The sequence below is a fragment of the Astyanax mexicanus genome, chromosome 8 (genome assembly GCF_023375975.1).
Source record: "Astyanax mexicanus isolate ESR-SI-001 chromosome 8, AstMex3_surface, whole genome shotgun sequence".
Taxonomy (NCBI): domain Eukaryota; kingdom Metazoa; phylum Chordata; class Actinopteri; order Characiformes; family Acestrorhamphidae; genus Astyanax; species Astyanax mexicanus.
In genome coordinates, this window is record NC_064415.1 from 4,039,166 (window position 1) to 4,161,061 (window position 121,896).

General features: G+C 40.2%; 3 protein-coding genes and 1 pseudogene across 3 annotated transcripts in view; all 4 read left to right on the forward strand.

Annotated features, from left to right (window-relative positions):
* The window catches only part of LOC125803940 (ribonuclease inhibitor-like), a 24,768-nt gene extending 24,661 nt beyond the window's left edge, over nucleotides 1–107 (forward strand). The window contains exon 3 of the mRNA XM_049482745.1: nucleotides 1–107. This exon is cut by the window's left edge and continues 91 nt beyond it. Coding sequence (XP_049338702.1) covers nucleotides 1–84 — 84 coding nt within the window. The 3' untranslated portion in view covers nucleotides 85–107.
* A 6,023-nt stretch (nucleotides 108–6,130) lies between these two features.
* Nucleotides 6,131–9,221, forward strand: LOC111197353 (uncharacterized protein K02A2.6-like; annotated as a pseudogene).
* Nucleotides 9,222–50,131: 40,910 nt separating this feature from the next.
* Nucleotides 50,132–83,422, forward strand: LOC103035557 (uncharacterized). Its single transcript, XM_049482747.1, has 10 exons — nucleotides 50,132–51,405; nucleotides 63,410–63,571; nucleotides 64,052–64,281; nucleotides 64,396–64,610; nucleotides 66,186–66,393; nucleotides 67,131–67,198; nucleotides 67,754–68,907; nucleotides 75,155–75,325; nucleotides 82,316–82,489; nucleotides 83,248–83,422. Exons 1-10 carry the CDS (start codon nucleotides 50,168–50,170, stop codon nucleotides 83,420–83,422), a joined length of 3,795 nt encoding a protein of 1,264 aa, XP_049338704.1. The 5' UTR covers nucleotides 50,132–50,167.
* A 6,334-nt stretch (nucleotides 83,423–89,756) lies between these two features.
* Nucleotides 89,757–108,948, forward strand: LOC125803941 (NLR family CARD domain-containing protein 3-like). Its single transcript, XM_049482748.1, has 10 exons — nucleotides 89,757–89,883; nucleotides 91,162–91,216; nucleotides 99,692–99,808; nucleotides 100,107–100,161; nucleotides 101,368–101,575; nucleotides 102,574–104,350; nucleotides 105,007–105,180; nucleotides 106,319–106,492; nucleotides 107,839–108,012; nucleotides 108,860–108,948. Exons 1-10 carry the CDS (start codon nucleotides 89,757–89,759, stop codon nucleotides 108,867–108,869), a joined length of 2,871 nt encoding a protein of 956 aa, XP_049338705.1. The 3' UTR covers nucleotides 108,870–108,948.
* The last annotated feature ends 12,948 nt before the right edge of the window (nucleotides 108,949–121,896 follow it).

The following is a 121,896-nucleotide window of genomic DNA, read 5'->3' on the forward strand; positions in this document are numbered from 1 at the left end:
CATAATAAACTGCAGGATTCAGGAGTGAAGCTGCTCTCTGCTGGACTGGAGAATCCACACTGCAAACTACAGAAACTGTTGTAAGATCATCGCTTACACTCTTATACAAACACACACACACACACAAACACACACACACACACACCATCTGTCTTTTTTGCTTTCTTACACAAACAAACACACTCTTATACACAGACTATTCATCTCTCTGGGTAAAAGAACTGCAGATAATTGTCTTATAGTGTCTCAGAGACCGCACAACATGCAATGGTGAACCTTAAGAGATGTTATATTAACTGAAAAAATATATATATCGACACCAGCAGCCTTATAATCTACACAGTTATAATTGATAGATCTGGATCATCCTTGTTTATTTGTAGGTGTTTTCGCTTTGAAAATACAGATGTTGAAAACAGTTACCATTTAGAACAGCTAAAAAACATGTTTCAGCATCTGTGAACTAATCACAGCTCACAGTATGAAGAATAGAAAATAGTTTGAGAGTTTCTGTCTGCTACAGTCCTACAGCCGCCAGTTTACCAGCACAAAAATCCACTCAGCAAACTTAATCAGAATCATTTACAAAGAAAGATCCTTATGACAAGAAAATCCTCTGTACACTGAAACTGAAAAACACACTCTACATTTATCCAAATTATACAGATTTTATTTAATATAATGATATAATGTAGCCCGGGCATAAATATTACCCTTTAATGTTTTACTGTGTAAATCAGTTAATTTAGACACTGTCACTTTAAGGGTCAGTAAGTTAGTTAGACTGTAAAGTGTTCCTAATGTTTTCGGGAGCAGTCAGAGTAAACTATTGGGTGAAAACCAAGTCTGTTAAGATTCCTCTGTTCTGATTGGTGGGGGAAGGACTTGAGATAGCGGGGAGTAGTGTTTAGAGGGGAGATGGAAGAGAGCGCGAGAGACTGGAGAGTGGATAGAGAGGCGGGAGGGTGTAGAGAGAGACAGGAGAGGGAACCAGGGGGGAAGTATGGAAAAGTGGAGTAAAAAGTTGTATTTCGAGTGTAACAACCCTTTATTTCAGTAATAGGGGTAAGACCAAGATATATTCTCTTGGTTAAACAGTGTTACGTGAGTTATAACCATGTTTGTAAACGGACTGAAGTGCTGCAGTTAGCTTTTGAAGTGAGCTAACTGGCTAGTTGAGTTAGCCGAGTGTGATGGAGCTAGCCAATGCTCAGGGACTGTATTTGCTCAGTGTGGCTCGGGCGTAAAGAAGACGCCATAGCAAAGGTCAAATAGACCCCCTGTGACTAGGTAAAGACAAAGATACAAAGATCTCTGCCTCCACCGTGCCTCTGGTCGGCATGGTTCTCCGTTCCTGTTCTCCTACAGACACTGAACTGTAAGCTAAACATCTCCCAATTCCAGAAGGGGCTAGCCGAGTAACCATGCCACACACAAGCATCATACAGGCCTGCAACTCTTGTTGTTTTGGAGTGTGAGTGTGTGTGTGTGTGTGTGTGTTCAAGTTTCTGAGTTAATTGTTTAGCTGGTTGATTCTCACCAGTAGTTTGGTTGAGTGGAGTTGATAAAGAGAGAAGCTTAATTTCATTACAGTGTACGTAGAAAAAAACTACATTCCATTTTAAAAGGGATGTTAATAGTCTAAATTAAGCTGCATTATTTTAGTACTGTGAAAAGGTCAAAGCTCTACTTTTATTTATTTTGTTACTATTCTATTTTTCTAATGAGTATTTTATTTAAATTTGAGCACTTTAGTTTGTATATTTTGTGTTTGGTTTCTAAAATTGCGAACTGTGGGGTTATAGTCAATATAATATTGTATTTTTATATATTGCATAATTGCATTTGAACCCTAAAGTATAAAAGTGAGATTCTAAATAATACGAAATAAAGCCAATTAATATTTAACCCTAAAATGTGTCTGGTTTAATACATTTCTCTTTTTCTATACTTTAATGATACAAGTTGGGTATTTTTATTTGTGTTTAAAATCTGAACACTAACTCTAAACAACGAACCCTAGCCTCACCTGCTATAGATATAGGGACATATCACTACACAGCAGAGGTGTCAAGTAACGAAGTACGAAGTACTGTACTTAAGTACCCTTTTTAGGTATCTATACTTTACTCCATTACTTATTTTTCTGCCTACTTCTGACTTCTACTCCTTACATTTTCACACAAGTATCTGTACTTTCTATTCATTACATTTTTAAAACAAACGTTACTCGTTACTTTATGTATGTATATATATATATATATATATATATATATATATATATATATATATATATATATATATATATATATATTATATGTGACGGGGGTGAGGGGAGGGGTTGTGTGGATGGGCTGTGTGTTGTTTTTGTTTTCTTCATTTTTCAGGCAGTGAGATTTTAATGTTTTTTAATGGTACGGACATGAATACCTCATATACTCCTGTGTGTGCACAATGTATCTCTCTCTCTCTCCACACACACAAACAAACTTGGGCTACACAGAATGTCTTTGCACCAAAGGGTACAGTTTATCTTATCACTTCAAGGTATTTCATGGAACTCGCACATTTATGTTCTGGCAGTTGTGCAGGCTTGAATACTACCTCTGTTTGGAAGTCTAATTGAATTCCAATAAAGTTTGAGAGAACATGCTACTTGAGTTTGTCTTTGATTATGCTGTGTCTTGGGCCACATATAGAACTAATCAGTTTTTAAATTAAGCATTCAATCCATATAGTAGCATCTACCCTTTTTTTAAAGGTTACTTTATACTTTTGTACTTTAAGTAGTTTTTGGAACACATACTTTTTTACTTTTACTTGAGTAAAGAGGTCAAGTTGATACTTCAACTTTTACGAAAGTGTTTTTAAACTGCAGTATCTATACTTCTACTTAAGTAACAAATGTGTGTACTTTTGACACCACTGCTACACAGTGGGCACGAGTGCTACATAATTAAGTTTTTAATTTCAATATAATGTGCATGTGGATCTGAAACATACATTCTGTACAGATTTAGTTTTTTTGTAAAAACAACAATTTTATAGTTTTCCTCTGACATCTAGCATATTTGCCTTGTGATCTCAGTAATATATACACTTGTGATTTCATTGTTTTATGTTGTTTTTACTTCAGTTTATATATATATATATATATATATATATATATATATATATATATATATATAATTTTATTTCTAATTTTTCCAATTATTCAACCCACACAGGACTCCCCCTATCACTAGTAATGCCCCAACACACCAGGAGGGCAAAGAATAACACATGCTTCCTCCGATACATGTGAAGTCAGCCACCGCTTCTTTTGGAGCTGCTGCTAATGCAGCATTGCAGAGCAGCCAGCGCGCTCGGAGGAAAGCACAGCAACTTGGTTCCAGTACATCAGCTCACAGACACCCTGTGCTGTGGACATCACCCTAGGAGTGATGTGGGGAGAGAGCGCCATCTACCCACCCGGAGGGAGCAGAGCCAATTGTGCTCCCTCTGAGCGCCGGAAGTTGATGGCAAAGCTGCATGAGCGGGGGTTGGAACCTGCAATCTCCCGCTCATAGTAGCTGCGCTTTAGACCGCTGGACCGAAATACTTCAGTTTTATGTTAATTAATGAGAACATGTTTTAAAATTACCATTAGTATTATTAATGAGCAACAGTTAATTAAACAGTGCCATATAAGGCTTTTGTTAACTTTTATTTTTTTTTATTTTATGTTATAATAAAGGGAGGAAAATGTTCTTTCAATCATGTTTAGCTTCACTCACTTTATTCCACTGAATAATCATATAAAATTCTTACATTAACTGTTCTACACAATAGAGACACATTATATATTAGATACAGAAATGTGAAGCTCTACTGGAATAAAGCATAATTATCTCAAAAACATACATACTACACATCCTCTATAAGGTGTGTGAGTGTTTTGTGTTTAAATATCAGTGTTTCTAATAGATTATTATTTCTCTCTCAGGATGGCTGGGTGTAATCTATCAGAGAAAAGCTGTGCAGTTCTGGCCTCAGCTCTCAGCTCAAACTCCTCAACTCTGAGAGAACTGAACCTGGGTAATAATAAACTGCATGATTCAGGAGTGAAGCTGCTCTCTGCTGGACTGGAGAATCCACACTGTAAACTGGAGACACTGGAGTAAGATCATCACTTACACTCACTCACGAACACAGTCTCTTTTATTTTTGCACACAAACACACTCTCATACACACACAGACTATTAATCTCTCTGAGTAAAAGTATTGAATATTATTATCTTATTGTATCTCAGAGACCCCACAACATGCATTAGTGGACCTGAAGAGATATTATATTACATTTTCCTGCAATATAGCAATATATTACAAACTAATAAAAAATCAACACCAGCAGCATCATAATCTACATTGTTTGTTATAATTGCTAGATATGGATCATCCTCATTTAATTAAAGGAGTTTTGGCTTTAAAAAGACATATGTTGAAAACAGTTACCATTTAGAAAAGCTAGAAGTTGCTAAGCTAAGTTGTTTCAGCATCTGTGAACTAATCACAGCTCACAGTATGAAGAATAGGAAATGGTTTGAGAGTCGTCTGTCTGATACAGTCCTACAGCAGCCAGTGTTCCAGCACAACAACCCACTCAGAAAACTTCACAGAATCATTTATAGAGAAAGAGCCTTATGACAAGAAAATCCTCTGTACACTGTGACTGAAAAGCACACGCTACATATTTCTCCAAATTCTACAGTTTTTATTTATATTTTTTTATAATCAAGTCAATATAAGGGGCACTGTTGGTTTCAGAGTCTTGTTCTGTTTTTGCTAGAATGCTTCAGTGAAACAGATGAAAAAGACCTGCCCAGCTAGCATATCAACTTTGAATCAACGTTGAATCAACATCAAATCTTATGGTTGAATCAACGTATATATATAATGGTTAACACTATAATGAGTAGTTTATTAGCTGATCAGTTGCATCCGGTGGAAAACATGCAATTTTAGGACAGAGACCAGCATTAAGAAACTCATTTAAACTAAGTATAGTACTAAATTTTTTGTGATTATAGCTTACAGTAAGTCCTGCAATCTTATGTAACCCAGACAAAAATAGGTATGTGTATGTTAAAACAGGAAGAGAAAAAAATATAGTTAGTAGGTGTGGTAACTCTAGGTAATTCTCCAAATCACCTAAGCAGAAATGCAATACCACCCCAGTCCAGTAGGTGGCACTATTTAGACAAGATAAGTATAGCAAGGATAGAAAAGAAGCCACGTCCTAGTTGGAGAGATGTGTAATGAGAGTGCTGATGGCTCAGTGTGGATGCCATGTGAAATCTTCGAAATAAAGAAAGCAAACCTGATTTCATTGAGTGGAATACTTATCTCTGAGGATCAAGTTATCACATTTTGGCGACGAGGATTCTGGATGGTGGAAAGGAGTGTGTGATTGTGAACGGATTCTCCTGGCACATGGCAGATGGTAAGAGCAGAGTGCTAGTGCTGTTGGATTGAAGGCCTTGACCAAACCACAACTATGGCTGCGATGATGATAGGCACCTTGTCAGCATTTGATGCAAAAGAGCAGACTTTTTGAGTACTGCACAATTCTCGATCAGTTTTTTTAAAGAAAATGAGATTGATGATGGTGATAAACAAAGGGCTATCTTAATCAGCGTGGTAGGTCCAGCCACATACAAACTAATGCGAAACCTAGTGAGTCCAGATAAGCCAAGTGCAAAGACATATGACCAGTTGAAGCAAGTCATGAAAATATATATCAAAGATATAAATTTGACTCACGTTCCCGGTTGCCTATTGAATCTGTGAGTGCATATGTGGCAGAGCTCAGACAGCTCGCTCACGATTGCAACTTTGGTACTACACTGGAACAGATGTTACGAGATTGTCTGGTCTGTGGTATCAATGATGATAGGATTCAGAGATGTCTTCTGTCCGAAACGGATCTGACTTTTGAGAAAGCTTTTCAGATAGCAGTAGCTGCTGAAACTGCAAGTAGAAAAGCCCAAGACCTGCAAAAGACTACTATACCGTGTAACACTGTACAAACTGAGGGCCATGAGAAAAGTGTAGAATGGAAAAATAAAGAGAGAGGGTGTTATCGTTGTCATGGAAAGCAGCACAGTGCAGCTGAGTGTAAATTTAAAGAAGCCAGATATCATTCCTGCGGAAAGATTGGACACATCGCCAAGGCATGTAAAAACACTAATAAACATACTGCACGTTCCAGTGACCCAAAAGCCCACAATTCACAACGACGACATGGACGCCCACGACCACACAGGTCTCACAATGTGGGACAGACTAAGGATGATAGTTGTGATCAGGATGAAGAAGCATTCACATTGGCATGCATGAAAACAGAAACTTCAATACAGAGAACTAAACCACTCGAAGTTGAAATTGAAGTAAATAAAGAGAAAGTAAACTTTGAAATAGACACAGGATGCAGTGTAAGCATAATGAGTGACAAAAAATTCAAGGAGGCATGGGAAGAGAAAAAGAGCCCCAAATTAAAAGTAACAAAACTGTCTCTAAAATCTTACACTGGAGAGAAAATCCAAATTGTGGGAGTTGCCAACGTAGATGTGAACTATGCACAGCAACTGAAGACATTGCCCCTAGTGGTAGTGAAAGGCACTGGGCCTACATTATTAGGCCGTGGATGGCTTGAAGCCTATTATACCTGTGTTGAAGCCAGATGGCTCCATCAGAATATGTGGAGATTACAAACTAACTGTAAACTGTGCTTCTTCACTTGAGCAATACCCTATTCCCCGTGTTGAAGACCTCTTCAATATCCTGGCAGGAGGGAAGCAGTTCTCCAAACTCAGCAGATCGGGATGGATGATGAGTCTAAGAAATACCTGACTATAAACACGCACAGAGGGCTCTTTACCTACAACAGGCTGGCATTTGGAGTCTCGTCCGCTCCTGCGATATTTCAGCGAACAATGGAGAGTTTGCTGCAAGGACTGCCAAGAGTAGCTGTTTACCTTGATGATATTTTATTGACGGGAAGGGACACAGCAGAGCACCTGAGTACCTTGGACGAGGTACTCACAAGACTCGAAGAAGCTGGACTAAGACTGCACACAGGCAAGTGTTCATTCTTGCAAGACCAGGTTGAATACCTGGGTCACAAGATTGATGCTGAAGGCCTGCACCCAGTGCAAACCAAGGTGGAAGCTATCGAGGAAGCTCCACGTCCAACTACAGTAACCGAGCTGAAAGCATATCTTGGCCTTTTGAATTATTATAACAAGTTCCTGCCTAATCTTGCCACATGTTTGGCTCCACTGCACAGATTGTTGAAAAAGGATGCTCCATGGACCTGGAAACAGGACCAAGAAGATGCATTTTTGTTGTCCAAACGGCTGTTGAAATCAGCAAAAGTCTTGTGTCACTATTCGGCAGACAAAGAACTTGTGTTGGCCTGTAACGCCTCGCCGTATGGAGTTGGCGCTGTGCTATCGCACATCATGGAGGATGGACATGAAAGACCCATAGGCTTTATGTCATGCACACTGACTCCAGCTGAGAAGCGTTATTCACAGCTCGACAAGGAGGGGTTGGCTATCATATTCGGAATCAAGAGATTTCATAAGTACATCTATGGACGAAAGTTCACGATCACTACTGATCACAAGCCATTGCTCTCCCTTTTCCATGAAAAGAAGCAGGTACCACAAATGGGGTCACCGAGAGTGCAGCGATGGGCAACACTCTTGAGGGCGTATGAGTACAAGTTGGTGTACAACCAGGCAAAGATCACGCAAATGCTGATGCGTTGAGCAGGTTGCCACTGCCTCAAACAGAAGAGGAGGATGATACAGGACAGGTCTTAATGCTGGATGTGATGGAAGACCCACCAATCACAACGGCTCAAGTAAGGCACATGACGGCAAAAGATGAAATGCTTTCACAAGTGCTGTTGTGGTGTTTGAAGGGTTGACCAAAAGAGGTGGATGTAAAATTCAAAGCCTACAGTCAGAGGAGGATGGAACTCAGTGTCAAAGATGGATGTGTGCTTTGGGGAGCTAGAGTGGTTGTGCCAAAGAAGGCGAGGATCACCCTACTAAAGCAACTGCACACTTGGCTCCCAGGCATCTCCATAATGAAAAGTTTGGCACGTTCATACATGTGGTGGCCAGGAATGGATGCTGACATTGAGAAAGAAGTACAGACCTGCAACACATGTCAGGAAAACAGAAAAGCTCCAGCTACAGCGCCTCTACATCCTTGGGAGTGGTCTGAGAAGCCCTGGAGTAGACTACATGTTGTTTACGCAGGCCCTTACTTAGGAAAGATGTTTCTCATCATTGTCGATGCGCATTCCAAATGGATTGACGTGTATCCCGCAAGCAACGCAACCAGTCAAATTACCATTGAAAAACTCAGACAATGCTTCAGTACCCATGGCCTGCCCCAAACTATAGTATCGGACAATGGCACATGTTTCTTGAAACAGAATGGCATACAGCATGTGACTTCTGCACCTTTTCACCCAGCCTCAAATGGCCTAGCTGAAAGAGCGGTGCAAACGTTCAAACAAGGAATAAAGAAAGCAAAAGGAGATACTCTGGAAACAAGAATAGCAAGATTTCTGTTCAATTACAGAATCACACCCCAAACGACCACAGGCTTGTCTCCAGCAGAAATGTTGTTTTTGGGAAGACTACGTTCCACACTGGATCTTCTGCTACCTGATGTGAAGTCAAAGATTCAAAAGAAACAACTCAAACAGAAAGAACACCATGACTCACACAGCAAGTGGAGAAGCTTTTCTCCAGGTGACGATGTGTACATCCGAAACTACAGTCACGGACCAATGTGGATTCCTGCTGTCATTGAGATGTGCACAGGGCCTGTCTCCTATACAGTGCAGTCGGGAGATGGCCGTGTCATGAGACGTCATGTGGATCAAATCCGAAAACGACATGTTGAGTTGATTGAGACATTTACTCCAGACAAGACACTTGAACCTGTGACTGTTCAGATTCCGGATGAAACAGCATCACCCTTACCAAGTGATGGTGTTCCCGCTTCAGTGGGAGAGGTAGTGAGTGAGCCCACTAATACAGCCAAGGTTCACCCTCCAGCTGTTCTGCCAGATGTGAGAACAGACCAACCACTGGTGCTGCGCTGCTCTGAGCGTACAAGGAAGTCTCCTACTCATTTGAAAGACTTTGTAAAATAGTAGTGAGTTCTCTCAAGCTAGAGCAAGAATGCGCTCTGAGACTCACTGGAAGGCTTGTAGTCCACCCACCTTCCTAGTTGTTATTTCTAAAGTTTAAAAATTGGAAAAAAAAAGAAAGAAAAATACTGTGTGATCAATGTTATTGTTTTGTTAAGGTTATGTAGTTGAGTCACATATAGTAGAGTATGTTTGAAATAGTACATGATGTAATTGATAACAGTTCAGGCAACAGTTAAGGTAAAACCTATTTTAGTAGTTTATACTTAAGGGGTGAGGGATGTGGTAACTCTAGGTAATTCTCCAAATCACCTAAGCTGAAATGCAATACCACCCCAGTCCAGTAGGTGGCACAATTTAGACAAGATCAGTATAGCAAGAATAGAAAAGAAGCCACACCCTAGTTGGAGAGATGTGTAATGAGAGTGCTGATGGTTCAGTGTGGATGCCATGTGAAATCTTCGAAATAAAGAAAGTAAACCTGATTTCATTTAGTGGAATACTTATCTCTGAGGATCAAGTTATCACAGTAGGTAATCATTATAAATTATATTAGGAAAAAGCAGTAAAATATTAATAAAATTATTAATTGGGTTGCAAGAAATAAATGTCTGTGTAAAAAATAATTATGTGTAAAATGTAAGAACTATCTTGTGTAATCTACACGTTTAAAGTGTGTAATCAATCCTAGCCAGTGAGAATTCAGCAGGTTGTCATAGAGACGGAGCAGTAGAAGGTTCCAGAGAAAAAAAGAGGAGGGGGAAGGGTGAGCACGAGGCAGGAGTAGGTTGTGAGTTCGCTGCCTAGCCAGCTAAACAGTTTCTCCACTCGAGAAATATGTTAGTTTAGAGTTTATTAAGTGGGTAACAACCTCGGACAGAGTGTTTATCTACCTTTTTGAGTGCTGGACTGTATATGCATCCCGTGTCAGTGTTTCTGCTCGAAACCTGGAACTCACGAGTCTGCTAGCTGGCTAAGTTAGCTGCGTGGAGCTAAAGGGTGTGCTAAACCCTGCATCAGAGCAACGTTCCCCATTGAACTGTAAAAGCAAGGTCAGTTATAACTTTGGAAGATATTGTCAACAGCAAGAGTCGACAGAGTTAATTCCCAGTGGAACTAACACAGTTGGACTGAAGGAGAACTCTCTTTTAACTACATGCTTGCTGCTGAACTGAGAGATGCTGGCTAGTGAGCTGCGGAACTCTGCTACTGCTGAACCGAGTGAGCTGCGTGAGCTGTGCTTTTTGCTGAACCGAGTGAGCTGCATGAGCTGTGCTTCTGCTGAACCGAGTGAGCTGTGCTGCTGCTGAACCGAGTGAGCTGCGTGAGCTGTGCTTCTGCTGAACCGAGTGAGCTGCGTGAGCTGTGCTTCTGCTGAACCGAGGGAGCTGTGCTTCTGCTGAACCGAGTGAGCTGCGTGAGCTGTGCTTTTGCTGAACCGAATGAGCTGCATGAGCTGTGCTTCTGCTGAACCGAGTGAGCTGCGTGAGCTGTGCTTCTGCTAAACCGAGTGAGCTGAGTGAGCTGTGCTTCTGCTGAACCGAGTGAGCTGCGTGAGCTGTGCTTTTGCTGAACCGAGTGAGCTGCATGAGCTGTGCTTCTGCTGAACCGAGTGAGCTGTGCTTCTGCTGAACCGAGTGAGCTGCATGAGCTGTGCTTCTGCTGAACCGAGTGAGCTGCGTGAGCTGTGCTTCTGCTGAACCGAGTGAGCTGCGTGAGCTGTGCTTCTGCTGAACCGAGGGAGCTGTGCTTCTGCTGAACCGAGTGAGCTGCGTGAGCTGTGCTTTTGCTGAACCGAGTGAGCTGCATGAGCTGTGCTTCTGCTGAACCGAGTGAGCTGCGTGAGCTGTGCTTCTGCTAAACCGAGTGAGCTGAGTGAGCTGTGCTTCTGCTGAACCAAGTGAGCTGCTTGACCTGTGCTTCTGCTGAACCGAGTGAGCTGAGTGAGCTGTGCTTCTGCTGAACCGAGTGAGCTGCGTGAGCTGTGCTTCTGCTGAACCGAGTGAGCTGCGTGAGCTGTGCTTCTGCTGAACCGAGTGAGCTGCGTGAGCTGTGCTTCTGCTGAACCGAGTGAGCTGCGTGAGCTGTGCTTCTGCTGAACCGAGTGAGCTGTGCTTCTGCTGAACCGAGTGAGCTGCGTGAGCTGTGCTTCTGCTGAACCGAGTGAGCTGCATGAGCTGTGCTTCTGCTGAACCGAGTGAGCTGCGTGAGCTGTGCTTCTGCTGAACCGAGTGAGCTGTGCTTCTGCTGAACCGAGTGAGCTGAGTGAGCTGTGCTTCTGCTGAACCGAGTGAGCTGCATGAGCTGTGCTTCTGCTGAACCGAGTGAGCTGAGTGAGCTGTGCTTCTGCTGAACCGAGTGAGCTGTGCTTCTGCTGAACCGAGTGAGCTGAGTGAGCTGTGCTTCTGCTGAACCGAGTGAGCTGTGCTTCTGCTGAACCGAGTGAGCTGCGTGAGCTGTGCTTCTGCTGAACCGAGTGAGCTGAGTGAGCTGTGCTTCTGCTGAACCGAGTGAGCTGCATGAGCTGTGCTTCTGCTGAACCGAGTGAGCTGCGTGAGCTGTGCTTCTGCTGAACCGAGTGAGCTGTGCTTCTGCTGAACCAAGTGAGCTGAGTGAGCTGTGCTTCTGCTGAACCGAGTGAGCTGTGCTTCTGCTGAACCGAGTGAGCTGCGTGAGCTGTGCTTCTGCTGAACCGAGTGAGCTGCGTGAGCTGTGCTTCTGCTGAACCGAGTGAGCTGTGCTTCTGCTGAACCGAGTGAGCTGCGTGAGCTGTGCTTCTGCTGAACCGAGTGAGCTGCGGAGCTCTGCTACTGCTGAACCGAGTGAGCTGTGCTGCTGCTGAACCGAGTGAGCTGCGTTGCTGCTGAACCGAGTGAGCTGCGTGAGCTGTGCTTCTGCTGAACCGAGTGAGCTGCATGAGCTGTGCTTCTGCTGAACCGAGTGAGCTGCGTGAGCTGTGCTTCTGCTGAACCGAGTGAGCTGAGTGAGCTGTGCTTCTGCTGAACCGAGTGAGCTGAGTGAGCTGTGCTTCTGCTGAACCGAGGGAGCTGTGCTTCTGCTGAACCGAGTGAGCTGCGTGAGCTGTGCTTCTGCTGAACCGAGTGAGCTGCGTGAGCTGTGCTTCTGCTGAACCGAGTGAGCTGCCTGAGCTGTGCTTCTGCTGAACCGAGTGAGCTGCGGAGCTCTGCTACTGCTGAACCGAGTGAGCTGTGCTGCTGCTGAACCGAGTGAGCTGCGTTGCTGCTGAACCGAGTGAGCTGCGTGAGCTGTGCTTCTGCTGAACCGAGTGAGCTGCATGAGCTGTGCTTCTGCTGAACCGAGTGAGCTGCGTGAGCTGTGCTTCTGCTGAACCGAGTGAGCTGAGTGAGCTGTGCTTCTGCTGAACCGAGTGAGCTGAGTGAGCTGTGCTTCTGCTGAACCGAGGGAGCTGTGCTTCTGCTGAACCGAGTGAGCTGCGTGAGCTGTGCTTCTGCTGAACCGAGTGAGCTGCGTGAGCTGTGCTTCTGCTGAACCGAGTGAGCTGAGTGAGCTGTGCTTCTGCTGAACCGAGTGATCTGTGCTGCTGCTGAACCGAGTGAGCTGCGTGAGCTGTGCTTCTGCTGAACCGAGTGAGCTGCGTGAGCTGTGCTTCTGCTGAACCGAGTGAGCTGCCTGAGCTGTGCTTCTACTGAACCGAGTGAGCTGAGTGAGCTGTGCTTCTGCTGAACCGAGTGAGCTGCATGAGCTGTGCTTCTGCTGAACCGAGTGAGCTGCGTGAGCTGTGCTTCTGCTGAACCGAGTGAGCTGCGTGAGCTGTGCTTCTGCTGAACCGAGTGAGCTGAGTGAGCTGTGCTTCTGCTGAACCGAGTGAGCTGCATGAGCTGTGCTTCTGCTGAACCGAGTGAGCTGCGTGAGCTGTGCTTCTGCTGAACCGAGTGAGCTGTGCTTCTGCTGAACCGAGTGAGCTGAGTGAGCTGTGCTTCTGCTGAACCGAGTCAGCTGCGTGAGCTGTGCTTCTGCTGAACCGAGTGAGCTGAGTGAGCTGTGCTTCTGCTGAACCGAGTGAGCTGAGTGAGCTGTGCTTCTGCTGAACCGAGTGAGCTGAGTGAGCTGTGCTGCTGCTGAACCGAGTGAGCTGAGTGAGCTGTGCTTCTGCTGAACCGAGAGAGAGAGAGCTGTTTCGCTGAGTTGCTATTACTGGATCCACAATACAACTGAGGTACTCAGTAACTACACATACACATTTTTGTTTGGCTCCCTGAGCGAAGAGGCCAGTTTAAGTTTTCTTGGGCCACTACGAACCCCAGCTACGTCCAGGCCTGCAACTTTTTTTTTATTATTTAATTTAATGCAGGCTTAGTAAGTACTATTAAAGAGCCCATAGAGTTTTATTTTGAGTTTACTAAGTGCTAAAACTAATTGCTTCACTGTGTTTTTGGTGACATTTATTTTGGGTTGAATTCTGAAAGCTAAAAGCTTTATTGATTGTTATTGTGCTAAAGAGTACTATTTGAACCCATTTTTGTTTATTAAAGAGTGTTAATACTTTTATATTTAAATTTAAGGGTTTCTGTCTATTGTTCTTTTACTGTTATTTGAGTGTTATTATTACATTTCATTGTTCCTAAATGTTATTTTCATATGACCAATCAAGGAGGTTATTATAATTAGCTATCCTTATAATTGGGTTTAAAAAAGACAGTGAAAGGCTAAGCTATAGTAATAATAAAAAACAAACAGAAGTTAATTTATTTTACTTATAACAGATACGAACCCAACGCCCATCCATAGTTTTTACTATTGGACAGAGAGGAGTGTTACACTTAAATTAATAAATAGTTATTGGCTGATCAGGTACATCAAGGCAAGTTAAACATATATAGTTTTTTTTCTCAAACCTTGACTATCTATCTAAGCTAGCTAATTCTAAAGTTAAGCTAACTGACTGTCACAGGCTGTAATTTATTGGGTTTCATCTGTGTGCTTTAATTTTCTCCTGAAATGCGGAACTTTATCCTTGAACTGGCTACATGATTAGCCTTAAGAGATTTTTCTTTCACACAGCGCTCAGTGGCTTGTCTCCTCATTAATAATACAGCTGAGCTAAGCCAAACGATTCGGGGCCACTAGATACTTATTAGGGACTAAAGCCCCGGAAGCTCAGGCCAGACGACGCCCCTGTTTGCACCCTCGCTGCAGGACCAAAACAACCGGGCTGTGACCCACGAGAGGAGGTGGTTTTGGTTTGGTCCCAAATTATTCGAGCCAACTACCATATCTACTCCTTTTATTTAAGCTAAACGGCTGTTCGGGCTCAGTTTAACCAGATATATTAGCCAAATATATATCACAGCTATTAACTAATGCATCTTCTGCTGTTCCATGCTAAGCTGTTTCACACTGAATGTGGTACGTGCAGTGCTCATTGCTCGCGGCCACAAAGCTATGTTTACTACGCACATCCCATTGAACACAATGTGTTTTAAAGTGCATCTGCAAATGTATGGCTTTTTTATTTTGAAGTGACAAAGTGCTTACTGGTAAAACTAGTAATTTTTCTTTCTGGTTATCAGTCATGTTCATATTTTTTTGTGGAATTAAGACTGGAACAGAACAGTGGGTAGGTAGGTAGGTAGGGGGTGGGTAGGTAGATAGGTGGGTAGGTAGGTAGGTAGGTAGGTAGGTAGGTGGGTAGGAAGGTGGGTGGATAGGTAGGTAGGAAGGTCGGTAGGTGGGTGGGTAGGTAGGTAGGTAGGAAGGTGGGTGGGTAGGTAGGTAGGTAGGAAGGTGGGTGGGTAGGTAGGTAGGTAGGAAGGTGGGTGGGTAGGTAGGTGTTACTTGACAGTTTTATTTGCTCAATACAAAAATGTAAGGTAGTTAAACAAGTAGGGTTGGGTATTAGTAAAGTATTATTAAGTGCAGTAAAACAACAACTTCATTAAAACCAAACCAAGAGTCCTATCCTATTTTTTTATTATTAATCTGTAAAATTAAGGGTGATTTCTTACTTTTCTCTGACAGAGAAAAGTCTGTTGCCTTTGTGAGGTTTGACACTTTGTGAGCAGGCCTTAACCTTCCCCGGTTCTCATTTCCCTCACAGCAGTTAGTATTAATAATACAGCACATATATGGAAGAGGGAAAATGTAAAATGTAAATGTAAAATTCTAGTTTGCCCATTAAATATTTTATTAAATAGCCTTAGCAGTCTGATCTTTTCTGACACATTACCATATATATACCCCACCCCCTTCATTGAGAAACTTTTATCCAGTGCCAAAGAGTTATTTGGAATTGTATATTTGTAATTCCCTTTTTCATCCCTACATCCAATCGTTTTTGATGTATGTAAAAATGTAAAATGCTAATTCCAAAGGCAGAAGGTTGAGGAAATTATGTTGATTCACTGTTAAAATTTCAACGTTTGCATAACTGTTTAACATTAAATACAGACATTATTTCTGCCACATTTCAAAGTTGAAGGTCTGTTGGGTGACAGCTGGGTGTTTTAATTAAGTATGTTTCCATTTGTATTATTAATAATTAAGGATGTCAATGTTAAAGCATTAATGCAAGTGATTAATTTGGAATCAGTAATCAGTACGGCACCAAGTTTGAACCCAACTTCCACTTTAATCTGCCCCGCCCCGCCCAACATGCAGACTTTGTTTCTGGAGCTGTTCGCTTGTGCTGAGAACATGATCTGATCTCAATCCAACTCAGCTATCAATAATACTGTGGCGTCTGTGTGTGTGTGTGTGTGTGTGGCTGCTGTGTGCCTGTGTGTGGCTGTCTCTGTGTGCCCGCCTCTGTGTGTCTGTGTGTGTGTATGTGTGCTGTGTGCCCTGGCCTACGTGGTTGGCCCCTCCCCCGTTTCCTAGGTTATGGGGAGGGGCCATGCAGATGGGTGCCGGTTAGGGCACTCACCATAGAGTAGGTTAGTAGAAGGTTTAGGGACCTGGCTGTGTTTGTGCTGTGTGTAGCAGTTGGGTTTCGCTCTCCTAGCCTTGTTAAAGGCTGTAAGCGAGTGGCAAGCCAGTTCAATAAAGAGCTTTGAGTACTTGTCATGAGTCTCACGGGTCCTCCTTCCTCTTCCACGCCACATTTGGTGTCAGAAGTGGCCCTGCTGGATGATATGGAGCTGCTGGCAGGGGAAATCGAACGGCTGGAGAGGATAACGGCGGACCAGCGGACGAGGGGCAAGACTCACCGGCGGAGTGGACCCAGACCTGACGGCGCCAGCAGGCTGTCCGAAGGTCGAGCCCGCGGAACGGATGGCACGAGGACGGCAGCGCCGACTCGCGGAGCGGATGGCGTGGAGTCGGTGGCGCCGGCTCCCAGAGTGGACGGCGCGCTGAGATGGCTCTGCTAACCCGCCAAGCTTATCCGGCATTCCCGCGAGCGGCTCAGAGAAGTCTCGCGCTGGATAATTTCCTGCGCGCCCTGGAGCCAGGCGAGCTGCGCAAACATGTGAGACTGGCCGACCCGCAGACCCTGGAGGCCGCGTGGTGGAGGTGGCTGAGCGGTCCGAACTCATCCTGTCCAGCCATCCGGGACCGTGGGGGGCGTCGCCCGGAGCCCATGATCCACCGAGATGGAGGCGGAGCCGGCCTGATGCGCAACTGGAGTGCTGGCATTGCGGGGGGCGTGGCCACAAGCGAGCGCAGTGCGGCCGGCCGGGAAACGGAGCTGGGACCACCAAGTGAGGGTTACGGTGGCCCCAGGGATTCTAGGATTACCCTCGGGACCTGATCACGGAGCTGTCGGACCCGGCGGCTATTTTCTGAAGTGCACGCTGAATGGAGTAACGGTGGACGCGCTGGTGGACACGGGCTCGTCAGTCTCGCTGATAAAGCCTGAGCTCGCGATGGATGTGGCAGGCGAGTTTGGGATGGACTGCAGCCGGCGCATCGCTCTCTCTTCGGCCACCGGAGATCCTATCGCTCTCCTGGGATTAACGGAGCTGACTGTTGATGTTGGCAAGGGCCCCTTTCAGCAGGAGTTCTGGGTCGGGCACATCAACGACCCGTGCATTCTGGGCAAGGACCTGCTCGCACGCGTTGGAGCCGTTATTGACTGTGCACGGGGCTCGGTGCTGGTGACTGGACTCCCCGTAGAGAAATGCGACGAGTGCGGGGTAAGTGAACCGGGGGGCGGCAATGTGTGTGATTCGGTGCACGATACGGTCGAGGGTCCGTTAGATGCGGGGTTAATTATCGATCCGATTGAAGAGATGCTGGAGCGCAGTTGTGTGGGCTTATCAGAGCCCCAACAACTGCGCTTACGCGACCTGATTGAGCGTTTTCGCGCTAGCTTCGCTGTGTCTGAGCGCGAGTGTACTAGGACTAGCCTCGCGTTTCATTCTATAAACACAGGCGACGCCCAGCCCATCAGGCTGAGACCGCACCGTCTGGCATTTGCGAAACGCGTGGCGGCTGAGCAGTTAGTCCGTGATATGGCGAGTGCGGGCGTTATTGAGCCTTCGAGCAGCCCGTGGTCGGCCCCGGTGGTCCTTGCAAAAAAGAAGGACGGGAACTGGCGTTTTTGTGTTGATTATCGCCGACTTAACGCCGTCACGAAGCTCGACTCTTATCCGCTTCCCAGGATCGACGATACGCTAGATCAGCTGTCAGGCTCAGCCTGGTTCAGCTCGCTAGATTTGAGGAGCGGGTATTGGCAGGTGCCCCTAGCTGAAGGGGATAGGGAGAAAACCGCTTTCTCGCTTGGCTCGGCTCTATGGCATTTCACGGTGCTCCCGTTTGGGTTGTGTAACTCGCCGGCTACTTTCGAGCGTCTTATGGAGCGCGTGTTAAGCGGGATCCCGCGTTCGTGCTGCGTTGTTTACCTGGATGACGTCATGGCGCACGGGACCGACTTCGACTCCGCGCTCTCTCACCTCGAGGTGGTGCTCGGCGCGATTCAGGCGGCTAACCTGAAGCTCAACCCGGCGAAGTGTAACTTGCTGAGGCAGCGCGTGAATTTTCTGGGCCATGTAGTGAGCGGTGCTGGTGTGGAAACCGACCCTAAAAAGACGGAGGCTGTCCGTGACTGGCCTGTCCCACGTAACGCGAAAATGGTTCGTAGTTTTGTGGGGCTCGCGTCGTATTACAGGCGGTTTATCAGGGGGTTCGCGGACGTGGCGGCGCCGCTTCACAATTTAACTAGACCGGGTGTGACATTCCGTTGGTCTGACGAGGCGGAGCGAGCATTCGAGGAGCTAAAAAGCCGTCTATGCAATGCTCCCGTTCTAGCTTATCCGAATATGTCGGAGAGCTTCATTGTGGATACGGATGCGAGCGACCGTGGCCTCGGAGCGGTTCTATCTCAGGTTCAGGATGGCTCAGAGCGCGTAATAGCATACTATAGTCGCCGCCTAGACAAGGCGGAGCGTAACTATTGCGTGACGTGCCGGGAGCTACTCGCGGTGGTCGAGGGCCTTAAGCATTTCCGACCGTATGTGTATGGGGTCCTGTTTCTGCTGCGCACCGACCACGCCTCGCTTCAGTGGCTCATGCGTTTCCGCGAGCCCGAGGGCCAGCTCGCACGCTGGATATCTAGGCTCCAGGAGTTTAGCTTCGAGGTTGTGCACCGACCGGGCCGTAGCCATGGTAACGCGGACGCTTTGTCGCGCCGGCCGTGTGTGGCCTTGGACTGTAAGCATTGCGCTCGTGCGGAGGAGAAATCCGCTGAGACTGCTCATTGCGCTGCAGTCTCAGCGGATGTGACCGGCGGTGTAGTGGTGGCGCAGGTGTCCGTGGAACAGATACGAGATGCGCAACGGGCGGATCGCAACTTAATGTGGGCCGTACACGCACTCGAGGCGAATGTCACGCCGTCGTGGGAGGAGGTGGTGCCGTTGGGTCCGGTCGCTAAAGCGCTACGCTCCAACTGGGCTAGCTTTAGCTTGTCTGATGGCGTGCTGTGTCATACCTGGGAGGATCCGGCGAACGGGCAGCGCGTGTTTCGGGTGGTGCCGGACCAAGGGGCGGTCACTACTGCAGATGTCCTGGTGCGGGAGTTCTTCTGCCGGTTCGGGGTTCCGGAGGAGCTGCATAGCGACCAGGGGAGGAACTTCGAGTCGGAGGTCATGGCGGAGGTCTGCCGCATCTTGGGCATTCATAAAACCAGGACGACGCCCCTTCATCCGCAGAGTGACGGGCTGGTGGAGCGGTTTAACCGCACGCTGGCGGCGCAGTTGGCCATGGTGACGAGCAAAGGCCAGCGTGACTGGGACAAACATCTGCCGGTTGTGCTGCTGGCCTGCCGCTCGGCCGTGCAGGAGACGACAGGATTCACGCCGGCCATGCTTATGTTTGGTCGCGAGCTGAGGACGCCGGTGGCTCTGGCTTTCGGGGCGCCTCCTGATGGGGGCGAGCACGCTACGGACGCGCCCACTTTCGTTTCGCATCTTCTGTCCTCACTGGTTTTAGCGCACGGGCTCGCGCGCTCGAACCAGTCTGCTGCCGGACAGAAGCAGAAACGCGCGTATGATACGCGCTGCTTTGGGGAGCCTTTATCTGTGGGGGCGAGGGTTTGGCTGTACAACCCTCAGCGTAAAAAGGGTCTGTGCCCGAAGCTTCAGTCGGCATGGGTGGGTCCGTGCTCGGTGCTGTCCAGGCTTGGGGAGGTGGTGTACAGGATCCGGTGGGGCAGGCGCAGAATGATTGTGCACCGGGACAGGCTGGCCCCGTATAGGCCGAGACTGATGGACACTGGGGATGGCGGTGCAGAACCTGCCGGCCCTGCTCCTGAGCCTGTCCGGAACTCTGACTCTGTGGAACCGCTGGCGGGTGGCGCTTTGCCCGGCCCCTCCAGGCTGCCGCGGGTGAGGAGGCCGCCCGCCCGCCTGAATGACTTTGTGTGTGCCTAATTGTAAAAAAAAAAAAAAAAAAAAAAAAGTTTTGTTGTTCACGGGGTTTAGTGTTGGGTTTGTGGGGTCGCCGGGACGGCTGACCCTTTAGGGGGGGGCTATGTGGCGTCTGTGTGTGTGTGTGTGTGTGTGGCTGCTGTGTGCCTGTGTGTGGCTGTCTCTGTGTGCCCGCCTCTGTGTGTCTGTGTGTGTGTATGTGTGCTGTGTGCCCTGGCCTACGTGGTTGGCCCCTCCCCCGTTTCCTAGGTTATGGGGAGGGGCCATGCAGATGGGTGCCGGTTAGGGCACTCACCATAGAGTAGGTTAGTAGAAGGTTTAGGGACCTGGCTGTGTTTGTGCTGTGTGTAGCAGTTGGGTTTCGCTCTCCTAGCCTTGTTAAAGGCTGTAAGCGAGTGGCAAGCTAGTTCAATAAAGAGCTTTGAGTACTTGTCATGAGTCTCACGGGTCCTCCTTCCTCTTCCACGCCACAATACTTATTTTTTAAATTGTGCTTAACTGATGATAATGCCCAGTTTTAGCTCATAAATTACTATGAACACCCATTACATTACATTACATTTGGCAGACGCTTTTGTCCAAAGCAACTGACAAGCTATGATGTACATAGAGTAATAGAAGTTTAAGGTAAAAAAGTTTTTAGATAGGCTATATAGGAGGTCAAATGGAAATAATGGGATAGAGGAAGAAAGGAGGGGAAGAAGGAAATGGTTAGAAGTAGTTAGTTAGAGGTGTTAGGAGAGTAGGTGCTCTTTGAAGAGCTCAGTCTTCAGGAGTTTATTAAAGATAGTGAGAGATTCTCCTGATCTGGTAGTAGAAGGTAGTTAGTTAGAGGTGTTAGGAGAGTAAGTGCTCTTTGAAGAGCTCTGTCTTCAGGAGTTTATTAAAGATAGCGAGAGATTCTCCTGATCTGGTAGTAGAAGGTAGTTTGTTCCACCATTGGGGAACTCTGTATGAGAAGAGTCTGGATTGCTTTGTGTGAATGTTTGTTTGGTAAAGCGAGGCAACGTTCATTGGAGGAGCGCAGCGGCCGGGAGGTAGTGTAAGGCTTCAGGAGCGAGGTAGGAAGGAGCTGTTCTATCATCACCTTGTAGGTGATTGTAAGAGATTTGAATTTAATACGAGCAGCAACTGGTAGCCTATGGAGCTCAATGAGCAGTGGGGTGACGTGCTCATTTTGCCTGGTTGAAGACCAGGGGCGCTACTGCGTTCTGTATCATCTGGAGTGGTTTTACTACACCGGCCTGGGAGGAACATTAGTATGGCATTGCAGTGGTCGAGGCGTGAGATGACCACTGCTTGTACTAAGAGTTGGGTAGCCTGTTGTGTTAGAAACAGTGGAATTTTTCTGATGTTGTAAAGCGCAAAGTGGCAGGATCAAGCAACTGAGGCCACATGGTGCGTGAAGGAGAGCTGGTCATCAACCATAATAACCAGGTTCCTCTTTGTCAGAGAGAGAGAAAGAGAGAGTCGATGGTTATGGCGAAGTTGTGTTGGATAGATGGTTTAGCTGGTATAACCAGAAGTTCAGTCTTGAAAAGGTTTAGCTGGAGATGATGCTCCTTCATCCATGAGGATATGTCTGAGAGTCACTGCGCAGAGATCAAAGGATCCTTAGGCGAGAATGACAGATGGGTGTCTTCAGCAAAGCAATGGTAGGAAAAGCCAGGTGAGCAGATAATCTGACCTAGAGAGGTGGTGTATATGGAGAAAAGAACACTCCTACTTTAATACATCTGCGCTGTATGTCCCAACACTTTTGGATACATCAAAAAACTGCAGTCTGTAAACAAAATCTATACAAAAACAGATACCATTTAAAACATCTCCACATCTAACTTTATCCAGCATCTGTGAACTAACCATAGCTCCCAGTATGAAGAACAAGAGAAGCTTCATAAATAATCTGTTCATGATCGGCCTAAACCAGCCAGTGTACCAGCACTAAACCACACTCTGCTAACTTTAGCAGAATAATTCATAGAGAAAGAGTCAAGAAACATCTCCACACTTGAACTGAAAAATACACTCTGTACAGATTTATGTTTTGTTTTATTTATTTTTTGCAAAAACTAGAAATAAAATATTTTTTTTAATCTAGTATATCTAACTTGTGATCTTAGTATGTATGCACTTGTGATTTTTTTTTTGTTGTTTGCTACTAAAATGCTTTATGTTTGACTAAAATAATGAGACCAGTATTTTAATTGTGGTACATTAATATGATTATTGAGTAACAGTTAATATATTAATAAAAAGAGCGAACAAGTGCAATAAAAGACTTTTGTAAACATTTACAGCTTTTGTAAAATTAAAAATATTGTATAAAATATAAAAGCCACAAAATATACATATAGATTCATTTCACACACCCCTGGATAAAGTTATGTTCCCTAAGTTGTTTTCCTGTTTACATCAGTAAAGTAAAGAAACAGCTACATACAAAACAGATGTAGCAGTGTGCATGCATGTGTGCGTTTGTGTGTGTGTGTTTGATTATTATTTCTCTCTCAGGCTGTATGGGTGCAATCTATCAGAGGAATGCTGTGCAGATCTGGCCTCAGCTCTCAGCTTAAACTCCTCAACTCTGAGAGAACTGGACCTGAGTTATAATAAACTGCAGGATTCAGGAGTGAAGCTGCTCTCTGCTGGACTGGAGAATCCACACTGTACACTGGAGAAACTGGAGTAAGATCATCACTTACATACACACACACACTGGCTATATCTACATTGTGTTTATTCAGTAACCTCAGATTTATGAATAGACACACACTGACCCCCATCTGACACCATAAACTTACACTTGTCCTACTTGGAGAGCAGATTAAAGTGAGTGTGCAAGCTGCACTAGAACACTTGTGATGCATTTATCACTATTTTAATCATTATCTTGTGATGGAGGGGAAAAAAATAAGGGTTGGGTTCCAAAGCTCCAATTCCCAGAATCCCCAGCGGTGATCAGTGGCAACCAGCCACAGCACTAGATAAACCCCAGTCAAACCTTGTTTTAAGATGTGTTGCATATTAACTTTGATTTCTTGTTGAGAAACCTGTCTTTTGTTTGTATTTGCCAAGAGCGGCATTATCATTGTTTTCCTTCCTGCCTTTTTTTTTCTACACTTTTTTGAGACATATGTTTTTACACCAATTTTTCAGTCTCCTCTGTGAAGGATAAATTCCAAGTTCCACAAGTTTGTTTTGTTCTATTAAAGGAAATTACAATATAAATAATATTAAAGCATATTTATAAATCAATAATCAAACAAATAATTATAAATATACCTGAGTAAACATATAGAATTTGAATAAAAACTTCCATTTTATTCTGCAACGTCTTGATGAAACCTTTCACCATATTCATTACTGACAGCGCCGAGGTAATCTGGGAAGAGGTCCAAGCAGAAATTAAGAAAATCTTTAGTGAGATAAAGTTGTACTTTATTGATTTGTACATCTGGTTACCAGATCAGGAAAATATGGAAAATGTAACTCCCTGAACGTAGCTGATGATTCCATCACAAATCCTGCTGATTTTAGTGTTTTTTGTTCCAAGGTAATGATCATGTGTTTAAATACAGTATTTTCTGTAACATTATAGGAGTGAATGTTCTTGTAAAGAAAGTAACAGAGTTTATTTATTGTCTTTTTAGTAGTGAACTCTGGAAAAAGCTGCTAACACTACCATTACCTGTTACTGTTCTGCTGCATCTACGCACTATACACACACACACACAGACACACACACACACACACAAAGCAGTAGATTGTGTTGATTTGTTGTGTGCATTGATTTGTGACCATTGTATTACTTTTTCATTTCAAATTCTTGTGTCTGATCTGAATCGGTTGTTCTTTACACTCCTAGTGTGAGAATATAACTGTTCACTCGTCTGTTGTATTTTTCTCTCCTTCTCTCTGCAGGCTGCGTAACTGCAGTATTACAGAAGAAGGCTGTGCTGCTTTAGCTTCAGCTCTGAAATCTAACCCCTCACACCTGAGAGAGCTGGATCTGAGAGGCAATAATCCAGGACAGTCAGGAGAGAAGCTGCTCTCTGATCTACAGAAGGGTCCACACTTTAAACTGGAGAAACTAGAGTGAGTTACTGAATTACTGTCTCAGAAACACACACACACACACAGTTGCTGCTCATCTGCTTTGGAGTTTAGCTCTTGTCCAGTGCAGCCTGCTCTTACAAATGTAGCGGACTCAGCGGTTTAATACCTGGTGCTAATTGAGATGTTAAAATATTTTTAATTGGGCGCCAGTTATTAAATTAATTTAATTAGACTAATTAATAAATTAACTAATCAAATTAATTAATAACACAAGACATGTCAGGGTGTGGCTTCTACAGGAGGAATTCTCATAACCAAGTTATCCAGAAAACACACGGAAATTACAGGTTTGGTAATATAAAAAGTATTTTATTAAATCACACAGATGAGTAAATAATTCATTAAAATGTCATAAATGTAGCCATTAGATATCAAATCATAGGATATAATGACAAATGAGAAACAAAAGAACAAACGTTATAATGCTGGTATGAAAGAAATAAAGATTAACTATTAAGATAGAACTATTAAGTGAAGATTTCTAAATAATGTACTAAGTCATTTTAAGTCTATGAAGCCAGTTCTTATTTTCAACCAAGCAACTCAAAATGAGTGTCTATACTAGAAGAGATATTATTAAGGACCTTACCACGTACTGACGTCCGTCTGTGGTGTGGTTGTCTGGATCTTCACCCCGAGAAAGGATCACGTGTGAGCCGGTCTGCAGGATGGATCGACTTCCTATGTCAGAGCGGAGCCCCGTTTGAACCCACGGGAAAATCCCTTCACTCTCAGCTGGCAGCGTGCTGATGGCCTCCGGACCGTAGGCTTCTGGTTGCACCTGGCAGCTCTCTATTCAGCTATACTTAGCTAAACTTGGTTGACATAATGCTTGGCTCCATAGATTGTAAAATAACTTTAGATATTTTAACTAGGATAGCTAGTATTAATATACTTGAAGATGATTAAATGAGTTATACTAAGAATGCTAAACTATCAATAACTGGAGCTAAAAATACTGAACTAAGCTAACTGCTGTTACTCTCTGTCTATCCTTCCATGTCTCCTCTAACTCTACTCAGGACTAGACCTGAAAATTAACCTGAGCCATTGGCTCACTAAACTGGACTTCTCCATCCACCTTCTCCAACTTCTCTCAACTCTTAACTGCACTGACCTGAACTGACTCACTCTTGGACTGTGAGTCTCTCTCTGGCCTGCTTTGGCCCTTGAGCTATGATTGGCTCATTTGGCTTTTTGGGGCCGGAGCTACTAATGTGTCTGTGTTTTAACTGGTCTAGGAGTGATTTCAAATCTTGGCGGGAAAGATGATCTTGAAACACAAAGAGCAATAAAACACCCCACACCCCCCCCCCTCTCTGCTTTCGGCTAGTGAGGGATTTCTTAATTTACTGATAGACCAGACCCAAAAGAAAGCTCAATTAAACATTGGATCAAAATACAATCTTCAGCATACCAGTTTGTGAGGATAAATTCAGGAAACAATTTTACAATTGAATCACAATAAATGTAAATTATATGTTCTGCCCACAAACAGTTTGTAACATTCAAGATAATCCTAGAAAATACAACAATGGATAGTACCTTGTCAAAAAGAGATCAAGAGTCATGTTATTATTTAACACCAATTAAATCACTTAAAAGATAATATGACATGGATGAGACCACTGATAACTAAATGCAGCCAAATTATCAAATACTAGTTAAACCTTGTGGATTTAGACTGGACTGTGTAGGAAAATTTAATCAGGACACATCTAAACACGTACACCAGAAGTGGCATGTCATTTAGTAAATATTCTGTAAAACACCTTTTTTTTATATAGTCAATCTAATCTTGAGGTTTATGACTGGAGGAATGTCAAAAGATTTAAAGCGTTTGCATTTAGGGCAAGGCTGAGTGGGGAAATAGTCAGGAAATGTAATTTTGAAATTTATGGTTGTTTAGGTAAAGATTAGAGCATCCTGGAGGTGATTGTGAAGTTAGAAAATTCCTTTTAGGCCATAAAGTGGGGGTAATGTGTGTGTGTGTGTGTGTGTGTGTCCAATCCATGAAGAACTTCCAGTTAATCCACTACACAAATACAGACTGTTGTTTGAGAGAGTGATCTAGAGATCTGCCTGAAGAGTGGATAAATATATATAATACAGATTGTTGGGGTTGTATTGTACATTATTATCATTATTTAATGGTGCAGAAGAAATAAGATCAGACCGATGTTTTAGTGACGTTTAGGGTAAAAACAGACCTGTGTGAAACAGAGTGGTTTACGGTAGATCACAGTCACTGGGAATGTTATATCAGCTTCAGTCAAACCTGCTTAACGTTTAAACACAGGATGAACTTCACAACCTTTTCTCAGTCCAGTGAGAATATCTTACTCTCTAAGACTCATTACTGTGACTCTGTGTAGAGAAGGCAGTTTGCACATCAATCAGCCTTTAGATTAATTAACAAACTATATCATTTTAGTACAGTTTTATCAGACACTTAATTTACTATATAGAAGAAATGCACCTTTTATTTATAGAATGTATTGTTTATAATTAATTACAGTATAGCGTCTCATACACGTTTCAGAACGTGTTTTCTTGCACTAGATTCTTTTTTTTGTTTTGTTTTTTTTTACCACAAAATGACTCGGTGCCCATCCCTACAGTGTGTGTGAGGTGTAAAGTGTTTGATATGTGAGTGTGTGTGGTTTTACAGATTCAAGCTGTAGTTCATTTGATGAAGCACCATGTGTGGAACTGTGCTCACTGTGTTTCAGTCAGACAGAGAATGAGAGTTTTGGATTTAGAGGATTTAATGGGATTTCTGCTGCTTCTGCATGTTTTCACATTCTGATATTGTGTGTGTTTGTCCGTTCATATCTGATCGTTTTGTCCTGATTTCTGTTTTTTTGCAGCTTCTGATCACAGGAGTGTACTGCTCTTATTGACCAATAGAGGCACTTTACCAGTGACATCATCTCCAGTGTCCTGTGCATCACCACTATCTGTGCATCCTCCTGTTCTCTAACAGTCATCAGTATGACATTACTGGGGTTAATAAACTGCTTTTACATTTATTACAGTTAAACAGTCAGTGCACACCAAGTCAGCACTTCTTTATCAGTACTTCTGTGCCTCTAGAAGTGTGTAATTATTTGCTTTCTTAATTCTATTTATGTTCAGTTCTGTGCTTTTTTCTGCTGAATCTCCTTGAAGTCCACTAGCTCGCTGTTATAGGGGTTATCCAGTAGGGGCGCTTTAATTACTGCAACCTGCTGCTCTAATTCTTAGATTCCAGAAGGAGTTTAGAGAATGCATAATTGATTAAACTAAGGGGAACAGTTTTGTTTCTAATCTTTGTTTTGTGAATGCTTTAATGACTGTATAAATGTAGTAAAAGTGTATTATAAATAAACAAACAGGTAGAAAGAGTTTATAATTAATGTATTATTATGTTCAGTGAGTCATGAAATGATGAGCATCATATCACAGTGGTCTTGTGTGAAACTCATTGGTGTTCCATATTTTAAAATATGCGCAGGGAGGACAGAGAAGAGAGGCCATTTATTTCTTCTTTGACGTCGCGAAAAACAAGACAACGTGTAAAAACCATGCAGGGCGACCATCTCCGGTAAAAACATCGCTAATCTTTCAGCTTCTGCAGACCAGAGTCACACAGATCTCTCCATGCAGAGATCCGCGTTTTAATACTAATGTTATTTAGTGAGCTGATGGTGTGTTTAACTCAGCTGTGTACTAAAACACTCCACTGCTGTTCTGTAACGTTAATGTTAATGTTACTGATACAGATTAACTCACTCTTTAAGATCAGATCATCTGTTTAGTCCCTCAGTGAGAAACATATAGCTAGTGTTAAAGCAGCAACATGTCAGAACGGAAAAATATGTAGCGAAATATATAACAATAAAATAAGTGAATATATGAACCCAAAAGTCTGAGTACAGTTTCTTACAGCACTTTCTCATAAGTCTCTTACTTTAACTAATTAAGTCTCTCAGTACATCCCGAGAGCATCTCTACAGGACAGTGTGTGAATGTGTGTTTTTGAGCTCATTTATAGAATGTAGCTACAGTAGGTGTACTGGATTAGTGCTGGAGATACAATTAGAAACTAGATCCTTTAAAAACTGTTTTTACACCTACAGCTCTGTTTAAACTATAATTTAACCATTCAAATGATTTATGACCTGATTTCTAGAACAACATTTTAAATGTAAAATATTAATAGTCACATACCTACAATAATAATATACATTAAATCATATATACATATAAATATATTTCACGTTCGAACATTAACAATATTACACAACTGGTTAATAAAATGTTACATTTTTATAAATGTGTAGTTAATCATTTACATTTACACCCATTACATTTAAGTCGACTAAATTGACTGTAATTTTAGTCGACTATATTCTTATGATATTTACTCTTTTTAGTATAAGATATAAGAAATTAAGATGTATTAGAGGAAATGCAAACATATATTTTACGTTGAATGTATTCTTATATACACTGTGTGTATTTTTAAATAAATTTTAATGTTTATTCAAATGTTTAGTATTTTTATTTTATTACCTGCATGGGTATAACACTAAGAGTGCTTTAACATCTTGTTCGGTCTGGTCAAAAATAGCAGGTGTAAAACATGCTGAGAATTTTGGACCAAATTACACAATATATTAACACTTATTTATAAACAGAAATATATAATATATCCATGCCTGGATTTGGAGGGAGTCAGATTCTGACAGGGAGGTCGAATTTGGCGCAACACCTGAAAAAAGCCACTAACTGAACTATCGTCAGAAGCATGATCATGTACAAGCCAATCAATATGAAGTATATGGAGACTCCGCCCACATCAGTGATGAAGACAGAACTTAACCAAGTTCTTTAGTGTGTTTACTAAACTGCAATGTGAAACTGAAACTAACCAGATCAAATGAAGAATACATTATAATAAAATACATGAACCTTGGTTTGGACTCTGGTAGGTTAGAGCGGAATCTGCATAAAGTCACAAGACTTCATACCTCATGTTTCTCACCTGTTTACAGGTGTATAATCTGTTCTGTGCTAATCCTGGGCTCGGGGAGAGTAACTCATATGAGCTGAAGTGAGATCCTGCTGTTCAGCAGCTGGAATAGCTGAACTAGTAACAGATCATTATCAGAACAGCTCTAATCTTCTTATCAGAGTGAAAATAGAACCTCTTTGATTTGTATAGTTTGGAGTGTAGTAGTATAGTGGGAGGCTTGTCTGTCAGAAACTGAAATTATTCACCCATGATATTTTAGTTCCAGAAGATTTATAATTCCTACTGAAAGTCAGTGAGAGGTAGAGCAGAGTTTTCAGACTCTTGAGTAAATACCCTGTGCTCTAAATCAGGGGCTGTGGTATAAAATGTGGTGTGGAATCTGGTTTAGAGAGCTCTGAATCTACACTTTTAGTACACTAGTACACTTTTATAGTCTGTATTTTATAATGCGTTAACTTTCCATACAGCACACAGGGCTTAACCAAGAATGTGAAAATGCTGCTGCTTTAGTTTAGTTTAGTTATTTTATCACATGTTGATTCTGTTTTGTCAGATGTCTGTGTTTATGTGGATTAGGAATAATTTTCATGTCATGTATAATTTAATTACAGTGTAGTTTATTGTTATGACCTGGTCTAGGTCAGACCATAACATAATTAAAAAACATCCGTGCCCTCCCGGTTCCCCAATAGCACGTAGACCAAGTTGCAATGATAAGACATGTTTATTGAATTTAGTATTTTTGAAAACAATTAACAAATATAAAGAATAAATAGAAACGGGGAGAAAAGGGTAAAATAACAAACAAAACAAAACTAACTAAGGTTTTAAAGAAAACTAACTTACCTACAACACAAAGAAAATCAAATACAAAAAAATCTAACCTAACTCCCTAAATACTATTAAACCAAGAGAAAATACAAGTAAACAAAATTAACCTTACCTCCCCACCAAACGGAGATAACAAAAAGACTTAATAAGCCACCACTCTTGACTCAGCTTTTAGTATAGGTTTCTACGATGAATTAAGCAGTACAAAACATAGCTCTTATTATGATAACCTCAATAAACACCACTTTACCACAGAGCTGAACACAATCACATCATTACAAACAAAGACAACTATTAGCTCTATTACACAAAGCAGGCGTCTGGTCAGGGAACCGGGAACGCACGGAAACGCGTCAGAAGCAAGAGCACCCCCCCTCTTCCCTCTGGCACACGTCCATTTTATAGTCAGCGCCCCTGGCGGTTGTTCTGCGCATCTGCAACACAAGAAAACTACAGAAACAGCAGGATTATGAACCTAACCCCCTAGGTTCGTAACATTATTCCTGTATTATTGGACTGTTCAGCTTCAACTCTGCTATCGTCCACAGACTTCATTAAACTCCAACACTTCTGACCATCAGGTGTGTTTCTATATTTCAGGATCTGGAGTGAACCGTTATTTACAGTATGGGAGCAGCTGTGGATTAAAGGTAAGAGCCAAAGAGTGTTTCCTCACTCCAGAAAACGTGTCTCCACAGCTGCACTACTGAGTTCAGTGGCAGTGTGCTTTACACCAGTGAATCCAAAATGATTCATTGTGCTTGGTGATGCAATGCTTGGATTAAGCTGTTCAGACATGGACCACACCTCATTCTGTCTTTCCAGTTGCTTCCAGTTTGACTGTGGAATATTTAGTAGTGTATTTCACTGAGCTGCTGAGAGTGACCCACTCTTTCACTAATGTGTGTAGGCACAGTCTGCATGACTAACTGCTTAGTTTAATGCACTTATGGCCATGGAAGTGATTGGAATTCAGTTATTTGGATGGGTAAGTGAAAACATTTGGCAATATAGTGTATCATATTCTGTACAGTGTAATGTATTTCCCTCTGGAATCTATCTATCTAGTTAATCAATTAATTGACAGATGCAATTTCTAATATCACATGCTGATGTTTTTCCTTCCCATACAGAACTAAAAGAAGTCCAGCAGTATGCAGGTGTGTTAAAAGTATTTAAAAATCATTCTTAAAATTATGTCCTTATTCTTACTTTGTAATTTTAACCCAATATAACATTTTTGCACCAAACAACTTGAGAGAGATTTTGTACAACTCTGACCATACAGAGCTTTGATGTTTCACATTTAATGATTATTTTCTCTCTCTGTGGACGTGACTCTGGATCCTGATACAGCTCACCCTGATCTCATCCTGTCTGATGATGGAAAACAAGTGAGAAATGAAACTGCAAGACAGGATCTCCCAGATAACCCAGATATATTTGATGAATATCCTGCTGTGCTGGGAAAGGAGGGTTTCTGGGCAGAGATTAGGCTCAGTTTCAGACTATATTTAACTTTTAATGGACAATGTCTTTTCAAACACTCTGTATTCCAAGACTAGGCCTAATCCTAGTCTGGAAAATGGTCCCGTGAAGATTAACCTCTAAATAATGGAAAGACCAAAGAATGGTAGAGAAAGAAATGATATGCTCTTGATTCAAAACATAGAGTTTTATTCATTAAGTACTCTGCTAATGCAGACATAGTCTAATTAGTAGGACTTTTATTATGCAGGGAGACCCAAACGACTCAGAGGAGGTAAGTCACTGGTCCTCAACCCAGATGAGTGTGAATTTTACACTAAAGGAAAATCTGTAATATTACTGTTAAGATTGTTTTTGTCTGTTGATCTGTTCATCATGTAACACAGTGCAAAGAAATATAACTAAGTTTCAGTTTTTGCAAAAAAAAGAGTAAAAAAAATTAGATGCATCACAAACCTGTTGTCTTTTGTTAGTATCTACGGTACAAAAGTGCTGGTTGCTCCTTGGTGTGATTGGGTGATTCTGAGAATTAGATTTTTTTTTTTTGGACTAGGTTCAGGATTAGACCAAAAAAAAAAAAACAGCCCTCATTACAACTTGTAGCACCTATAGATAGCTCCTATAAATATGGATTTTTAACACATAATGCAACTGAAAAGGTATGCATGTCAGACGTGTGCCACTACACAGATGGTATTAATCAGGATTCCAACCAGTGGGATTACCTATCTACAGAAAAGTCCCACCCTTCTACAAAAAATAATCAGATTGGTGGTTCAGCTTTAAATGGAGGAGGGTCAGCATGCTAGCCCCCCCCTTGATGTGGGGATCTGCGCAAGTGCAGTAGCTATGCGAGGAAAAAAAATATTTCTGTGCGTTATCGAGTCAAATGCTACAAACTGTTCATGAAATTTTATCCGATTTTATCAGTGAACTAAATATATTGTTTAAATGGTAATCCAACTGTAATTTTTCAGTATTTTGGTCCGTCCCATTCGAACAGATAGGAGGCTGGTCATGCGTGACAGGAAAGAGTACCAGTCAGTGAGCAGACTTGCCTGTTAGGGCTTCAGTAACTGCAGAGTGAAATTTGCACATGTAACTAAGTGATATGGAGTATCAAAAAAGGCAAAAGTGACTGAGGTTACTGGTAAAATATGAGGAATTTAGAGATCTTAATACAGAGGTTCACGTCTCAACAGGTCTGGAGCACCTGAACGCAGGTTGCATGAACTGAGAGATTAATTAGAGCATGTTTTTTTCTATTTATTATAGTTATAAATAGAATAACTTTTTTTCAAATAAGATGTTAGTGAGAATAACCTTTAAACTCGAAAATATATCAGTATGGTCTTGGTCTCAAAACAAGAAAAGACACAAAAGAAACAAAATTACTTTCTTAAACAAATGCAATGTCTTAACAGCCACAATATTTATTAGACAGAGAGAAAATTATAGAGGTGTTATACTAAAAATCAAATACACCCTTTTTAAAAAATAAATAAATAAATGAAATCAAAAGGGAATCTAACTGATTAAAATGCCTTACTACTGTAGGTATAACCACACCTTCACTACTGACCCTTGTTTGACGCCAAACAACTGAGCTTTCAATTTAACCAAATCAGAAACAATAAAGATAATTAATCTTTAAAAAATGAAGCTAAGAATTAGATCTTTACCTCCAAAATAATCATAATAAATATATATAAACAGCATATTCCGCCAAATCTGTGCCATTTCTGTTCCCAGGTAATTACATATAAACGTACGCACAAAATAACTTTAAAATACCTTTTATTATGAAGCGTAGTGTCTTGTATATTGACCTAATTGCAAAAGTAAGATATGTAATTTAAAACATTAAAAACTACTTAAAACACTGAAAAAATACAATTTTTACCTGTTCCGACTCTCTAACTCTAAATTTTACCATGAAATATAATTATTAAAATCATTCAGAGATGTCATTATTGTTGCATTGTTTTGTGACTCTAGATCCCATCTATGCTTTAAAAATATTTTTTTCATAATAAATCCATAATATTTAAGTTAAAACACACATTTTTGTTATGTCCCTGGGTTTCATTCAGTCCTGTTACCATAACACATTACTACATCTGGAACATTCTACAACAGGAAGTCACATCTACAACAGGAAGTGACATTAGTTGGTTCTTCTGAAGATCATGGGAAGATCAGAATTAAGTTCCTTCATTAGTCTTTTCTGTATATTTGATCTTTTGTAACTATGACTAAGGAGCTTAATCTCAACACTCAGTCCTGTTACCTAAATTAATTCTTAGATCTTATCTGTGCTCAGTGTCTTAATGCTATTAGCATAGCCGCCATTTAGCTATTTTTTTTCTCAGAAATATAAATGATTTAAACATGCAGACTGTTTCTTTAAAATGAAGACTTTTTTTGACAGAGAATTAAATAAATTAGTGGACTTGCTTTTAAAACATGCTTTTTTAAATGTTACATGAGTTTTGTAATCGTCTTTAGTTTAGAAATTTTGTAAAAATTAAGTAAAGTTGCCTGAGACTGACAAGTACATATTTTAAATATTTAAATATATGTGTTACTAGATTCAGAGTTGATATATATAAAACAATATAAAAAAATAAGTTTAAAATGGGAGACTTACAACAAGAAAATGACGCACATCCGGTGGAATGTCCAAAACAGTTAAACTATGGTCTCCACCCATTTCTCAGTTCCAGCTGATGGAAGCAACATCTCACAAACCTCAGCCCCACCACACCCGTGAAAGCAAAAAGTAAAACTTCAGCAGCGTCGGTTTACATGAGAGAAGAAGAAGAAGAACGTTTGGATAAAAGGCACAGAGGTAAATACTGAAGCTTTAACTACTAAAATTTTAAAGAAGAACTCCAATGTTATATAACACCAGATCTAGCAGTAACTGTTACTTTAAGACTAGGCATGAAGACTGGCTGCATACAGAGAGCAGAGAACTTCATTTAGTCCGTCCGTGTCTGTGCTGAGAGATCAGTGTTCTCCACACTGTGGAATTTAACCCAACCCTGTTTAGGCCTTTTCATGTTTTTCTATATTGCTCCAAATTAGAGGATTTTCTAATAAATCTAAAACCATTTATACTGAAATATTAAATTAGCTACATCATAAACTTCAGTGTGTCGTCTCCTAAAACAATGTTTTTAATGTTTTTATGAAATATGTACAGGTTGTAAAAATGTATTTTAATAAAGTCGCTGCAATGAACACAGGGGCGCCTGTAACATGTTTAAAATATACTTAATTAATCGATCATATGTCGGGAAAAAAAAGAGTATTTGTCATTCACATTATTCTGACTTTATTTTAATTTTTAAATGATGTGTTTACACTACATGGTAAGAAGTAGAAGACATTAAAATATAATGCAAGAAAATTATTGGATGGTTAAAACACACATTTTCAAAAAGGTTTAAAGGGGATTCAGTAGTCCACTCGGTAGTACACTAGTCCACTCAATAGACAACGTAGTAGACAGTGTCTTTTCGGTAGTCCACTAATCCACTTAGTAATCCACTAGTCCACTAGTTAGTTCACTAGTCCATCCAGTAGACAACTAGTCTACTCTGTAGTACACTACTCCACTCTGTAGTACACTAGTCCACTCTGTAATAGGCTACAATAGTCCACTCAGCAGTCCAGCTGGTAGTCCACTATTTCACTCAGTAGTCCACTCTGTAGTCCATTAGCACACTCAGTAGTCCTTCTAGTCCACTCAGTAGTACACTAGTCCACTCTGTAATCCACATGTACACTCACTACTCCACTCGCTAGTCCATTAGTACACTCAGTAGTCCACTAGTTCACTCAGCATTTCACTAGTCCACTCAGTAGACAACTGGTCTACTCTGTAGTCCACTATTCCACTCAGTAGTACACTAATATCTATCTTTGACAGTGTTGTGTAAACTAAGATTTTTTAGATTGATGTTTCGTTTCATAATGTCTGTTAATATTATACTCCTTCATCACTGCAACTGATTCCTGACAAATTACACATTAAATACATTTCCCTCTAAACTCAGTAAAAAAAGTACTTTTCCCAACGTGCCTGAAATTTTCTGCATTCACTGTCTTTTTTCCGTTTCTTTGGCGTTGCCATGTTCTCCCAAAAGTTCAGGACCATTAATGCAGACATAATGAAGGAAGGAAAGGAGATAAGGAGCGTTTTAGATTGGGTTTATGTGACACCTAGCGTTCAAACTTTGAATCTCACATTATAAAAACCTGCTTAACAACGGGCCAACTTTCATTTTATGAAAGGAAAGGAAAACTACTTATACTAGTATAAAAGTAAAAGTAATGTAAGGAGAAAAAATAAATCCATTAAGAACAAAAGCTTAGGCTGTACCACAGAGTCCTATAGTGCACTACACATAGCCATGTCATAAAAGATCCAGGGCTGTGACCGAAATGGCTCCCTATTTACTAGTTAGGGCACTATTGAGTCAGCCATTTTTCTTTGAGTGTCCGAATCATAAGGGGGATTTCGAGCGTGATTTTGAGGGCACTAAAAACTCCCATTATGCATCATGATTTATAGTAAACATCGCTGTTTACTAAGCGAGCTAAATGTGTCCCAAAATGCATTGCGGGTCTCGCTACTAAGCAACAGACAGCCGAACAAACGGAGCGGACAGCGAGCCAGCAGGGTTGCCAGATTGTTACAGTGGGATTTAGATGAAAACAATAAACTAGGTAAAACGTGTTTCAAAGGCGCCAGAATACTGAGAAAACCATTCAAACAGCTGATGTTCATCATATCAACAATATTAAAGGGTTTATTCCAACATGACCTTAAATAAAATACCTTAAATATCACTAATTACAAAAAAATTATATTTAAATAAGTTTATCTGCATGTTTGTATTATGTGTTTTTAGCCTTGTATCATTGAACACACAAACCAAAAAAAGTAAATACAGTAAGAAAAAAAAGAAATACTCACATATAATAACGAACATAAACAAAGCTTCAAATTTCCATCAGCAGGACTAAACGTTCTGTCTCTGCAGGGTTAGATATCTAACTACAACACTGATGAGTTCAATTTCCAAACTCCTAACACTTTTTAGTTTAGTAGTTTTGTTCACCCATTAAATAATAGCGTTTCCTCTAGACAATTTCAGACACAACTCGACATTTGGAATGAAACCATCCAATCTGGCAACAGTGCGAGACGCTGCACGCTGTTATTTTCAGGTTTTCTTCATGTAGTTCAATAATGTGAGGATTATATTTTAAACAGCATAAATATACAGGAAGAGAAATGACTCCATTGTCAGTTCAGAGCTTAACTAACTTTAAGTCAGAGCTCAGCTTGTGTGTTTATGGAGTTTTAAACACGGCTCAACCCCTCTCTCACCTGTGTGTGTTTATGTGACCGGTGCAGGCGCATGATAACGATGAGTTAGTGTCCGAATTCACTCCTGTTTCAGCACTGCTTAGTGAACTACATAGTGTCTCCCTAAATAGCGCTACACTAATGAGGGAGTAGGGAGGCATTTCGGTCACAGCCCAGGTGTGGAACACTGTGTAATTCCCATTGATTGGCTGTTGGCTATTAGAGAGGTTTGCAGATACTTGGCACCTCAAAGGTTAGATCCAAACAACTGGCCAACTACTGTTCTGTATCTGCAATAATCAGAGGTCGGCACATGTGGAGAAACAGATGCTTTATTTATTCATAAGTGCAGTGAATGAAAGTGGATTATAAATATATATATATATATATATATATATATATATATATATATATATATATATATATATATATATATATATATAAAGACACTTTTTGTACCTGTTGATTATGTATGGAGGACCAAAAATGACATATGTATAAATAAATAAATACATGCATAAATAATTGCATAGGTAAATAAATACATTTCCTATTTCTTGATTTATATATTATTTATTAATTTATATGTGCATTTATTTATTCATTTATTTATTTCAACATTTATTTATTTATTCATTTAATTATTATTGAGCGACCGAGAGAGCGCGTCAGAGTGAGCGACCTCTTCTTTTAAGAAATTTAGAAATTATTGGGTTTGATAAATCTGCTCTGGAATGGACCCAAAAAAGAAAAAAATCCATGTAATTGAATAATTTTATATCAGATTAAGTATGTGTGGCTAAAGGCATTCCACAAGGTTCAATTTTGGGTCCAGTTCTATTTAATATATACATAAATAATACTGCTGCCTCTGCTTCTACCTCAGACTGCAAAATCCACCTTTATGCAGATGACACAATTGTATATTGCTCAGCTGATTCTGTTCAGGCTGCAACAAGAAAATTACAAAGCTCATTTAATGCCTTACTAGTTGCATTGTATAAGCACAAAGTAGTTTTAAATGCCATGAAAACTAAGTTCATGTTGTTTTCCAGATCTCTAAACACCGATTTTAGTACTGTAAACATTACAACCCTGGAAGGATCCACTATTGAGAGAGTCACAGAGTATAAATATCTTGGCATATGGCTGGATGATAAACTCAGTTTTAAACCACACATACATAAACTAATCAGTAAATGCAGACAGAAGCTGGGTTATTTTTATAGACACAAGTCCTGTTTCCCCATGCACGCCAGAAAAAGAATAGTTGAGGCAACTTTACTATCAGTGCTGGACTATGGCGACATAATTTATAAACATGCTCCCTCCAGCTCCCTCAAATTACTGGACCCAGTGTATCACTCTGCACTGAGGTTCATTACTGGAGATCCGTACAGAACTCATCACTGTGAGCTGTACGCAAAAGTTGGTTGGCCATCTTTAACGATAAGAAGGGAAACACACTGGTTGATTTTTATTTATAAGACACTCTCCGGTCATTTGCCAGAATATATCACTTCAGTGAACTGGGAAAATCTGCTTTTAGCTACAGTGCACCAGTGAGCTGGAATTCACTACAGGAAACTCTAAAACTCAACTCACTAGTGTCACTAAATCATTTTAAACTTTTAATATCTAACCACCTTCAGACAGCCTGTACCTGTTTTACTTAATCCTGTTTATTCTTAACTTTTATTTTAGTTATTCCTTTAGTTTTATTATTTGTTTCCTTATTTTAATTTTAATTTTGATTATTATTATTATTATTATTATTATTATTATTATTATTATTATTATTATTATTATTATTATTATTATTAATAGGTTTGTAATATTGTTTTTTAACTTATTTTGATTTTTTTAATTGTTATTTCTATTATTTTTATTATTATTATTGCTTTTATTTTTTAGTTCATGTATTTATTTGAATTTTTATTGAAAATGAGGGCTGCCCTCAATGTACATCTGAGTTAAAATAAAGGTTGATTGATTGAATTATTTCAACATTTATTTATGTATTCATTTATTTATTTATTTAAACATTTCTACATTTAGTTATTTATTTATTTCCACATTTCTTCATTTATTTATTTCTGTATTTCTGCATTTGTATGGTAATTAGGTAGGCGGTCCTATCCTCGCTCTAAAGCAGGATTGGTTGCTTGCTCGCGCGCCGGTGTTACGGTGAATTCAGTCCCCTTGTTCCCCCTTCACTGCGCATGTCGTAGCGCAGCGCAGCTCAGATAGGCTCCTATTGTTCTCGTTTGCGCTCTTTTTTCGGATTCTTACTTCTGTTGTAAAATACTGTCCACGTAATTTCATACTTTAAAGTGTAAAAAATAGTCAGAATAGGTTTAAATTACAAACATACAATTACTAGATTTTGCTCTGTTTTCCGCTCCGTACGATAAACTGAGTTCAGCTGATCTAGTGGATTTAGCCGTATCGTTTATATAAAGCTACTTTATTCTGTTCAGACGCCAGTAAGTATAGTTTATTGGGATTGTCTAGTCTCATTCACTGTTGAGCCTTCTGGAGGTGTCGTGGGCCTAATTCAGCGAAACACTGACGAAGGAAGGTGCCTGCCTGATGACCCCTGAGAAGAGCTTGCACTGAAGTTGGTGTTTAGAGTTTGGATGAAGGGGATTGGTGTGGTGCTGCTGTTCTTGTAGTAATTTGTCTGAATTGTCTGAATTTTTTGCAGACGTCTGAGTACTTGGCAGTTGAGGCACGGACCATGAACATAGTTCGCTATGCTTCTGGATTCTTGTCGAGCCGGTATCAGATGGTAGTGGTTGCTGTGTTCTGCTCACGCAACTTATAATGTGATTTATTGTGTGTGATTGTGCTTAGGTAGGGTGCTGTGGTTAGTGTGTTGTTGCCATAGTTAAAGGAAGTGAGCATAGAGTAAGGAGGGATTCTGTTTGTTCATAGGTTATTTTTCGGTAGGTCTGTTACTTGGCAGTTGAGGCAATGGACCATGAACATAGTGTTAGGCTGTGCTTCTGGATCCTTGTCGAGCCAGTATCAGATTGTGGTGGTTTTGGCTATTGCTGTTAGTTGAGTGAGTAGTAGATCCTGGCTGAGCCCTATGCATAACCCCAGCTGTTAGGTGCAGGATTTGTCAATTTCCTGTATTATATTACTTGATATCTAGTTAAGCTAGTGAACTTCGGCGGCCTGGCGTCGTGCGGCGCCGCGTGCTGCACGCACCCGCTGGACCTGGTGAAGGGCCACAGTGAGAGGTGTGGAAAGGACCCCTGGTCTCTGCTGTAGAGCATTGTTGAAGTTTGGCAGCCTGGCTGAATTTCTGCCCTTTATAAAGCTCTGCTCTGCTCCGTACTCCGGATGAGGGTGCAGCTAACACCGCCGCCAGCTCTGCCCCGCACTCCGGCTGAGGGTGCTGCTAACACCGCTGCCAGCTCTGCTCTGCACTCCGGCTAAGGGTGCTGCTAACACCGCCGTCAGCTCTGCTCCATACTCCGGCTGAGGGTGCAGCTAACACCGCCGCCAGCTCTGCCCCGTACTCTGGCTGAGGGTGCTGCTAACACCGCTGCCAGCTCTGCTCTGCACTCCGGCTAAGGGTGCTGCTAACACCGCCGTCAGCTCTGCTCCATACTCCGGCTGAGGGTGCAGCTAACACCGCCGTCAGCTCTGCTCCATACTCCGGCTGAGGGTGCAGCTAACACCGCCGTCAGCTCTGCTCCATACTCCGGCTGAGGGTGCAGCTAACACCGCCGCCAGCTCTGCTCCGCACTCCGGCTGAGGGTGCCGCTGACACCGCCTTGTCATGCAATCCCCGATAAAAACTTTGCTGTTTTTTTGTGTATTACTGTTTGTCATTTGGCAACACACTCAGACTCATGTTCCCGAGCTCGGCAGCAAGCTTTCATCTGGAGTTGCTTCTGTATTTTATGGCATTACCACATTGGATTTTACTTTACCCCCTAGAGATGTCTTATCCTACTGGATCACCAAAAACTTTGGACTACCGACCACTCAGGTACTTCACTTAACTCAACTTTATCCGCTTATGTTATTGGAGCAACTGTTTGGTTGTCATGATCTGCTTCTGTGTACATCTTCTGTGAAAGATGATAATTTGGATAGTTTTGATACAGCTCTTAGACGCATTTTAATTATACTCCTGCTACTTATCTCTGGCAATGTTCACCCGAATCCTGGGCCTGCTTCTGACACTACCTCATCTCAGTTGTTATTTAGTGACTTCTGTGATCGCAAATCTTTGGGTTTTTTACACGTGAACATTTGTAGTCTGTTAAATTCAAGGCACTTTGATAACTTAAAAACACTGGTACATACTTCTAACCCTGATGTCTTAGCCATCTCTGAATCCTGGCTTAAGAAAAGCAACACTGATCTTGATATTTTGTTACCAGGTTACATTGTATTTAGACAGGACAGAAGTACCAGGGGAGGTGGTGTAGCTATGTATGTGAAAGACCATCTGCATTGCACTGTTGCTTTTTCTAAATCAGTCCCCAAGCAATTTGAGTTATTGGTGGTAAAGCTTAAACTTTCAACAAATTTCGTTCTTACTGTTGCTGTTTGTTACAGAGCACCCTCTGCTCCAGCTCTGTCACTAACAGTTCTCAGTGAATTCCTAGCTCCATTTATCACCTCAGAATTTGTTCTTTTGGGTGACCTGAACTGGGATATGCTCAACCCCCCAGACATAGTTCAGCAACAATTTGATGCTCTAAACCTCTCTCAAATTATATCTGAGCCTACAAGACCTAACCTTAAATCTCCCTCATCCTCCACACTGTTAGATCTTATTTTAACTAATACTCCATCTAACTACCAATCTGGAGTTTTTAGTCAAATAAGTGATCATTGTGCTATTGCATGTATACGCTCTGGCACCTCTGTTAAACGACCACCGGTGATTGTGACAAAGCGTTCCCTGAGGAAACTTGACATGCAGGCCTTTGTTCAAGATGTTGCAGCAGTGCCTTGGGACATAATCAATTCCATCCACAGTTTAGACAATGCCTGGTCTTATTTTAAGAAAACATTCAGCATGCTTATTGATAAACATGCCCCGATGAAAAGATTTAGAACAAAAAATCGGTATAGTCCCTGGTTCTCCCAAGACCTAGCAGTGCTTATCCATAAAAAGAATACTCTCTGGCGAAAAGCTCGATCTACTCAATCTCCCGCTGACTGGCTTGCTTTTAAGCAGTGTCGGAATAAAGCTACACAGGCCATCAGAAACGCCAAAATCTCCCATTTTAGGGAAAAATTTAACACTTGCGGTTCTGATGCAAGAAAGTTTTGGAACACAGTCAAGTCCATGGAAAATAAACTTAATTCTCCTCATCTGCCAAGTTCTATGATATTCAACAACATTGTTATTAATGATAAGCATCAGATGGCTTCACTCCTTAACCATCATTTCATTAATTCAACTAAAGCGTTTACCACCTCAAACTCAGTCACTACCTTTCAGCCTCCCTCTTCCAGCAATTCAGGCTTTTCCTTTAAATCCATCTCTGTCTCAGAAGTGTTGGAAGAACTCACTAAATTAAATCCAAATAAATCCGCTGGCTATGATGGACTTGATCCCATGTTCCTCAAGGCATCTGCTCATGTCATTGCTGCTCCAATCACAAAAAATATTTAATCTGTCTTTACATCTGTCTGCTTTTCCATTGGACTGGAAGTCAGCCTTGATTTTTCCCCTTTTTAAAGGTGGTTCTGGCTCAGATCCCGATTGTTATTGGCCCATCTCCATTTTACCATGCCTAGCCAAAGTCATGGAGAGGCTGGTCCATAAACAGTTAAGCTACTTCCTTGCCTCAAATAACATCTTGTCTGACTTTCAATCTGGTTTTCGGGCTGGATGTGGTTGTATGACCGCTGTCACAAAGGTCCTTGATGATATTATCACGGCATTAGACAGCAAGAAGACCTGTATAGCTGCCTTCATTGACCTAGCCAAAGCCTTTGATTCAGTTGATCATAGAGTTCTCCTAAGTCGGCTTTCTAGTATTGGTTTGTCCACCTCCTGCTGTGATTGGTTTGCCAGCTATTTAGTAGGCCGTGCTCAGCAGCTGAAAACAGAAAACTTTCTGTCCGAGCCACTAGCCATATTTAAAGGTGTACCTCAGTGTTCCATTCTGGGTCCAACCTTGTTTTCTATCTACATTAATGATGTAGCCAAAGCTGCTGGTAATTCACATATCCATCTTTATGCTGATGATACCATTCTATATTCATTTGGTCCCTCACTTCACTCTGCAGCATCTACACTTCAACTTAGCCTCACCTCCATTGAGCAGTCCTTTCAAAACCTCCATCTCCGTCTTAACACTAATAAGACTAAGTGCATTATTTTTGGTCTAAAAAATGACGCCACTAACCCTCCCAAGATCAGCTGTGCCAATGGCACAGCTTTGGAATATGTTAATGTTTATAAATACCTAGGCATCTGGCTGGATTCTTCATTGTCTTTCACCACACACATCAATAACTTGCAGATGAAAGTTAGATCTAGACTTGCCTTCCTTTTTCGTAATAAAGCCTCCTTCACTCATGCTGCTAAACACACTCTTGTCAAGATGACAATACTCCCAATTTTGGACTATGGTGACGTCATTTACAAAATGGCATCAGGCACTGCTCTTAGGAAATTGGACACTCTTCATCACTCAGCCATCCGCTTTGCCACTAACGCTCCTTTCCACACTCATCACTGTGACCTCTATAAACTGGTCGGCTGGCCCTCCCTTCATACTCGGCGGCTCCATCACTGGTTTAATTTAATCTATAAAGCAATATTGGGAAAGACACCACATTATCTCTCCTCTCTACTTGACATAGCCCGTAATACGTATCATACTAGGTCAAGTAACTGCATTAAGCTCACCATTCCAAAAACCCGTACTATTTTTGGCCGTAACTCCTTTCGTTTTGCAGCAGCAAATGACTGGAACGCTTTACAATGCACATTGAAATTTGAAATTTTAACCAAATTTACCACTTTCAAGCAAAAAATTGAGCATATCATAGTTGATGACTGTTCCTGTTAGTCTTTACAAGTCCTTGTTCTTTGTGTCTTTTATTGTTGACATGTTTTTAGTTTTGTGTTTTATCTATGTTTATGTGGTGCCTATTTCTATAGGGCCAGGTCATGTTTGTAAATGAGAACTGGTTCTCAAACATTTTACCTGGTAAAATAAAGGTTAAAAAAAAAAAAAACAGCTGACAAGAGGGAATAGACCCTAACGGTGCTTCCAAGGGCTGGCAATCCATGGTAGCAGCCACCATGGTTAACCATGTGTGTGCAACCAAGTAAGCTACATTGAGAAAGAAAAAAGCAATACCCCAGGAGTCAGCGAGAGCAGGGGTGGAAGATGACTCACAGGCGGATAACATGGTTACGGACTCTGGAACGGACATGACTACGAGAAGTGGGTTAAGCATAGAGGCAGGTGGGGTGGTAAGTGGAAAGGAGTTGCTGACCTGTGTGTGTGGGTGGAGCAAGGTCACATCAGTGAGAGGGCTGAGGATACACCAAGGAAAGATGAGGTGCTTGAGTGAAGGAGTGCAGGGGCCCCGCATTGAACAATACTTTGAACAGAATTGTTTGAGTCAGTCGGCTGAAGTCCAGCGGCAGGTTACGTGCCACAGTCCGCAGAATAGCAATACCTTTGATACTAGGGAGGCTAACTCAAGCACAGAAGGAGTGGAGGATGAAGGAGGTGTTGATAGGTCAAAGGCTAAGGGAAAGCAGATGGGTAGGGAGAAAGGAAGCGGTCAAAGATCCAAAGTTAAATGGCCAGGCACAGGAGACAAGATGGCATGGAGGAGTATTAATGATGATTTGAAAGGTATGTTGGAGGGTTTGAAGGGAACAGCAGAGAATAAATTGAACAGGCTAGGTAAAGTCATTTATGATTATGGAATGGCAAGATTTGGTGTTGTGCAGAGGAACGTAAAGTGTCAAGATGTAGTTAAATCAAGGCGGCAGGTAGAAATAGAAAAACTGGTTAAGGAATCAAGGTCACTCAGAAAGAAGTGGAAGAAGGGGAATGAGGCAGAAAGAGAGGGCATTGAGTTATTGCAGGAGGAGTTGAGAAGTAAGTTGGTGAAATTGCGGAGAGCAGAGGCTATGAGGAAAAGGAGGAAGAAGAAGGAGCGTGCTAGGATAGAGTTCTTTAGAGATCCATTTAGGTTTGTTAAGAGTTTGTTTAGTAAGGAGAAATCAGGAAATCTAAAGGTTGGAAAGAGGGAGTTGGAGGAGCACTTTCAGAGTGTTTACACAGAGAAGGAAAGGTCTAGCGACCTGGACCTACCAGCAGACATGCCGCCGTTAGGTGGTATAGAGTGGAAGATGGATGTTAACCCCCCTAGGTGGAGTGAGGTTCAGGAGGTGGTGAAGGCTGCAAAGGCAGGTTCTGCCCCAGGGCCAAATGGGGTTCCATATAGATTATATAAAAGTGCACCAGATGTTTTGAAGTTTCTATGGAAACTAATGGCTATAGTGTGGAAGAAGGGGATTATTCCAAAGGAGTGGCGCAGAGCAGCTGGTGTTCTTATCCCAAAAGAAAAGGATTCTGTGGCTATTGATCAGTTGCTATTTGGTTCAGTACCGCATGCATTGTTGTGGAAGGCATTCAAATTTTTTAGGGTTCCAGAAGAGATTTCAAGGTTAGTTAAAGCCTATTTTGAAGACATACAGTTTTGCTTTAGTGTAGGGGAGTGTGTCACATCTTGGCAACGACTGGAAATAGGTATAATGGCAGGTTGTACAGTTTCACCGCTAGCATTTACGATGGCAATGGAGGTGATTATTAGGGCTTCTAAGTGGGTCGTAGGCGGGGAGAGGCTGCATGATGGCACCCGGCTCCCACGAGTTAGGGCGTTTATGGACGATATGACAACATTAACGACCACGGTGCCATGTACCCGGCGACTGCTAGGGAAGTTAAATGATAATCTTAGGCTGGCTAGGATGAAAGTTAAACCGAGCAAGTCTAGGAGTGTATCAATCGTTAAAGGGAAGTTGATACAAGAAAGGTTTATGATGGAGGGAGAAGTCATACCATCTATATTGGAAAAGTCAGTTAAGAGTTTAGGTAGGTGGTATACTGCAGCACTGAATGTTAAAGAGCAGGTGGAAGGGTTGAGGACAGAAATGGTGGAGGCCATTAATAGAATTGATAAGTCTTTTCTGCCAGGTAAATTAAAATTGTGGTGTCTGCAGTTTGGTTTGTTGCCTCGTCTAAGGTGGCCACTTACAGTTTATGATATTCCGATTTCTGAGGTTGAGAGGTTAGAAAGGGTTATGAACAAGGCTATAAGGACATGGTTGGGGGTGCCGCGTTGCCTTAGTAGTGTGGCATGGTGTGGGAGAGGGATGCTGGAACTGCCGTTGACGAGCTTGGTTGAGGAGTTCAAATGTGCTAAGGTAGGACGTGAAATGCAGTTGTTAGGGTCAAAAGACGGGCTGGTTAAAGCAACAGCACCAGTGACTAGGTCTGGGAGAAAGTGGAATGCTCGAGAAGCTACTCAAGCCGCAAGGAGGGCACTGGAGCACAGGGATGTTGTGGGGCAGGTGCAAAATGGGAGGGCAGGATTAGGTTTAGGTGATTCTTGGAAAGCATTCGGCAAGGCCACATCACCTGAGAAAAGGCGTATGGTTACAGGGTTTATTCGTGAGCAGGAGGAGGAAGCAAGGAGGGCAAAAGCAGCAGGGCAGAGTAAACAGGGGCAGTGGATGAGATGGGAAAGTGTAGAGAAGCGGAGAATCACCTGGCGAGAGTTATGGGGATTGGATACAGGCCGTATAAAGTTTCTTTTGGGAGCTACATATGATGTTCTGCCAACGCCACAAAACCTTGCTCAGTGGGTGGGTGAGGATCCAAGTTGTAAGCTATGTGCAGGAAGTGGCACGCTGAAGCACATTTTGTCGGCATGTAAGGTGAGTCTATCCCAGGGGCGCTACACATGGAGGCATAATCAGGTACTTAGATCTCTTGCAGGTGCACTTGATAAGAAACGGTTAGAAGTTAATAACATGCCCATGGTAGTTTGCAGTAGGGTAATCACGTTTGTGCGTGAGGGGCAGCATAGGGGAGAAACAGCACAGTGCTTGAAAACTGCTGGTAAGTGGGCTAATGCACGAGATTGGAAGTTATTAGTGGATGTAGGTAGTAAACTGCAGATCCCAGAGTGCATTCTGGTTACAACCTTGAGGCCGGATGTAGTGTTGTACTCTGAAAGTAAGCGGATAGTGTATTTTATAGAGCTGACTGTTCCGTTTGAAGACGAGGTAGATGGAGCTTATGAAAGGAAAAGGCTGAAGTATACAGACTTGGTGGCTGAGGTGAGAGAGCGTGGGTGGCAAGCGTATATTAGACCGATAGAGGTAGGTACTAGAGGCTTTGTTGCGAAGTCTGCCACAAGACTGCTGTCTGAATTTGGAATTAGAGGTCGTGTGCTGAGGACTGTAGTGAAGGAGTTGTCAGATGTAGCTGAAAGATCTAGTCAGTGGTTGTGGTTCAGAAGGGCTGAGGCTACGTGGGGAAGGGAGTGAGTTTGTGCTTCTACAGCAGGCTTGGAGGGGGGTGGGTCTGGGACGGCAGACTTCACTGTTGAGCCTTCTGGAGGTGTCGTGGGCCTAATTCGGCAAAACACTGACGAAGGAAGGTGCCTGCCTGATGACCCCTGAGAAGAGCTTGCACTGAAGTTGGTGTTTAGAGTTTGGATGAAGGGGATTGGTGTGGTCCTGCTGTTCTTGTAGTAATTTGTCTCATGAGTTTTTGTAGACGTCTGAGTACTTGGCAGTTGAGGCACGGACCATGAACATAGTTCGCTATGCTTCTGGATTCTTGTCGAGCCAGTATCAGATGGTAGTGGTTGCTGTGTTCTGCTCACGCAACTTATAATGTGATTTATTGTGTGTGATTGTGCTTAGGTAAGTGTGTTGTTGCCATAGTTAAAGGAAGTGAGCTTAGATTAAGGAGGGATTCTGTTAGTTCATAGGTTATTTTTCGGTAGGTCTGTTACTTGGCAGTTGAGGCAATGGACCATGAACATAGTGTTAGGCTGTGCTTCTGGATCCTTGTCGAGCCAGTATCAGATTGTGGTGGTTTTGGCTATTGCTGTTAGTTGAGTGAGTAGTAGATCCTGGCTGAGCCCTACGCATAACCCCAGCTGTTAGGTGCAGGATTTGTCAATTTCCTGTATTATATTACTTAATTTATTTCAACATTTATTCATTTATTTATGTATATATATTTATTTATTTATACATTTATATGTGCATTTATTTATTTATACTTATGTAATTTTTGGTCCTCCATACTTGATCTGTTGTAAACTGGCGTGATTGTGTACTGTAGGATAATTTGTTCATTTAGAAAAGATTTGGGTCTTTTAATGGTGTATATTAAATTGTAGGTCTAAATAAAAATGTAAACTGTGTGTTCTTACAGTATTAGGTGTAATCTGAAGGAGAAGAAGAGCTCCAATATGAGTATTTCTGCAGAACAGGACACACAGGAAGCTGAGAGGTGAGAGAATAATGTGATTGGGTATAAGTGAGTGTGTTCTCATACCATCGTGTTGGAGAGGTTGTGTAAGGGGCCGCCCCTGCCGTGGTCTTCCCACCACTAGAGGGAGGCCAGGCTCTAAGCCATGTGGTAATCAGCGCAATTAACAACAAGATAGTATAAGATATCTATGGGTGTCACTACCTTATAAGGGCTTCCTTCCGGTTCCTCGGGGGAGTCTTGAGTAGCCACAGCCACAGCCACAGCCACAAGGCTGTCTCTCTCCTTTTCTCTCTCTCTCTTCCTACTCTAGTCACAAAAAAAAACTTTCTATCGTTTCCAGCGACCAGAGGGGGAAACCTCTTCCCTTCTAACTTTGCTTACTTTTTCTCTCTAGCCCTTATTTGTCTTTTCTAATAGTTTTCAAATCATTATTCCAGTTTGGTTCATTTTTTTCGCTGCGTTTACTTTGCTCTCTCTCCCGTTGGCCGTGTTCACTGTGCCTCAGAGCCCATTCTCGTGGGTGTTTTTTTAACTTTTTCAAACCTCTTTCTGCCGCTTTGTGTCTTCATTCCTTTAATTTCGCCACAGTAAAGCAGTTCTTTCTACTCACACTTTAGTTTGTTTAATTATTCAGTGTTCTAAACCCTGCCCCCAGTGTTAAAACACCTACAGTCACCTAACACTCATAATCCTCCATAGTATTGTAGTCTACTCATTGGCCCTTCACACCAACGTTCTGGGCTCAAACTCAGCTCACTGCAACTCTCCTATATCTGCTTTTGAGTTCATCCGGGTGCTATATTCCACCAGGATATATAAAAATCAGAGACAGCTATCTGTATCTTCACTTCGGGGTAGCTGTCTCATTACAGGTTGTAGATGATGTCTAATACTGATTGTGTTTTAGACTGTTTCAGGGTAAGAGATCTGACTCACCTGAACCCAGTTGTGTGTCATTGAAGAGTGATGCATCAATAAACCCTCCATTAAACTTCAGAAAAGAGGACTGTACTCCTGAACCCAGCTGTGTGTCCATGAAGAGTGATGCATCAATAAACCCTCCATTAAACTTCAGAAAAGAGGACTGTACTCCTGAACCCAGCTGTGTGTCCATGAAGAGTGAGGCATCAATAAACCCTCCATTAAATTTCAGAAAGGAGGACTGTACTCCTGAACCCAGCTGTGTGTCCATGAAGAGTGATGCATCAAAAAACCCTCCATTAAATTTCAGAAAGGAGGACTGTACTCCTGAACCCAGTTGTGTGTCCATGAAGAGTGATGCATCAATAAACCCTCCATTAAACTTCAGAAAGGAGGACTGTTCTCCTGAACCCAGCTGTGTGTCCAGGAACAGTGACAGGTCAATAAACCCTCCATTAAACTTCAGAGAGGAAGACTGTTCTCTTGAACCCAGCTGTGTGTCCATGAAGAGTGACAGGTCAATAAACCCTCCATTAAACTTCAGAGAGGAAGACTGTTCTCCTGAACCCAGCTGTGTGTCCATGAAGAGTGACAGGTCAATAAACCCTCCATTAAACTTCAGAGAGGAGGACTGTTCTCCTGAACCCAGCTGTGTGTCCATGAAGAGTGACAGGTCAATAAACCCTCCATTAAACTTCAGAAAGGAGGACTGTTCTCCTGAACCCAGCTGTGTGTCCATGAAGAGTGATCAGTCAATAGACACACCACCAAACTTCAGAAAGGAGGACTGTTCTCCTGAACCCAGCTGTGTGTCCATGAAGAGTGATCGGTCAATGGACACACCACATAACTTCAGAAAGGAGGACTGTTCTCCTGAACCCAGCTGTGTGTCCATGAAGAGTGACAGGTCAATAGACCCTCCATTAAACTTCAGAAAGGAGGACTGTTCTCCTGAACCCAGCTGTGTGTCCATGAAGAGTGATCAGTCAATGGACCCTCCACCACTCTTCAGAAAGAATGACTGTTCTCCTGAACCCAGCTGTGTGTCCATGAAGAGTGATGCATCAATAAAGCCTCCATTAAACTTCAGAAAGGAGGACTGTTCTCCTAAACCCAGCTGTGTGTCCATGAAGAGTGACGAGTCAATAAACCCTCCATTAAACTTCAGAGAGGAAGACTGTTCTCTTGAACCCAGCTGTGTGTCCATGAAGAGTGACAGGTCAATAAACCCTCCATTAAACTTCAGAGAGGAAGACTGTTCTCCTGAACCCAGCTGTGTGTCCATGAAGAGTGACAGGTCAATAAACCCTCCATTAAACTTCAGAGAGGAGGACTGTTCTCCTGAACCCAGCTGTGTGTCCATGAAGAGTGACAGGTCAATAAACCCTCCATTAAACTTCAGAAAAGAGGACTGTACTCCTGAACCCAGCTGTGTGTCCATGAAGAGTGATCAGTCAATAGACACACCACCAAACTTCAGAAAGGAGGACTGTTCTCCTGAACCCAGCTGTGTGTCCATGAAGAGTGATCGGTCAATGGACACACCACATAACTTCAGAAAGGAGGACTGTTCTCCTGAACCCAGCTGTGTGTCCATGAAGAGTGACAGGTCAATAGACCCTCCATTAAACTTCAGAAAGGAGGACTGTTCTCCTGAACCCAGCTGTGTGTCCATGAAGAGTGATCAGTCAATGGACCCTCCACCACTCTTCAGAAAGAAGGACTGTTCTCCTGAACCCAGCTGTGTGTCCATGAAGAGTGATGCATCAATAAAGCCTCCATTAAACTTCAGAAAGGAGGACTGTTCTCCTAAACCCAGCTGTGTGTCCATGAAGAGTGACGAGTCAATAAACCCTCCATTAAATTTCAGGAAGGAGGACTGTTCTCCTAAACCCAGTTGTGTGTCCATGAAGAGTGACGGGTCAATAAACCCTCCATTGGACTTCAGGAAGGAGGACTGTACTCCTAAACCCAGCCGTGTGTCCATGAAGAGTGACGGGTCAATGGGGCCTCTATTAAACTTCAGAAAGGAGGAATTTTCTCCTGAACTGAGGTAAAGATAGTTCATAACACTTTACTGTTGGACACTGTTAAAAAGAATACATGAAATCTACATAAGCGCTTCATGACATCTGACACAAACATACATAAACATTTATAAATGCCTATTCTAGAAGACATCAGCTGTCATAAATGCTGCATTTATCAATTTTGATATCAAGCTGGCTGAACAACAAATGTCAGGTAACACAAATGTTTGGTTAGATTGTGACTTTTTCTAATTTGTGAAATGATGCATCAGGTGACTCTTGTGCTCTTATCCTGTTTTTTGGAATATTAGGGTGACGTAATGGTGATGGTTTGACACAGCTTACTGAATGAGGAAACTGATGAATCTGAAAAATGAGAATTTCAAAAAGATGATCTCAAGTAAATAATCTCAAATAATCTGAGTAAACACGGAGATGATAAACCACTGTGTACTAAATACAGTGAGTAAACATACAAGGCCTTACGCTATATTTTTGTGTAATTACAGAAGGATTTCACTTTTATTAATGTCACTGGTTTCCTGAAACAGATACAGCTCCTTATTCTGTATCTTTAAAGAACTCCAACTTAGACCTTCAACTGAACTCCTGACAAATCCTTCCCCAAAATCTAATCCTTGTCTGTAAGGTTAGGTCTTACTTCTCCCTAAACTGCCTTCTTATTTCTTTTGTAAAGAATAAGTAAAGTTTTACTGCTAACAGATTACAAAATCTAGATTATCACACACATAGAAAACAAATGTACTTTTTGTACATGTTTTCAAGTTAAAGTTAACTGCCCAACATCAGAGCCCAACCTCACCACTTGTGTAGCTGAATAGAAGTGAACTCCTGCTGCAAAGAAACAATAGTGTAAGGCCGTGTAACTTTATTCACACTACATATTACAGAGCAGTTTATCATGGCTGTGTTTCCTCAGATTATTTGAGATTATTTACTTGAGATCATATTTTTGAAGTTCTCACTTTGGTTCAGTTTTACCAGCATTACATCACCCTGATACACCTACAATGCTCAGCATGTACACTGTAAACTACTGAGAACTCTGTGATCTAACATTCATTATACTACTGTAAATTATGCTGTGGATTTAGCTGAATGTTTAAATGAATATGATGTAATATATGAGTGTATTTAATGTGTCACTTCCCACAATAATCTACCTATAAACAATGTTATATTTACCAACAGAGTCCAGCAGGAGGCAACAGACACCAACAATATGGAGTTCATAGTCAAGGTGCGTGTGTTTAACTGTAACTGGTATTAGAGCTATGTAAAAAATGAGAACATGTGAACAAATAAAACTTAAACAAATAAAAAAATAATTGTAATAATTGTTCTAAACAAAACTTTAAATTTAATGATAGAAAAACTATTCCCTAATAGCCCCTAATAATTCCCTAATATCCCTAATTTCCCCATTTTGCCAAAATAACCTTAATTAGAACATTTCTTTAAGGTTTGTTGCATTGGATGAAAGAATTACTCACTCCTGTTTGCATGGTTTATTTTATGCACAGCTCATAACAAATCAACACAAAAGTATTAAGATCTGGGAGTTGATTTACCCTTTCCTGAACTCTCTATATCTTTCTTTGAGACATTCCTTGGTGGGTTTACTGGAATGTTTTTGGTCATTGTACCTTCTGATCAGAGATGGAAAGTGTTGAATTACATTTACTTACGATATTGTAATTGAGTAGATTTTCTGAGTAATTTGTCATTTTAAAGTATTTTTAAAAATATTAAATTTTACTTTTACTCAAGTTCATTTTGACACAAGTAATCTACTTCGCTACATTGGAAAACTCCCCATTACTGAGTAAAAAATAAAATGCTGGGAAAAAAACAATTTTCTGAATAAAAAAATAAAATTGGCGCATATGCGCCGGCGCACGGATGCTCGCACATGGAATAACGAGGCAATAACTTCCTCATGCAATGCAAAAAGCTTTAATAGTTTTCTGAAAAACAGTGAAGGTTAATGGAGACGAAAAGTGTTTGTTATCCTGTATGTTAATTAATCGATTAACGTGTATAAATGCCTAAATTAATAGTATATAAAATTCTCTGAAATCTGTATGAAATGCGTCTGTCTGCGCGATGTTAACAGTCGATTGCGGCGAATATAACCTAAATACATTAGCTAATGATCATGGATTACATAGATCCCTTTTAGACATTAAACAACGCTAAACTAAACTGGAGACATATCAAACTGCCTAGGTTAGCTAACCAGTTATTTAGCTAGTTAATCTAGCTAACGGAGCTGCGCTACGTTACATGCTTAACCTGTGTCCACAAATTGGGTTTACCTTTTTCTTGGTGTCTTGGTCTTGGTGGTGAGAGAAATGCCTCATAATGTTCCCTGTGTTTATGTTCCGTTGATTTTATCACACATAGTTTGGGCTGAGTTTTCTTCTCCATGGTCGCGCAGCTAAACCGTCATTTTGTAGTTGGCGCCATGTTGTTTATGCCCATATTTGGGGTTCCGTGTCTAAGTGGTTTAAGTGAATGGGGAATTCGAATTGGCTTTTCAAAAACTGGCCTCTGTCACATTCTGTGGTAAATAAATATGTTCAGAACCATGTACGTTTTATTCTGTGTACATTTACCTCCTTAATATCACTGGATCCTCTGAATTACGAGATCGTTTAAGGGTAGTAATTAGAAAAATGCTAACTTTAAGCTAATGCTTAACTGACGTCACAGCACAGCGGCTGGAAATGACCCCGTACTGGATTCTGCATAACACCACTGAACTCTGGTCAGATCACGTTTTAGATTATTATGCTTCTTCACAGAGGATCATTAAAGCATTTAAACAGGTGAAAACTCTTTCAGTAATGTTGAGCAGTGTGATGTTGAACAGCTTGATGTTGAGCAGTGTGATGTTGAACAGCTTGATGTTGAGCAGCGTGATGTTGAGCAGTGTGATGTTGAACAGCTTGATGTTGAGCAGCGTGATGTTGAGCAGTGTGATGTTGAACAGCTTAATGTTGAGCAGCTTGATGTGGAGCAGTGTGATGTTGAGCAGTGTGATGTTGAGCAGTGTGATGTTGAGCAGCTTGATGTTGAGCAGTGTGATGTTGAACAGCTTAATGTTGAGCAGCTTGATGCTGAGCAGTGTGATGCTGAGCAGCTTAATGTTGAGCAGTGTGATGTTGAGCAGTGTGATGTTGAGCAGTGTGGTGTTGAGCAGTGTGATGTTGAGCAGTGTGATGTTGAGCAGTGTGATGTTGAACAGCTTAATGTTGAGCAGCTTGATGTGGAGCAGTGTGATGTTGAGCAGCGTGATGTTGAGCAGTGTGATGTTGAACAGCTTAATGTTGAGCAGCTTGATGCTGAGCAGTGTGATGCTGAGCAGCTTAATGTTGAGCAGTGTGATGTTGAGCAGTGTGATGTTGAGCAGTGTGGTGTTGAGCAGTGTGATGTTGAGCAGTGTGATGTTGAACAGCTTAATGTTGAGCAGCTTGATGTGGAGCAGTGTGATGTTGAGCAGTGTGATGTTGAGCAGCTTGATGTTGAGCCGTGTGATGTTGAACAGCTTAATGTTGAGCAGTGTGATGTTGAGCAGTGTGATGTTGAGCAGCTTGATGTGGAGCAGTGTGATGTTGAACAGTGTGATGTTGAGCAGCTTGATGTTGAGCAGTGTGATGTTGAGCAGTGTGATGTTGAGCAGTGTGGTGTTGAGCAGTGTGATGTTGAGCAGTGTGATGTTGAGCAGTGTGATGTTGAGCAGTGTGATGTTGAGCAGCGTGATGTTGAGCAGCGTGATGTTGAGCAGCGTGGTGTTGAGCAGTGTGATGTTGAGCAGTGTGATGTTGAGCAGTGTGGTGTTGAGCAGTGTGATGTTGAGCAGTGTGATGTTGAGCAGTGTGGTGTTGAGCAGTGTGATGTTGAGCAGTGTGGTGTTGAGCAGTGTGATGTTGAGCAGTGTGGTGTTGAGCAGTGTGATGTTGAGCAGTGTGGTGTTGAGCAGTGTAATGTTGAGCAGTGTAATGTTGAGCAGTGTGGTGTTGAGCAGTGTGATGTTGAGCAGTGTGATGTTGAGCAGTGTGGTGTTGAGCAGTGTGGTGTTGAGCAGTGTGATGTTGAGCAGTGTAGTCTGTGTTAGAGCTTTAAAAGGCAGATAATAAGAGAAAGAGGCTCTCAGTTCAGCAGCGTTTCCCTGCAGGTTTAATATTTCAACAGCCAATCAGGTTGCTGGTTTTGCGGAGCGCAGAGGAGAGTCAGTGTAGGGAAGCCCCCCTCCACATATATATATATATGTTCAACCTGCCCTGATGTACCTGATCAGCCAAAAACTATTTCATTTTCAAACTGTGTTTATTAATTTAGGATTGCAGGCCTACTGCAAGCTATAATGAACGAAAATTAATTTAGCTAACTAGTCTAACTAATCTAGAAGATGTTGTGGATAGCCAGAATTTAATACAAAACTTTATGTTTGTAGTTTAAAGCAGTTTCTTAACCCTGATCACAGCCATACAATTGTGTTTTCCACTGGATCCAACTAATCAGCTAATAAACAATCCTTTAATGAGTTTACCTGTTAAAATCCCTTAGCTCCCTATCGACCATAGATCAATCATTATGTATATCCAGCAGTGTATTAAACACATCATACCACCACAACAATATGCAGGAACAGGTTTGAGAAACACTGTGACTTCTATTCATTCGTAGTTCACAGTAAGACCATGTCCTGAGTAAATAGAGGGATTCCCACAAATCCAAATGTTTTTTTCTGCATTTTTTATTTACTGTAATTGTATGTTTTGAGCAACTATACAGCAATTTAGTCAATAGTGTGACAATGTTTAAGCAAGTTTGTAAAAAGCATAAAGAGAAGGATGTTGCAAAAGAAACGCTAGTTGATTTTTATATCTTTTGTGAATGTTGCAGAATTAATTTATTTTAATAGTTCAGGGATAGTTTTAGGGTTTGTTAGAATTTGTTCAAATCTCAAGTATTGTCGTGTAAGAATTACATGTGTAGGAATGTCCACAACATTTTAGTGTCAACAAAGGTAGACCTATTAGATTCTAAACATCTAATTGTAGTGTGTAAGTGGTTCACAGGTGGTTATTTTAGATTTCTTGTAAACCCGTCTTACAATGTAAGGGAGACTGAACCTCGATTGGGGTATTGGGATGACTTTAAGCGGGCGGCAGAAAATGTCCCTTATTTTTAAATCCAAAACTTCACAGGTATGGTTACTAGCAGTGGCTGGGGTGCCGCCCCCTTTAAAATTGTTCAGATAATAAAATGAATTAATTATGAACTGCAAAATATTTAGAAATATATTCAATCACACTGTGTGCTTAATAAACATGTTAGAATTTGTTAAAAGAATAAATACATATTTTTATTTAATTGCTCACATTGTGCACACTTCCTATGTGCAGGGCGCCGGTCTAATGAGAGTGTATGTAGGCACGTCAGCTTTTGGCAAGCAGGTGATCTGAGACTGATTTTTAGGGTTCAAGCACCGAAGGTGCGTAGAACCCTATTGTTTTTGCTAAATTTTTTCTTATTATTAGGGGTTCGAGCACGTAGTGCTAGAAACCCTATTGTAATTGTTCTGATTATTAGGGGTTCGAGCACGTAGTGCTAGAAACCCTATTGTAATTGTTCTGATTATTATTATTAGGGGTTCGAGCACGTAGTGCTAGAAACCCTATTGTAATTGTTCTGATTATTAGGGGTTCGAGCACGTAGTGCTAGAAACCCTATTGTAATTGTTCTGATTATTATTATTAGGGGTTCGAGCACGTAGTGCTAGAGACCCTATTGTAATTGTTCTGATTATTATTATTATTAGGGGTTCGAGCACGTAGTGCTAGAGACCCTATTGTAATTGTTCTGATTATTAGGGGTTCGAGCACGTAGTGCTAGAGACCCTATTGTAATTGTTCTGATTATTAGGGGTTCGAGCACGTAGTGCTAGAGACCCTATTGTAATTGTTCTGATTATTATTATTATTAGGGGTTCGAGCACGTAGTGCTAGAAACCCTATTGTAATTGTTCTGATTATTATTATTATTAGGGGTTCGAGCACGTAGTGCTAGAAACCCTATTGTAATTGTTCTGATTATTAGGGGTTCGAGCACGTAGTGCTAGAGACCCTATTGTAATTGTTCTGATTATTAGGGGTTCGAGCACGTAGTGCTAGAGACCCTATTGTAATTGTTCTGATTATTATTATTATTAGGGGTTCGAGCACGTAGTGCTAGAGACCCTATTGTAATTGTTCTGATTATTAGGGGTTCGAGCACGTAGTGCTAGAGACCCTATTGTAATTGTTCTGATTATTATTATTATTAGGGGTTCGAGCACGTAGTGCTAGAAACCCTATTGTAATTGTTCTGATTATTAAGGGTTCGAGCACGTAGTGCTAGAAACCCTATTGTAATGGTTCTGATTATTATTATTCTTATTCTTTTTCTGCCATAGAAGTGATTGGGCAGAAGAAACCGTAAGGCCTACAGGGCTGAGACTTGGTCATATGGTAGTACTTCTCACCGCTACTCAGATTCAAAAGATGAGCCCGATCGGCCTCAAGGGGGCGCTATGGCGAAGGTCAACGCGTTTGGCCTCGTAACTCCTACGCCCTGATAGCTAGAGCAAAAATTCTTGCATTATATGATTCCTTGGTTAATGGCAAATCAAAAAGGTCAAGATTTTTTACTATTTAGCATAATATGCAAAACCTACTTTTGAGAACTTTTCCTAGGGTCATTGACCAATCCTGTCATATTTGGTGTCAAACAACTCAGCAGAGTCCCAACCTCAATAATTATCGAAAAAATTGAGAAATTTTTAAACAATATGGCCGCCATATGCAAATTAATCTTACCGTGGCACACCCAAATTTACTCTAACAGCTGTAACTTTTGAATGCTTAAACCTACACTAATGCCACTTTACAACTTTGATGCCAACATGATTCTGAGGTAGCCCGTCAATCTGTGTAGACATACGCCCCCAGGGGGCGGAGCCAAAGCTAAAAATCTGTTTCTCAGGAACCGTACAAGCTATGAAGCTCTCCTTTGGCATGTATCATCTATGGCCTATGTCCTAATGTTTTACAGAAGGAAAATTTGATATGCAAATTTTTGCAATCGTTATTAGCCAATCAGATTCCAGCAAGCTTTTGACAGGCTAAACAATGACCAATCAGGACGATACTTATACCCTACATGTATCTCAGGGCCTTCTATCATCCATTAAAATTATTATTATTAGTGTTTTTGCTAAAATTTTTCTTATTATTATTATTCTTTTTCCTCAGAAAAAACAGTTGTGCAGCCTAAACTGTAAGTCCTAGAGACATGAAACTTGGTAGGTAGATGTAGGATCAGTGCATCTCGGCGGACAACAAAAATGGCACCAATTGGTCAAGTGTTGGCGCTATAAACAAGGAAATTCATTTTTTCACATTTTTCTCAATAACTCACAAACCATAAAACCTACATTCAAAATTCTTTTTTGATGGATTCCTTGGGTCAATACCTACAACTTTCCAATTTGGACCATGCACTTCCGTCTACTTAGATTTTTTGCTAATTTGCATAATATGCAAAACATACTTTCGCGAACTAGTCCTAGGAATTTTGACCAATCCTGGCATGTTTGGTATCAAAATACTCGATAGAGCATGGGCTTAAATATTCATCAAAAAAATGTTGAAATTTGTAAACAATATGGCCGCTATATGCAAATTAGTCCTTCCGGATATATGCCCCATTCACTTCAAAAGTTAAATTTGGAACACTGTTTCTCAGCAACCTTGCAACCTGAAAATTTGCATGCAGAATCTATCATACAGCCTCTAAAGGATGCTCAAAGGACAACTGAATCAATTAACATGGCTGAACACCATCAGCCAATCAGCATTCAGTAGACATTTTGCAAGCTGAATGTTGCCCAATCTGGATGACACTTGGCAGTTATGTTCAGGTGGAGACACTGTAGTGACCTGCAAAGTGCTGAAACAATCCGGCCACTGGGGGCGCTGTTCCAAAAAAACTAGTACATGTCAATCATACTGTACTATTTTGATATCTAATTGATGGAGAGATGATTAAGATTCATTAAAAACATTTGTGAAAATTTCACATACAATAGTGTCCAGGCATCAAGCAATCTGTGCGTCCTTGGAATTTCTAACCTAAATTGCTGTAACTCTGCAGTATTTGCTGTAATCTCACAATGTTAAAGACCTCTGTACAATATCACTCTGATGAAGCGCCATTTAATTCAGAACTAGATTTAGAATAACTTTGTAATTACATGTCATATCAGAACATGCACTTCTTTGTGCCTCTGCTCAACATTAATAACAGGTGAAAGACTTTTGATCATTTGTAAATGTGACAGAGTGTCTCCAATTATGTTAGACCTTCTTACACATCATCATCTTATGCTCTAGTAGGCACCATTGTGCCAGTTGGTGCTCGATGAAGTGCCATTTAATTCAGAACTAGATTTAGAATAACTTTGTGATTACATGTCATGTCAGTCAATGCACTTCTTGGTGTTAATTTAAACTTGTTTGGTCAAACATTTCAGCTTGTTTTGCAAAGGTTAAAAGGTCAATCTGAACACCACTTTGGGAACATTCTGGTTGAAGCCACCTGATCAATACCCATAACATATCCTACAAACTTAAATAGATTTGCATTTTTTTACATCCTGTGATTGGATAATTCCCAAATCGCCCCATTAGCTCAGCTACTGATGACTAAATAGAAAGTACAAAATAACATACATTTTCCAGTCCAAAGCTTCAGCTGGACAATACACCCTCCGTAATGTTAACACGAGACGCATCACTAATCCGAATTTCAGTTCCACAGTTTACCCTGAACCACCAGCAGCTTCAGTCTGCGGCTGACTGAGTAACTTTAGCTGTTTTTCTACCAAACAATGTGGACAATCTGGAGAGTTTTCACTTTGGAGACGCCGAACAGCAGAACAGCTAACCTACATGTAAGTTAATATTTGTAAATTCAGAGTCTGAGGGGTGAGCAGATTAACACCAGCAGTCTATTAGCATAGCTAGCATTAGCATTAGCACCCACAGCTGCATTCTGGTGTTGTAAAGGTATTAACTACAGACTGGATTAATCTAAAGTCATAATACACATATCCTACAAAACCACAGGGTCTACAAACACTAACCAGCACAAACACACCCATCTGTTTGTAAAGAAAAGTGATGAATTAAGTTCGGAAATAGAGTTAGCCTCGCTAGTTAGCCGTTAGCATTTCCATTAAAATCTGCAGTCTGTTAGCTCAGCTAGCGTCGGGCCGTCAGAAGCAATCCGGTGTTAAGAAGGTATAATAAAGTAACTTAAGAGAACTACAGCCATAATACACACTGAATACCAAACCACAGTCCCTACCCACTCTAACCAGCTCTGAGAAATTAATCTGTTATTAAAAAACAGTGATTAATTCAGCTCGGAAATACAGTTAGGGTCACCGGTTAGCCGTTAGCCATTGCACTATGTTACCTGTCAAAATAAAAGTCTCCTGCGCAACCAGTGCAAAAGATTAATCTAGAGCCTTGCATTTAATATTTAACATATTTAATATTTAACTTTTTTATATTTAATACAAAAAAGAAAACTATTGTGTGTTTGTATATAAAATGTGTCAAATACGTTACTTTGGAATGCATTTACATTAAATGTGTATACTCTTGGTCTGTGTGGTCTGTTTCAGCCTCATTATGTTACTTTAATCATAGTACTACTTATAAACAAAAATAGCCCTTTTATCTGTATTTATATTGGCAGTTTTATATTGGATTGGAGCTGAAAAAAGTAATATTTAGAATAAAAATGTAATTTCATAAAATCACTTCATAATCTTTGTTTATGTTTTTTGTATTAAGATTTGTTTTATTTGTTTGTTTTTAATTTGTTGGTTTGTTAATACGCTGTATAGTTACTGTCGGAGTTCTCTGGTGTTGCGCTGAAAAGAGTCCCCTGCTGATCTCTGCAGCTCCGCTGGGAGTTCAGTTCACTCCGCTGTAGCATTAGCTTAATGATAGCATTTTTCTCATTACGACTCTTAAATGATCTCGTAATTCAGAGGATCCAGTGCTGTTCAGGAGTAAAATGTACACAGAATAAAACGTATAGGGTTCTGAACATGTGATAGAGACGTGTTTTTGAAAACCCTATTCATTTTTCTCATAGGGAAAAAACGCTTAGACACGGAAGCTGTACGAGGACTACAAAACGACACATGACTTCAGTGGTCTATGTTTATTACGGTTAGCGAGAGAGATGCGGTGTGAATCAGCTGTGTAGCCTGGGGTCTGTGCGTGCGACTCGGGGGAACCGGTGTTCTGTCGAGTTATGCTACCCATCGATATGTGCTTCTTTTGGATGATTTCATGTTTTTATTGGAAACATTAAACAATCTGCTTCAATGTAAAAAAAAAAACCATGTAAATATCAGTTAAAGCAAAGAAAAAGTTAAAAAATAATAATGAAATGTAAACCTATAAAAATATGGTTTATAGTCACATATATGAAAAAAAAAATGGATCATAGAAACCTATGCCACTTGTTCTTGAAAACGTTTTATGGGGTGGTCTGAACAAATACTGCCTGAAAATTTAATTTATGATTTGTTGTACTTTTTTGCATCAAATAATTAAAAGTAACTATGTAACTTTTACTCAAAGTACATTTTAAATTGAGTACTTTTTTACTTTTTACTTGAGTAGATTTTTAGATGGGTACTTTTACTTTTACTTGAGTAGAATTTTAGCAAAGTAAAGGGACTTTTGCTTAATTACAATTTTCAGTACTTTTCCACCTCTGCTTCTGAAACAGTGAAGATTTGATGGTGGATCTATGATGGAGAGCTTGCCAAGCCCTGCTGCAGTAAAGCAGCCTCATCTTTCATCTAGTGGATTCAGCTTTGTATTAATCTCTGCACACTGTTCCAGAAGTCCTCATTTTGATCTAGGTGTTCTCTGGTATTCTTTAGTTTTGCCCTGATGCTCCATGATAATTAAACTTATGCTCTTTCTGATGGTAGATGCTGTGGGCGGAGCTACCTGTAGGTCCTGTGATGATTTAAGTGCTGGCCATGTTGATTTAAGTGTTCTTCACTTTTGATTTATGATTTCTAATTGATTTTAGATGTTTTAAAGCTCTTCCCAGACCCATCTACATCTACATCCTACTTTCTGAAGGATCAGATAGCTCTTTGGATCTGGCCAATCAATTTTCCAGTTAAGATCAACCTAAACTAAACTAATATCTAAGGTTTAAATAAGAAAGATTTTCCAACATGCTCTCTAACAGTAGTCTAATCATCTGCAGCGAATGCACTGCACCTCATTCTAATTTTACATATTGTAAGTAGTTTTAAATGTGAGGTTGTCTTAACATTTCTCTCACAATAAATTAATATTTTTATGCATTATATTTTACAACAAAATATTTAAAAGTTTTTATTCCCAAATTATTAAGAAAAGTGAATGTTCACTGAATTGCTAGTTATGTTTAGAGCAGCTTTGTTATTTTGGAACAGAAATAAACTGTTTTTATTCACCTCAGACAGTTTTATTTGTGATGTGATGTTTAGTTTAACTTGTGGTAAAGCTCATTCATACAGTATAATTAAACAACTTTAATTATTAAGTAATGTCTTACCATTTAAAATTTATGCTATTACACTTTATTTGGCGTACGAGCCACACCTTTACTCCTCCCACTCTCCAACCTATATAAACCGTCACTTCCTCTCTACCTGCGTGTCGAACAAACTCGCACGTGGCGTTGGCTCCCGCTACTTTCCTGATCCGCGATGGTCCTCCACCTGTATGTCCACTGTCTCCTGCCGCCGGCGTTCCCTTCTACCCTGGCTTCTCCACCGCCACTGCTCCCGGCTGCATTCCCTGGTGATGGCGTGTTTTCCCGGCTGCCGCGGCTGGCATCTCCTCAGCCTGATCTGGCCTCTCCCGCAAGGTCGCCTTCAGGATTCGGCGACTTTTTTCTCTCCCTCACCGTGGCCGGCGCCCACGTCGCTGCATCTCCCGGCATCACCGCCGCTGCTGCTGCCCCGCCCAGCGTCTGCGCTGTTTCACCGGACTTCTCTTCATCCGTGTCGGCGCTGCTTGCGCCCCTCCGGCAGGTCCCCGTATTGGTTCGTGTCTGTTTTTGGTTTACAGTTGGAACTTCGGTTCGGACTCCCGCGGCCAGTTTTCCCTGTTTCCCCCCCCCGCGGCGTTCCTCAGCCGCTCCTCAGCCGCTCCTCCTCTCTCTCTCTCCCCTCTCTCCTCTCTTCTCTCTCTCCTCTCTCTCTCTCATTACTCGTCATCTAACCCCTCCATCCAGCCCCTCCCTCCATCATCCAACTCCTCTGTCTCTCTCTCTCTCTCTCTCTCTCATTACTCATCATCCAACCCCTCCCTCCATCATCCAACCCCTCCCTCCATCATCCAACGCCTCTCTCTCTCTCTCTCTCTCTCTCCCTCTCATTACTCATCATCCCACCCCTCCCTTCATCCCACCCCTCCCTCCATCATCCAACCCCTACCTCCATCACCCAACCCCTACCTCGTCGTCCTGCTGCCATGTGGCTTCCTGTCTGGCTTCTGTCTCCCACAGCGTGCCTTACCAGCAGCTCCTGTCCCATCATCCCTGCCTTCCTCTTCATCCTCACCCCTTTCATCGCTATCCCTCGCCACCTTCACCCTCGCTTTATCATCTTACCATCATCGTTTTTGTCGCCATAATCATCGCCCTCATTGTCTTCGCCACCATCACTGCCATCTTAATCTTCATGGCCATCTTAATCACCGTCTTCATCACCATTGTCATCGCCACCATTTCTGCCTGCATCACTGCCTTCATCGCCATTGCCTCCATCATTGCCATCTTCATAACCATCTTGGCCATCTTCATCACCATCTTCATCGCCACCATCTCTGCCTGCATCGCTGCCATCACAGTCATTGCCTTTATCACCGCCATCATCATCAAGACCTTCTTCGTCACCACCGGCATCGTCGCCACCATCTCTGCCTTCATTAACGCACTAATTACCTTTAGTGCCATCTTCGTCGCCATCTACCGATCATCATCACCAGCTTTGCCTTCATCGTCTTTGTCTATGATCATCTTTGCCATGATCATCTACCTACTTTTCTACACTTCCCCGGGTCAAGTTGGACCGCCATGGGCACCCTGTCTACCTTACTTGGTTGCGCCTGTTATGCGACGTGGAGCAACAGCCTTTTCTTTGGGGCTTTAAACTTCACCACAAGCATCATTCCACAATTCGTTTGACACCATACTCCACTTCAACCGATTCTGACTCCCTGGACCTCATCCTCCATGCTGTCATTCCAGTACACTCCATTCAGATAGGCTGGCAACACCACAAAACACCTCACTCTTTCCCTAGACCTCCACTTGCCTTCATCATCTTGCCAGCATTTGTTCTTATCCGCTCTCCCTTTTACCCCTGCCTTAATTATCTCTCTGCCTTAATTTCCTCTGCCTCTATTCTTCCTCAACCATTACTACAATCTCCTCACCCTTTCCAACCACTACCTATTCTCCGTTCATCAGAGATGTCAACGAGAGCCTTGCGCTCTCAAGCAGCACCTACTTCACTTCTCATATCCTGTCTTACTGTATTATTTGCCCTGTGCAGGTTACATCTCCCCCTTTACTTCAACATCTTAAAACCATTTCGTCCCTTCTACTTATGTAAATCTGTTCTCACGATTGTCTGACAGATCTCACTATCCTAGATTAATTAACCTTACCCTCAAATCAGACACATAATTCACCAGCTCAAATCAGCGCAGCCCCTGGCTCTCCCAAGGACTACCTGACTATACGAGCCCTGTTAGAGGCTCGGGGTTATACTGGTTGAGTATTTGAAGTTATGGAGCAGTGCGATTCCGGTAAGAGAAGCGCGGAGAGAGAGAGAGTGCCACTTCACAATTTATTGTGGAAAGGGAAAGTTGCTGTTTACAGATGTTCAATTTGTATGTGGTTTGTAGACAAGTTACGCACACCAACTCAAATGCAGCAAGTCTAACTCCCTGGAAAATATGGTGGTCAGGCTGTAATTGCTGATTCACTCTATTGTGCTTAAACAGTGTCTAAATGGCCTAAATGGGCCTTTTGGAAAGCTCAGCTGAGCAAATTTTTTTCCAGGTAAAGAGTTCTGTGATTAGTCTAATGAGTAGGACAGGTGCGGTGAACACCTGATTTGCTTTCTGCACAAAAAATGCATTCAAAGAATTTCATGATTGCACTATTTCAAATTATTCTAATTCGTTGACCAGCACCTGTATATAAACTGTCACTTCCTCTCTACCTGTGTGTCGAACAAACTCGCACCCACCTCCTCCCCATCTTCCTCATTCATTCATTTTCCCCCTTTCTCATCCCGTATCTTTGTGTGGGGGGGGCTTCAGCTTTACGCTTTTCCAGCAAAGCTGCCCCGAACTCCTGCCCAATCATCTGAGTTCGCCCCCCTTCTCTTTTCCTTCTCTTTCAGTAAGGGCGTGGGGAAACAAATAACTTACTTCATGTGTAAGTAAAGTCAAGTAGTGTCAAACATGTTTTCTCTGGAACTCTTACTGTATCTGGTGTTTTATATCAAGTAATTGGTAAATATTATCGCATAATAATTTGAAATAATTATCATCATGATCGGTCCAATACAATAAAAAGTCTCAGCACTAACTAACAGGTCCTGGTTCTGAATTATATGTTTAATCAGGAGCTGGGGCAGAAAGTCATCTCTCTGGTAAAGAAGCAGCTGAAGAGGTTTGAGAAGATCCTGAAGAGTCTGGATTACCCAGCATGCTCTGGGAGAGAGGAGGAGAATGAGGAGGATGAGAGCGCTGTCAGAGAGGAAGCGCTGAAGATCACACTGGACGTCCTGAGGAACATGAACCAGATAGACCTCGCTAACACACTGCAGATCAGTAAGAGCTCAGGGTTATTTATAGGGCTGGAAGATACTGTAAAAAAATGTAATCATGATATTCTTTAAATATATTATAATTCTTTTGATTGTTTATTTCTTACATAACTAAAAAAATACAATTTCACTCAGATTTGCCAAAATAGTCATAAAACAGTCCCATTTAAAATATAAAAAATAATGTTTTAAGTCTTATTTTAAAGGTACAAAAACTGTGCACAATAAAATTTGCTTTTTATTGCATTTATATTGAATACAATGCAAATGTTAATGAAAAGAGTAAAATATGTAAATTATTGCCACACAAAAAGATCTTTACAGTTCCTTTACAGAATCACAAGCCTACTGAGATTCCCTCTATCAGCTTTTATATGTAATATTGTACAATTTCCATTATCCCTTTTTTAAATTTACATCATTAAAATAAATAAATACTAAATTAGAACAATTACAGAATTAACAGAATTAAAACAAGAGCGCAACATGAATCCTCACTAAAATCACCAAATTGATTCACTCTGGAAAGAGACTGCACCACAATGCACATTTTAATATAGCCTTTTAGCATGCTCATTGCAATTACTGAAATGTATTATTTTCCACTTTCACTTTCATTTCAGTTATGATTTCTTTTGTGAACAATCTTTAGTGATGGTACATGTTATCAATGCTACAATTTTAATAAACATATTTAAACATGTAGCAGTTTTAATAATTTCACTTTTTCTCTTGTATTAGAACTGGCTCCATCGTGTCACCAAAAGCTGAAATCTACTCTGAAGGAGAATTTTCAGAAACTCAATGAAGTAATCTCAAATCCTGGAACCTCCACCCTTCTGAATGAGATCTACACAGAGCTGTACATCACAGAGGGAGGGAGTGGAGAGGTCAATAATGAACATGAGGTCAGACAGATTGAAGCAGCATCCAGGAGACAAGCAACACAGGAGACACCCATCAAATGTAACGACCTCTTTAAAGACCAGTCCATCAAAACTGTGCTGACTAAAGGAGTTGCTGGAATTGGAAAAACAGTCTCTGTGCAGAAGTTCATTCTGGACTGGACTGAAGAAGAAGCCAATCGGGATGTTCTCTTCATATTTCCACTTCCTTTTAGAGAGCTGAATCTGATGAAATCTGAAACACTCAGTCTGGTGGATCTTATTAATAATTTTTTCAAAGACACAAAAGAATTAAAACCAGGAGACTATCATCGCTACAAAGTCATGTTCATCTTTGATGGTCTGGATGAATGTCGACTTCCTCTAGATTTCCAGAACAATAAGAGAGTATCTGATGTAACACAGTCAGCCTCAGTGGATGTTCTGCTGACAAACCTCATCCAGGGGAAGCTGCTTCCCTCTGCTCTCCTATGGATAACGACTCGACCAGCAGCAGCCAATCAGATTCCTCCTGACTGTATTGACCAGGTAACAGAGGTACGAGGGTTTAGTGACCCTCAGAAAGAGGAATACTTCAGTAAAAGGATCAGAGATCAGAGCCTTGCTGAAAGAATCATTACACACATGAAGTCCTCCAGAAGCCTCTACATCATGTGCCACATCCCAGTCTTCTGCTGGATCTCAGCCACTGTTCTAGAGAGGATGTTGGGTGAAGCAGAGGGAGGAGAGATCCCCAAGACTCTGACTCAAATGTTCACACACTTCCTTATCTTTCAGATCAAACACCGCAGCCAGAAGTACGAAAGAAAAAGTGAAGTTGATCTTGACCAGACTAGAGAGATTATTCTGGCTCTGGGAAAACTGGCTTTCCAACAGCTGGAGAAAGGAAACCTGATCTTCTATGAGGAAGACCTGAGAGAGTGCGGCATTGATGTCGGAGAAGTGACCGTGTACTCAGGAGTGTGCACCCAGATCTTCAGACAGGAGTTTGGGCTGCACCTTGGGAAGGTTTTCAGCTTTGTGCATTTGAGTGTTCAGGAATTTCTGGCTGCTTTATATGCATTTCTGTCCTTCATCTCCAACAACAGAAATGTGCTGCAACAGAAGCACAGTGGATTATTTGATTTCTCCAAAAAGGGAACAATGTCTGACTTCCTGAAGAGCGCAGTAAACAAGGCCTTACAGAGTGAGAACGGACACCTGGACCTTTTCCTCCGCTTCCTTCTGGGTCTCTCACTGGAGTCCAATCAGACTCTCTTACGAGGCCTTCTGACCCAGACAGAGAACATCTCTCACAGCAAAGAGGAAGTAGTGGAGCACATCAAGCAGAAGATCAGGGACAATCCCTCTCCAGAGAAAACTATCAGTCTGTTCCACTGTCTGAATGAACTGAATGATCATTCTCTACAGCAGGAAGTCCAAACATACCTGAACAGAGGAGGTTCCATGGGTCTCAGTGGAGTTAAGCTCTCTCCTGCTCAGTGGTCGGCTGTGGCATTTGTGTTGCTGAATTCAGAAGAGGTGCTGGATGAGTTTGACCTGAGGAAATATGGTGGGACAGAGGAATGTCTTCTGAGGTTGATGCCGGTAATCAAAGCATCCAGAAGAGCCTTGTGAGTATTTTCATTCCTTTTTACTGTTTTATACTGATTTACTGATGTTCTCCGTGTCATTATGTTATGGCAAATCACAGTTACTGTATGAATGTGCAAAAATTATATTTTTACTATAAGTTGTACAGTATGCTGCTTCTACGGTGCTGGTTGTGCTGACTCAAATGGTCTCTTCAGAACTATAATATAAAACTAAGTTCTTTAAAGTTGGTTCCAGATTAATCATTCTAAAATAAATTTAGCACTCAGTTATTCAGTGATGCTTACCTTATTAATTCACTAATCAGTGAATGAACAAGAGAACAAATATATTTACAGATAAAATTGATTAATTGTTGAATAGGGTAGATACATGGTTTTAATATGGGCATAACACTTGTGACATCATATTGATCAATAAGTGCATTAAATATATAACTTTGTAAATTTCGATTTACAGAAATTAAAAAACATGTTTGGTTGAGATTAAGGTTGGGAGTAAGTATTGCTGTTAAACAAAAGCAGAGTGGGAAACACAGTCTGTTGAAACTGGAAAGAGCTGCTCGAAACGGTCCGAGAAACCAGGACCAGAACTTTATAACATGTTCAGTTCAGTATTTATAATGAAACTAAGATTAGATGCAGATCAGACAGTATTCACGTGGCATGGACAAATTACTTTTTAATAATTCTAGCTCTGTAACTATTTTAGCTCATCTAACTATTTCTTTTGGTCATTCTTTTTCAAATGATTTATGGTTGTATTGTATTTAAAGTGAATGCAGTCTGAAGTAGGTCCTGCTGTGGACAGTGATCATAAAGTAGATGGTTCACTGTGTTATCTATACTAGATGTGTAATATGTATCAGTTGTTCACTGGATACATTTTTTGTTCAAAATTAATGTTGTATTGTTTTATTGCATTATATTTGAGTATTTATTTGATTGTTCATTCTGTCTTTTTTTTCTGACAGTCTTTTTAATTTGGACACTGTTGTTTTTATTCTCCCTCTGAATTTCAGCTACACTCAAACCGATATTCCCTTCAATTTAAACCCAAATTTACAAATGATAATAATGATTTCTTCTAAACTATGATGTTCTGTTTTAAGGCATAATTCCTTCCTTAAAATGTAAAGGTGTGTGTGTATAGGGGGAGACAGGGGGTTCATATATCAGTGTTAATATTTTTTTATTTCTCTTTATATTGTATTTATATTATATTGTTTTATATTGTAATCTCACACACAAACCCATACATTAAAGAAAAAGAGATAAGTGAAATAAGTGAATCACATTTTCCGTTTACCCCTTAAAATCAGTGGTATGGGATTACTTTGGATAGCCCCTAATTAACATTACTGTAAACAACAAATCAGTGAGTAATCCAGCTCAGAAAAACAGTTAGTGTTGTCGTGGCCTGCTGTTAGCTAATTCCTGGCAATTGCATCATCCATCCTCTGTCCAATACATGTGAAGTCAGCCACCGCTTCTTTTCAAGCTAATGCACATTACCGAGCAGCCAGTGCACTCGGAGGAAACCGCAGCGGCTCTGCTCTGGTACATCAGCTCACAGACTGTGCTGCGGACATCACCCTAGGAGTGATGTGGGGAGAAAGCAACATCTACCCACCAGAGGGCCAATTTTGCTCCCTCTGAACGCCAGCAGCTTGATGGCAAAGCTGCATGACTGGGGGTTCGAACCTGCTCATAGTGGCAGCGCTTTAGACCGCTGGACCACTCAGTGCCCTATCATCCTCTGTTGAGCTTCAGTTGGTGGACAGATGGTCTTAAGTTTCCTGCAAAATGTCTTGGTTAACTTGGGAATTCATTTATCCATTGATGACAGCAATATGTCCAGGCCCTGAGACAGCAAAGCAAAAAAACATGATGCCCCCTCCACCATGTTTCACAGTTGGTATAAGGTTTTGATGATTGTGTGCTGTGCCTTTTTTTCTCCACACATAGTGTTGTGTGTGTTTCTTCCAAACAACTCAATTTTGGTTTTGATGTCCAAAGTATATTTTGCCAGTAGTGCTGTGGAACATCCAGGTGCTCTTTTGCAAACTTCAAACGTGCAGCAATGTTTTGTTTTTGAGAGCAGTGGCTTCCTCCATGGTTTCCTCCCATGAACTCTATTCTTGTTTAATATTTTTCTTATTGTAGATTTAGCATGTGCCAGAGATTTCTGTAAGTCTTTAGCTGATACTCTAGGATTATTCCTCACCTCATTAATCATTCTGTGCTGTGCTCTTGCAGTCAGCTTTACAGGATGACCACGCCTAGGGGGTAGAAGCAACAGTGATTAAATTTTGTAGACTGTCTGTCTTACTGTGGACACATGAACATCAAGGCTTTTAAAGATACTTTTGTAACCCTTTCCAGCTTCATGCAAGTAAAAAATTATTGAATGTAGGTCTTCTGAGACACACATACTTTTCTGCCCTCACTGTGAATGTTAACGTGTTCATGTGTAACTGTTGTTAACAATAGGTATATTTACTAGATACATATTTATCTATATATTTATATTTAGTTAGTTTATTTCTTTCTTATTGTATATTTTCCACTTTTGTCTTTATGCGGCATACTTGGCGAGGAGCAAAGAAAAATTCCATTGTACGAGGAAACTTGTTTCTTTGTCAGGTCTTAGCCCTGTCTCGTGTCTCTGTGTGTCTTCCCCACGTGACCTGTGCTCCCCTGTGTCTCCCGTCTTAGTAGATTTCCACCTGTGTCTCATTTGTAGCTCCGCCCCTTCCCCAGGTGTTTCCAATTCTAGAGTGTTTCTTGTTTCCTTATATAGATCCCCTGTGCCACTTTGTCTCTGTCGGTCTTTGCACCTTCCCCTGTCGTTTGTCTCTCTGTGTTTCATAGCCTCTGTTCCTCGCGCCCTTAGTCTCTGTGTTTATCTATAGTTTTATGTTTCTAGTCTCTTGTTTATTTCAGTTAGTTCCTTGTAGATACCCCTGCTTAGTGTTTATTTTTCTAGTTTATTTCCATTGTATATATTCCCTGTTTATTCCCTGTTTATTCCCTGTATCTTTGTTTCGTGTTCCTCATTCAGTGTTTCTTTGTTATTTATTTATTAAATTATTTATATATCGCCCTACCTGCACTTGTGTCCGCCTCCTCGTCTCCCTGCCTGGGTCATTCGTGACAGAAAGACCGACCGAACATGGACACAGCAGGTTCTGCCTGGACTGGCACCAGAATGGCGATTCGTCGTGCTCCTTGCGGGACCCCGGCGCAGGACACCTCGAGGCCTCAAGGACGCCGCAGGCCTCGGGGTAGGCGCTCTAAGGGGTCCCGCCAGCCGGAAGAAGACCCCTTTTCCGGGGAGGATTTTCTTGGGGGGGCGCTAAGGGCTTGTGCGGTTAGCCTCGGTGCCTCCGTGTACCCGAGGCTAAAGGAGCGGGATCCGTGGGACTTTCTCGGGTGCGCTCCCAGTAGCTCCGAGGACGAAGAGGAGCTCTACCCTGCACCAGTCCGTGCTCCGTTACCGTTTCCCCCAGGGGCGGTGCTCTACCCGGCTCTCGGCCGCACAGCTCCAGAGGCCGTTCCGACTCCCGTCCGATCCCCTGCAGCCAAGGTGCGCTCCTCACCGGCGGTTCCAGAGCTAGCTTCCCCGGTGGCTAAGGCGTTAGCTTCCCCAGCGCCTCCAAAGCTAGCTCCTCCCGCGGCCAAGACACTCTCCTCTTCAGCGGCTAAGCCACGCTCCGTGACTGCTGTGAAACCGCGCCCCGAGATCCCCGCGGTAGCTGCCGAACCGTGCCCCGTGATTTCCGCGGTAGCAGCCGAGCCGCGCTACAGGAACTCCTGCCCAGCGAGCCAGCCGCGAGCAGAGACTTTCCCCGCGCTTGACTCAGCTGGAGAGAGTACTAATCCAGTCCGGGATTTTACGGCTACCGCACTCTCAAGCCCCACAGCTGCAGCGCCAGCACCTCAGGCTGAGGAGCTGGTTTTCATGGCGGCTGCAGAGCTGGATTCCGCCGCTGCGAACCAGCCTCTCTCTGGGACTATCTCCGCGGCAAATCAGCCGCGCTCTGGAACTCTCTCCGCGCCGGACTTTACCGGCGGCCCCGCGCTTTCTGCTTCTACAGTCTCTGCCGGCGAAGCTGCAGCTCCGGTCCGGGTTTTTATTTCAACCGCAGTCTCAAGCCCTGCTGCTGCTCCGCTGGATCTGCACACACCCAGCTCCGAAATTCTCTCGGCGGCCACGCCCATCTCCGAGGTGTCTTCGGCTGCTGAGCCACACCCCCGGACTCCTGCCGTGTCAGCAGAAGCTGCTCCAGCCTCCGTCTCTGCTGAAGCTGTTGAAGCCTCCGTGTCTGCTGAAGCTGCTCAAGCCTCCGTGTCTGCTGAAGCTGCTGAAGCCTCCGTGTCTGCTCCAGCTGTTCAAGCCTTCAAGTCTGCTCCAGCTGTTCAAGCCTTCAAGTCTGCTCCAGCTGTTCTAGTCTCAGTGTCTGCTCCAGCAGTTCCAGTCTCCGTGCCAGAGCCAGCTGCCCAAGTCTCCGTGCCAGAGCCAGCTGCCCAAGTCTCCGTGCCAGAACCAGCTGCCCAAGTCTCCGTGCCAGAGCCTGCTGCCCAAGTCTCCGTGCCAGAGCCAGCTGCCCAAGTCTCCGTGCCAGCACCAGCTCCCGCTGCCAGAGTCGCCGCGCCGCCAGCACCAGCTCCCGCTGCCAGAGTCGCCGCGCCGCCAGCACCAGCTCCCGCTGCCAGAGTCGCCGCGCCGCCAGCACCAGCTCCCGCTGCCAGAGTCGCCGCGCCGCCAGCACCAGCTCCCGCTGCCAGAGTCGCCGCGCCGCCAGCACCAGCTCCCGCTGCCAGAGTCGCCGCGCCGCCAGCACCAGCTCCCGCTGCCAGAGTCGCCGCGCCGCCAGCACCAGCTCCCGCTGCCAGAGTCCCTACCCCACCGGTTCCTGCTCCCAGAACTTTGTTTGGCCCCAGGTCCCACGTACCCAGGCAGGCACCGAGGTCCCCTGACTTTGTCCCCAGTACTGTGCCCAGGCTGGCTCCTTGGACTTCCCCTCAGACATTTGCCAGTCCTGGGCACCCACCCGTGTTTCTGGTCCCCATGTCTCTCCCTGTTTTGGTCCCTGTCTCTGTTTACGTCCCTGTACCCGTGTCTGTCTCTGTCTCTGTTCCCGTTCCAGTTACAGTGTTCGTTTCTGTCCCTGTTAATGTCCTCGTCCCTGTTCCCATGTCCAGTCCCGTCCAGTCTCCTGTTCAATCTCCGTCCCCTGTCCAGTGTCCTGTCCAGTCTCCGTCCACCGTCCAGTTCCCTGTCCAGTTCCCCGTCCAGTCTCCTGTCCAGTCTCCGTCCACCGTCCAGTTCCCTGTCCAGTCTCCATTCCCCATACAGTCTCCGTCTCCTGTCCAGTTCCCCGTCCAGTCTCCGTCTCCTGTTCAGTTCCCCGTTCAGTCTCCCGTCCAGTCTCTGTCCTCTGTCCTGTCTCCGTTTCAGTCCCCGGTTTCGTCTCTTGTTTTCCCCGGCCTCTCCCCGCCGCCAGCCCCCGGGGTTCGTTTTTACGCGCCTCGGGAGCTGCGCGTTTAGGGGGAGGCTTCTGTCAGGTCTTAGCCCTGTCTCGTGTCTCTGTGTGTCTTCCCCACGTGACCTGTGCTCCCCTGTGTCTCCCGTCTTAGTAGATTTCCACCTGTGTCTCATTTGTAGCTCCGCCCCTTCCCCAGGTGTTTCCAATTCTAGAGTGTTTCTTGTTTCCTTATATAGATCCCCTGTGCCACTTTGTCTCTGTCGGTCTTTGCACCTTCCCCTGTCGTTTGTCTCTCTGTGTTTCATAGCCTCTGTTCCTCGCGCCCTTAGTCTCTGTGTTTATCTATAGTTTTATGTTTCTAGTCTCTTGTTTATTTCAGTTAGTTCCTTGTAGATACCCCTGCTTAGTGTTTATTTTTCTAGTTTATTTCCATTGTATATATTCCCTGTTTATTCCCTGTTTATTCCCTGTATCTTTGTTTCGTGTTCCTCATTCAGTGTTACTTTGTTATTTATTTATTAAATTATTTATATATCGCCCTACCTGCACTTGTGTCCGCCTCCTCGTCTCCCTGCCTGGGTCATTCGTGACATTCTTACTGTGCACATGACAATAAACTATTTGAATCTTGAATTTATTGTTAAAACCTTAATGAAGAAACAGAAACGAGAACCATAATTATCTTACAATATACTTACTTCACCTCCTCTATAAGGTCTGTGTGTGTGTTTAAATGTCAGTGTTTCTAATGGATTTCTTTATAATTTCTCTTTCAGTCTGTATGACTGTAATCTGTCAGAGAAAAGCTGTGAAGTTCTGGCCTCTGCTCTCAGCTCAAACTCCAATTTAAGAGAACTGGACCTGAGTGGTAATGAACTGCAGGACTCAGGAGTGAAGCTGCTCTCTGCTGGACTGAAGAGTTCACACTGTAAACTGGAGACACTGGGGTAAGGTCATCGCATACACACAGACGCACAGTTTTTTCTTTGTGTTTAATAAATCTTTTTCTCTTTACATTGTTTGTTTAGCTTGTTTTCTTTTTATTGTCACTATGCTTTTGTAGGATCACTTTTTAAATAGTGGGTATGGGAAAGTAAATTTTACACTTTTATTTACAAATAAATAAGAAATTTAGTAAGGATGTTGTTTTATGCAACTGAAATGTCAAAACAAGCCTAGTATCTTATTAGCTGCATCCCATTTTGAAGGCAGCTGCCTAGGTTATCATTGTCTTCAAATGCAGCTCTCTCGTTCGGCAGCATTTTAACCGATTAGGAACCTTATGTGGCAGTGCTTCTGGGGCAGTCTTTGGAGTTTACTCTCTCAATTTAACCAATTACCTCAAGATAAATCTTAAAGCAGCGGCATCTTTTTTTCTTTCCTTTACACATTTGTGGAAAGTGTCTGCCGCTATGTACTTAACCCATATACCCAATAGTTCAGAAGTGACAGGACAATAAGATTAGTGACAATAAATAGACAACATGCAAAATGAATAATGTTAAGAGAGAAAACTTTATTAAATTATAAAACTTAATCATAATAGAAACTAATGCTGCCTCCAGCCAGTTCTTCTCCCCTTTTTAAGAACCTAATCCCCAGACCAGTAATCTTGTTCATTCCTGGATTACAAAATAATCTAAATCAGTAACAGCTCTTTATGGCAAAAATAATTTCCACAAACTATTTACATATTAAATCACTCAGTTACACGTAAATCTACAGTTATTCTGTCTAACAGGTAAATGTTTTACACTGTACAACTGCCTGATGCTGTTAGCGCACCAGCAAGGTTAGTTTAGCAGGCTACACAGGCAGTTATCTTAGCGCGCCAGCCACATTTGGTACCTGGAAGTCCGGCTAGCCTAACCAGTAAATTTGCTAACCCGCTAAGCTAACGGTAGCTAGGTAGAAAACAACTTAAGTCAAGTCAAGTAGTTTTATTGTCAATACTGGATATGTACAGGACATACAGAGAATTGAAATTACATTACTCTCCTTCCCAAATATTACAGCAAGTACAGATAACAGATAATAAAAGAGAATGGGAGACACTATGTGTACAATACAGCAGGGACACAAATACACATACATGAGACAGAAACAAGGTGCAGTAGTGGTGGGGGTGAAATATGATATATAAATAAAAATACAAAGAAATAAGATATATAAAATAAAAGAGTGGGAGGCGCTATATGTACAATACAACAAGAACACAATAGACATACATAAGACGGAAGACAACAGTGCAATATTGATGGTGATTGAGATGAAATGATAGTATAAATAGAACAGTGTAAAATTTACTAATTTAATAAACACATGCCACAGTGAGTCACAATCAAAGAAAATTAGTACTATATTTGTACAGATACTCCCCCGCAGTGCCCACTCCATCCGCCATGATTTTAGATCTGAGCGCTGGACCTCATGGGATTACCTTCACTGAAAAGGATGTGTCTTAGCTCAATTTGGGTAAAAAAAGGATGTTGCCTATGAAGGTAGCTCATGCTGCCTATCGAAAGGGGACAGTTATTTTCTCGGGAGCACACATATGCTGCCTGAAAGTGCTGCCCTGTTGGGCAGTTGCCTTTAGAAGGGAATCCAGGTATTTGCTTTGGTCCATTCTGAAGGCCGCTGCATAGGTAGTCATTGCCTTTAAAGACAGCTCTCTCGTTCGGCAGCATTGTAACTGATAAGTAACCCTATGCGGCAGTGCATTCGGGGCACCCTTTGGAGTCAGTATTTTGTAGAGCAGGGTTTCTCAACCAGGGGTCCGTAGGCTCATCCTCAGAGGAAGACAGTTGTCTGTAGTGAGCCCTTTAAATCATGGGTTTCAAACTCGCGGCCGCAAACTATTGAAGTCAAATGTTTGTGTTAGTGCGGAGCGCCCGCAAGAAAGACGCACTCTCTCCCCGTCCACCAGCACAGCGCATCCCATTCATTTAAACAGAGAGAGCCGCTGCACGAGCGCAGCCCCGCCCTCCGGCAAACCAGTTCAGCTGTGTGTGAGAGACACGCACACAGACACACATGAGCCTCTCATATACAGAACAGCTGCCATTCAGCCACGGAGGAGAAGCTGAAAACGGATTTATAGAACTATAGATCACAGTGAGGTTGATTAAAAAGCTTAAACTTATGATTGACTACACCTGTTGCTTCATTTGAATTAAAAAAACTCACGGATACGCCCACACACGCCGAGCCGAGTCATCAGGTGTTCTGTCGAGTTGTGCTCACCTGTCAAACCGTCCTACTCTTATTTTGTATATTTAAAGGTAAAAATAAAAAGGAAGCACAATATTAGAGCATGTTTCCAGTAAGAAGTTCATGTACTATATTTGGAAAGCCTAAATCTCACAGTTTCAGGCTAAAGTTACGGTTTCAAGAGTTTATTATACTCTGTTTTTTTTTTTGTATTATTATACATTTTTTATATACTCTATTTTATTATTGTTTATATATATATATATATATATATATATATATATAATAATATAGAAAAGGTTGAGAACCCCTGTTGTAGAGGACTGTATAGGTGTAGCTCAGAAGTAGTGATGTATGCCTTAGGTTGCCGGTTAGAACACACAGGACCTTTGGCTCAGTTAACTTGTCTTTACTGATGTCTTCGACAACACAACAGCACAGTCAAGAACCATAACTGCTGGCAGGTGCAGGTTACACACTAGTTGTGTGGGTGTAGGTATGTGTGGTCTATAACAGAATCAAACAGAAAACTAAAGTTCGAACGTGGCCATCACGACCTGGAAATACATTGATCACATGTCCGACCTGCCATAAGGCTCGAGGCATCTTTGGGTCTACCAGCAGGACAACAGCTCCGACTTTGATGTCTTCGATAGGTCTCTGCCACTTACTTCGGGTTTGGAGGCTGGGTAAGTAATGTCTGATGAAGGCAGACCAGAACTGATCAACAAGTATCTGTGAATGTCTCCATCTTCACCCCAGCACTGCTTCGCCCCAGCAGTTCTGATTGAGGGTACACTACCTGGGGTAGTGAACTGTCAGGCCGCCCCATGAGCAAATAGTTGGGAGTTACAGGATTGATATCAGATATGTCTGATGAAACATAGCCAAGGGGTTTGGCATTCAAAATGCCCTCAGTTTCAACAAGGACTGTTCTGAGCACTTCTTCGCTCACAGTTTGGGAGGCAATGCAGATGTAGAGGGCAGATTTGATGGAGCGGATTTCTCTTTCCCACACGCCCCCAAAGTGTGGTGCTGCAGGTGGGTTGAATCGAAAACTGACCTGTTGCTTTGCCAGTTGCTGCTGGAGATTTGGACATATATCGGGGAAGCCTTCTCGGAGTTCCCTTTTTCCGCCAGTGAAATTAGTTCCCCAATCTGAATAAATTTCAGCTGGCTTTCCCCGTCGGGCAATGAGCCTTCTTAAGGCCAATAAGAAGGAGTCTGTGTCAAGAGATGTCAACAAGTCAATATGGATTGACCTTGTAGTGAGGCACTTAAACACAATGCCCCACCGCTTCTCTTGGCGTTGTCCGATTTTGACTAGAAAGGGGCCGAAGCAATCCATACCAGAGGAATAGAAAGCAGGTTTGTATAATCTGAGGCGGGCAGGAGGTAGGTCCATTTGCTGAGAGGCAGGTTTTGCCATTCAGTGCAATTGATTTGATGTCGCCTGATGGCCTCGCGTCCTCATAATATCCATACAGTAAGGCGCAGTTCAGCAAACAATCTCTCTTTTCCTGGATGACAGAGGCGAGTGTCAACATCTTGAATGAGTAGTTTAGTGTATGAATGTTTAGGGTCAAGGACAAGTGGGTGAACAACAGCTGGGTCAAGGTGTTCTGTCAGCTTTCTGCGTCATACTATGGTGCAAGGCACGATAATCTGCTGGTGGAAGGGATTGGTTTGCCAGCCTTTAGTAAGTGGTATTCGTCTGGAAAGCCATCCACCTGCACCTGTCTGAAGATATGCTGCTCAGCCAGCCTGTATACCTCTGCTGAAGGAGAAGTCACTGCAGGGTCCCCTTGCCCAGCCATCCCCTGAAGCTCCTTATCCGTGACCTCTTCGAGTTGTTCCCAGGTATAACTCTTTGTAGTGTCTGGGATCAGTGGTACCAAGTTGGTTATAGCCATACCACAGACAGCTGATTGTTTCAGCTCTGTATCATCTTGCGGTGGCTCTGGGGCGTGTGAAGATGGGTAGGAAGGCCATTTATCTGGTGGTAGGTGGAGGAATTCTGGTCTCTGATTCCACCTATTTGCTCTTGCTAATTCTGTTAGTGTTTAGCCTCTGGTGATGTCATCAACTGGATTACTACCTGAATCTACATATCGCCAGGCATTAGGCTCTGTGAGATCTTGGATTTCAGCTATCCTGGTGCCAACAAATACCTTGAAGTGACATGATGCGGAGTGAAGCCATCTGAGGACGGTAGTTGAATCAGACCAAAGAGTGATTTCCTCCACTTTAAAGGTCAGTTCAGTCTGAAGCAGTTTTATCATCTGAGCACCGGTAAGTGCTGCACACAGCTCCAGTCAAGGGATAGATAGCTGCTTGGCAACACGTGATCTGGCCATACAGAAAGAGAGATGTATATGACCACAGGGATCCACTGATCGCAATAGGCCACAGAGCCATAAGGTCGCTCTGAAGCATCACAAAAGATGTGTACTTCCCTTATGACATCTGGCCGGTTCATTGTTGGTGCTGTGTAACATCTGGGCAATGTTACCTTCGGTAGGTGTTCCAATTCTCTTTCCCAGGTCAATGACTGCTGTAGCAAATCATCGGGTAGCTGTGGGTCATCCCAATCTCTGTGCTTATTCCACAAATGTTGTATTATGACCTTGGTTCTGGTTGTAAATGGGAGGATGAACCCGAGTGGGTCATACTGACTTGCTAGGACACGGTATATATTCCTCATTGTTGGTGTGCCGTAATCAGTGAGTCGATGCTTGAATCCCAAGGTGTCTGTGTTACAGTGCCAGCTCAGCCCTAGTGTTCACTCATGTGCCTCAACTTTTGTATGACAGCCAAAGATCCAGTTTCCCTGAGCGTGCTTCTGGTGGTAGATGGTTAATGACCTCATGTCTATTGCCAGCCCACTGGCAGATCTCAAATCCTCCTTGTTCCAGAAGCCGGCGTAGCTTGCTGACCAACTGTCGAGCCTCCTTTGTGACAGAAGGAGCAATTAAATACTACTGTTTTTCCCATCATGCTGAACCAGGTAATGAGTGATGAACCAGCTCTCCTTACTGGTAAGTGCAATGTCAGGTGTCACTTTGGCCACAATCCCAGAGGCCTCTAATTTCTCTATTTCTGTACTATAGCCTGCTGCTCTTTCTGGATCTTTTGCCAAGCGTTTCTCCAGACTCCTGGGGCTGGGCATTACTGCTTACTTTGATGCTTGGATGTGCGGCGTGTTCTTCCTCCTCAGTAGAGGTGTGGCATACCTGAGTACCCCATTCAAAATCACTTGCCTTGTCTTGGTTTCGAGTACCTTTAGAGCTTCCTGGTCTACCTTCGATCTTGTCACTTCCTTCTCGATCTTATAAGGCAATGTATCTACCTGCCACAATCGTTCCACATGCTTTTGTAGCTCCAATGCTTGTGGGCTAAGAGATGTAAAAAGGCATTGCTGAAGGGAAGATTGTGACTCAAGCATCCTGGCTGGCCCTTGAAGTGTCCATCCCAGTCTTGTTCGGATAGCAGCTGGCCCTCCTGGAAGACCCAAACGCACTGGTTCAACTGGGCTTAATGGGTAAGGGTGGTCAGCCCCAATTAGCAGCAAAGGTGACATCCTGCTAATGGATTGCAGAGGTAGGTCTCTAAGATGTTGGTACCTTTTCTTGAGGGTAGACACTGGAAATGAATGCTCGGCTAGTCCATGACATTGTGCAGTGAAAGCATAATCTATCTGAAAGGATTTCTTTGGTTGCATAATCAGAGAGACTTGGATAGAAACAGTTCTCAGACAAAGGTCTTCTGGGTTGCCTGTCACTCCAAGTTGTTGTGCTGCAGCTGTGAGGAGCATAATGCTGTCCGACCCATCATCTAAGACTGCATAAGTGTCTAATGTCTTGTCACCGTGTGTGTGTGTGTGTGTGTGAGAGAGAGGAGGAAAAGAAGGGTCTTTCTGTGAGTGTGTTCAGCCCAAGTGCTAGTTTTCGCTTGTTAGCTCATTAGCGTGTTGTTACTTTGGTGTGTTTGCGTACGAGAGCAACCATTGTAAGTTCCAGCAATAAAGCGACAACTGTAAACGCCTTTCTCGTCCATCCTTTCAACGAATCCAGCTGGACACTACAATATCTTCTTACTAAAGAACATTACAAAAACGTAACGCATAGTGACTTGGATGAGTAACTTTAATCTGATTACTGGATTGGAAATTGTAACATGTTAGATTACTTGTTACTAAGAAAATGGTCACTAAGTAATGCATTACTGACATCACTGATACTAATGGATGAAATCAATAAGTTAATCAATCAATTAATGAATAAATTATACTTAAAAAAAACGAAATATCTATACTTATTAAAGCTAGCAATATATTTTCTGTAAACAATGCACTTGTGTGTGTGATGTCTGCCTTGTGTTTCCTGTGTCTGTTTGATGTGTTGGTTTTGCACGTCCACAAAAATGTACACTCAGCTTCACTCACTGAATAATCTTATAATATTCTTACAGGAACTGTTCTACATAATAGAGGCACAATTTATGTTCTATACAGAAATTAGAAGCTCTCTTGGAATAAAGTATAATTATCCAAAAAATATGCTTACTACACATCTGCCATAATGTCTGTGTGCTTGTGTTTAATGTTAACACTTACAGTAATTAACATTAATAAAACTTACAGTATCATGGCATTATTACCTTGATAATGTCCTCAATAATGTTCGTATGTGTATCTGTGTTTAAATGGATTATCATTTCTTTCTCAGGCTGTATAAGTGTAATCTATCAGAGGAAAGCTGTGCAGTTCTGGCCTCAGCTCTCAGTTCAAACTCCTCAACTCTGAGAAAACTGAACCTGGATAATAATAAACTGCAGGATTCAGGAGTGAAGCTGCTCTCTGCTGGACTGGAGAATCCAGACTGTAAACTAGAGAAACTGAGGTAAGGTCATCATGTACACACACACACACACTGTAGAAAGTGAGAGAATTGAGACTATGATTTAATCTCTATCCCCTAAAACAGCAGTACAGTATTACTGTTAAAATTACAAAAGTACACAAGAGCATGAGATCCCCTTTGCTTTACAATCCAAACAAAACAAATATAGGTACAGGACCCTGATATGCTAATCTACATGTAATTTAATGTATACATGATATGCATTACAATAAACTACACTTATGCTACAGGAGTCTCATTTAGTAATGCCATAAAGATGGAACTTCCACTACCGATTACATCCAAGTTTATATGAACTCTAAGTAGGAATTTTCTAACTAAAATTCTAACCGTTTTCTGATTCTCTGTCCTTGAATCACATTTCTTTAAAGATGCTTTGCGGCAACTTGAGTTGTAAAAAGCGCTATATGAATAAATTAGATTTTATTTGTTTTGAATGTGCCCTTTGCACACTGCACATATTTACAAGTATTTAGATCATTTATACAATCCATAGGCAGTTCAAGAGGCTTCACCTACAGTAACTGTGAAGTGGCATCACCATATGAATCTGCTGTTTACACAAATATAGAATTGCAGGGTATCAGTTCTTTTGGTTTATTCTGCATTATAGGTGTAATACAAATGTCACGTATAAATGTGATGTGTACAGGATGAGATCAGTTGGTCTTTACTCTCTTAGTGTGAGAATATAAACTGTTCACTTGTCTGTTGTATTTTTTTCCTTCTCTCTGTAGGCTGTATGGCTGTGGTATTACAGAAGAAGGCTGTGCTGCTTTAGCTTCAGCTCTGAAATCAAACCCCTCACACCTGAGAGAACTGGATCTGAGATACAATAATCCAGGAGAGTCAGGACAGAAGCTGCTCTCTGATCTACAAAAGGATCCAGACTTTAAACTGGAGATACTATAGTGAGTTACTGAATTACATACACACACACACACACACACACACACACACACACTCGGGCCGTGTTGCTGAGCTACCATATCTTGTATCTGGAATTCCGACAAGCAGAAGAAACAAGATCAGACCGTAGTTTTAGTGACGTTTAGGGTGAAAACAGGCCTGTGTGAAGCAGAGTGGTTTATGGTGGATCACAGTTACTGGAAATGTTGTATCAGCTTCAGTCAAACCTGTTTAACGTTTAAACACAGGATGAACTTCACAGACTTTTCTCAATCCAGTGAGAATATCCTATTCTCTAAGACTCATTACTGTGACCCCTTAGTCTAATTAACAAACGGTATAATTTTAATACAGTTTTATCAGACACTTAATTTACTATATAGGAACAAAATAACCTTTTATGAATGGAATGTATTTAAAGTTAGTACCAGTAGTGTTTCATACACATTTCAGACAGTTTTTTTTTATGTGAGTAACAGATTAATTAGTTTAATACATTTAGTATTTCAAAATAAAATGACTCAGCACATCCCTACAGTGTTTGTGTGAGGTGTGAAGTGTTTGATATGGGAGTGTGTGCACAGTTTTGGTTTTATAGGTTTAAGCTGTAGCTTATTTGATGAAGCTTCCTTGTGCTTGGAGTTTTATTGATTATCCTTCTACTTGTAAGTCAGGCTGGCTTAAAGATACTTTTAGCTAGATTGTGTTAGAACTGTTTTGGTACTTTTGTTTTGAACTGTTGGAAGTAGATTAAGGTGTGGTTTTATGGTTCTAACCTCTAACATCAAAACTCTATGTACCTCTTGATCCTAGTCTCTACAAACTAGATATTTCAATGTAAACAATGAAGCACTGTTGTAAGTCGCACTGAGTAAGGGCATCTGCTAAATACTGTAAATGTAATATAAATGTAAGCTGTTCTGAAACACCTTGTGTGGAACTATGCTCAGTGTGTTTTAGTCAGACAGAGAATAAGAAAATTTGTGTTTTGTGTGTGTTCATGTCTGATAATTTTGTCCTGTTTTTTTTTTTTTTTGCAGCATGTCTTCATGGGACTGAGCTGCTTATACAGATATGGTTGTATATTGGTTTAGAAGGACAGAAATGCTCTTGGAGAAAGGCTAATTAAGCTCTGCTGCTTCCTGTTCAGTCATCCCTATGAGGTTTCTGGGGTTAATAAAATGCTTTCATCATATTTATGACACTAAAACAGTCAGTGCACAGCATGTCAGCACTTCTTCATTAGTACATCATACAGAACATCTTTGCCGTCTAAAAGTGTGTAAAAACTACATGACTCCTAAACATTTGTCACATTTATGATGGTTTGCTTTCCTAATTCTGTTTAACACTTAGTATGAGCTGTAACTACTTTTTAACAATCAAATAATGCTCTGCAAGCTTGAGAGTATACTTTGTCATGGCACAACCTAATTTTGTACTAAATGTCATGTAAATTTGATTACAATCAAATTTAAGGTATAACTTATATTATGTTTAATAATATGTTTTTTAGTGCAGATAATAGATTAATTACGGGATAACAAAAAGAAATGCTATTTCTTTTCTGATTAAAATCAAAGACAATGTATAGAGCTGGGCAATTAATCGATTTTATTGATTAATTCGAATTTACAGTTAAGGACAATGTGTTTTTTAAAAATCGATTTTCTCTGAGTTTTAATTTTCACCATCGACACTCCTCTGTAGGCTCCCGTACTTCAGACTGAGCTTAGCCCCGCCCCTCTCTCCCTCCCGCGCGCACCCCACACAACACACACACAACATGACGGCAGAGCTTGAGGTTCGGTTTTGCAGCGTTGGACGTGGACCAAACAGGTCCTCGCTGTAAGGTGTGTTTAAACCGAATGCTTCTAAACGAAGCAGCGCACAAATTTATCTCTACACCTTTAACAGAAGCAGCGGAGTGGGAAAAGTGCTGCTCCCAAAGGAATGAACGCAGCAGCAGCACACCATCCAAATAAAACAACTGTCCCTGACACATCTTCCACCCCTGTACCAGGTTCTGTATGTAGTACAGTTTATTATTTTTTTTCGTATTCATTTCGTATCTCATTTTATAGAACACTGGCACTTATTTAAAAGCTTTGTTTTGCAAATTAAGCCCAATGGGGGAAAAGTCTTTACTTAATAGCATATTAAATTGTACTTGTTTCCTCTTTTTTAAATTTTGATCAAAAAGGGCACACTTTTATTTCTTTCTAATTGTTTTTTGAGGGTGCATTGTGTCAGTACCTAAACTATGTTTAGCTTTCGAAAAGTTACTAGATGTTCTCACTGTTTACAATTGTTTTTTTTTGCTTGTTTCTGGTTGCATTTAACCACAAAGGGGGCATTTAAGTGAAAACTAAATAAATAAAAACTAGTTTTTAACCATTTCTTTATCATAAAATCAGATAAAAAAAAATCGAAGATATATCGCCATATCGCCCAGCTCGAACAATACATAACACATTTAATATAATAATATAATATTTTATATTCACACATACTATATATATATATATATATATATATATATATATATATATATATATATATATATATATATATATATATCACGTCAATGTTTGACTTGTGCCCTTAAATCAAATGCAACCTTTATATGTAAGCAACATGCAATTCATATACAAACATAAAATATTTTGTGGTGTTTGTGTGTAATTAATTTTTTATGTTTGCGTTACCTCTGAAGTAGTCGCGGAAATTCAGCTGATTTGAGACTTTTTTTTTTATGTTGAAATGCGCTTCCTGTAAAATTGTGAACTCCGAGTGGGGAAAGGTTGCAAATCGTTTTTGTGAAACAACCCACTGATTCTCAGATTCCAGAAGCAGTTTATAGAATGGATGATTGATTAAAATTGAGGGATCAATTTATGTTTCTAATCATTGTTTTGTGAATTGTTGCTTTTCTGACTCTTTAGAAATGTGTTAAGAGCAGGGAGAAAGGGTTAATGTATTATTATGTTCAGTCATATAATGCTGAACATCGTATCACAGCAGTTGTGTGTAAAACTCATTGGTGTTCCATGTTTTAAAATGGTGCATTATGGGTTCCACTGCTGTACAAATGTAAATAATTTCAGCTTTAGCCTGTATTAGGTTAGATTTGTGATTTTTTTCAAATAACAGTATTAGCATCAGTTAGTGTTCTTAGCTTTATTTCTATAGGATTGTATATAAAACTGTTAACTCTGATAATATACGATGATAACAGAGGCTTGTATATAATTTGTCTTTGTAATCACAGTTATTTCTACTATTACAGCTTGGGTGGTGGATGTTTGTCTTTTTAAACTAAACCAAACCACCAAGGTAAATCAAGTTCTGCAGAGTTACTAAGAGTTTATTCAGTCATTCATATTCATTTATGTTCTTTTATGTATAAAATGTCATGTATTAGAGGAAATGCCAACATATATTTTACTTAGAATATGTTCTTATGTGTGCTATATAAATTGTTGAATAAATTCTAATGTTTATTCAACTGTTGTCTTTTTATTTTATTATCTGCATGCGCGTAACACTAATGGTGCTTTAACATCTTGTTTGGTCCAAGCAAAAAATGCTGGTATAAGACTTGCTGTGAATCACGAATCGAACCTAAAGGACCAAAACTTGGTCCTACTAAAAGAGGTCATCTCGCTCCAGATTGGCTGGACCATAATATGGTACATTTATAGTGTGAAAACACTTGTTTTGAAGTGTTTTGATTCAGGCTTCTGGACCAGTTATAGGAAGATGTGGCACGATATCATCAAAAATTTGACAATATTTTAATCCTTATTTATAAACAGAAATAAAAGGAATCTGAGGAGAATCTGGTACTCATGTTTTGGGACATGCCTGGACTAAGACGGTTTCGGATTCTGACAGGGAAGCAGAATTTAGCACAACACCTGAAAAAGCCACTAACTAAACTACCGTCAGAAGTGCGATATTCTACAAACCAATCAATATGAAGTATAGGGAGACTTCGCCAACATCAGTGATGAAGACGGACGTAACAAAGTTCTTTAGTGCATTTACTAAACTGCAGTGTGAAACCGAAACTAACCGGATCAAAGAAAGAATACATTATAATAAACACATGAACCTTGGTTTGGACTCTGGTAGGTTAGAGAGGAATCTGCCTAAACAAGTCATGTGACTTCATACCTCATGTTACTCACCTGTTTACAGGTGTATAATCTGTTCTGTGCTAATCCTGGGCTCGGGGAGAGTAACTCAAATGAGCTGAAGTGAGATCCTGCTGTTCAGCAGCTGGAGTAGCTGAACTAGTAACAGATCATTATCAGAACAGCTCTAATCTTCTTATTAGAGTGAAAATAGAACCTCTTTGATTTGTATAGTGTGGAGTGTAGTAAGGAGTCTTGTCTGTTAGAAACTGAAATTATTCACCCATGATATTTTAGTTCCAGAAGATTTATAATTTCGGTAACACTTTATTTTAAGGAACACAAATTAGGCGCTTATTAATGTCTTATTATTTGCTTAATTAAGCCAAAATTAGACATTTATAAAGGATTTATTCACTACTTATTAGGCTTTATTCTGTGTAAGTGTTATTGGTGCTTAATTAGTGGTCTGTTATGTGGAAATGATTAATAATGGCTGTATTAGTTCTTATAGTTCAGAATAAACGGCTTGTATTCTTGGGAATAATTTGATATATCTTAATAATTTTATATATTTAGGAATAATTTAGAATATTTAGGAATTATTTGGTATATTTGTTTACTTTCTGGTGTTATGTAACTAATATCCCTTACGAAACAATAATAAATGGCAATATATTGGAAAATATAGTGCAATATATTAAATAATAAGTTACATCAATAAAAAGGACATCTATTGTTTAATATATGACAATTTATGCATGGACCATTTATTTCTATATATTGGTAAATATAAAAACATACCGCAATAAAGACAAAATCTCTAAACTGCTAAACTGCAATATTTTTTTAGACCAAATGCTTTTTTTGTATTTATTAGTGTCTTTCTTAGTTAAGCATTTCACAAAAGAGACAAAAGTGTACCATGCTTTAAAATACATCCTGAATGTGCCAATAAAGGTCCACAGTTACAGACCCAATAAACAAAATACATTTACATTTCCATCATCTACAATTACTTAAATAAAGCAGTCATATTTTTGCGTATTTTGCATATTAAAAATTTGAATGTAACAAAGATTGACAAGTTATTACATGTATTTATTTTTTTTGCCCAAATGCTACATACATTACACAGACCTAGACCAAAATCTTATATTTAGGTGTATTACACTTATACAGTCTATTAATTTTACTTTGTGATTTTATCATTAATTTTGTGTATAAGGGCATACGAATATTATTATATTATATTATATTATATTAGATTAGATTAGATTAGATTAGATTAGATTAGATTAGATTTTATTATATTGCTAATAATGTATTACATTTTTTAAATCATTTTAAATAATTGCAAGAAAAAAAAGCATTAGCTATGGTCAGTGTGAGTGAATCACCACATACAACAGTTCCTGTAAATGTGCTGTGTCTCAGTTGTAACCTGCTGAAAATACCCTCCCTCTCCTTAAATCATAATTGTTACATTTTCAGTTTGAAAATTAAGCAAAAATGTACCTGTGGTTTTCAGACAAGCCAAATTTGACAGGATAACCGCGAACCTGGCAACTCTGGGGGAAAAGCGTTCTGTGATTGGACTGCAAGAGCAGAAGATTTAGACAAACAAGTATCAGCAGTTACAGCGCGATAGGGCGGGACTAAGCTTTGGATGATGTTCGGAAAAAAGACGCTAAAATTGGCTCTCAGTTTGAATGAACTGAATGAATATACAGGTTATGGTTTGCCCTTGTTTCTTGGACGGAGGGACCAATGCAGTGAGCACTGTGTCAACCAGCTGGATACCTGACTCTGACCCAAAGAAACCTCCACGCAGTCCTTCTACAGTTATCAGGCAAGGTGAGTCCTTAATTTAAACAGTAGCTCATCATAACACAGTTTAAAGAATCCACATGCTGATAATAAGGCTAAGTTTTTTTTTTAGCAGTTTAAAAATTATAATAATAATAATAATAATACATTTTATTTAAAGGCGCCTTTCAGGACTCTCAAGGTCACCGTACATAATACAATGAAAACAAAGCAGAAAACATATACAAACATCATTAAAACAACAGTAAAAATAGGGAAGCAATTTAAAAATATCATAAAATGAGGGAGCAGACTAAAGATTGTATGCTATCTTAAACAGGTGCGTTTTGAGGCGTGATTTGAAAATGTGGAGAGAGTCAATATTACGGATGTCTGATGGGAGAGAGTTCCAAAGACGGGGGGCAGACCGGCTGAAAGCTCTTAACCCCATGGTGGTCAATCGGGCTGGGAAAACAGTGAGACTAACAGATGAGGAAGATCTGAGAGTGCGACTAGGTCTGTTTATGTGAAGGAGGTCGGTGAGATATGGAGGGGCGAGATGATGGATAGCCTTAAATGTGAGAAGTATAAGTTTATAGTCAATACGGGATTTAACTGGGAGCCAGTGGAGCTGCTGTAAAACGGGACTGATGTGGTGAAAGGATGGGGTTCTAGAGATGACACGGGCAGCAGCATTCTGCACCAGTTGTAGCTTATGAAGGGACTTGAGGGGGAGACCAAACAGAAGAGAATTACAATAGTCCAGGCGGGAAGTGACCAGAGAGTGAACCAAAATGGAAGTATTGTCCGAAGTGAGAGAGGAACGGAGGCGGTTTATATGACGGAGATAAAAGTATGCCGACCGAGTGATGTTATTTATATGGGTTTGAAAAGACAAAGTACTATCAAGGACGACACCAAGACTTTTTACCTGGGGGGAGGGAGAAACCAAAACATTATCAATGGGGATGGAAAAACTATTTGCTTTTGCAAGAACAGATTTTGAACCAATGAGGAGAACCTCTGATTTATCACTGTTCAGTTTGAGAAAATTAGAGGAGAACCAAGACTTGACTTGTCACAGTCACATGAACTAAATGACTTCCGGTTGAGTGAACGCTGGCGCGTGTAGCTGCCGCTGCTCTCTGGACTGTTTTTATTTTTATTTTATTTTATGTTTCTCTATGAGTTTGGTGTTTTTAGAGATCTGGCTAGTGGTAATGCCTGGTCTCCCAACTAGTCTTCTACCAGAACAAGTACACTGTGTGTTTTGACGGGATTACCTGAACGTGAACCGCTCTGCTCCCTGACGCTGCCTGCTGCCACCTTCATCATGTGGAATAATGACCTGGTTGTAAGAGTTGTCCTTGTCTGGGCTGTAATGTCTATAGTGTTTCGATCAGCGGCAACCCTACACCAGTATTCGGCTGCTGAACTTCTTAAGCTGCGGTTCCATCTGCCCCATATGCCACCGGTACTCCACACTCTCCCAGACATTGTGCGGCCCTTTCAACGCAGATACATCCACCGCGGGTCCAGATGGAATTTCCACCTTGACGACGTGACAGCTATAAACACCATCTGGTCTAAAACTCGCCGACCTCGGAGAAACTCTGGTAGGAAAGCAGATCATGCCGTCCTAGCTAGGATAGCTAGGTCGGCTAACTCCATTGCATCTACGGACTATAGCCAAGTTAATGTCGGGCTTTTCAATACTCGGTCTCTCACGGGTAAAAGCCTCCTCCTCCGGCACATCCTCCTCGACCGTAAGTTTAAATTTTCTTTGTCTCACAGAGACTTGGCAACAACCTGGCGACTTCTCCCAGCTGAACGAGCTAACACCGGCCGGGTTTGTTTACATCTGTCAGCCGCGTGTTACTGGTCGTGGAGGAGGTCTCGCGATACTATACCGCGAACAGCTAAAAGCCTCCACTCTTACTTTGCCTGTTTACCATACGTTTGAAGTAGTAGCCATACAGTTACATGGCCCAAAACCCACTGTTATAGCTACTATTTACCGTGCTCCTAAGCCCAATTCGGATTTTATAAATGACTTCTCAGCATTTCTGACATTCCTCTGTTCACGTTTTCCTAATATTATTCTGCTCGGTGATTTTAACATACATATGGACAATATGCATCACTCCACTACTAAGGATTTCTCATCTTGCTTGGACAGTTTTGGATTACATCAACATATCAATTTCCCAACACATTCTAAAGGACATACCCTGGATTTAGTTTGCTGTTCAGGTGTAACTCCTCACAACTGTACAGCCACAAGTCTTCCTGTTTCTGATCATTTGTTAATCTCATTCAGTATCAATATTACTCTGTCTAAAAGTAGAGTATCACGTGACATCACATATCGTAATATAAAAAATTTGGACATAACTTCTTTTGTATCAGGTATTGACAATCTTCCTAACATTTGCCCTTCAGCCACTACTGACGATTTGGTTTATCATTATAATACTGGGCTTCATTCTCTCCTGGACTCTCTGGCTCCATTAAAAACTCGGACTGTGTATTTCAATTATTCAGCCCCTTGGTTCACATCTCACTTACGTCAGCTCAAAGCTTCAGGACGCCAGCTGGAGCGTCTCTTCAGGAAAACTGGCCTCACAATACACAAAGATTTATATCATAATCATCTTCTTCTCTATAAAGATAATCTTCAAAAAGCCAAATCCCAGTATTATTCCAAATTAATTAGAGCTGGTGATGGAAACACATGGGCCCTGTTCTCTCTGGTCACCACCACTCTTCGCCCACCAGATTCTTTACCTTCACATTTTTACTCTGTTGACCACTGCAACTTATTAATGTCATTTTTCAACACTAAAATAGATATGATTCATCAGCAACTGCTTCCTGTTACTTCCTCTACCTTATCATCTCCAGCATTGCCCCATCTTATTCGTCCATTTACTACTTTTCTCCTTCCCACTGCCTCCGATATATCAAAATTTATTCATAAATCTAAACCTTCCACTTCTCAACTTGACCCTCTCCCAACAACTCTGGTTAAAGCTTGTCTTTCTTCTATTTTGCCTATGATAACTGCCATTATTCACTCTTCCCTCACCTCTGGATCTGTCCCTTTGTCATTAAAGTCAGCTGCAGTAACCCCTATCTTAAAGAAACCTGGTCTTGATCCTAACAATTTTAACAACCTTCGTCCCATCTCTAATCTGCCTTTTCTTTCCAAAATCCTAGAGAAGACAGTTGCTACCCAGGTTCACTCCCACCTCTCAAATAACTACCTCTATGAGCAGTTTCAATCTGGTTTCCGTCCCCATCATAGTACAGAAACGGCTCTCCTCAAAATAACTAACGACCTTTTGACTGCAGCTGACTCAGGTCTCTTATCCATACTCATCCTCCTTGATCTAAGTGCAGCATTCGACACCATTTCTCATTCTGTCCTCCTTCAAAGACTATCAGCCATTGGTTTTTCCTGTACACCTATGGCCTGGTTTAGCTCATATCTCTCTGAACGCACTCAGTTTATCCAACTAAAAACTTTCACGTCTAAGCCATCTCCCCTCACTTCTGGTGTTCCCCAAGGTTCCGTCCTTGGTCCTATTCTTTTCATCATTTACCTTCTTCCTTTGGGTCACATCTTTCACAAATATAATATTCAGTTTCACTGTTATGCGGACGACACCCAGCTGTACATTTCTAGCAAACCCACTTCCAACCTTCCTCCCCCTTCCCTTTGTGATTGCCTACAGGAAGTCAAAAATTATAGTGAGGTGTACATTCTTGCTAAACTGCTTAGTCAACACAATTTAAATTATGAGTTATAACTTGCTACCTTAGCTATAGTTTAACTAGCTAACCTAGCTTTAAGTTAACTAGCTACTTTATCTTTAGTTTAACTAGCCAACCTAGCTACCAGCTAACCTAGATTTAAGTTAACTAGCTACCATTGCTTTAATTTAACTAGCCAGCCTAGCTTTAATATAACTAGATAACTTACCTTTATTTTAACCAACCAGCCTAGCTTTAATTTAACTAGCTAGCTTAGGTTTATTTGAACTAGCCAGCCTAACTTTAATTTAACTAGCTAGCTTAGCTTTATTTTAACTAAACTAACTTTAATTTAAATAGCTAGCCTAGCTTTAATTTAACTAGCTAATCTAACGTTAATTTAACTATCTAACCAAGCTTTAATTTAACTAGCTAACCTAGCTTTAATTTAACTATCTAGTCTAGCTTTAATTTAACTAACTACCCAAGCTTTAATTTAACTAACTAACCAAGCTTTAATTTAACTAGCTAACCTAACTTTAATTTAACTAGCTAACCTAACTTCATTTAACTAGCCAACCTAACGTTAATTTAACTAGCTAACCAAGCTTTAATTTACCTGGCTAACCTAACTTTAAGTTAACTAGCTAAACTAACTTTAATTTAACTATCTAGCCTAGCTTTAATTTAACTAGCTAACCTAAACTATCTAACCAAGCTTTAATTTACCTGGCTAACCTAACTTTAAGTTAACTAGCTAACCTAACTTTAATTTAACTATCTAGCCTAGCTTTAATTTAACTAGCTAACCTAACGTTAATTTAACTATCTAACCAAGCTTTAATTTAACTGGCTAACCTAACTTTAATTTAACTAACTAACCAAGCTTTAATTTAACTAGCTAACCTAACTTCATTTAAGTAGCTAATCTAACTTTAATTTAACTAGCTAGCTTAGCTTTAAGTTAACTAGCTACCTTTGCTTTAATTGAACTAGCTAACCTAGCTTTAAGTTATAATTTATAGCTAGCTAACCTAGCATTCATTTATAAGTTATAATTAGCTAACCTATCTTTAATTTGTTATAACTAGTTAACCTATCTTTAATTTGGGATTTATTACTAGCTAACCTAGCTTTAATTTATGTTATAACTAGTTAACCTATCTTTCATGTTGGATTTATTACTAGCTAAATGAGCTTTAAGATATGTTTTAATTAGCTAATCTAGCTATCTCACTTTATCCCATGAAATAGCTATGCTAATTTATTTTGTATTAAGGATTTAGCTGTACATTATTAAACTACCACAGTTTACCTTTAAATTAAGCATGTCACGAGTGGGTTCCGAATACTGAAACTTGTTTTTAATCTAAGAGTATTCAGACCCACTTGTAACTAAGTAGCATTGTGTTGCTGGTGGTCATTGTTTGTTTATTTCTCATTTTCTTCCTTTGTTATAAGATGAAACTGGGGAAGGAAGGCTTCACCACTGTCTCAGACTGTTGTTGGAAGACTGCAAAAGCACAAGCTACAGCCAGTGGGACGGCACGAGTGCTACTGATGGAACTCTTTAATGTTGATGTTTTTCTGAATTTTAAGCATACCTTTATCTGTTTTTGTATTATACATAGTATATGGTGGTATATATTCTTGAATTTATAGTGAAGTGTATTGTTAAATATATAATAAAATAAATTGTGATATGTGTGGTAATAGATGGTATGTGTATTATTGATAGTAATATATTAAATATATATTCTTGAATACATAGTGAAGTGTATTGTCCAAAATATAAAGTACAATATATAGTACATTGCAAAATATGTGGTAATAAATGGTACATAATAATTGATAAGTCATGTTCATATGTTGCCATTGCTGTTACAGTTGCCATTTTAGCTATATTGGTATCTGCACATTCGGCCAGTCAGTCAGTCAATCTACATTTTAAATTTAACAGTTGAGAGTCTTAAACCAATAGAAAATAAAACTGCTTGAATTCAATAGAGAATAAATGTGTTAAAATCTGTTATTTCATTAGTCTGTTTGACATTCAACTTATGTAAATGGGAAGTCAAACACACAGTTCTTTTTAGTGTCTAATTAGTGATGAACAGAACCTCACTTTAGAATATGGTACACTTCTTGGTGTATAAGTGACTTATTAAGCACTTATTAGCTAAATTGTGATGGAGATTGACTTATTAAATGTTTATTTTGCGCTTTTTAGTGTGTAATTAGTGATGAACAGAACCTTACTTTAGAATATGGTACACTTCTTGGTCTATTAGTGACTAATTAACCCCTTATTAAATACATCGTGATGGGGATTGATTGATAAAATATTTATTCAGTTCTTTTTAGTGTCTAATTAGTGATGAACAAAACCTCACTTTAGAATATGGTACACTTCTTGCTCTATTAGTGACTAATTAAACCCTTATTAAGTACATCGTGAGGGGGATAGGTTGATAAAATATTTAGTCAGTTCTTTTTAGGGTGTAATTAGTGATGAACAGAACCTCACTTTAGAATATGGTACACTTCTTGGTCTATTAGTGACTTATTAAACCCTGATTAACTCAGTAAACTCCAACACAGCCATAACCTTACCAAACTCACATAGATCAAATTGCGACCAATTACACACTAATAACATGTATGATTTGGCTAATAGTTAATGCTTAATAACCTGCTTAACTGGGTGCTAACATAACTGTTTATTGTGCTCTATAAGAACTAATACAGCCATTATTAATCATTTCCACATAACAAACCCCTAATTAAGCACCAATAACACTTACACAGAATAAAGACTAATAAGTGGTGAATAAATCATTTATAAATGTCTAATTAAGGCTTTATTAAGCAAATAATAAGACATTAATAAGTGCCTAATTTGTGTTCCTTAAAATAAAGTGTTACCCTCTTGGGTAAATACCCTGTGCTCTAAATCAGGGGCTGTGGTATAAAATGTGGTGTGGAATCTGGTTTAGAGAGCTCTGAATCTACACATACAGTATAGTACACTTTTATATTCTGTATTTTATATTGCATCAACTTTCCATACAGCACACAGGGTTTAACCAACAATGTGAAAATGCTGCTGCTTTAGTTTAGTTTGGTTATTTTATTACACATTGATTCTGTTTTGTTATATTTCTGTGTTTATGTGGATTAGGAATAATTATCATGTAATGTATAATTTAATTACAGTGTAGTTTATTCCTGTATTATTGGACTGTTCAGTTTCAACTCTGCTATCGTCCACAGACTTCATTAAACTCCAATGCTTCTGACCATCAGGTGTTTCTATATTTCAGGATCTGGAGTGAACCATTATTTACAGTATAGGAGCAGCTGTGGATTAAAGGTTCGAGCCAAAGTGTTTACAGCAGCGAGAGTGTTCAGTTGTGGAGGAGAAAACGAAACAAAGAGTGTTTTATGCTATCTCTTACTCTTCAGACTAGCATAACAAATAAAGGAGTTATATAAACTATACAACTTATATAAACTCTTAAAACTCTTTAATGACAGCTTGCTTCCATTCAGCATCACTACAGCACAGTGCAGCGTGTCACATTCAAACCGGTCCGTGCTACAACACTACTATACAGTTTCTCTTGTTACATCTTCTATTTTTATATAAATCTGTGAAAACACATTCATCCAACAATAAACAACGTAAATAAAAAGCACATAGAGGTTGACAATTTGTCATTTCAAACTATTTTTTTCTGCATTCATTTGAAATATTGTGGCACCTAGTGTTAAATATGCATAATTACATATTAACTATTACTACTGTTCATTATTACTGTGGCTGTTAAGCTTTTCATAGTAACTATATTTATTGTAAAGTTAACCATATTTATCTCTTTGACTTCTAGGATGCTTTTTGGTAACTATATGGATAACATTCACATTCTGAACACATAGTGACACTGCACTTTTTAATAGTTTATTATGGCATCATGTGATGTGGTGTGATTTTTATTCTTAATTCTTAATCTCTGAAATAATATTACTAATAATTACTGAAGTTCTAAAAATGATCATTATTACACTCTAAACAATGGTGCTGTTTATGTATTTGAAAAATCTGTTTAATGTTTAATGCTGTTAATTGTAATTTATTATACCTTATATAACTTATTTATTCAACATTTTTATTTAAATTAAATTAGTGACGAGAGTGTTCAGTTGTGGTGGAGAAATCGAGCCAAAGAGTGTAATAGTGACGAGAGTGTTCAGTTGTGGTTTAATAACATATTTACTTTTAATATAAGTCAGTGTAAAAAGATTTTATTCATACAAGTTATTTCCGAGCATTTCTATTCATCCATCAGGAAATACTAATTAATTTTGACATCAAATAATAAATATTAGAGGTGGGCAATATGACAATATTTTTTGTATTGTGGTCAGTTATATTATTGTGATACAACTATATTGTTAATATCATCAGTGCTTACTGCTTAGAGAACACAGACCAACTGCACATTTCATTAAAAACAGTGTAATTAATCATGCTTAAATATACAAAGTGCAGCACATGCCAATATACAGTATCTCACAGAAGTGAATACACCATTTACATTTCTGTAAATATTTTTTTGTAACTTCTCATGGGAAACACTGAAAATATGACACTTTGATACAGTGTAAAGTAGTCAGTGTACAGATTGTATATAACAGATTTATATAATCTTTTTATTTTCACTGGAAGGAGATTTCGACCAATGAGAAGCAGGCATGAGCGGGCTCGGACTCTGACTCCGCCCCCTGGCCGTTTCTACAGCGCGAGCTCGCTCCGGTTAAGCGCGAGCGGTAAAACCCGTTCAGATAATCATTCTGCTGTAATTAATGTTGTAGCGTTTAATATCGCATTTCCAATCCCTATTGTTTAAACTTCTCCTGAGTTGTTCTAACGTTACTTTACGTTACTGATCTCTTGTTCCCCTTTTGTTTATTTAGGCTGTATTAATATACAATAGTAATTCAGACTGCTACAAAAAATTGAGGATAATTGTGATAGTAGTACTAATAATATAGAATATTGTGGCTGTACCAGTCTGTGCGGTCATTTCCCCACAAATTGGAATTTATGTGCGTGCAGTACACAGCAGAGCTTATTGCAACCAAAGGAACACAAATGCAGTCAATACCAGTCATGAATAAAGGAAATAAACATTTTACTGGCTCAGGATGACTGTATGGGTTTTATATAAACCATATCAAGTCAAAGTTATGATGCACTGTGGAATTGTGTTTATTGATTTCTCAATAACATTCCGTCAGCCTCCAAGGAAATGCACCCTTGGTCAAGTCTGATTACTTCATTATTATGATACTTAGAAATCATCTGTATTTGAACATTTGTAGCAAAAAAAAATAAAGACATAATGCAGAAAGTATAGCTTGAACAAGTTTATATTTCTTTGGTTTTTATGTCTTGTTATATGAGGTTTGTGATGTTTCTTAAACAGGACACTGATTGACAATTTGCAGATCTTCAGTCTGTTTTATCATAAATGGAAACCGCATATGTAAAAGGTGAACATATGGGAAGCTTAAAGACCTGGTCCTGCCAGTGTCACTAAAATATGCGCATGAAACAGTGTCTGTGACTAAACTGTTTATGTTACTGTTAAGTTTCTGAGCTCATAACTTTGAATGACAGTTTAGGGGGTGGTTCGGGTCAGGCTCGTGCAGAACAGGCTCGGGCCGAATCGGGCTGGATTTCTTGGGCCTGACTTAGAATGGGAGATGTGGGGAGCTCAGACCAAAATATAGATTATAGAATAGAGTTTACTGATATGATCCACACATGAGTGATTAATATTTACATTAAAAATCCACCACCAGAGACACTTGAGTGAAAGCTGTGTTTCCAGTTTTTCTTTCAGCACATTCTCCTGTGGAACTAAACCAGTTCATCTGGTTTGAAGAGAAAGTAACAACATCTGTGGCGTCTTGGAAAGAGGATCAAAAACAACATTCAGAGAAAACGTCCTAAAAGGTAATAATCTAAAAAAACAACAACAATTTACTAAGGCTAGAACTTCAGATCTAAGTGGAGTCAGTAGACTTGATTACTTTGTGTGTGTGTGTGTGTGTGTGTGTGTGTGTGTGTGTGTAATCTGAAGGAGGAAGATGAGCTCTAAAAGGAGTGTCTCTGGGGAACAGGACACACTGGAAGCTAAAAGGTGAGAGAATAATGTGATTGCTTGTCCTTGAAGAGTGATCACTCAAAAGACAGATTAATAAAATCTCAGGTAAGAATAATGTGACTCTAAAGAAAAAGATAAAAAGATGTTATTTGGTGATCTAGAAGAGTGAACGGTTGAAGGGAGTAAAGCGTCTAACAGATTTAAAATAATAAAAATACAAATTGCATTTAACTTTTTGTTTGTTTCATAATTTTACATGCAGATAATCAGTAATTAACTACTGTCAACCCCAAACTTTACCTTAATGAAGGAGTATCATTTATACAGTTTAAGCTCAAAAATATAAATATAATTAACTGTATTTATGACTTTGTCATATCATTTGAATATTTTAGTGAGATTCAGAGAGAGAAAGCAGAGTCTCCTGAACCCAGCTGTGTGTCCATGAAGAGTGACGCCTCAATGCACACTCCTCTAACATTCAGAAAGGAGGAATCTTGTTCTGAAATGAGGTAAAGATCGTTTGGTAACACTTTACTTTAGGTCACTGTTAAGGAGAATACATAACACCTACATATGCGCTTCATGATACCTGACACAAACATACATAAATATTTATAAACGTCTATTCTAGAAGGTATCAGCCGTAATAAATGCTGCATTTATCAATTTTATCAAGCTGGCAGATCAGCAAATGACAATCAACACAAATGTTTGGTTAGATTTTGTCATAACTTTTTATAATGGGTGAAGTTCATTATCTGTCCATAAAATTCTACCTATAAAACATTGTGTTATATTTACCAACAGAATCCAGCAGGAGGCATCAAACATCAGCAGAAGAAATATGGAGGTCATATTCAAGGTGTGTTTGTATGTGTGTTGTAACTCTAAGTAATATTGGAGCTACAGTCATGTGAAAAAATGTTAATTAATATATAGACATTCAAAGAGTATTGAGAAATGGAGATTATAAAACTAAACAAAACTGACAAAATTACTTTTAAACATAAATTGTAAAGGCCAAAAAACACCCTATGCCCTAATAGCTGCCATTTCCCCATTTGGCTAAAATAATCTTAATTAGACATTTCCTATAAGCTATAATCTACCAGCCATCGACTGAGAGAAAGTATTACCCACTCCTCCATGCGGAATTCTTTCAGCTGTGTGATGTTTTGAGGAGGTACTTCCATGTACAGCTCGTATTAAATCACCCCACAATTGAATTAGGATCTGGGATATGATTTCTTTTAAACCATTCCTTGGTTGGTCTAATACAGTGAAGAATTCATAGTAGATTTATGATGGAGAGCTTGCCAGGCCCTGCTGCAATAAAGCAGCCCCAAACCATGACATTTCCACCACCATGCTTCATAGTTGGAATGATGTTCTTGTTTTCAAAAACTTTGCTTGGGTTGTGCTATACATGACTATCAGTCATTCACTGGATTCAACTTTGGACTTTGGTCTCTGCACAGCACACTGTTCAAAATGTCCTGGCCTAGGTGTTCTCTAGAGTACTTTGGGTTTACCCTGATGTTTTTTTCTGCAAGTGTTTTGTTCTATAAGTGTTTTATGCAGACTCTTTCTAATGGTAGATGTTGTACCTTGAGATCAGCTGTGGGCGGTGCTACCTGTAGGCCCTGTTATATTATTTTTGGATAGTTATAGGCTTCTTTATTCATATGTCCTTGTGTTCAAACATGGTCAGAAAGTCAAAGGTTTTCATGGGTTGTATTTTAAGCTCAAGATTCATAGGAAAGCTGAATTTTCACTCCTCTTGATGGTTCTGTTTTTCTATTACACTTTTATTTCATGACTTAAACAATGCAGTGTTTTCCTAAACTGAAAATAAATAACTTATAAACTTATATTTAAATAAAGTCGAATGGTTTTATAAATATGTTCTCTGGAACACTTACATTTTATCAAGTGTTTTTTTTATCAAGTAACTGCTAAATATTATCACATAATAATTAGATATAAATATCATCATGGTCGGACCAATACAATTTAAAGTCTCAGCGCTGACTAACAGGGCCCGTTTTTAAACCATGTGTTTAATCAGGAGCTGGAGCAGAAAGTCATCTCTCTGGTAAAGAAGCAGCTGAAGAGGTTTGAGAAGATCCTGAAGAGTCTGGATTACCCAGCATGCTCTGGGAGCGAGGAGGAGGATGAGGAGGATCAGAGCGCTGTCAGAGAGGGGGCGCTGAAGATCACACTGCACGTTCTGAAGATCATGAACCAGACAGACCTCGCTAACACACTGCAGACCAGTAAGAGATTAGGGTTATATAGGGCTGGTCTGATATTGTAAAAAAATTGAATCATATTCGTCAAATCATTAGACTTTTAAAGCTTTAATTTTTAGATTTGCTAAAATAGTATCGGACGTCCCTTTTTAGCTATCAAATATAACGTTTTTTTTTTTACTTTTATTGTCAAGGGAGTCAAAACTGTGCAAAACTGTACTTTTATAAAACCAGTATAAGAAACAAAAAGTTCAAACTTACAAGCTGCATTTATATGGAACATGGTGCAAAAGTCAATATGTAAATATAAACTGTAACATAAAATGTTCTTTACAGGTTTCTTAACACAAGAAACACAAGCCTACTGAAATTCCCTCTGGCAGCTATATGTAATGATGTACAATCTCCATTATCTAATTTTACATTTTGCATTTAAACAGTAATTACATTTATCAAATTAATCTTTCCACCCAAACCTCATGTATATATTACTCTTTGTGTACATTAAAGCAGCAGTCTTTAAGATTTTCTCTTTAAAATTGAAAGCAATATTGTTCCTATTGGGTTGGAGCAGAGGAGCTGGAGCTCAAGAGAAAAACTGGCAAAGTTTTGCTCTCATGCACATTAAAGGATGTTAAATGTGAATCTTAGGATTTTATGGGGGCAAACCCAATTAGAGCGAATCAGTTCTGAGTAGCCCTCGACTGGACCTCAACTCTTAAACTCAGTCTTCATTGTTAAACACAGTAAATGCAGAATTAGAATTAGAACAAGAGCACAAACAGAATCTGCACTGAAATCACCAGATTAATTTACTCTGAAAAGAAACTGCACCACAATGCACATATTAATAGAACTTTTTAGCATGCTCTCTGCAATAACAGATTTTTCTTTAATTTTACTTAAGATATTTGTGTGAACAGGCTTCAAAGATAGTTCATGTTAAAATCCATGCATTTTTTAATTGCAGTAGTGTTTGATGATATCACTTCTTTCACTCTATCACTTTATCTTTTTATTAGAACTGGCCCCATTTTGTCAAAAAAACCTGAAATCTGCTCTAAAGGAAAATTTTAAGAAAATCAATGAAGGAATCTCAAATCCTGGAACCTCCACCCTTCTGAATGAGATCTACACAGAGCTGTACATCACAGAGGGAGGGAGTGGAGAGGTCAATAATGAACATGAGGTCAGACAGATTGAAGCAGCATCCAGGAGACCAGCAACACAGGAGACACCCATCAAATGTAACGACCTCTTTAAAGACCAGTCCATCAGAACTGTGCTGACTAAAGGAGTTGCTGGAATTGGAAAAACTGTCTCTGTGCAGAAGTTCATTCTGGACTGGGCTGAAGGAAAAGCCAACCAGGATGTTCTCTTCATATTTCCACTTCCTTTTAGAGAGCTGAATCTGATGAAAACTAAATCACTCAGTCTGGTGGATCTTCTTTATCAATTTTTTAAAGACTCAAAAGTATTAAGACCAGGAGATTATCATCACTACAGAGTCATGTTCATCTTTGATGGTCTGGACGAATGTCGACTTCCTCTAGATTTCCAGAACAATGAGAGAGTGTCTGATGTAACACAGTCAGCCTCAGTGGATGTTCTGCTGACAAACCTCATCCAGGGGAACCTGCTTCCCTCTGCTCTCCTATGGATAACTACTCGACCAGCTGCAGCCAATCAGATTCCTCCTGACTGTATTGACCAGGTAACAGAGGTACGAGGGTTCAGTGACCCTCAGAAAGAGGAATACTTCAGGAAAAGGATCAGTGATCAGAGCCTTGCTGAAAGAATCATTACACACATGAAGTCCTCCAGAAGCCTCTACATCATGTGCCACATCCCAGTCTTCTGCTGGATCTCAGCCACTGTTCTAGAGAGGATGTTGGGTGAAGCAGAGGGAGGAGAGATCCCCAAGACTCTGACTCAAATGTTCACACACTTCCTTATCTTTCAGATCAAACACCGCAGCCAGAAGTACCAAAGAAAAAGTGACGCTGATCTTGACCAGACTAGAGAGATTATTCTGGCTCTGGGAAAACTGGCTTTCCAACAGCTGGAGAAAGGAAACCTGATCTTCTATGAGGAAGACCTGAGAGAGTGTGGCATTGATGTCAGAGAAGTGTCCGTGTACTCAGGAGTGTGCACCCAGATCTTCAGACAGGAGTTTGGGCTGCACCTGGGGACAGTGTTCAGCTTTGTGCATCTGAGTGTTCAGGAGTTTCTGGCTGCTTTATATGCATTTCTGTCCTTCATCTCCAGCAACAGAAATGTGCTGCAACAGAAACAAGGTGGATTAATTGGTTTCTTTAAAAAGGGAACAATGTCTGACTTCCTGAAGAGCGCCGTGGACAAGGCCTTACAGAGTGAGAACGGAAACCTGGACCTTTTTCTACGCTTCCTTCTGGGTCTTTTACTGGAGTCCAATCAGACTCTCTTACGAGGTCTTCTGACCCAGACAGGAAATATCTCTTACAGCAAAGAGGAAGTAGTGGAGCACATCAAGCAGAAGATCAGGGAGAATCCATCTCCAGAGAAAACAATCAGCCTGTTTCAATGTCTGAATGAACTGAATGATCATTCTCTAGTGCAGGAAGTCCAAACATACCTGAACAGAGGAGGTTCCAGAAGTCTCAGTGGAGTTAAGCTCTCTCCTTCTCAGTGGTCGGCTGTGGCGTTTATGATGCTGAATTCAGAAGAGGAGCTGGAGGAGTTTGACCTGAATAAATATGACAGGTCAGAGGAATGTCTTTTGAGGTTGATGCCGGTAATCAAAGTATCCAGAAAAGCATGGTGAGTATTTTCTTTTCTATTTTACTGTTTTATACTGATTAATTGATGATCTCCTACTCATGAAGTTTTATGTGATATACTTGTAAATTCCAACGACACAAGGTGTGAAAATAGACTGTTGGCAGGGTGTAACATAGCAATGAGCATCGTGACGTGCCTTGTGCATGGTGTTGGATAGGGCCCATTGTCACAAAGCAGAGTAACAGAAATCTGATAAAAGGGAAAATAATCAAAATAAAAATAACACATCACCCCCAGGGAGCAACAGTGGCTCTTTTGGTCAGTCTAATTATAGGTTATTGATAAAGTCACTATACAGCCCATTCACTACAGCTAAATACAAAAAAAGGATAGGTGCCCTGTGTGTTTGTGTAGTGAGATGGTTTATGGGTATGCATATTCATGCATCATTTTTCATAATAAAGGAAGGAAAACACGTTCAGCTTCATTCACTTTAATACGCTGAATCTTATAATATTCTTACAAGAACTGTTTTACAGAACATACATATTTACTAGATACATTTTAATGTCAAAACTTGTTATGTCAAATGTTAATGAACAAAATGTAAAAAGCAATAAAGCACAATTATCTGGATAATATGCTTACTACACCTTCATAAAAAACATTTTATTGGATTATGATGTCCCTCTCAGGCTGTGGGAGTGTAATCTGTCAGAGTATAGCTGTGCAGCTCTGACCTCAGCTCTCAGCTCAAGCTCCTCAACTCTGAGAGATCTGAACCTGGGTAATAATAAACTGCAGGATTCAGGAGTGAAGATGCTCTCTGCTGGACTGGAGAATCCACATTGTAAACTGGAGAAACTGGGGTACATCATCACACTCACACACAGTCGTTTTCTTTTTTGCACTCTCACACATACATGCACACACTCATACACAAAAACTATGAATTAAGTTACAGATTTTTTTTTATTGTTTCTCAAGGACCCCACAACATGCACTAGTAAACCTTAAGGGATATTATATTAACTTTCCCAGGAATAATGTGCAGATCTGCATGATTACCTCAACCTCAGTGTGTTATTTTCTGTGAGAATTATGTATATTCTATGATAATAATCAGGTAATAATTAGGTATACTGTTGCTGTCCAGTGAAAAACAGGTATCTCCAAAACATCAACTTTACAAGAAGTCAATGTAAAAATAATTAATTTCAGTATATTCTGGAGAATTCCTATTGGTCCATTAATCAATAAATTTTGAAATAGTTTATGAGACACCAGCAGCATCATAATCTACATTGTTAGTTATAATTGCTAGACATTCATTTGTAGGTCTTTTGCTATTTATAACAGCTAAAAAATGTCAGAATGTAAACTAATCACAGCTCACAGTATGAATACTAGGACATTGTTTGAGAGTTGTCTGTCTGCTACAGTCCTACAGCAACCAGTGTACCAGCACAAAAATCCACTCAGCAAACTTCAGAAGATATAGAGAAAGTTTTTTATGAAGAGAAAATCCTCTGGAAAATATAAGCCTATCCATAAGCATCCACAAGAGTAATACACGAAAGAAAAAAGGTAAAGAATTACCCAGGGCAAGAAAACTCTTGGGCACACTATCTTAGAAAAATTAAAAGCCTTTCTTGACACATGGCAAAGTAGTAAAAAGGCACTTTTTTCTCTCGAGGATTACTTGTATACTTGTGGATGATTATGGATGGCATAGCCTTCTCTACTCCCAGTACATTATCTAATTTTCAGACTACTGTGTTAAACATGTTCAGATTCACTCACTTTAATTGACTAAATAATCTTATAATTATATTCTTACATGATCTGTTCTACACAATAGAGACACTTTATATATTAGATACAGAAATTTGCTGGAATTAAGCATAATTATCTTAAAAATATACTTACTACACATACCCCACAAACTAAGTGTGTTTGTGAGTTTTAAATATCAGTGTTTCTAATGGATTATTATTTCTCTCTCAGGCTGGCTGGGTGTGATCTGTCAGAGGAAAGCTGTGCAGCTCTGGCCTCAGCTCTCAGCTCAAACTCCTCAACTCTGAGAGAACTGAACCTGAATAATAATAATCTGCAGGACTCAGGAGTGAAGCTGCTCTCTGCTGGACTGAAAAGTTCACACTGTAAACTGGAGAAACTGGAGTAAGATCATAATGAAACAGCAGTTAAACAGTTAAATGTTGATAGTTAAATGTGATATTGGTTTAGGGTTCTGGCTACATCTGCATTGTGTGTTCATTCAGTAACCTCAGATTTATAAATAGTCTGACTCCGTAAAAAAACACACTTTTCATACTTACAGAGCAGATGTAATTGAATGTGTGAGTTAAAGCTGCACTAGAAAACTTGTAATGCATTTCTCACTATTTTAATTAATATGTAAACATGAAATAGTTTAAAAGACCAAGTACAATAGTATAATCCTGATTTTTCATTTGCAGGAGTAAAAATCGAATGATCTCAGAAAAATAGTATTAAAACGGTTCTGCATCTTCCTAATTTGTTTCTAACAAAAAACTCTTCTTTAATGGTTTTCATACTTCTTTTTTCATCTTTAGCTTCAACATTACATAAATCCACATTTTAGTGAATCAAGGAGATTTTAAAACATTTTTATGGTGTCTGTGTCATGTACCCCTTTAATAGAAAATTGGGATATTCATTTGGCATTGTCACGTGTCTTGCTGCATACTCTATAATGACAATGTTGGCATAAGGAAACAATACAATTTTTTTTTTGCCACAGACTTTCTTTTGTAATCACTGAGGATCCAACAATAGACATAGATGGATTCCACTCACCTGAAATCCGTTTCTCCATCTTGGTAATGTCTTTCACCATGTTCGTCACTCATGGTGCCGAGGTTGTCTGAGAAAAAGTCAAAGCGGACATTAAGAAAATGTATCTTTAGTGACGGATCAGATTTTTATATCTGATCTGTAGATCATGATTTCATTGAATGTAGAGACACATAGTTAGCAGATCAGAAAAATAAAGAAAATTTGACTCCCTAAACGTAGCTGATGACTCTATCATAAACCCTATTTCTGTAAAAATCCTGCTGATTTTAGTGTTTTTAGTTCCATGGTATCATGTGTTTGAACACAAGATTTTCTTTAACACTGTAGGAGTAAATGTTCTTGTAATAAAAGTCACAGAGAGTTTATTTATTGTCTTTAGTTGGATAGAAGTGTGGAGTATTGAACTCTGGAAGAAGCTGCTAACACTACCTTTACCTGTTACTGTTCTGCTGCATCCACATTATACACACACACAAAAACACACATCGACTAGATACATACACATACAGACTCACACTCAGCAGTGGATTATGTTGATGTGTGCATTGATTTGTAATCACTGAAGCACTTTTTCATTTTAAATCAGATCTTTGTTCTTGTGTCTGATCTGAATCAGTTGTTTTTTACTCTCCTAGTGTGAGAATATAACTACACTCGTCTGATGTATTTTTGTCTTCTCTCTGCAGGTTGAATAATTGCAGTATTACAGGAGAAGGCTGTGCTTCTTTAGCTTCAGCTCTGAAATCAAACCCCTCACACCTGAGAGAACTGAATTTGAGATACAATAATCCTGGAGAATTAGGAAAGAAGCTGCTCTCTGATCTACAGAAGGATCCACACTTTAAACTGGAGATACTACAGTGAGTTACTGAGTTACTGTCTCAGAAACACGCACACACAGTTGTTGAACATCTACAGTGTTTTAAAGTTCAGTTCTTGTCCAGTGCAGCCTACAAACCCTTACAAATATAATGTTGTGTTAGAGAGTGATCTAGAGTCCTGAAAGAGAAGTGAATAAATATATTTAATAGAGATTGGGTGGGGTTGTATTGTTTTGGGATATTCAGTAAAGTGACCAGATACAGCTTAATTTGTTTGTGTGTGTTATAAATACTAATGAGTACTTGTTATGTAAATATTGTGTTTAGTAGATTAGTAGAATATTGATTTGGGAGTCTGGGTTACAAGACAGTCTGGCCAAGAATTTCCTGTTAAAAAGGAAGGAGGTGTTTGACCGACATGCAGAAGAAACAACTAGGAATGTTGTTTCAGCTTCAGTCCAACCTGTTTAACGTTTAAACACTGGATGAACTTCACTGCCTTTTCCAGTCCAATGAGAATATCTAACTCTTAGAATTTATCATTTAAAATGAATCACATTTCAGACTGTGTTTATATTTTTATTACAACAGATAACTTTTTTTTTAATATTTGATCATGAAAAGATTCCCATTCCAACAGTGTGTCTGAGGTGTGGAGTGTTTGATATGGGAGTGGGTGTGGTTTAGGTCGTAGTTTATTTGATTCTGAAACACCTTGTGTGATACTGCGCTCAGCGTGTTTTAGTCAGAGAGAGAATGAGGACTTAATGGGATTTCTGCTGCTTCTGGTTGTTTTCATTGTCTGATTGTGTGTGTGTGTAAAAAAGAGATTATCATGATTATGTGTTCATGTCTGATCCTTTTGACCTGATTTCTGTTTTTGCAGGTTCTGGTAAAAGGACTATCCTGCTCTTATTGACCATTATTGAGACACTTTACTATAGGAGGTAAATCCTGCCAAAAATAAAACTGAAATGAAAAAGCAAATCATGTTTTGGCGGTTTCTTTTTCCAAACATGTGTGAAAATATTATGACAAAAAAAGTAAATAAATAAAACCACTTCATTTGCAATTTAATTTATCACCTGAGCACAGGTCATATGTGACAAAAATATATTTAAAATATAAATGAAAACACAAAATGAAAAAAAATTGTGATTCAATTTTTGATGTGGACAGCGCTTTTAGTGTCAAAATAAAGGGGAAACTCAAAGGAAGACTGGTGCTATCTGCTGGTGATTTACTTTTCATTTCCCGTTTGCTTTTTCGATTTGAACCTCACCAGCTTGCAAATACATGTAAATTAACAGTAATAAATGTAAATGATAGTATGTGTTTATAATAAGCAGCTCTGCGATTGTTCCGCATGAGAATGAGATCCACAGGGAAAGTGCTGCACCGAGAGTTTCCAGTCAAGAACAGATATTTTACTGCTGAAATAACAATTCCACCATTATAGGCTGTTAAAATTAGCAGCGAGTGTGATCAGTTGTGGAGGATAAATCGAGCCAAAGAGTGTTTTATGTTATCTCTTACTCTTCAGACTAACAAAACAAATAAAGGAGTTTGAAACAAACTCTTAGAACTCTTCAATAACAGCTTGCTTCCATTCAGTATCAGTACAGCACAGTGCAGCGTCACATGCAAACCGGTCCGTGCTGCAACACTGCTATACAGTTCCTCTTCTTACATCTTCCCTTTTTATACAAAGAACATCTGTAAAAAACACATTCAACCAACAATAAACAATGTAAATAAAAAGGCACTGCCAATTTGTCATTTCAAACTTTTCTGCATTAATTTGAAATATTGTGGCACCTAGTGTTATATATGCATAATTACATATTAACTATTACTACTGTTTATTATTACTGTGGCTGTTTAGCTGTTCATAGTAACTATATTTATTGTAAAGTTAACCATTATTATCTCTTTAACCTATAAGATGTTTTTTGGTAACTATATTGATAAGATTCACACACTGAACACACAGTGACACTGCACCTTTTTATTAGTTTATTATGGCATCATATGGTTTGATTGTTATTTTTACTTATAATTACTGCTGTTCTAATAATGGTCATTATTACACTCTAAGCAATGGTAATGTTTATATATTTTAAAAAATTGTTTAATGCTGTTAATTGTGATTAATTTATACCTTATATTACTTATTTATAAGTATATTTATAAATTTTTATATAAATGAAACAATTCCACCATCAATGTCTGTTAAAACTAGCGGCGAGAGTTTTCAGTTGTGGAGGAGAACTCAAACCAAAGTGTGTAATAGCGGCGAGAATGTGCAGTTGTGCAGAGTGTGCAGAGACCAGGGCTGATCCTGGAAAAACCTAAGAAATTTTAAGTTCATAATGTATTTTCTATGTGCAGTAAACTTAACAAATATATATATATATATATATATATATATATATATATATATATATATATATATATATATATATATATATATATATATATAAAAATGTATTTTTTAAATTAAGAACTTCATGAACTTAAAAAAATATATATTTTTCTACAAAAAACTACATTGGTTTTATTAAGAATAACATAATTGATATAATTTCCACCAACTTAACCAGAACACAAAATATGTTATAGCATATTATTTTTTGTTATATCACTTGCTCTTTGACTTCATTCAAGTATTTTTTTTAAATGCTCATAAAAAATGTTTTTATGAAATTTACCTAAGGTATCCCAGGGGAAATCACTAAACACTGATGGTGAGGGTCAGAAACTGGGGGACACACCCAGGATGCAAACAGATTGTGCCAGAAGCCAATGCCAACAGACTAAACTTATTATTATAGTTATTATAAGTTGGTTCAACTTAAAAATCTCAGTTTTAATGTATATGTGCCCACAAATGTCTGCCTAACTTAAAGTAGTTCAGCAATGTTTAGAAATATCCAATTGTATGTAAAACAGACTTAATTAATTTGAGTTCAAACTAATTTTGGCTTAACATTAAATATGGCACACTTTTGACAATGAACAAGGACACAGATTCATTTTTCTTAAAAATATATAATCGACTGTTGTAAACAATGGCTGAGGCTACTGCCCGTTCCTAAATACATCAATAATTCAGTTAAACATCCTCAGCAGAGTTTATAGTCCATTAGCATTAAACTGTTTAACTTCATCTGAAAGTTCTGCTTATTGAATTTTATTTTAATGTGAGGATATCAAAAAAACTAGATTGACACTAAACAGGAGTGACCCACCGTTCAGCCCAGCCTTCACTCTGGTTCAGTTTAAATTGATTATTTAATTAAATATTTAAAACGGTGATTATAAAAAGCTAAACTCATTATATAAAACAGCTGGAAAAAGACCCTTTTATTGGTTTAAAGACACCTCGAAATGAATGGAAGTCAATGAACAGTTTCCCTTAAATGGTTCTCTCATGTCTCAACAGCTTTCTCCCGGTTAAGCGCTTTAGAAAGTTAAAAGCTCGTGGAGGGAATCTCACCTGTTCAGACAGGTAGGTGGAGAGAGTGCTGTGACTGGTCAGGAAACACATCCCTCCTCTCTCTTCAACCTGTAGAATTATTTACCTGTATTTCCTTCTCAGGTGAGGTTCTAATCCAGTTTAAACCGGTTTAGAGTGAAAGTAAATCTTCAGCAGCGTCTGTTTAGCTGAGGGAAAAAGGAGAAGAACGTCTGGATAAAAGGCACAGAGGTAAATACTGAAGCTTTAACTGCTATAATTTACTGTCTGAATATAAAAAGCGTTTTAGACTTAACATTATTATTAACCATGTGGACACAACTGGACTTTACACACCTTAAAGAGGAAGCCAGTATATGGACTTAATTACTGTGTGTTTGTGTGTGTGTGTGTGTGTGTGTGTGTGTGTGTGTGTGTGTGTGTTTACAGTATTGGGTGTAATCTGAAGGAGGAAGATAAGCTCCAAAATGAGTGTCTCTGTGGAACAGGACACACAGAAAGCTGAGAGGTGAGAGAATAATGTGATTGGGTGTAAAGTGAGTGTGTTCTCACAACATTGTGCTGGAGAGGTTGTAGATGATGTCTGATGCTGGTTGTGTTTTAGACTGTTTCAGGGTAAGAGATCTGACTCACCTGAACCCAGCTGTGTGTCCATGAAGAGTGAGGAGTCAATGAACAGAACAGTACACTTCAGAAAGTATCACAGTTTACCTGATCTCAGGTAAGAATGATGTGACTGTAGAAAGATATGAAAAGATGTTGTTTGGTGATCTGGAAGAGTGAATGGTTGAAGGGATTGAAGTGTCTGACAGCTTTAAAATAAAAAAAGAAAATACGAATTGCATTTCATGTTTTACATGTTTCATAATTTTACATGTAGTTAATTAGTATTTAATACTGTCCATCCCAAACTTTACCTTAATGAAAGAGTGAATCATATTATTTATACAGTTTAAGCTCAATAATATAAATGTAATTAACTGTATTTATGAGGAATCTTGTCCTGAATTGAGGTAAAGATAGATCATAACACTATACTGTAAGACACTTCTAAAAAGAATACATAACACCTACATAAGTGCTTTATGACAACTGAAACAAACATACATCAACATTTATAAATACCTATATTAGAAGGCATCAGTCATCATAAATGCTGCATTTATCAATTTTGATATCAAACCGAAAGAACAACAAATGTCAGGTAACAAATGTTTGGTTAGATTGTGACTTTTTCTAAAGGGTGAAATGATGCATCAGGTGACTCTGGTGCACTTTTGCTGTTTTGTTGGAGTATCAGGCTGATGTAATTCTGATGCTCTGACAAAGTTTATCCAAAAGAGGAAACTGATAAATCTGAAAAGTGAGAATTTCAAAAAGATGATCTCAAGTAAATAATCTCAAATAATCTTCGTAAATTGCCTTCTCATCTCTTTTATAAAGATTGAGTAAAGTTTTATAGCTAACAGATTACAAAATCTAGATTATCACACACAGAACACAAATGTACATTTTGTCATAGTTCCCTAAATATTACTTCATATTCTGTATAGTCTTTTCTTTGATTAATGTTTAGGGTTAACTTCCCAACATCAGAGCCCAACCTCAACACTTGTGTAGCTGAATAAATGTGAATTCCTGCTGCAACGATACAGAAATAATAGCTTAAGGCCTTGTGACTTTATTCACTGTATTTATTACACAGCATTTTATTGTGTCTGTGTTTCCTCAGACTATTTGAGATTATTTACTTCTTGAGGGTCTCACTTTCGTTCAGATTTACCTGCTGCTTTACAACATCAGTATAACATCACCCTGATACACCAACAATGCTCAGCATTTACACTGTGACTTTAACAGTGCAGAACAAACACTGTGTAATTCCCATTGATTGGCTATTGGCTATTAGAGGTCAGCACATGTGAAGAAAGAGATGCTTTATTTATTCATAAATGCAGAAGTGGATTATAAATATATAAACAAAAAAAATGTTGTAAACTGGTGTGATTATGTACTGTAGGATAATTTGTTAATTTCAAAAAGATTTGGGTCTTTTAATGGTGTATATTAAATTGTATTCCTAAATAAAGATGTAAACTGTGTGTGTTTACAGTATTGGGTATAATCTGAAGGAGGAGATGAGCTCCAGAATGAGTGTCTCTGGGGAACAGGACACACAGGACGCTGAGAGGTGAGAGAATAATGTGATTGGGTGTAAAGTGAGTGTGTATCACACCATTGTGCTGATCTACTGATCTCAGGTAAGGATGATGTGACTCTGAAGAAAGAGATGAAAAAAATACTGTTTGGTGGTCTGGAAGAGTAAACGGTTAAAGGGATAAAAAAAATGGACAGATATAAAATTAACAATAAAAATACAAATTACATTTCATTTTTTATGTGTTTATTATTTTGCAAGTAGACAATCAGTACTTAACTACTGTCCATCCCAGACTTTACCTTAATAAAGGAGTAAATCATATTATTTATAAGCTCAACAATATGAATACAATTAACTGCATTTATGACGTTGTTCATCATGTGTGTATTTTAGTGAGATTCAGAGAGAGAGAGCAGACTCTCCTACATTGAGCTATGTGTCAATGAAGAGTAACTGTTCAATGGAACTTCCAGTATCCTTCAGAAAGGCAATCTGTCATGAACTGAGGTAAAGATAGTTTGGTAACCCTTACCTTAGCAAAGTTTCAGTCATAATAAATGCTGCATTTATTCATTTTGATATCAAGCTGGCAGAACAACAAATGTCAAGTAACACAAATGTTTGGTTAGATCGTGTCTAACCAAAACTTGTGAACTTTTTATACAATTCATTAATTGTCCACAATATTCTACCTATAAACACTGTGTAATATGTACCAACAGATTCCAGCAGGAGGCATCAGACACTAGCAGAAGAAATATGGAGGTCATATTCAAGGTGTGTGTGTGTGTGTGTGTTGTCACTGTAACTAATATTATAGCTACATGTGAAACTATGTTTATATATATATATATATATATATATAAACATATGAATATTTGAACAGTATTGAGAGATGGATCACACATAACAAAACTAATAAAACTAAAGAAATTACTTCATAAACATAAATTGTAGCAGACAAAACTTTAAATATCACGCTAGTGTTTCCCAATATGCCTAAAATGACCTTTATTAAAAAATTCCTATAAGCTATAATATACCAGTCAGTGCCATTAGCTGGGGAAAGTTTTACCCACTCCTCTATGCAGAATTCTTTCAGCTGTGTAATGCTTAAGATGTTTCTTTCATTCACAGCTCGAATCAAATCACCTTACAATATGATTAGGATCTGGGATTTGATTTGCAGAGAGCTCTTTGGATCTGGCCATGGTGATCCACTTAGTGCTCCAGTTAAGATCAAATCAACTAAACTAATATCTGCGTTTTAAATAAGACAGATTCTCTAACATTCTCTCTAACAGTGGTCTAAAAATCTGCAGCTGATGTGCTGCACCTCACTCTAAACATACACAATATTAAGTAGTTTTAAATGAGGGGGTTAAATATGTTCAAAAAGACAAAGGTTTACTAATTATTTCATACAACTGTATTTTAATCCCAAACTACCAGAAAAAAATAATTTTCACATTTTGTTTAGAACAGCTTTCTCTGTAACACTCACATTTTACCTTGTGGTTTTATGTTAAGTGACTGGTACGCCACAATATGATCACATAATATATTTGTTTATAATTATTATCATGGTTGTTCCAATACGATAAAAAGTCTCAGCGCTGACTAACAGGGCCCGGTTTTAAACCATGTGTTTAATCAGGAGATGGAGCACAAAGTCATCTCTCTGGTAAAGAAGCAGCTGAAGAGGTTTGAGAAGATCCTGAAGAGTCGGGATTACCCAAGATGCTCTGGGAGAGGATGGGAGGAGGAGGAGGATGAGGAGGAGGATGAGGAGGATCAGAGCGCTGTCAGAGAGGGAGCGCTGATGATCACACTGCACGTCCTGAAGAACATGAACCAGACAGACCTCGCTAACACACTGCAGACCAGTAAGAGATCAGGGTTATATAGGGCTGGGCAATATTTTCATTTATAAATCATTGGTTGTTTGGATCAGCAATTTCAGTTTAATATATCATATAGCAGACAAACACAGTGATATTTGAGAAGTGAAATTAAGTTTATAGGATTTACAGAAAGTGTGCAATAATTCTTTAAACAAACTTAGGCAGGTGCATAAATTTGGGCACCCTTGTTTTCTCCTCTTTACATCTTCTCTGAAGAGTGGCAACATAGGAACCTCAAAAGAAAACTCTTAAATGACCTGAAAACAAAGACTTTTCAAGATCATGGTTTAGAGGAAGGATAGAAAAAGCGTTTTAAAAGGAGTTTTATGCTGTCAGTTTCCACTGTGAGGAACAGAGTGGAAGAACCACAGGCACAGTTCTAGTTAAGACCTGAAGCGGCAGAACAAGAAAAATCTCAGATAATCAGAGGAGAAGGATGGTGAGAACAGTCATAGTCAACACACAGACCTCCAGAGCTCCAACGACCTACAACATCATCCTGCTCCAGATGGAGTCACTGTGCATCGTTCAGCTGTTCAGCATAAGTAGAGGCCGTATGGGAGAGTAATGCAGAAGAAGCCTTTTCTGTGCCATAAACAGTCGCTTGAGGCATGTTCAAGCCAGTTTCATTCTGGAATAAGGTGCTGTGGACTGATGAAGCTAAAATTAAGGTAATTGGAGGACGGTATGAATGGCAGAAAAAGAGCACAGCATTGCAAGACAAACACTTTACTGCTCCCCACAGTAATTTTTTTGGTGGTGGGGCTGTGGGACCAGTGCAGGTACAGTTCCAGTTCCAGTCAATATCAGCAGATTCTTTAGAACAATGTTCAAGAATCAGTGAGAAAGTTGAAGTTAAAGCACCTGGGCTGGATACTTCAACAAGACAACAACCCTAAACACTAAACACTGATTACAATTTACTAAAACATTCATGCAGAGGAACAATCTCTGATCTCAGTCTCCAGACCTGAATATTATTTAAAATGTGTGGTGTGATTTAAAGCATTGGAAGCTATAGGATAAGTTTAGAGGCTGTTATTTCTACAAAAGGAGGATATAATAAATATTGATGTAATATTTCTGTTAATGTGGCCTAATTTATTCACCTGCCTATTTAAAGAATTATTGTGCACTTTCTGTAAATTCTATAAACGTTTCACTTCTCAAATATCAATGTGTTCACCTGCTATATGATATATTTAACTAAAGTTGCTGATCCGAACAACCAATGATTTATAAAGAAAAATCATGAAAATTATCAGGGGTGCCCAAACTTTTTCATACCACTGTATGATTATTATTTCGATTGTTTTATTTTTTACATGACAACTAAAAAAGGACTGTTTTATTCTGTTTTTTTATTCGTATATTTGCCAAAATTGTTAGAATCAGACATATTTAGAGCTATGAAATATAACAGAAACTAATGTTTCTTTTACTTTTATTTTCAGGGGAGTCAAAACTGTGGACAATAAAACGTGCATGGAACCAATATAAAAACAAAACATTCACTTAGCTGTTTTGATAACAGTAGCAAGCAGCTCCTTTCATTTTACAAGCTGCTTTTATTTTGAAAACAGTGCAAAAGTTAAGAAAGTGTAAAATATGTAAATCACTGCCACATAAAAAGGTTCTTTACAGGTTTCTTTACAGAAACACAAGCCTACTGAGATTCCCTCTGACAGCTTACATTTGTAATGATGTAGCTATATCCATTATCCCAGTTTTAAATTCACATTCAAACAATATTCATTAAATTAAATTGTTTAAATATTCCATATGCATATGTTAATGTACTGGGTTTCCGAAACTGAAAGTAAAAATAGCTGCGTAACTGACGTGTGTTTCAGGCTGGCAGCCTGTCTACCGAATCCACAGGAATCCACACACGTATATGTTTTAACTCCTGACTTTTATTTGTTGTAAAGAAAGTAAAACAAAGAACACGATCAGACAACTTTGCGGATCCCTAGTTAAACAGAAACTTCTCCTATTACACCCATATGACATTTTCTCACTTGACTTTTCCCAGCGTTCAAGGCCAAGGCATTAGAATAAATCTATTGCTGTGCACACATAAAATAAAAACATTAAAATAAAGCATTTAAATAAATTCACCAGGTTAATTCACTCTGAAAAGAGACTGCACCACAGTGCACAGTTTACTAGAACCTTTTAGCATTCTCACTGCAATTACCGATTTTTCACCTAAAATATACAGACTGTCCCTTTAATTTCAATTATGATATTTTTGTGAACAGTGTTTACAGATGGTACATGTTAAAATCAATGCTATTCTTTCATGAATATATTTAAAAATGTAGCATTGTTTAATTATATCACTTTTTCTCTTTTATTAGCACCCGCTTCTTCTTGTCACCAAGAGTTGAAATCTACTCTGAAGGAAAATTTTAAGACAATCAATGAAGGAATCTCAAATCCTGGAACCTCCACCCTTCTGAGTGAGATCTACACAGAGCTGTACATCACAGAGGGAGGGAGTGGAGAGGTCAATAATGAACATGAGGTCAGACAGATTGAAGCAGCATCCAGGAGACCAGCAACACAGGAGACGTCCATCAAATGTAACGACCTCTTTAAAGACCAGTCCATCAGAACTGTGCTGACTAAAGGAGTTGCTGGAATTGGAAAAACAGTCTCTATGCAGAAGTTCATTCTGGACTGGGCTGAAGGAAAAGCCAATCAGGATGTTCTCTTCATATTTCCACTTCCTTTTAGAGAGCTGAATTTGATAAAAACTGAATCACTCAGTCTGGTGGATCTTCTTCATCAATTTTTCAAAGATACAAAAGAATTAAAACCAAGAGACTATCATCACTACAGAGTCATGTTCATCTTTGATGGTCTGGATGAATGTCGACTTCCTCTAGATTTCCAGAACAATAAGAGAGTATCTGATGTAACACAGTCAGCCTCAGTAGATGTGCTGCTGACAAACCTCATCCAGGGGAACCTGCTTCCCTCCGCTCTCCTATGGATAACTACTCGACCAGCAGCAGCCAATCAGATTCCTCCTGACTGTATTGACCAGGTAACAGAGGTACGAGGGTTCAGTGACCCTCAGAAAGAGGAATATTTCAGGAAAAAGATCAGAGATCAGAGCCTTGCTGAAAGAATCATTAAACAAATAAAGTCCTCCAGAAGCCTCTACATCATGTGCCACATCCCAGTCTTCTGCTGGATCTCAGCCATGGTTCTAGAGAGGATGTTGGGTGAACCAGAGGAAGGAGAGATCCCCAAGACCCTGACTCAAATGTTCACACACCTCCTTGTCTTTCAGATCAAACACCGCAGCCAGAAGTACCACAGAAAAAGTGACGTTGATCTTGACCAGACTAGAGAGATTATTCTGGCTTTGGGAAAACTGGCTTTCCAACGTCTGGAGAAAGGAAACCTGATCTTCTATGAGGAAGACCTGAGAGAGTGCGGCATTGATGTCAGAGAAGTGTCCGTGTACTCAGGAGTGTGCACCCAGATCTTCAGACAGGAGTTTGGGCTGCACCTGGGGAAGGTTTTTTTTAGCTTTGTGCATCTGAGTTTTCAGGAGTTTCTGGCTGCTTTATATGCATTTCTGTCCATCATCTCCAACAATAGAAATGTGCTGCAACAGAAACACAGTGAATTATTTAGTTTCTCCAATAAAGGAACAATGTCTGACTTTCTGAAGAGTGCAGTGGACAAGGCCTTACAGAGTGAGAACGGACACCTGGACCTTTTCCTCCGCTTCCTTCTGGGTCTCTCACTAGAGTCCAATCAGAGTCTCTTACGAGGCCTGCTGACCCAGACACAGAACATCTCTTACAGCAAAGAGGAAGTAGTGGAGCACATCAAGCAGAAGATCAGGGAGAATCCCTCTCCAGAGAAAACTATCAGTCTGTTACACTGTCTGAATGAACTGAATGATCATTCTCTAGTGCAGGAAGTCCAAACATACCTGAACAGAGGAGGTTCCTGGGGTCTCAGAGGAGCTGAGCTCTCTCCTGCTCAGTGGTCGGCTGTTTCATTTGTGATGCTGAATTCAGAAGAGGAGCTGGATGAGTTTGACCTGAGGAAATATGGTGGGACAGAGGAATGTCTTCTGAGGTTGATGCCGGTGGTCAAAGCATCCAAAAGAGCGTGGTGAGTATTTTCATTCCTGTTTTACTGTTTTATACTGATTTATTGATGATCTTCCACTTATTAGATTTTATGTGACAAATTACTGTGTGAAAATTATATTTTGTATAATAATAATAATAATATTTATTATTGTTATATAATTATTATACAAAATATAATTTTCACAATTTTCTGATTTGGATTCACAGTGTATGACCCTGGACTGCCTGACTACTCTTATGTTGTTTGTTTACGCTGTCCTTTTGATATTGGCCTTGCCTGTCCCTCACTACCCTTGTAAGCCTAATCCATTTAATAAACATTGTAAATTGTATCTGCAAATGCATGTGTTTTTTTCTGGCCAGCATGACACTTTGTTTCTTACTCTTCTTTTGTTTAACTTAATTTTTGGTATTTTCTATTTTAGAAAGTCACAACACTCCCAACTCTAATCTAAACTAATCGGAATTTTGAAGTAAAACTGAGTTTTGAAGTTGGTTCCAGATCAATTATTGTAATATAAATGTAGCACTCAGTAATCCAGTGATGCTTAAATGATTAACAATTAATCAGAGAATAAAAGAATTTCCAGAAATTAAAAATTCTGATTAGTTTAGATTAGAGTTGGGAGTGTAGAGTTGGGAGCGATTTGGCAGCCGTGGCAGTCTTTGCAGTGTCTCTCGGCTGCTCTGTCCATTCCAGGCCACCACACTTTTGTTCTGAGATGCTGCTCTGACTTGAATTGCAGTCCATTATCTGACCTGCATGTGACTGGAAGACCCTGTCTACTGAAGATTGTCTCCATGCTGTCTATTACCTTATCTGTTGTGGTTGAAGTTAGGATGTCGTATTCGTAGTATCTGCTGAAGTAATCCACGACGACTAGGATGGAGTGGTTGGATGGGAGAGGTCCCAGAATGTCGACTGCGACATCTCGCCATGGTCCATCGGGTAGTGGTGTGGGTCTCAGCGGTTCTGGTGGGTCAGGCTTGGCCACGATTTGGCAGCCGTGGCAGTCTTTGCAGTGTCTCTCGGCTGCTCTGTCCATTCCAGGCCACCACACTTTTGTTCTGAGGTGCTGCTTGGTTCCCACTATACCTAAATGTCCTTCATGGGCTAGTATAAGTGCCCTTGGCCGCAGCGCCTGTGGCAACACAATGCGTGTGCCTCTCAGAACCAGGTAACCTATGGTGCATAACTCGTTTGCCACAACCGCATATTGTTTACATTTCTCAAAATATCCAGTATCAATGGCCTTGCGTAACTCAAGTAATTCTGCATCCGTGGCAGATGCCTCCTCCACTTCTCTGGTGGTGAGTGCTCTTGGCGTTGCACTAACTGCGACAAACCTCACATACTCGTCAGCTTCATGCTTATGTTGCACTCCTTTCGCTGTGCTGTTGATGAGTCGTGACAATGGATCGGCAATGTTGTTTTTCCCTGCTATGTGGACCACTTTGAAGTCATATGGTTATAGCCTCAGGACCCAGCGTTCTATTCGTGCGCACGGCTTGGAACGTGGCCCATATATTACCTCCAATGGCTTGTGGTCGGTGACTAAATCAAACTTTCTCCCATAGAGGTATGGATGCAGTCTCTCACACGCCCACACTAGACCTAGTGCCTCTCTCTCTGTCTGGGAGTATTTGCGTTCGCACAGTGTTAAGCTACGGCTCACATAGCATACTAGAACTTTAATTACTTTCTGGTTTTGAACCAGCACTGCTCCTAGTCCCACAGGACTTGCATCCACTATTACTTGTGTTGGAGCATCTTTGTCAAAGTAAACCAGTGTTATGGCTCTAGCTAGCTCTACTTTTAAGTTACTGAATGCTTGTTTCTGCTCGGGACCAAATTTGAATGGTGTGTCTTTTCTTGTTAAGCATCTCAGCGGCTCCGACAGAGTTGCAAACTGCGGAATGAACCTGCTGCTGTAACCTACTAGCCCCAGGAAACTACGCACCTTTGTGGCGTTGTTCGGCTCCCTTGCTTCCGTCACAGCACGCACTCTGTCTTCTGTCGGCCCGATTCCTTTCTCTGACAGTAGGATTCCCATAAAGATTAGTCTGTCCATGTTGAATTGGCATTTTTCTGGGTTCAGTGTCAGCCCGGTTTCTCTGAGCCTTACCATGACTGCGTGCAGGCGTCGATCATGTGTCTCCTGGTCAGCGGCATGTATTATGACATCATCTGAGATGTTCTCCACACCTTCGATCCCAGTTAATGCACTGGCGATTTCATGTTGGTATTGCTCGCTG

Coding starts and splice junctions, on each gene's coding strand:
- LOC125803941 (XM_049482748.1), top strand. CDS start 89,757: ATGTCTGATGGGAGAGAGTTCCAAAGACGGGGGGCAGACCGGCTGAAA. Junction 89,884..91,161: donor AGATCTGAGAGTGCGACTAG/GTCTGTTTATGT, acceptor TTTGTCTCACAG/AGACTTGGCAACAACCTGGC. Junction 100,162..101,367: donor ATATGGAGGTCATATTCAAG/GTGTGTTTGTAT, acceptor GTGTTTAATCAG/GAGCTGGAGCAGAAAGTCAT.
- LOC103035557 (XM_049482747.1), top strand. CDS start 50,168: ATGAAGAGTGATCGGTCAATGGACACACCACATAACTTCAGAAAGGAG. Junction 67,199..67,753: donor ATTTTCAGAAACTCAATGAA/GTAATCTCAAAT, acceptor AAGCTGCTTCCC/TCTGCTCTCCTATGGATAAC. Junction 75,326..82,315: donor TGTAAACTGGAGACACTGGG/GTAAGGTCATCG, acceptor TTTCTTTCTCAG/GCTGTATAAGTGTAATCTAT.